The 140164-nt window shown below is 52.6% G+C and overlaps 4 protein-coding genes and 1 non-coding gene across 6 annotated transcripts in view; 2 read left to right on the top strand and 3 right to left on the bottom strand.

Annotated features, from left to right (window-relative positions):
* The window catches only part of ENO1 (enolase 1), a 15120-nt gene extending 6125 nt beyond the window's left edge, over positions 1-8995 (bottom strand). The window contains exons 1-5 of the mRNA XM_047084309.1: positions 8877-8995; positions 6323-6416; positions 3574-3669; positions 2079-2137; positions 1-2 (exon numbers count right to left, since the gene is read on the bottom strand). The exon at positions 1-2 is cut by the window's left edge and continues 68 nt beyond it. Coding sequence (XP_046940265.1) covers positions 1-2; positions 2079-2137; positions 3574-3669; positions 6323-6407 — 242 coding nt within the window. The 5' untranslated portion in view covers positions 6408-6416; positions 8877-8995. The remainder of the gene's footprint in view (positions 3-2078; positions 2138-3573; positions 3670-6322; positions 6417-8876) is intronic.
* Positions 8996-33359: 24364 nt separating this feature from the next.
* Positions 33360-33432, top strand: TRNAK-CUU (transfer RNA lysine (anticodon CUU)). The gene has a single exon. It is a non-coding gene; the product is annotated as a tRNA-Lys (tRNA).
* Positions 33433-37258: 3826 nt separating this feature from the next.
* On the top strand, positions 37259-57672 carry CA6 (carbonic anhydrase 6). The gene is made up of 8 exons (XM_047082567.1): positions 37259-37337; positions 39233-39412; positions 47390-47538; positions 48442-48534; positions 51916-51985; positions 54317-54474; positions 55396-55519; positions 57572-57672. The coding sequence occupies exons 1-8, from the start codon at positions 37259-37261 to the stop codon at positions 57670-57672; spliced, it is 954 nt and encodes a 317-aa protein (XP_046938523.1).
* A 13784-nt stretch (positions 57673-71456) lies between these two features.
* Positions 71457-89863, bottom strand: LOC124515984 (solute carrier family 2, facilitated glucose transporter member 5-like). The gene is made up of 12 exons (XM_047085092.1): positions 89746-89863; positions 83573-83671; positions 82887-83047; positions 80278-80402; positions 76512-76664; positions 74530-74655; positions 74249-74436; positions 74047-74157; positions 73498-73599; positions 72837-72912; positions 72234-72361; positions 71457-72128 (listed from the first exon to the last, which is right to left on the bottom strand). The coding sequence occupies exons 1-12, from the start codon at positions 89773-89775 to the stop codon at positions 71925-71927; spliced, it is 1503 nt and encodes a 500-aa protein (XP_046941048.1). The 5' UTR covers positions 89776-89863; the 3' UTR covers positions 71457-71924.
* Positions 89864-104161: 14298 nt separating this feature from the next.
* On the bottom strand, positions 104162-121995 carry GPR157 (G protein-coupled receptor 157). Of its 2 annotated transcripts, XM_047085309.1 has the most exons (5): positions 121613-121995; positions 108522-108735; positions 105316-105510; positions 104605-104848; positions 104162-104510 (listed from the first exon to the last, which is right to left on the bottom strand). In XM_047085309.1, the coding sequence occupies exons 1-4, from the start codon at positions 121993-121995 to the stop codon at positions 104633-104635; spliced, it is 1008 nt and encodes a 335-aa protein (XP_046941265.1). In that variant the 3' UTR covers positions 104162-104510; positions 104605-104632. The 2 variants fall into 2 exon arrangements, with proteins under 2 accessions (XP_046941265.1, XP_046941264.1); XM_047085308.1 differs by having other exon boundaries at positions 104162-104848.
* Positions 121996-140164: the final 18169 nt, after the last annotated feature.

Genomic DNA, 140164 nt, shown 5'->3' with positions numbered 1-140164 from the left:
TTCTGCGGGGAGAAGGGAGGGTCAGCCGCTTGGGGGAGCGTGGTCACTCCCCTCCCCGGAACCCAGACAACTTTGGAACTGTGCCAATCCTGAACCAGTTCTACGCTATGCATTTGTATGGGAGGCAAAAAAAGGGGGGAGGGTGGCAGGAAACGAGAACCTGGGAGTCACAAAACCGCCTTTTGCTTGGTTTCGCATTCTCAGACGTTTCTCCAAGCACTAGGGAGCCAACGATCAACTGCCCGAGATGCGGACCTGGCGTCACAGAGGTTGGTCTACTTGGGAGTCCGAAATTACATCCTGTGTAAGGCAGAGAGCTGCCTGGACCATGCTAAGTAGTGCAATTTTTTTGGGCAATAAATAACAGAACTCTGTTCGTGCCAACGAGCTGTGGTCCTCGAAGGTTAAGTGACAGGACCACCCCCCTTGGGTACCCTCAGTGACGGCAAACTTCACGTTCTCGAGGGAGATAGGACTTTTGCAAGTAGGTAGTCCAATCATTCAGCAAAATGCTTGATGACTGATCAAAATGAGTGTTTCCAGTATAAAATAATAAAACTGGTGTCTTTTTTTTTTTTTAATGTTTATTATTGAGAGAAAGAACATGAGCAGGGGAGGGGCGGAGAGAGAGGGAGACACAGAATTCGAAGCAGGCTCCGGGCTCTGAGCGGTCAGCACAGAGCCCGACACGGGGCTTGAACTCACGGACCGCGAGACCATGACCTGAGCCAGAGTCGGATGCCCAACAAACTGAACCACCCAGGTGCCCCAAAACTGGTGTCTTAAAGGGACACCTGGCTGGCTCAGCCAACAGAGCATGCAACTCTGGATCTCGAGGTTGTGGGTGCGAACCCCACACTGGATACAGAGATTACTTCAAGCAAAAAAAACAAAAACAAAAACAAAACAAAACAAAACAAAACCCCAAAACACTGGTGTCCTAAAAGCTGGCTTAAAACAATTTGCTAAAAGTCAGCATTACTTTAAACACTTCATAATTAACAAGAATCTATGATTTTATTTATAAAGTGCTTTGTATACGAATTAAAATACGAAAGGAAAACCACGTATCACTGCATCATGCCACGTCAATAACTTGGTATCTTCTGCAGTTTTCACAAAGCACGTTTGGCCAAGGTCAGCCATCAGCCACGCAAGACGGCTCCAGGTAGACCCTCGCCAGGAAGAGCGTGAAGACGGCTTCCTTTCCCCAGAGGGAAGAGAGATGCCCAGGAAGGCCCTTCTCACTGCGTTGGTCACACCAGGCAAGGGCACCCGGGCACAAAGAACGAAGGGGTGCGTGGAGGTGCCCGGGAGACCAGGTCGGAGCACGTGAGTTGGCGGAGCAGCCACGAGAAACCGCCTGGGGACCCATCACCGAGGCCCGCGAAGGCCAGGCCGAGGTAAGCCAGCCGGGGACAAACAACAGAGGAGCCTGTGCGCCCCTGGGGAACAGGATGAGTTCAAGGAGGGGAGGCACACGCCCGGGAGGCACGGGCGGGCCGCTGCGGTTGGCTCCAGGCCTGAGAAGGCTTCCCTAGCCAAGCGCTCTTAAATCCTTCTTGCCCTCGCCAGTGCCACAGGAGTTGGGGCGGGGTGGGGCTGAGGCAGGAGTGGGTTGGGCTGGTGGGTCCCCTCCTTACTTCACCCTACTTTTATGACGCACTGAGGTTCCAAGTCAAATTTTATTCAACCAGAGCTCTGTTGTTTAAAAAAAAAAAGCCAGTAAAAATAAATAATTCCACGGTTCGTGAAAAATGGTCGGTCACCGTGGATACTCTGCTCAACACCCAAGAGCCGCTCTTAAAATCTGGATCTTAACTTTCCAAAGGTCAAGATAGTTGGAGGGAAAAATCATGAGACGGTCTCCCGTCGCTCTGATCCAATTCCATGCGCTGTTAGGTGTGGACGCAGGCAGGGGGCGGATTAGTAAAGGTGAGGTCATTCTCATGCAGGACAGGGAATCCAACTGGCTCTTTTAGCTCTCAGAATAAGCTCTTCCATAACCAGGAAAGCCCACTGGCCCGGGAGACGCTCTGATGGCATTAATACATTAGTTATCAGGAGGCAGGTCCTACCTTGCTAATCAGGGCAGGTGCAATAGTTTTATTGATGTGCTCAACAGCCTTTGAGACACCTAGAAGGAACAATCAAATCAAATTACCGGCATTAATGAAAAACAGGCGTGAGCAGCACTGAGCGAACCACCAAGGATATTAACCCAGATATTCAGAAGCCCGCCCAGAGACCTTAAACGGGACCGCTTTCAAATCCCCATTTCTGTCCCCCGAAGATTGGGGTATTTTCTGGCCCAGTCTGAGTGCTCTTACCTAGGACCCCCAAGGATTAGAGCCACACACAGAGCAACCATCTCAGAATGTCTGAAGGGAAGTTAGTTGGAAGACCATGCACTGGGAACCAGCCGCAGACACTAAAGGATGCCCCGTGTATTACCTGTGTGCACAAGGCTGGTGCCAGGAACTCATTAATATACTTAACGGGTCTGGAGACACCTGACCAGTAGAGATTGACAGAGAAGGAAAAAAGACAGACTCAGAAGAGAACAGGCTGTGAAGGACAGGGAATGAGAGAAAAGAGAGGAGACAGGAAGGCAGGAAGAGTCCTCGGGACCACGGGTTCACCCTCATTACAGTCGAGGTGCTGCAAGGCTGCTTGGGACCAGTGTCCGCCTGAGCCGGGAGCAGCGGGAACCCGTGGGAGATAATCCCCGGAGTGCTGGCTGCGGACTTCCCTAGCTCACTTCATCACCACCCCTCCCCTGCAGTCTTTTCAGACCTTTTCCCGAATCGCCCTTCTCTGAAAATTTAATGCCACAGATACGCTATACTCCCATTTATATACTGTGGCCCTTTGGAGGACCATAAAACAAAGTAATGTCGTAGGATTTTTTTTTTCTTTTTTTAATTTTTTTGCCTCCCCCAAGAACCAATTCCTACCCCTGGGGCGATACTGCTCTGTTGAGAAGGCATGGTCTAGGCCCCAGCTGCTGTTCTGTGATTTGGCCACACAGATTCTGTCTACGGTAAGGCGAACTTTGCAAGACAGTAACAGGTCGATCTGCGCACAGCCCAGCAGAGGCTGGCTTTGCCAGGTCCGTGAATCCCCCAACAGAAAGATCAAGCTGCCGGGACTGGTCTGTAGGTGAGCCATTAGCCAGGCCTTCCACACACTCTACTGAGACCAGCCCCTTGGAGAGGACTGATGGTCTGGAAGGCCCGCGGAGCCCTCCTGGGAACACGGCAAGGCTCTTGCGCTACAGTTCCCTAAGCAGGAATTTTCCAGATTGGACCAAGTGCAGTACAAATGAGCATAAAACTCTTGCCCCTGAGCTCACAGGTTTAGGAAGGCTGGAATCAACATGCCAACCCTCCCAGCTCCCCCAGGCACAGAGTACACGCTCGCCATCAACACCATGGGCCACATCAGGGTGTGCCATCCTCAAATACAAGGCACGTGGAGAGTGGGGAGGCTGTGACAGGCCGGGAGCAGGGGCTGGAGGCGTGGACGAGGCACGCAGCCACGCTCCAGAGGCAGGCAGGGAGGGGTTCTTACCTTTGCCCATGTAGCGTGTCTTGTCATTGTCCCGGAGCTCGAGGGCCTCATAGATACCAGTTGAGGCACCACTGGGCACAGCGGCTCTGAAGAGACCTGGACGTTGAGGGAGGAAGAAATCGTGACTGAGAGACACAGTCCCAGCCCTTGCGGAGTCCCACCCACTCACAGATGGCAGCCATCGGAAAACACGTCCTTCCACCACCTGGGGGACTCAGATGGTCGGTCTGGTCTCTCCTGCCCTTCACGTGGGGACCATTCTCCAACGCGGACCCTATGGCAAAGCTGGTGAATCTCTCTAGTTTCAAGAAAAAGTTTTCAAGCAGAGCTTCTCAGATGTTCCGGTGCGCAAACGATCACCTGGTAACCTTGTTAAGATGCAGGTTCCAAAACGGGAAATCTAAGACTCTGTGCCTGTATCTCTAACAAGCTCCCCGTTCGTGTCCTGCAGCTGGTCTGTGACCACCCCCCGGGGGCACCGCCCCACAGAAATTCAATGCAAGCCACTTATGAGGTTTAAGATCTTCTAGAGCTACACTGAAGTCGGAAAGTAAAACCAAGGGGCGCCTGGGTGGCTTAGTTGGTTAAGCATCTGATTCGGCTGGGGTCATGATCTCACGGTTCGTGAGTTCGAGCCCCGCGTTGGGCTGATAGTGTGACACCTTCTTGAGATTCATTCTCTCTCTCTCTCCCTCCCACCTCTAAAAAGAAACAAATAAACTTGTAAAACCAAGAGAAATTAATACACTCTTTAATCCACTATATCAAAAAGATGATCATTTCCATGCGTAACCAATAAAAACATGCGGAGATATAAAAAATAAGGACAGTACAGGTATGAGCTTGGGAACACTGGAAGGCGATCAAGCACCACGCTATGCCATCCTGGGGACACGGGAACCAGCCGTCTGGCTAGACCTAGACTACGGAGCATAAACGTAGCTGATCTTGGAAAAGGACGCTGTTAAGAAAGACACTGCGGGGACCTGGCACCGCAGGCAGACAGGTTCAGGGGAGCAGGAAGTGAAGGCGGCCTCTAGAAACTACTTGAAACCGTAAGGGATTTCCCCACCTGAGATATGAGAAGGCAAAGGAACAAAGGAAAAAAAAAATCAAGCAGGCATTTTAAATAAACGGTCCGTTAGTCTGCCTGCGTCACTGCAGTGATGGCGTGTGTAGGACACGTGGTCTCTTGACACGGGCCCTGGCTTTCTAGGTCCCCACCAGGCACTGGACGAGGTGAAGGAGCCACGAAAGCAAGCAAGTGACCCTGATGTAACTATGGACTCTGGGCGACGATGGGCCAAGGCAGGTTCCGATGTTAACAAATGTCCCACTCCGGTGGGGGACGCGGTGCACGTGTGGGGACAGGGGGCCGGTGCTGTCTGTACCTTTTGCTGGATTTTGCTGTGAACCTACAACTGCTCTTAAAAGTAAATAAATAAAAAAAAAAAAGTGATGAAAGGCTCTTCACAAATCCACTATTTCCTGTCTTTGAAAAGCATCGACAGACACACAAAACTTTCCGTTCGTTTAAATTTCAAAAAAATATTTGGTCATTTTTAAGTGTTTCAAAGAGAATGCTCCCCCCCTCCCCACAACAATCTTCCAGTATCTTGAATCCTGTTTTCACTGTTGGTTCAAGTCCGTTAACTTCCAAATGGAAAGTTCCACACTGTGAGCAAGCCAGTCTTGCCAGCCGCGAGGAAATTCCCAGCACTCTCCTCGAACCCTGGGGTATTTGGCACGAAGCACGTGCTGTGAAGAAACCCTGTGCCGACAGCACCCGCCACAGCAAGGAACCGCGGGCAGGGCAGGAAGGGAAGGGCCGGGGTTTCTACAGACCATGACTCAGCTCTGAGCGGCAGGTCTGTGCGCTCAGGGCCGCTGGGTGATTCTGCCTGAGGCTCCTTTTCCGACCCCACCCAAGGTCCGTTTAGAAACAGCTCAGACATTGCTGGACGGAACACACCAAATTTCCTTAAAGTTAAAAACCGCCAAAAGCTTTTAAGAGTCTCCATTTAAGGGGCGCCTGGGTGGCTCAGTCGGCTGACTGTCTGACTCTTGATTTGGGCTCGGGGCATGATCTCAGTTTTGTGAGATCGAGCCCCGCGTCAGGCTCCGTGCTGAGTGTGGAGCCTGCTTGGGATTCTCTCTCCCCTTCTCCCCACTTGCGGGCGCTCTGAAAAGAAACATAAAAAAAGAAGCCTCCATTTTTCCCACGTGGGCAAATCCCTCGAGGGAGGACTTACAGCTAGGCAGAAAACAAGAGCCTATGGAATGGCCCAACACCCAAATGTTAAGAGCTGTCCCCAATCCGTGGTCTAAGAGTGATTTCTGGAAACAAAGAGAAGGCTTCACATACACTTGCACTCCTCTGATCTTTCCTTTTCAATGGAGGAAGCTCCGTCCTACCACATCAGATCGGCCATGCTGGTGACAGCAAGCTAAGAAGCAAACGAGCGATGGGCCCTTTTAAGGACGAGGAATGGTCTTTCTTCTCCTCACTGACCTAGGAACCAGCCTGCTTTCTGTTTTAAATACCAAGAAGCAGCAGGACAAGGACCCCGTGTCTGGCAACCCTCCCCACCTCCTCCCAGTCAGGAACCACAACCTACCAGCACATGGGGATCAGACGGAAGGCTTTCACGACCCACCTTTTCTTACCTAAGGCTCTGTCGTTTACTTAAAAAAAGAGGGGGGAGGGGGGAGTGTGGTAGCAGAACTGCGGAAAGGAAGGCCCACGTACCTTTGGAGGTATAGAGGTCCACCTCAACGGTGGGATTCCCACGAGAGTCGAAGATCTCTCTGGCATGCACCTTGAGGATAGACATGGTGACTTTCTGTGGGGAAACACAGTTCATATTTCCATAAACCATAATGCAGTTTTGGGTCGTTCATTTAAAGAATCACTTCTGAGGGTTCCTGGACTAGGAAGAAAGAATTCGTACCGGACAGATATTGAATGCAAGGCTGACAAGAGTCAGCTCTGCAGGGCCTAAAAAACCCCAGCAGCCCAGGGCTTGTCCTCTAAGCAAAGAAAGCCAGAAAACGTGCGCCAGGGAGAACCCAAAACCACCGGAAAGATTCATGTGCTGCTGGCATGCGGAACAGCAGAGGGGGAGGCAGTCTGAAACGGGTTATTGTCAACAGTTCCCAACGAGGGCTGGCGTGGGAATGGAAGGACCAAGTAAGGACCAAGGGGACGTGAAGGTCGTGAGCAAACCCACCCAGGGCAAAAAACAAACAAAAAAACCAACAACCCTGATGTGATCTGAGGAGGAAAACCTGATCTGTAGTGAAACAGTGAATAGCTAGGGACATAAGCAGTAAGATGTTCAACTGCTGGACATTGGATGCTCAGAAATTGTGAGGCCAGGAGTGTCCTTGGTCTGTGCGCAATCTTTGCCATTGCCAGTTTCACGCTTCACCGTACTTGGATCTTTACCAAGACCGGATGCACAGTGACATCTAATTAGTATTTCTTTCAACAGGCATTTTACCCATTCAAAAAAACTCACTTAGGAAATGTCCTAAGTTGAAAGAATAAAGATTCTATTTTTGCTTTTTTTTTTTAAATTTTTTTTTTTAATTTTCTAAAATAGGCTCCATGCCCATTGTGGGGCCTGACTGAGCTCATCACCCTGAGATTGAGTCACATGCTCTGAGCCAGCCAGCCCCCCCCCCCCCCCCCCCCCGCCACACAGATTCTATCTTCGAATGGTAAGATGCTCCATGGGAAGAGGCCTTCTTTGAAAGCACAAACAAACAAAAGATCTGCCACAAACAGCAAATACCAGATCCTCAAAGAAAGCCCTCTCTCACCTTCCCCTCCAGGGGCTCCCAAGGAAGAAATGAACTTCTAGGACTGAAAGAGGCCTAGTGGAATTGGGCGAGTGTTCAGAGCCATTATCTAGCTGGGCTCCTCTCCAGTATCTTGCCTGGAATGTTCTGAAGCAGCAAATGGCATCTTTCTTTTTTATGTTTCAAAATTAGACACTGAAGTCACTCCTGTGGCTTCGCTGTCTAGGTTAACAATGGAGTTTTATTCATTAGCCAACAAAAAAAGGCATATAGTTTTTATTACCTTACAAAAAGGCAAATTCGTTTACACCTATTTTTTAGCTTCATGCTTTTGGTTGAGTCCGAGTTTTGGCAAATTATACCTGTGTATGATTGCCACCACCAGACAAAAGAGTCCCCTCAGGCACTTTGCTGTCAATCTCCCCCCCCACCCGCGGCTGCCAGCCTCACTTTATAGGTTTTAAATGCGCTTTTATTTTTTAAATGTGTATTTATTTTGGGAGAGAGTGGAGGAGGGGCAGAGAGAGGGAGAGACAGATGCACTTTTAAACATATCTTTATTCCACTATGTCCTCAGGCAGTTGTAAGATCTCATATTTTGTTTCATGTTAGAGACATTAAGACAAAGTATTCAACTTATTTCAGGGTGTGAAAATAAAATTAAATTTAAGTTGGATAGGAAACTATTCCTGCAGTCATTAACGTTCAATAAGCAGAGACAGCAAGGAGGGCTGGTCTCCACAGCTCATCGGCCTGGACCCCGCTCCAGGGGCAGCACGTGTGGACCGGGCGGTCAAGGGCCGACGTGTGTCCTCGGCTGCGAGTCACCGACGGGCCACACCACCCAGACGGAAGCCCACATTGTAGGGGGAAAACGAACACGAAGTTTTCGTAAAAAGACATCCTTTCTATGTCAGATCGGGGGCCGACTGCGAGTGGCCAGGCCGGGCAGCGGGAGCAGCTCCAGCCTGACCTGGGCGAGGTCGCCTGGAGGGCTTTCCCCTTTATGCAACGGTTCTGCCGCAAGCCTCCTTAAGAATAAGGACTTTCTGAAGTTCCATTCATTAGTCGCTGCTCCTTCCGTCCCCCAGCCGCCCGACTGCAGGCCGAGGGCCCCCAGCCGGGAGCAGGGGCTGCTGGTGGGGGGAGGGGATCGCGGCTTCCTGGGCATCTCTCCCGTCCCTGCCCCTTCCTCCATTTTAGGAAAGGCCTGGCGCTAATGAGCACCGGAGTTAGGCCCGTATCTTCCCCAAAGCCCTGCACCCTCCGCGCCTGCGGCGTCCTACTCCCGGGCTCCCGCAGGTTAGGAGGCCCCATGAGTCCATAATCGCTGGCTAATCAGATCCTGCCCCCGCCCCGGGCAAAGCCCGGCGCCGCGCCCCTGGTCCCGGAGGCCGGCTCGCACGTGCCGACCCGCCCCTTCCACGTCCCCGCCGGACTCAAGGGCAGGACCCCCCAGGCCTGGGCGCCGGCTCGGCAGCCCTTCCCCGAGCCCCTACCTGACCGCCGGATAGCGCTGCCCGGGAAAGAAGCAGAGGGTGCCGCAGACACCGAGCGCGAGGATAAGCCGCAAGGTCTCAGCGCGCCGAGTGCTCTAAGCGGGTCTCCGCGCCGCCTGCCCCGACTTCCTGCCCAGCTCCTCGAGGCCCCGCCCACTTCCCCCGCCCCCCGGCCCGCCCCCGCCACGGCGCCTCGTCATTGGCCTGGCGTGCCGTCATTCGGGCCCGCACCTCCCTGGAGGGGGCGGGATTGCAGCGGCCGCTGCGGCCCGGAGGGGGAAGCGACTCCCCAGGACGGGGAGCAGAGTGGGGCCGGGGGGACCCCGACTTCCCCATGGCTGTGTAGGGGTGGGGGCCAGCCCCCGTCCCGACGCCGTCCACTCCCGCCCCGCGCTGGGACCTCTGGCCGAGCGGGGTCTGCGGTGCCGGGGCCCCGGGGAGGGGCGGGGTGGGGCGGCCGGCATGAGGGTTCGGGGCTCCGTCACGTACTCCGAGTCCCGCACGCACGCAGCGTCGCTCCGGCGCCGCACGTCCGGCCCACGACCTTGGCGACGACCTGCGCTGCCCTCCCCCCACCCCCTTCCCGGCCTGCCCCGCTCCGCAGCGGGGTGCAGGAGACCGGGTCGGCCTGGAGACGTTGGTGGCCTCGACCCTGTTCCCAGGCCGGGTTTGCTGCGCGGCCTCGGGGCCCGGTGTTGGGGGCCACGTGCGCCCGCCCGCGGTTGCGTGCTGCGCGCCTGGCCGCCCGCCTGCCGCGGTGACCCGGTCGTTTTGTTCTTGTGCGTCGGTCAAAGGGTATCAGGCGACGTGGCCGAAAGGAAGTTAACTTCCCCACAGTTGGAGCTGATGCCTTTTGAGCACTTCTCCACGTGCGTCCCCTGTGGTCCTTCGGCCTTTGGCTCTTAATGTCGCATCTGCAAAGGAGACTTCGTGTTCCTCCCTTTCTCACCCGATACCTGTGAACCATAGGCGTTATGATTTGGGACTGGAATTTCACACAGACCCGGGGGAGTTCTCAAAGCTCAAAGCAGGCGGTATTCCACGGTAGTCTGGCAAATGAAAAACAGCAAAGTGTGGGTGCTGCGATTTCACCTTTCTGATCCGGAAAGAACTGCTACCCATTTAGAATCAGCCCCGTAGCACATTCCCCTCGTCCAAGGAAGAGCTAAGGCAATTACTTCATTTTCTGTTATCGTTAAATTTGTATTTGTCAGCTGCCTTCTTGGTCTGTAAATCTGAAAGCTAAAATGTCACGTATCTCTGTTTTCTGCATTGCCTTGCAGGTAGAGACTCAAATGTGTGTTCGAATTTAATATTTCTTTTGGCCAGTTTCAAAACCCTCTTTTCTTCCTTCACTCCTAACATTTTTATCCCCTGAGCTACTGGCTTAGGTTTCCAAGGCACTGGTGCACAGTATTGTGTTTCCCATTGGCTAAGCAAGAATTTTAGGATTAAATTCAGCTTAAAAAAACAAGGAAATTGCAAAATGTTTCCTAAAGAATTATGTGAATTCTGCAAGCAGAGTTTGTGATTTCACCAATACACTGGATGTTTCAGACTGCTTAAAACCTAGATCCGGGCCCCATGACTCAGCAGCTAAATCAACAGCCAACAACTCCTCAGCATTTATAACTACGGAAATCAGACTCATAGAGCTCATATTCAGAGCAATTCTAAGGCGTGGCCCTGAAAGGGCTCCAAAACAATCTCTCTTATTTTACATTAACATGGTTAGAGCGATAAAGACAGAAAGACAAGGCTCTCTGGCCAGACCCAATGAATCTAGCAGGAAATCAAATGCAGAACCTGATCTCAGCTGCTGTTGCAAGATTTTTAGAGGCCACAGCATAGCGTTCTGAGCCAGCACCTCGACCTCAAATTGCAGCTCAAATGTTAATGATTGGTAGAGATGCCCTCCCATCTTTCCCCAGATCCACAGGCTGCCAAACGCCCTCCCGGTCTCCACAGCTCCCGAGGCTTTGTTAGCAGGCGGGGCTCACGTTTGCCTCCGGTCCAGTGCAGGAGCATTTACTTTGTTACGGGCATTTAGTTATTACTGATCACTGACCGAATGCTTGTTGAGCGATTTCTGCGGCGCCATATCAAAAGCACTCACCTTCCTGGTGGGCGGGGAGGGGATAAGAGCATCCAAGGCTGATATCAGAAGACCACCCTGAAGCACTTCAGATATAGCTCCTGAAAGACATTTGCTGACTGACACCAGGATTGGGGGGAGGTGAATCTTGCAGCAGCCTACGACCCACCTGGGTTACTCATTCCATCTGTGGCGCGTATGTGCGCCTCTGGTTGAAAACTGCTGGCCGGCTGCAAAAGTGACCTGCCTTTTTCAGAAGGCGGGTCTGTAGCCAGATAGAAAGTTCAGGGTTGGATAAGGGGCCTGAGGGTGGTAAGCGATCGGAGGAGAACAGAGGACCGGCAGGGGTCCTGAGTGATTGGCCTCTCCTCGTAACAGACTATGAGGCTTTCGTGTTTATTACTAAGTGGTTCACATATATCAAAGAATACATACAGTGTATCTGGTGTAAAGAATAATAAAAGAAGAGAATAACTAACGTTTGTGTACCCATCACCAGCTTAAGCAATGGGACATCAGCGATGCCATTAATGTCCCTGTGTATTCTTCTCTGGCCCCAGACGGGGCAGCATCTTATCCAGGATCCACCAACCTTGTGCTTATTATTCCCTTGCTTCTCTTTACAGTTGTTTAATACTTTTTGAACTTGACATAGATATCATCATACATTGTAGCCTTTTGCTACAATTTTTGGGGGCTCAGCTTGACGTCTGTAAGCTCCGTCATAGATGGCTCATTTTCAGGGATGTAGTATTCCATTGTGTGAATAACAACACACTTTTTGTTTTTAATCAATGGGTATCTGGGTGGTTTCCTAGTTCTTTTTTTATTTTTTTTTAATTTTTTTTAATGTTTATTTATTTTTGAGACAGAGAGAGACAGAGCATGAACGGGGGAGGGGCAGAGAGAGAGGGAGACACAGAATCGGAAGCAGGCTCCAGGCTCTGAGCCGTCAGCCCAGAGCCCGACGCGGGGCTCGAACTCACGGACCGCGAGATCGTGACCTGAGCTGAAGTCGGACGCTTAACCGACTGAGCCACCCAGGCGCCCCTCTAGTTCTTTTTTTACTTGTTAGCACCAACAACGCTGGGATGAACCTTGTTGCAAATGTCTCCTGAGTGCAGGTGCAAGTTTCTCCAAGACGCATGCATACCTTGGATGTACAACCAGATGTGGCTCACGAATGTGATCATCTTCAACTGTTTTCCAAAGTACCTGTACCTCCAGGCACTTCCACCAGCAACGTATATGAGTGCTGACCCAGTTTGAGATGGAAATTCCACTCTTCCCCTGCAATTTTTTTTTCTAGAAATTTGATTGATTCTCAACTCCCCACCCTTTCAAGTCCTTCGCTGAAAGAAATCCACATGTCCTCATCGTAAATCGCAGTCAACCCTCTACTTTTGTGGTAGCTTTGAGGGCGTGTCTTAGGGCTTTCTGCTGTCAGCAGCCCTCTCCTTTGCCTTCTTCAGGGGTGACTTCACAAAATCAGCAGGTGGAAGTAGGGATCGGGCAAGACACGGATTTAGGAAGACGGAGCACACTATGGTTTTTAAACAAAGTCACTGCTAGGAGGGTATTTAGGGGTGCCCCGGTGAGAGGAGGAAGGAGGAAATAGACTCAACTTAAAATATGCACAGGAGGGGCACCTGGGTGGCCCAGTCAGTTGAGCATCCAACTTTTTTTTTTAATTTTTTTTAACGTTTATTTATTTTTGAGAAAGAGAGAGACAGGGCATGAACAGGGGAGGGTCAGAGAGAGAGGGAGACACAGAATCGGAAGCAGGCTCTAGGCTCTGAGCTGTCAGCCCAGAGCCCGACGTGGGGCTCGAACTCATGGACCGCGAGATCGTGACCTGAGCCGAAGTCAGATGCTGAACCGACTGAGCCACCCAGGCGCCCCGAGCATCCAACTCTTGATGTCAGCTCAGGAAATGGTCTCACGGAGATCCAGCCCCGTATCAGGCTCTGCACTCACAGTGCGGAGCCAGCTTGGGATTCTCTCTGTCTGCCCCTCCTCCGCTTGTTCTCTCTCTCCCTCTCTCTCAGCATAAACAAACATTAAAAAAAACAACAACAACCACCGAGGGAAATTGGGGAAGCAAGGAGCAGGCACCTTTGAGCAGAGTTCCCCTTGGAGGAGCCCATGTAGGAGAGCACGTGGGGACTTAAGGGGCTCCAGACCGGCAAGAGGAAATCAGCTTAAAGGACAGAGGGAAGGGTCTCTAACTTGGAGCCTTAATTCCTTTGTCTTTGAAATGATGCGATAATCCTAACCTCAGGAGGCAGCCTTGAGCTGTAAGAGCCCCAGGTAGAGCTTTCTCATCAGCATGGGAATCATCTCTCAAAGCTGGAACGAAGGCCTGGGAGCTGCCCAGATCTCCAACAGCAGCAGGGACAGGTCTCTAGGGGGCTTTTTTTTTTTTTTTTTTTTAAATCCCTATCTGTTCCCACTCTCTTTTCTTCAGAGTTCTTACGGTTGTCACTTAAATGGAGGCCCAGGCAGCTGCAACTCTAGAGGCCGAGAAACCCCGTTGATGTGGCCAACGCGGAGGGATCATGCCTGTCAGCTAGGCGGGTGGCATTTCTAGAGGCAAAGGAGTGCAGAACCCTCAGACGACCCACTCCAAAATGCCCATCACTGCCAAGGAAGGAGAGGTCAGAGGACGCACGCAGTGTGTGAGCTCCGGATGGAAAAGCAGGGGCTGAGTTCTTCAGAAGAGGGTGGCTCCTTGTGATTCACTGAGAGTAGGCTTTCCGTGGGGCTTCACAAGGACCTCAAGATAACGAGAAACTTCTCCCTCCACCTATCACAGATGGATGTTACTGAGGCCTCATTACCTGCCAGGTACGGCCCACTTACCTGTCAACAAGACCAAGAATGGGTTCCGTGCGATCATCTCCACTTCTCAAAGCACAGAGAGGCTGGTTGACTCACCCAAGGCCGCAGCTAGTGAACGGAGGCACCGGGGGACCGACAGCTCTCGCCCCCAACCAGTTAGCATCCTGCTGCTCCAAGATGAACTTCACCTTGTCCTTCCTTGGATTTTAACGGGCTGCCACAACACTAAGCTTAGTCCCAGGAGCTTCCCCTTAACTAGTGTCTCTACCCGTGACTTGTAACCCCTGCACAGGATTAAATTAATTAAATTAATTTAAATTCTGAATGTAATTTTTAATCTGTAGCAGCTTCCGGTTGAGGCACAAGACTCACAAGTCTTCATTATCTCCTGGATATTGTAATTCTCTCCAGAAGGGGTTTGGAGCTGGAAGGAGAAAGCAGCTTGCAGAATCCGAGTGGTTGTTACATTGTATTGCAGTTTGAGTTCCAATTACAAAATGTCCCGACCCCACACTCCTGGTGGCGTGTGGGAGCATTTCCCAGACAAAAGGGTAGAAAATCTCTCTGATTTTCTGCACTCTGTGGTTCCCTAGGAGCGAGGTCCCTGGACCTCTTTTATCAGAATTCCCTAGATTACTCTTACTTGTTTGTTTGATGGCTTCCTGATGGTCAGGAAAGTGCCAAGGAGAGGATGGATTTCAGCACAGCATTTGTCAGAGCCTGTTAGGATATTCTTTTTCTTTGTTCTTTTTTTAATGTTTATTTGAGGCAGGGAGGGACAGAGAGAGAGGGAGACGCAAGAAGCAGGCTCCAGGGGGCGCCTGGGTGGCGCAGTCGGTTAAGCGTCCGACTTCAGCCAGGTCACGATCTCTCGGTCCGTGAGTTCGAGCCCCGCGTCGGGCTCTGGGCTGATGGCTCAGAGCCTGGAGCCTGTTTCCGATTCTGTGTCTCACTCTCTCTCTGCCCCTCCCCCGTTCATGCTCTGTCTCTCTCTCTCTGTCCCAAAAATAAATAAACGTTGAAAAAAAAATTAAAAAAAAAAAAAAAAGAGGCAGGCTCCAGGCTCTGAGGTGTCAGCACAGAGCCTGACGTGGGGCTTGAACGCGTGAACCATGAGATCATGACCTGAGCCGAAGTCAGACGCTTAACTGAGTCACCCAGGCGCCCCTAGGATATTCTGGTGGTTAGAAGGGCAATGCAGACTGGGTAGGCTTATTTTTATTTTTATTTTTTTAAGCTTATTTGTTTCTTTTGAGAGGTGGGGGGAGGAACAGAGAGAGAGAGAGGGAGAGAGAGAATCCCAAGCAGCCTCCTCAATGTCAGTGCAGAGCTTGACGTGGGCTCGACCTCATGAACCGTGAGATCATGACCTGAGCCGAAATCAAGTCGGACGCTTAACCGACGGAGCCACGCAGGTGGCCCCAGACTGGGGAGATTTGTAACTGGCCGACTGGGTCTCCTAAGGGGCGGTCCCCAAACTGAAAGCTTGCTCCTCGATGAGGGTAGTTGAGGACACGCAGCTAAAAAGTCACAGGTCATTAGAGCCGGGTGGGACAGCTGCGCCGGCGAATGGCTGACTCAGGGTTTGCACCAGGCAGGCCGAGCCAAGATGCCGGGGTGACCAACTGCTCCCCCACCGCACCCCCCGAGGAGCTTCTGAGCGCCGCCTGCCATGCCCACAGCACCCGTGGAAGGACTTCCCAGAAAAGGTGGGCCGTTACCTCCTGGACGCAGCTGAGTTGGTGACATTTGCGGGACGCCCGCCTGCGTGGCTCAGTCGGCTGAGCTGCCGACTCTTGATTTCGGCTCAGGCCATGATCTCACAGTTCATGAGTTCGAGCCCCGTGTCGGGCTCTGCACTGTGCCAGCTCAGAGCCTGCTTGGAAGCCTTTCTCCCTCTCTCTCTGCCCCTACCTGGCATATGCTCTCTCTCTTTCAGAATAAATAAACAAGCTTAAAAAAAAAAAAAGAAACTTTATAAAAAGAGAAATTGTGATATTTGGGCACCTGGCTGGCTGAGTCACCGGAGCATGTGAACTCTTGATCCTGGGGTTGTAAGTCTGAGTCCCGTGTTGGGTGTAGAGCTCACTTAAAAATAAAATCTCAGGGGCGCCTGGGTGGCTCAGTCGGTTGAGCGTCCGACTTCGGCTCAGGTCACGATCTCGCGGTCCGGGAGTTCGAGCCCCGCGTCGGGCTCTGGGCTGATGGCTCGGAGCCTGGAGCCTGCTTCCGATTCTGTGTCTCCCTCTCTCTCTGCCCCTCCCCCGTTCATGCTCTGTCTCTCTCTGTCCCAAAAATAAATAAACATTAAAAAATAAAATAAAATAAAATCTCAAAAAAATAAAATTGTGCTGTTTTGCTCATCGTGGATTTTGGCGTTAAGTGTGATGTTTTAAAATCTGATTTCTCTGCATGACTCAGGTTTGAGCCCCTCCTTGATTTGTGTGCCCCGGACGAGTACCTGCTTGCCTCGCCCTAATTCCCGGCCCAGGGTGATGTGGTAACTCATGCTGAAGCAGCATTAATAGAAGATTCCTGTCCGGCCCACAGAGGACCCCTCCGGGGAGGCGGCATGGAGGGAAGGCGGGACCCCCACCCCCCGAGCGGAGCAGACCTCGGGGGCCTTGAGGGCTGAGAAAGAGTCTCCGGGGAGGCTGAGAGCGGCTGGATTTAGGAGAGAAACGGAAGGACACATTTCCAGATGACACCGGCTCCACCCTGGGTTGCTGGCTGCGCAGGGAGACCCTGGGGGTTGCAGTCGCTCCCTCGGTGCCCCAAGGGCTTGGCGGTATGTACCCAGATGGCAGGCGGATGAAAATTAACTCACTGTCGATCCTTTTGAGATTTTTAGAATATCTTTCAGCTGATTTGCGACCGCGTGGGATCAAAACGGAAGAGAAGAAAACAATCAAAACCCCCGAGGCTGAGGATGAACACATCCAGCACAGATGCCATTCATAGCAAATGGATTTTTGGATCCAGGGAAGGGAGATGCTTCAGCGAAGACAAAGGCGCTTCTGTGACTTTCCAATTAAAGTGCCCCATTTGGACGCCGTCCCGGGCCTCGCTAATGCTGGCGCACAGGCTCCTGGCGGGAGAAGGGCCACCGCAGGCAGGGCCAAGGTCCCTCTCCTCGTCCCATCCTAATGGTGTCCTTGGGCTCACTCTGGACAGACGCTTTTACTGCTACTGCCAGACCCGCAGATCCCAGCTCCCCAGGCAGGCGCTTACATCTTGGCAGGTGCTTCCTATACTATGAGTTTAATTTATTCTCATTCACCCTGAAGAGTCTATATATATATATATATATATATATATACTATGTCCCGTTTGCTGCAAAGCACAGTTTTTCATCTGGGCAGGAGTCCCACGAAGGAACTTGCAATTAGAGGTTCGAGGAATGCCCCAAACTGCAAACAAATGTGATGCATCTGCGCACATTTTCTTTCTTTCTTTCTTTTTAAAATTGTTAATGTTTACTAATTGAGAGGGAAAGAGCGTGAACGGGGGAGGGACAGAGAGAGAAGGAGAGAAATCCCAAGCAGTCTCCACACTCAGTGCAGAGCCCGACACGAGGCCCAATCCCACGACCCTGGGATCCTGACCTGAGCCGAAATCAAGAGTCGGATGCTCAACTTATGGAGCCACCCAGGCACCCCTTAAATGATCTCTTTTAAATGATCTCTACACCAGGGGCGCCTGGGTGGCGCAGTCGGTTAAGCGTCCGACTTCAGCCAGGTCACGATCTCGCGGTCCGCGAGTTCGAGCCCCGCGTCGGGCTCTGGGCTGATGGCTCGGAGCCTGGAGCCTGTTTCCGATTCTGTGTCTCCCTCTCTCTCTGCCCCTCCCCCGTTCATGCTCTGTCTCTCTCTGTCCCAAAAATAAATAAACGTTGAAAAAAAATTAAAAAAAAAATAAATGATCTCTACACCCAACATGGGGCTCGAATCCACAACCCTGAGATCAGGCGTCCCATGCTCTACTGACCACGCTAGCCAGGCGCCCCAGATATACCACATTTTTAATCCGTTCAACAGCTGGCGGACATTTGGGTTGTTTTCACCTTTTGGCTGTTGTGAATAATGCTTCTGTGACCATTCGTGCACATGTTTTTGTGTGGACATATGCTATCGTTTCTCTTGTGTTTAAACCTAGAAGTGGAATTCTTGGGTTGTATTCATCTTTTTTTCCTTTGCTTAAATATTAATATAGGTGCCCCCAACAAAGGGACTAATTTGGGCGGGGCGCCTGGGTGGCTCAGTCGGTTTAGCATCTGGCTTTGGCTGAAATCATGATCTCACAGTTTGTGAGTTCAAGCCCCACATCAGTGGAGAGCTCACTTCAGCTCCTCTGTCCCCCTCTCCCTCAGCCCCTCCCCTGCTATTTCTCTCTCTCTCTCTCTCAAAAATAAACATTAAAAAGTTTTCTTTAAAAAATGGGCTAATTTTGAACACACTGTTGAGTAGCTTGCTTTTTTTCCCCCCACTTAAAAACATACTGTGAGACATCTTTTCATATCACTAAGGATTTCTAACCTATAATCTGAAAAACAAATTAGTGTTTTGGACGAAATACACCCTAGGTCTGAAAAATGATATTTAGGGGGTGGAATTGAGGGCAGTTCTCCAGGCGTGCCCGCCCCAAACTTTCTGTAAGGTTCCAGTATTATTTGAACAGTTAAGTCAACACACAAGCGGCCTGTGTGCATGGAGTGATGCATAAATTTCAAATATTAACACCCCCTTTTTGTTGGGGGTTTGGGCTACTTCCTCCAAATACTTGGATACCTTCAGCCTGGTATTCCTTCCCCAACAGAGGCACTGCAGGGAGCAGTTAACTGTGTGGCTAGTGAGGGACCACGGTGGGACTTCACACCGTCCTGGCTCCTGGGTGACCGTTGACCCCCTGCGTGTGGGAGCAAGGCCTGACCTGGCGACAGAGCAGGTTTCCCGAGAAAGATTTTAGGGATTTCTCAATTCAGTCTGTAAACACGATCACCTTGGGTGTGAAAAGGTCTAACGCCAAGTACATAAAAAGTACCTGAAAGGAAGTTGTGTGATTACAAAGGATTAAAAATAGTGCCACCTGGGTAGCTCTCCTGGTTCAGTGTCTGACTTCGGCTCAGGTCATCATCTCATAGTTCGTGGGTTTGAGCCCCACGTCCAGCTTTGCAACGATAGTGTGGAGCCTGCTTCGGATTCTGTGTGTCCTTCTCTCTCTGCGCCTCTCCTGCTCATGCTCTCTCTCTCCCTCTCTCAAAAATAAATAAACATTAAAAAATAATGTAAAGAGATGATTAAAAATAAAAATGGCCCACTGCGGTGCAATGCAAGAGACATGTGTGTCCACACCGCGTGCTAGACGAGGAGGTTAAAGGCACGGGATGGGAAGAGGCAGGAGCGAGAGAAAGTTGTTTGCAGAGAGACCCAGGCACATGTCTCTTATTTTTCATTGTTTTAAGTAAATCTTGATTAGAAACAAAGTGATACTGAGGTGCCTGGGTGGCTCAATTGGTTAAGCATCTGACTCTTGATTTTGGCTCAGGTCATGATCTCACGGTTCGTGGGATCGAGCCCTGTGTCGGACTCTGAGCTGAGCCCTTGGAGCCTACTTAGGATTCTCTCTGCCCCTTCCGATGCTCTCTCTCTCTACCTCTCTCTCAAAATAAAATAAAGATGAAAAAAAAATTAAGAAAGGAAGGAAAGAGAATATTTTATTAAAATTCTTTTAATGTTTATTTTTGAGAGAGAAACACACACACAGAGTGTGAGTGGGCGAGGGGCAGAGAGAGAGGGAGACACGGAATTTAAAGCAGGCTCCAGGCTCCGAGCTGTCAGCACAGAGCCCAACGCGGGGCTCGAACTCATGGACTGCGACATCATGACCTGAACTGAAGCCAAACACTTAACCGACTGAGCCACCGACTGAGCCATCCAGGCGCCCCTTTGATCCAACCTTGGCTTAGCGGCTTGATTTTCCTTCCGGGAACTAGCTGATGCTTGTTGTCCGGGAAGAAACCCCTGAGGCTGGGGCTTGGGTTCCCGGCCCCACCCTGGAAACACCTTACGACTTTCCATACCTCAGGCCCCCCATTTGTTAGATGGGGGAGAAACATCTCTATCGCCTAACTCAGAAGGCTGCCGGAAAAAGAAACGGCCAAAAGCTGGCTCCCCACATATTACCAACACAACCTGTTGCTAAAAGAAAGCAGAATTGACTGCTTACCACGGTAAGGGGCGTCGCCACTTTGCAAAGTTTCAGCAGGTCCTCTGAGGGGGGCAAGGTAAGATCAGCATTTACTGGTCATTGGAAGTGTGGTTTAAAGCGGATCTGTCGACACGGAGGCTTGGTTGGATCGGCCAGGAGTCATACAACAGTCCAGGATTGGTGGGAAGAGGGACAGGAGGATTTTGAAATTAGCCAGTGTTTTAGAAAAATGCTTATTTCTTTATTCTGAGAGAGAGAGAGAGAGAACGAGCAGGGGAGGGGCAGAGAGAGGGAGACAGAATCCCAAGTAGGCTCCTCACTGTCAGTGCGAGGGGCTTGAACCCATGAATCGTGAGATCATGACCTGAGAGTCAGATGCTTGACTGACTGAGCCACCCAGTCACCCTGCAATTAGCAAGTGTTTTGAGGGATTCAGAGAATCTTAGGGCACAGGCGTCCCGTTGGTGGTTTTCCATTGAAAAGTTGATGGGTCTTTCAGGAAGTTCTTGTACTAATCAAGCCATTTTCCTAGGCAGGAGACTCCGGGAAGCATAAAGACGAGCCAAGGAGGGAAGAGAGAGGAGGGGCAGACCTCATGCAGACCCTCAGGTGTGGCCGTCGTTCTCAGAGGCCAGCCCAGTGCCCGCAGAGTCGGTTTCTGGTCTCAAAAGCAAAGCATGGGCTGGAAAGTATAAAGCCCCAGACAAAATCACGGAATTAGCGATATTAACACGCATTTCTTTAGCTCTCTAGAAAGCGCTGATAGCCAGGTCTAGAATGAGGTGACCTTCTTTTTGTACAACCCAGAAACCTGAAGACGTGACGTCCCAAGGGCCAGGTCGAGGGGCCGGAGACCGCAGGCTAGGGAAGAGTGTTATTTCCAACCCCTGTGCTCCGGTCCCCCCTCCTGGGTTGGGGGACAGTGCAGGGTCGGCAACCACCCGTGTTTCTGTTTGCGGGCGTCCTTTCACCTGGGATACTGACCCTCGTCCCCTCTGATCGGCTGGCCCAAACGACAAAACAACAAAGCCCGTTATGATGCTTTACGTGACGCCAGCACAGAGGACATTATAAAGCAAATACCTCTCCCACAGCGTTCTGTCTGCACTCCAGCCCGGCTCCCAGCCTGTGGCCGGGCACTGCCTGCTCTAGGCCCTGGGCTCTGGCCTCTGGCCTCTGGCCTCTGTCCGTCCCTCACCCTCTAACGGCCTGCTCTCCAGGCTGCCTCCCCCGTCCATCCAGCGAGTATAAGGCCCCTCTGCGTCCACAGGTCCAACCCGGAGCACGGGCTGGATACATTTTTATTGGATGGATGAAGGGCTTCTCCGTAGGGGATGTTGGATGCTGTTTTCTAGCTCCCTCGGACCCACCGAGTGTCAGATTCCCCTCATCGTCCTTCTCTGTCCACGCTGAGACCCGGGGGGAGCCTTCTTCAGGAAGCCACCTGCACCCATGAGATTCTGAAGGAGAAAAGGACCCAGTCTTCGCGGGCATCCGAATCCCCCCCTCCCAGCGGAGACTGGCTGTGGGCAATCACAGAAGACGTCTGCCTCTTCCTGGGCCTCGAGCAGGATCTCTCTGGGCTTTTGACAACCACAAGGATTGTCAGCCAGCCAAATCTCTCCCCAGCTTCCTGGGACAAATGGGATAAAACCTAGTTAGGAACTCAGCAAGCTGCCCAAGGCACCGTTAGCCTGGCATCCGTGAAATGCAGGTTTTGGCGCTAGCCTGCTGTGTGGATAATGTTTTTTTCCCCCCTGTAATCAGCAATTTATAAGACACTTATGCTCCAAACACCACGACTTAGGGAACAGGTGGAACAAGATATAGAAAACATCTGCTTTGGGGCGCCTGGGTGGCTCCGTGAGTTAGGCATTTAACTTCCGCTCAGGTCATGGTCTTTTGGTTCGGAGGTTCAAGCCCCACGTAGGGCTCCTCACTGACAGCGCAAAGCCTGTTTGAGATCCTCTCTCTCTCCCTCGCTCTCTGCCCCTCCCGCACTCACGCTTTCTCTCTCTCTCAAAATAAATAAAGGAACTTAAAAAGAAAGAAAACGTCATCTTCAGGAGGAGCTCAACATCTCCCTGACACAGAGGCAGGGGACAGGGACTGATTTCTCTGCAGCTTATGGACAGACCTTCGGTGGGGGTGCCAGCGGAGGGTCTTTGGCTGCCCTATGGTCCCCACCAGCATCTCCCCCAAGGCATCTCCCCAAACACAACTTAGGTAAAATTAGGCACCCGTGCTATTTTAAGACAAGTCTTCTAGATCTCTCTTCCAATCTGTTGCTGTATTGCACAGAAATCCCGGGACTACCGCTCACCTTGTATCAGAGTCCTCTATATCCGAGTTTTAAAAAAATGTTTATTTATTTTTTGGGGGGGGAGGGGCAGAGAGAGAGGGAGACACAGAATCGGAAACAGGCTCCAGGCTCCGAGCCATCAGCCCAGAGCCCGACGCGGGGCTCGAACTCACGGACCGCGAGATCGTGACCTGAGCTGAAGTCGGACGCCTAACCGACTGCGCCACCCAGGCGCCCCGTGGATGTATTTTTTAAATGTAATTAATTTATTTTTAAATTTACATCCCAGTTAGCATACAGTGCAATAATGATTTCAGGAGTAGTTTCCAGTGATTCATCCCCCGGGTATATCACCCAGTGCTCATCCCAACAAGTGTCCTCCTTAATGTCCCTTGCCCATCTAGCCCATCCCCCCACCCACAACCCGTCCAACAGCCCCCAGTTTGGTCTCTGTTGTTAAGAGTCTCTTATGGTTTGCCTCCCTCTCTGTTTTTATCTTATTTTTCCTTCCCTTTCCCTATGTTCATCTGTTGTTTCTTATATTCCATATTTGAGTGAGATCATATATTTCTCTCTTTCTGACGGACTTATTTCGCTTAGCAGAATACACTCAGTTCCATCCACGTTGTTGCAAAGGGCAAGATTTTATTCTTTTGGATGGCCAAGTCGTATTCCATTGTCTATGTACCTCACACCGGTCAGAATGGCTAAAACGAACAACTCAGGAAACAACAGATGTTGGTGAGGACGTGGAGAAAAGGGAACACTTTTGCACTGTCGGTGGGAATGCAGACTGGGGCAGCCACTCTGGAAAACAGTATGGAGGTTCCTCAAAAACTCACAGTAGAACCACCTTATGGCCCAGCAATGGCACTACTAGGTACTTATCCAAAGGCTACAGAGATGCTGATTTGAAGGGGCACATGCACCCCGATGTTTACAGCAGCACCATCAACAATAGCCAAAGTATGGAAAGAGCCGAACGTCCATCGACTGATGAATGGACAAAGAAGATGCAGTAGGTTTACTTATTTTGGGAGAAAGAGAGCGCACATGGGAGGGGCAGAGAGGGAGAGTGAGACTCCCCAGTTGGCTCTGTGCTGATGCGGAGCCCGATGAGGGGCTCAGTCCCACGAACTGTGAGATCACGACCTGAGCCGAAATCAAGAGTTGGATGCTTAATTGACTGAGCCAACCAGGTGCTCCACCAAAGTGGGCTTTCGACGTGTCTTTCGAATGTAGGTTCTAACTGCCTCTGGAGATTTGCATTTCCCGTTGAGCAGAGCTGGCTGTCTCTGGGAAGTAGACTGAAACTAAGTCACGTGTACGTATCATGCTGAAGGATTTTAGAGTAAATTGCAGGCGCTGTAACACCCTTTCCAAGCTCCCCCCTACTCTTGAGAAGGCCACTGTTGTAGCTCAAACTGGGTCCGACAAATATGTTGATGATCACATTCAGAATCTTCTGTTTAAGAAGACAGGAAATCGAGTGCTGTTTTAGAAAGCATTTCATCCAAAATGGCTAACATATTTATAACAGGGGCTTACTGGAACATTCATTTATGCCAAACGGCTCCTTCTCCGTTGATGTTAAATCAAGAATATGTCACAGTAGAGGGCGCCAAATACACTCCCCCATTGTTTTCTCCTTTTAAAGAAAACATGACAAATTAGTGACCCGGAAGGTCTGAATAAAAAACACACCAGGGAAATCATTGTTTTGAGGGTTATTTTCAGCTTAATTAATTCACTTTGGCTGTCCAGATTCATTCTAGGTCTGCAGGCTACTCTCAAACAAAATGTTATGACACAGCTCATACCAAAGATTTAGGGCAAGGATTTCCATTTGCTGAACTGTCATATCCAACTAAACAACAGAGAATCCTTAGGCAAATTAACTTTCCCCTGAATGGGTTCTTTTATCTCTTCCATCTGCATTCATTCCCGTGGGTACTTTTAGGCTGAGCCAATTCCTTTAGATACACATGAATGATGGAAACCTAAGAAAGAAAAAAAAAAATCAAGGGTCATTTGGGAAAAGTTGGTCCTGATCTAAATAAAATTCTTCCTCTATCAATTTCAAGGAGTCTAAAAATCTATTCCAGTTCCTTCTATCGATTTCAAGGATTCTAAAAATTTTTTCTTCAACTAGTTCAGTAGAATTACCCTGTGACCTGGTAATTCCGCTCTTAGCTATATACCTCCGAGTATTGAACCCAGATGCTCAAACAAATGCTTGTACACAAATGTTCACGGTTGCACCATCGGCAATAGCTGCGTGTGGGCAACAGCTGAAATGTCCATCACCAGATGAGTTGATAAATAAAGTGTTATATGTTTGTATAATAGAATATTACTCAGGCATGAAAAGGAATGAAATGCTGATACAATGCTATAGTGGATGAACCTCAGAAAAAATATGCTAAGTGGAAGAAGCCAGACATAAAAGTCGCATATTAGGATGGTTGCATTTATTTTTTAAGATTTTTTAAATTTTTATTGTTTCAAGTTTCTTTCTTTTCAGAGAGAGAGAGAGAGAGAGGGGAAGGGGCAGAGAGAGAAGGAGAATGATGAGATCATGACCGGAGCTGAAATCAAGAGTCAGACGCCCAACCAACTGAGCCACCAGGCACCCCAATTTTTATTTTTTATTTTTAAGTGATCTCTACACCCAACATGAGGCTCGAACTCATGACCCCAAGACCGAGGGTCGCAGGTCTCCACCCAGGTGACCCGGGGTGGTTTCTTTTATATGAAATAACCGGAATGGGAAAATCCATAGAGATAAAAAACAGACTGGTGGTTTCCAGGGACTGAAGGAAGGAGGGAATGGGGAGTGATTGTGTAATGGGTACAGGATTTTCTTGGGGTTGATGAAAATGTTCTGGAACTAGACGGAGGTGGTGGCTGCCTAACATTCTGAAGGTACTAAGTGCCACTGAACGGTACTCTTTAAAAAGGTTGATTTGAGGTTATGTAAATTTTACCTCAACGAAAGACAATGGATCACTTTTTCCGTAACCACATCTTGGAAGGTATGGGGAATAGGATTTCCTGAATATTCAAATGAACTTTTATGGGCATCCGTCAAATAGGTTTCCTGGGTCAGCCTGGACGCTCCCCAACATTGCCTCAGGGAGACACCAAACTCATCCCTCTTTCACTGTGGATCCTTTATCCTTCTACGGATCAGCAGTTTGCAGTTACACTGTCGATGGTATCTGGAACTAAAAAAAAAAAAAAAATTCTGCACAGTATTTTTCTGACCACTGGATGTCATGAGCGCACAGTATATACTTCAGCTAGAAAACCTGCACCCTCAGAGGAACCCAGCTTCATTCAATATGGCGGCGGTCCTCTGTGTGTCCGCGCAGAGGGCATGGGCCAAGTGATGAGCCCACGGAAAAGTTTTCTTTCTGAAAGCATGACATTGAGAGGCAATCGAAGAAAAGCAAAACAGCACTTTGTGTCTTCCAGAGTACTTCAGTGAGTCACCGGTTACGGGAGGACAAGCAAAATCTAACGTAAGGTGTTGTTGGGGCCTCTTCTCAAGCCGTCTGATCTAGAAAACTAAGTGACTAGGACCTTCTGGCCCTGGACGGTACAGAGCTTTACTCATTTACCAAAATGAGGACAAGTAGATGCTTGTTGTCACTATCTTATTTCCTGTTGAATAGTCTTAAAAATAGTTTACTTTATTATTTATTTTATTATTTAAAAAATTTTTGAATGTTTATTTTTGAGAGACAGAGACAGAGCGTGAGTGGGGGAGGGGCAGAGAGAGAGCGAGACACAGAATCGGAAGCAGGCTCCAGGCTCTCAGCTGTCAGCACAGAGCCCAATGTGGGGCTCAAACTCACGAACCACAAGATCATGACCTGAGCCGAAGTCGGACGCTCAACCGACTGAGCCACCCAGGCGCCCTTGCAAGTTATAAGGATTTGAATGGTTCGTTAAAAGCTTATTCATGTTCATGAAGGTGGAAGTGTTGAAATCTGGGCTTAGAGAAATTGGAATCAGGGCTGCTGGAAGAAAAGGAAATATCGACAAATTTAGATAAGACATCTAAAAAACACATTTTTGTTTCTATGAGATACCCAACAATAGGTGATGTAAAGAAGGAGCCCAGCGCCTGAGCAAACCCAGGAGTGAAGAAAGGGAATGTTCTTACTTTAAGAATGCACTCGAATTCTCCCCATCCTTAATGCTAACAACTTCTAGCATGGAATAAAGACCAGGTTCAGAACTTAAAAAGAAAATTTGAGGGACACCTGGGTGGCTCAGTGGGTTAAGCGCCTGACTTCGGCTCAGGTCATGATCTCACGGTCCGTGAGTTCAAGCCCCATGTCGGGCTCTGTGCTGACAGCTCAGAGCCTGGAGTCTGCTTCGGATTCTGTGTCTCCCTCTCTCTCTGCCTCTCTCCTCCCCTCTCTCAAAAATAAATAAACGTTAAAAAAATTAAAAAAAAATTTGATCATACTTAGAACAATGATGCAAGAAGAGACAGGAAGGATGGGGAGTGACAGGTGAGTGTTTTAGGATGAGTGGCCAGAGAGACCTTCTCTTAAGAGATGTCCCCTGAGGGGCACCCGGTTGGCTCACTCAGCATGTCCAATTCTTGGTTTTGGCTCAGATCATAATCTCATGGTTGGGGATTGAGCCCCGCGTGGGGGTCTGCTCTGAGTGTGGAACCTGGTTGGGATTCTCTCCATTCTCCTTCTGCCCCTCCTCCACTTGCATGTGCCCACATGCCCCCCCCTCAAAAAATAAAAATAAATTTAAGAATTTAAAAAAAAGAGAGAGATGTCCCTTGAATATACAAGGCTTATCAAATGAGTTGTAGAGGGTTCTCTTTTACTGGCATTTTTTTTTTCCTGTCAAGGGCCAGGGAGGAAACGTATTAGACTTTGCAGATTCTTTTTTTTTTTTAATTTTTTTTAACGTTTATTTATTTCTGAGACAGAGAGAGACAGAGCATGAACAGGGGAGGGGCAGCGAGAGAAGGCGACACAGAATCGGAAACAGGCTCCAGGCTCTGAGCTGTCAGCACAGAGCCCGACGCAGGGCTCGAACTCACAGACCGTGAGATCATGACCTGAGCCGAAGTCGGACGCTTAACCGACTGAGCCACCCAGGCGCCCCGGACTTTGCAGATTCTATAGTCTCTGTTGCAACTACTCAGCACAACCCTTAGCATATGTGGGTGGCCACGGACGATGGGCAGAACAGACATGGCCAAATTCAGCCCACAAACTGTGGTTTATCTACCCCTGTTCTAGCTCTGTTTTATATACGTTTAGAATTATTTGTTTCTCAGATGTTTGAGAAAACTCTCTTGTAATACCTCATGGGCCTGTTTTTGATGATGTTTTTAAATTTTATTTTAAAAACTTAAAAAAATTTTTTTTTTTAATTTTTTTTTTTCAACTTTTTTTTTTTTTTTTTTTTTATTTATTTTTGGGACAGAGCGAGACAGAGCATGAACGGGGGAGGGGCAGAGAGAGAGGGAGACACAGAATCGGAAACAGGCTCCAGGCTCTGAGCCATCAGCCCAGAGCCCGACGCGGGGCTCGAACCCACGGACCGTGAGATCGTGACCTGGCTGAAGTCGGACGCTTAACCGACTGCGCCACCCAGGCGCCCCAAAAAATTTTAAGTTAATTTTTTTATTTGATTTTTGAGAGAGAGACAGAGAGAGAGTGCGAGCAGTGGATGGGCAGAGAGAGGGAGACACAGAATCCGAAGCAGCCTCCAGGCTCGGAGCTGTCAGCAGAGCCCGACGCGGGGCTCGAACTCACGAACTGTGAGATCATGACCCGAGCCGGAGAAGTCGGATACTTAACCAACTGAGCCACCCAGGCGCCCCATGTCCTGGAAACTTCCATCCTGCTTTCTGCGTCTATGAATCTGCCTACTCCACATCCTCCTGTAAGTGGAATTGTACAATATGTGTCCTTTTGTGTCCGGCTTATTTCACTTGGCACGTTGTCCGGGTTTCTTCTGGCTGTGGCGTGTACCTGTCAGAATTTCCTTCCTAGTTAACACTATGGTGGTAATGATTTTGTGATATATACGTGTATCAGATTAATACATTGTCCACCTTAAACTTACACAATGTTAGATGTCAGTTTGATCTCAATAAAGCTGGAAAAAAAAGAAATAAAAATAATTTCCTTCCTTTTAAAGCCTGAATAATATTGCAGTGTGTGTGTGTGTGTGTGTGTGTGTGTGTGTCACATTTGGTTTATCCATTCATCTGTCAAAGGACCCTTGGTTGACTGCACTTTTTGACCATTGTGAATAATCCTACTGGGAACATGGGTGTGCAAGTATCTGTCTGAGTCCCAGCTTTCCTTCTTCCGGGTGTATATCAAGAAGTGGAGAGGCGCCTGGCTGGCTCAGTCAGAAGAGCATGTGACTGTTGGTCTCTGGGTGGTGAGTTCAAGCCCCGCATTGGGGGTAGCCATTACTTAAACGAATAAATAAATAAAAACTTAAAAAAAAAAAAGCAGTGGAATTGCCGGATAGTGTGTTTAACTTTTTGAATCATTTGTTATTTAATCTTCTGTGATCGGCTTCTTTGATTCAACCTATTGTGAGATGCATCCACCTTGTTGCCTGTAGCAGTCGCTCATTCACTCCTCCATCGTGTAAATATGCCACCGTTGGGGCGCCTGGCTGGCTCCGTCAGTGGAGTGTGAGACTCTCGATCTCAGAGCCGTGAGTTCAAGCCCCCAGCTGGGTGTAGAGATTACTTAAAAAAAGAAAATCTTTAAAAAATAAATAAATACACCACTATCTATTTATCCATTCTGCTGGTAATGGATATTTGAGTCGTTTCCAGTTTTCAGCTACGACGAATAGGGCCATGGTGAACATTCTTGTACTTGTCTGTTGGTACACAAACGTCCAGATTCCTGCCGGGTGTCTACATATTGTTAGGTCATTGGGTTTGTGTATTTTCAACTTTAGTAGAAACGGACAGTTTTCCAAAATGGCGGAATCCATTTCATGTCCTTCCACTAGCAAGGAGTGAGAGTTTGAAATGTTTTTACACTTTTCTTTATTTTTATTTATTTTTGATTATTATTTTTTAAAATTTTATTTATTTTTGATAGAGACAGAGCACAAGTGGGGAAGGGGAAGAGAGAGAAGGAGACACAGAATCCAAAGGAGGCTCTAGGCTCCGAGCTGTCAGCGCAGAGCCTGATGCGGGGCTCGAACTCACGGACTGTGAGGTCATGACCTGAGCCGAAACCGGACGCTCAACCGACTGAGCCAGCCAGGTGTTCCTCGAGTAATCTCTAAAAAAAAATATACCTTGTTAAAAAAAAAAATCTTGTTTAAAAATAAATTAATAAAAAATGTCTTGTTTAAGAAATTCTTGTCTATCTTCTTGTCTGTTGAGGTCTTTGATTTTTCTCAATCATCTGTTGTTAGAATTATTCATGGGCATTTGATTTTTTGATGCCATTGTAAATGATATAATCTTTAAAAAATTTGACATTTTATTTTCCAATAATTTTGGATTTACGGTACAAACAAAGTTAGAAAACAGTACTGAGAGTTCCTGTAGTAATATAATTTTTAAAATTAAAAAGATTTTAAGTTTTGGGGCACCTGGCTTATGTAGTCAGTAGAGCATGAAACTTTTTTTAATGTCTATTTCTTTATTTTGAGAGAGAGAGAGAGAGAGAGAGAGAGAGAGCGAACAGGAAACAGGAAGAGAGAAAGAGTGAGGGGGAGAGAGAATTCCAAGCAGGCTCTACACTGTCAGCACAGAGCCCAATGAGGGGCTTGATCCCATAAACCAGGAGATCACGACCTGAGCTGAAATCAAGAGTTGGACTGAGCCACGCAGGCACCCCAGAGCATGTGACTCTTGACCTTGAGTTAGTGAGTTTGAACCCCATGTTGGGGGTAGAGTTTACTAAAAAAATTTTGTTTTCTTTTCTTTTTTAAAAATGTTTTTAATGTTTTTTTTTTTTGAGAGAGAGCACAAGAGAAAGACAGAGAGAGAGAGGGAGAGAGAGAGCAAGCAGGGGAGGGGCAGAGAGAGAGGGAGACACAGAATCCGAAGCAGGCTCCAGGCTCTGAGCTGTCAGCACAGAGCCCAACCCAAGGCTTGAACTCATAAACCGCAAAATCATGACCTGAGCCGAAGTCGGATGCTTAACTGACTGAGCCACCCAGTTGCCCCTAAGTTTTATTTTCTAATGGTCTGTTGCTGTTCTATAGAAATACAATTGCATTCTGTATACTGTCCTTGTATACATCAACTTTGTAAACTCACTAATTATAATAATATAGCTTTGGATTTTGGATTGTCTATGTATCTAGTATGTCATCTATGAAGGAGAGAGTTGTATTTCTGCCTTTCTAATTCTTAAAACTTTCCCTCCTTCCAGGAGAATTTTAATATAATGTGGAGATAGCAAGTATCCTAATCTCTTTCCTAATCTCAGAGGGAAACTTCCGATATTTCACCATTAAGTACAATGTTTGCTGTAGAATTTGTTGTAGATATTCTTTATCAGATTGAGAAAATTCCCCCTTTTCCCCTTGTTTCCTAAGAGGGTTTTTTTTTTTTTTTTTAATCATAGGTGGATTTTGATTTTCTCTTTTGGATGGTGAATTTTATCAACTGATGTTTTTTCTGCAGGTGTTGAAAGGCTTTTAATATCTTTTTCTCCTATTTTTTGTTACGTTGATTTCAAATGTTAAACTAACCCTGCATTCGTGGGACAAACCCAACCTCTGGTGACATATTCCTATTTATATATCCCTGCCTTGGTGATCTCTGATGCTTTCAAAGAGATTTTTCAAAAAAAAAAACCTGTTTTGTCCAGCATTTCTAATTTTCTTGGTAGAAGTGTTGCTAAAAAATAAGTTAGGTTTCCTCTGCTGAAATGGAAAAATCTTAAAGATTTTAAATGTCGGTGTATCTGTGATGTCCTCCTTTTCACTCTTCGATCAATATTGCAGAGGCTTGCAGGGCACAAAGCAAAGGACTCTATATTTCTGCTGCAGAGACCCCCCCCCCCCGCACGCCAGATTGTGACTCAGGCCAAAAGGTGACTCCTCTGTCCCCCTTGATATACACCAGGGGGTGTGGGTCCTGCCCGCCCCTGGCAGATTGACCACATTGGGTCTTTGACATCCTTTCCTAAAGTGCTACTGTCACTTTTTCAGCTTACTGGGTTGCTGTGCTAATGCAACCAGCTGACTCTGGTCATATCATTGTGACCATTAAAAGCTCAGGGAAGTGCCTGGCCGTAGGCATTCTGTCGACAGACCGGCTATTGTCCATCTTGCTCGTTTACAGCCCCCTCCATTCCTGGTGTGTTTCATGACCTTGCTAATTTTTTTTAACGTTCATTTATTTTTCAGAACAAGAGTGAGAGCGGGGGAAGGGCAGAGAGAGAGTGGGAGAGAGGATCTGAAGCGGGCTCTATGCTGACAGCAGAGAACCAGGAGATCATGACCTGAGCCAAAATTGGCCGCTTAACCGACTGAGCCAGCCAGGCGCCCCATGACATCGCTGATTTATTACTCTGTTCTTTAGAGTCTAAATCCAGTTGTCAGTAGCTCTCAGGTTTCATTTAGTTTGGTGGGTCCCTACATCCTTCCTTGGGGTAGGCTGAATATTGTCTCCACAGGTATCTGACCCCTGGAACCTGTGAATGTCACCAAAGAGACTTGCAGATGTGATTCAGGATCTGAGATGGGGAGATTATTCTGGAATTCTTGGGTGGGCTCTGAATGTAATCTCAAGGATCCTTTAAGAGGGAAGCAAGATCAAAGGAGGAAACGGGAGGTGTGATGATTGGAACAAAAGATTGGAGGGATTCTAGGAGGGAGTGCGTGCCTAAGGGTGGGCAAGGGAACAGATTCTCCCCTCAGAACCTCCAGAAAGGACCAGCCCTACCAACTCCCTGGCTTGAACCCAGTGAAACTGATTTTGGATTTCTGACCTCCATGTCTGTAAGAGAATGCATTTTTTTTTCTATTTTTTTGTTTACTTACTTATTTTTGAGACAGAGAGAGAGAGAGAGAGCACGGCAGGGGAGGGGCAGAGAGAGAGGGAGACACAGAATCCAAAGCCGGCTCCAGGCTCCAAGATGTCAGCACAGAGACCAATGGAGGCCTGGAACTCACGAACTGTGAGACTGTGGCCTGAGCCGAAGTCGAAGTCTGACGCTCAACTGACTGCACCACCCGGGCGCCCCTGGAAGAGAATAAGCAGATGTCGTTTTCGGCGCTGACTCCGTGGCAGTCTGTTACGGCAGCCACAGGGAACTGATACAGTCTACGTACATAACCACTCGCTTGGGCGTAAGGGGAGAGTCAGGCAGGACCAGTATAGATTTGGAATTACTTACTGACCGGTTTGGGGGCGGACCTGAAAGACACATACCTGCCCTACAGAAGTAAAGTGGGGGCGACGTACATGAAAAGGCTATAAGCGAGACTCTGACCTGCTCCAAGGAGTAGAAGGTCCAGCGAGCAGGTGCGAATGGGAGAGCCACTTCCAACAGCAGTTTCCACGGTGAGTTTACACAGACGGCAGCTCAGAATGTCGATGGCAAGCTGAGCTGTAAACGTTGTTAGGTATTTGGTTCCTATTTTGCTAATACCTAAACTAACAGTAGAGAGGGGAATTTCCACTCGGGTTTTGGTCTGGGTGTTATTTTATTATTATTATTATTTTTTTTTTTTGATGTGGGTTCCTGGAAGAAGGGTAGATATGATGGAGGAAAACACCTGTTGGTAGACAGCCTAAAGGATAGACATTGAGTTCTAGGGGAACGGATGAAATGGAAAATACCCTGTAAGATGGGGTGTCTTTCTAGGGAGGCTGGTGAGAGAATGCATGGGCGTCCCCACTGAGTTGCGGGTGGATATGGCTGAATATTCTGCAAGAAGATTATTTAATATGACAATTTCGTTGTGTTCCTGCTTCACTCATATGGACATAGCTGGAAGTCAGAAAGGAAACAGAAACGTTTTGAGCCGTCAAAAACGATGTTTCAGGGGCACCCGGCTGGCTCAGTCGGTAGAGCAAGTGACTCTTGATCTCTGGGTCGTGAGTTCAAGCCCCACGCTGGGTGAGGAGACGACTTAAAAAAAGAGTGACATAAAGGATATGCTACAAAAAATAGATGTTTCAGGGTTGGCATATCTTGGCTTTAGTACAGACGGTGGGCTCCCGGCTCTCGGGTCTTCCCGTTCTTCTTGCGCATGTAATTAATTCTAAGATGTGCAGTCGTCTGATTTCTGGCCAGATCACAAGCAGTAAATGAGAAGCCAGGAGATGGGGGCAGGTAAACAGACAAGCGTAAGAGGCGACAGCTGGCAGGCTATGTGAGCCGCGCTTCTTGTAAAAAATATACAGATACACGTTGCCACCTCCAGCCTCCCAGTCTCCACACTGTCCACCAACTACGGGGTTCGTTCCTGGCAGAGCAAGGGGCTTCCAGAGCCTATTATAGCCCCAAGTCTCACTCCTGTCCAGATTGGCCGTGCCCTGGCCTCGTGGACGTTAACAACTACAATGTCACTCAGGAACATCGGTGTACGTTGCTTTCATAATTACGCTCGCTAACTTTCCCCCCTCAATATCTAAGAAGGCCAGAAATATAACAGTTAGGGGCTGTGTCACGTAGGGAGAAGAGTCTCATACAGTTAGAGGCCCAGTGGGCTTTAATGTATTACAACGCAGGATAATTGATTTTCATATTAGTGAGCCTCAGTCATTAGGAAAAACTTAATTGCGTTTGGCTTGATCTGAGACGGCAGGCGTGAGCGCGATACGTTTCGGAAGTTTTAATCCAAAATGGACTAAACGTGCTGGTACTTAGGCCAAATTGAGCCTTTAACTATCCAGAAAGTTCACTTGTCCAGAATGATTTGTTCTGCGCGATTCCAGAGCTGGAACTCCTGAATCAAATAAAACGATGGCCCGTCTGTGCTACCACAGGCAGAACATGCATATTCTTGTGTGGCCTGATCCATTCTTCCATGCCACCCTTAGGCAGAACTGAGCATTGGCTCACCTGGGCTGACCACCCCTCCCTGCTCACCTGGGCTGACCACCCCTCCCTGCTCACCTGGGCTGACCACCCCTCCCTGCTCACCTGGGCTGACCACCCCTCCCTGCTCACCTGGGCTGACCACCCCTCCCTGCTCACCTGGGCTGACCACCCCTCCCTGCTCACCTGGGCTGACCACCCCTCCCTGCTCACCTGGGCTGACCACCCCTCCCTGCTCACCTGGGCTGACCACCCCTCCCTGCTCACCTGGGTTGGTGGTGCTTCCCTGTTTACCTGGGCTGAGAGCACTTCCTTGCTCACCTGGGCTGAGAGCACTTCCTTGCCTCTTCTTTGCCTCCGTGGGTCTCCGTCACGGAGCTGTGGTGGCACCGAGAAAGAACAAAGCTCCTTTCTCATTTTTGACGTGATGTTGCGATGAAAATGGCACACCTGTCAACTCATCTCAGACCAGCCCCTCAAACCAAAGGCCTAGAAAAACAGGAGTTTAGAATAAGATACAGCCTTGATGAGCCGGAGACGCAGCTGGATGAAGGCAGAAGCAAGTTCAGGGTCGAATGCGACACACGAAAAACGCAAATTAAAGTGGCACCAAACCAAACCCAAACCCAAAACAAGCAACAGGCTTTGCAAATACCAGAAGGCGGAAACGCATGTTCAAAGTCAATGGAAAATTTCATGGTTGAAGAAGACAGTGAGTTAGAGAGTAGGCAACAGAAGGGACCCTGTCTGTCTGTCGACTTTGCCATTGCAGCGGGCTGCACAGGAGAGGGAGGGACCCTCTTTCCGCAGCAACGCGCCCTCGTTAGCAGGCGGGTCCTGGCTGGTGCGATCACCGTGTTAACACACTCACTCTGACCACCTGTTGTCCACGTTAGCCACCTGCACAGATTCCCGGCCCGCCCGGCTCTTGCCAGAGCCAAAGATTCGGAGAAACCAGGGCAGGGATGTAGGTCTGATGGGTGAGTGTGGTGTGCGCTCCACGGTGAGGTTGCTGCGGTTGCAGACTGGCAGAGGTGACTGTGCACTTACCACGAGGACTCTGTGGGGCAACAAAAGCGCCTGGGCTCCCTGGGCGTTCCTAAGCGCTAAGCGACAGGGGAACCCGTGGGAAATGGAGCTGCGGGTAACAGACACTCCCCAGTTTCCCAGCACCGGCTGTGGACAGCCGCTCCTTTCTCTGAGCGGTCCCTGTCTCCTCACACGGCCCCGGGCCCCTTCCTCCCTCCCCCCCTCCGCAGGTCGCCCCTACCCCTCACTCAGCACCCCCTCCCCCCTGCCTCCCCCGCTCTGGCTTCGCACCCCCGGCTGCCGTGACCTCTCCGACTCCCTCTGTGCTCCCTCTTTCCCAGAGCCCTGCTTCAGTTTCCCAAGACAAACACTCAGAGCCTCGGTTTGTGATCTTCAGTGGCTATCCTTGCGGTCTTTGGCCCAGGTGGGGTCTCACGGGACCTACGAGGTGGCCCTCTCGACGGGGCCGGACGCGACTCACTTTGTGGCGACTGGAGTGTGGGCTTCCAACCTCTGAAAATATGCAAGAAAGTTCCACAAAGTTGGGGCGGGGGGCTGAGTCCTTCACTTTTACCTCCGGGTCCCTCTCTGGCAGGCCGGCCGGCCATCCTACGTCACTTTCTACATATATGGAGGGGTCTGGTAGACAAGGAGGCCGTTTGCCACGCACCAGGCGCCGTTCTGAGAACTACACACAAATGTGCTGTTGGATCCCCAGCCGGGAGGCACTAGCGTGAAATCCTCTTAAAGGTGGGGAAACTGAGGCATGGCGCGGGTGGGTAACTCGCTTGAAGTCACACGCGGGGCCCGTGGGTGTCAGAGCAGAGATCCGAACCCCGTTGGTCTGACTTCACAACCCTTGCTCTTAACCAGGCCCAATTCCCGCTGCCACACTGCCGTCTGGCATCCCCGGCCCCCAGGGACAAGGGCGCGGAATGCGCTTGGGGGGGGCTGGGGGGGGTTGGCTCTCCTCTGCAGAACAGGACGGACCCTTGTACCTGGCCAGCAAGCGGGGACGCTGCCTGCCCCGTGCGTGGGAAACGCTGGCCTGTCAGCAGGTGTAAACCCAGAAGTTTCTCCCTCAGCCAGTTTCAAGGACGGTTTGCCCAAGTGGACACTTGGAGGGGTCAGGCGCTGGGCCGATCCAACACGCGTGGGTGTGACCGAGCACACTGCAGCCGTCAGGACAAATGCTCCCCACGGAGACACACGGACGCCCGGGCTAGCGAGAAGGCCCGAAGGCACACACGGGGACGTGGCCTACGGGTGATCCGAGCGCGAGCAGGAGGGCACAAGGGACCTCCGGGTAGGACTCTCAGGTCCACGTCCAAACGTGGAGGGGCTGGCGGGGCCTCCAAGGTCTGCAGCGGCGGCGGCCTGTGTGGACCGCCGAGGAAGGGCAGGAAATACCAAGCGGAATCCGGCCGGGCTTTCCCGGCCCTGGGGATGGCCCTCACCCGTTCCCAGAGCCCCGCGTGCCAGGAGCAAGGGCACAGGAAGTGCCATTGTCCCGGGAAATCCTCCCCATCCTGCTTCCCTCTGCCTTGGGCCTTTTCCCTCTCCTGTGGTGGCTCATCCACAAAGGGCGCACTGTGTGGCCCTTCAAGTGAGTTGTCATAAGTTAAGGCATTGAACAACCAAAGCCGTGGGCTAACCGCTCGTGGTGATGACGCCAGCGGGGATCGGGCAAGGTCAGGCCACACCACCTGGCCCAGTCAACCAAGTCACAAGGGCCATTGTGGGAAGGCGTTATTGTTTTAGTGGGTGCAGCAGAGGTAGGTCAATCAACCAGACTCGGTAAATTGTTATTGACAGTTTCTGAGTGTTTAAAAGAAGAGCGTCCCCTGCATCTGCCTGATTCCAGACCTGCGGCTCCATGGCGGCCTTCCTACCCCTGCTGGCTCTGCTCTTCCTGGGGGCCCGGGCCCAGCATGGCTCCCAGTGGACCTACTCGGGTAAGCCCGCGCCTCGGGGGCTGTGCGCTCCCTCGCTACCCTCACCCCTGCTGGGGTTGCCCTTCAAGGCTACGGAGAGCACCCTGAACCCAGAACCCCCGATTAGGACAAGAGGGATTCGCTCTCCCTTCCCGGACCCCCACATCGTCTGCAGGTGCTTTGCCTTAGAACCTTTTCCGGCCACGGCGCTGGTTGGAGAGCCCTCTGACTGCAAAGCCCTTTGCTCTCTCCATCTCTGCATGTGGAAAATGAAGTTGTGAGGGCTCCCTGCGGCCTCACAGAGGGTGTGCGGGTTTGCGAGAGCTTTCTTCGTGGGGAGCTCGTGGTAGGAGGTTCACCCAGAACATCTCCACTTTGCACAGCCCCCAGGCTGCCGCCTCCCAGTTGCCGTGGGCCTGCTGAGACCCGAATCTGCACATCTGGACACGAAACGTTCCTCCCACGGGGCACTGAGGAGAGCTCCTGCCCGTGCCCCCCCTTTTCTGCACTGCACCGAGGGATGGGGCTCTGGACGGCCTTCAGGGTCGCTGGCGGACCCACTCTGCACACGGTGCCCCCAGCTTCAGGCACAGGGGGAAGCATACATTCGGGGTGGATGTATGTCTGTTAAGTCAAGGGGAACAGAATTAGGGACGTCATGGGAGGCTCAGAAAGTCCAGCTTCAGAGGGCAGAGCCACCCCCTCTGACCAACCGCCCCGCTCTGGGGCAGAGAAGTCCCCGGGCTCCTTGGTACTCGGGGTGGTTCAGAAGGACAAGCAAGGGGGAGAACTCCAACAGGCAGGTCTTGTCCTTCCCAGTCTCAGCCCAGCCTCTGAGACTGGGGGCCTTCTGGAAAGCCATCAGGGGCCCAGGAGCGCTTGGGGTGGCTACTTCAAATGCCTTTTGGGAATACTCAGAAAGCCACAACACTGCTAGGGACAAGGGCCCCAAAGCCTTTTGATTCATGTGGTGGGGGAGGGGGGCTGTGCGGGGGACCTCTGGCCGTGATCTTGGCATCCTGCCTCTAGGAAAGAATTGCTTAAATATTGGTTTATAGTATTAAATAAAGAGCAGAGAAATAAAAACTTGACTTTCCTGTATATTGCAAAACCAAGAGGCTGGGAGCGGCCCCTGATGCAAACGGCTTCCTTAAAACAAGCCACGCCCCCGCCCCCTGCAGCCACCGGGTAAGGTGGGGAGAGCTTGGATTCCCAACTGCAAGTGGGCGGGTATGAGCAGGACCCACGGGGACCCCCCCCTCCCCTGGCAACGACTAGCTTTCTTCCTTCTCTCCCCTAGAATTATTACCCACCTCAAAAAAGATACATTTCCTTACTTTGATTTTTTTTTTTTTCACCTCATCACTTTGGTCATCTTTGAACCTGATGCTTTCTTTCCCTTCCTGCCCTGAATCCGTAGAGGTCTTTACCATCCTGGGACCCAGTGACAGGGGTTGGAGCGGGTAAACAGGTGGGTGGTCCTGCAGTGGGGGGGAGGGGACTGCACTATTGTTGGGGGAAGGGAAGGAAAACTGTGCCATTGGGAGCAAATGGAGAAAGGACCCCTAAAGTAACACAGCAATGCCAAGCCCAGGGAGACTTCCAGAGCATTTATCAGTGTATTCCCATTCCAGGGGGGAGCTAAAGGTATATAATAAAGACTTTCATTGTTTTTCTAAGCCCTGACTCTCTTCTCCGGGCCAATGACTGAAACAGGGGAGGAGTTCAAAGCCCCGCAGACAGCAGGCTCCCCAGAGACGACTTTGACGATGCCCCTCTTCCCTCCTTCTGGAGGCCAGGCTCTGCTTTCTAGAACGCAGACCTCTGGCCTTGATCCTGGCCTCTTGATGGGCGGGCCCTGCTGTGAACCGAGCCCCCCAAAGAGCTGTGACCCCTTTGGCTCTCTCCTGTCGCAGAGGGGGCACTGGACCAAACACGGTGGTCGAAGGAGTACCCCAGCTGCGGGGGGAGGAGACAGTCACCCATCGACCTGCAGAGGAGAAACGTTCAGTACAACCCCTCCCTGAAGGCTCTGAAACTGACAGGCTACAAGTCCCAGGGGGGCCAGTTCCCCATGACCAACAACGGCCACACAGGTAAGGGGCAGGTGGCTGGCTGCGGTCCACGGGCGCTGGGCAGAGGGAGCAGGTGTCAGATGATAGGGTGGCCCCCGCGGACATGTAGCACAGGCTAGGAGCTGGGGCCACGGCGGGGCCGGGGGGGGGGGCGGGGGGGGCTCTCCCCAAGCTGCACAGCAGGGCCTGTCTTTTGCCTCAGTTCCTGTCTGGCTCCTTCCTTCTGCATTAGCCTCTCCCCAGGCTCACTCTGGCCCAGCGAGCGAGAACTCCAGCCGGTGGAGACAGTGCTGCTGAGGCCACTGACCCGCCTGCGTGTTCTGTTGATCTGTGCGCTGGTCTGATTTTCCATATTTCCTGTATTGAGTCTGATGGGCCCAAAACGTCTGACAATTGGGCCAGTATTTCTCGGAGGTTTAAAAAGGAAGAAGCGGGGCGCCTGGGTGGCGCAGTCGGTTAAGCGTCCGACTTCAGCCAGGTCACGATCTCGCGGTCCGGGAGTTCGAGCCCCGCGTCAGGCTCTGGGCTGATGGCTCAGAGCCTGGAGCCTGTTTCCGATTCTGTGTCTCCCTCTCTCTCTGCCCCTCCCCCGTTCATGCTCTGTCTCTCTCTGTCCCAAAAATTAAAAAAAAAAAAAAAAAAAAAAAACTAAAAAGGAAGAAGCTTGGGGCACCAGGGTGGCTCAGTCGGTTAAGCGTCTGACTTTGGCTCAGCTCGTGATCTCACGGTTCATGGGTTCGAGCCCCACGTCGGGCCCTGTGCTGACAGCTCGGAGCCTCGGGCCTGCTTCGGATTCTGTGTCTCCCTCTCTTTCTGTCCCACCCCTGCTCACACTCTGTCTCTTTCTGTCTCTCAAAAATGAATAAACGTTAAAAAAGATTTTGTTTAATAAAAAGAAGAAGGTTTTGTATTCTATTCCCTCCCAGGAAGGGGGTGGAGTCAGATAGGAAAAGTCTGGCCTGAGTCTTGGGGACCCCCACTTCAGAAGCCTGGACTGGACAGCTGTAAAACCCATTGCTTTCTGTTTACTGAACACCCTGTTTTGATTTTCCAAGGGGGCCCATCTCCTCTGGGCCTCCCACCCCCCACAGGGGGCAGCGTTTGGGGTGGAGGCCAGAGGCCTTGGGAGGCCGAAGGTTATGCAGTCTCTGGTGGCTGAGCCAGACCCAGACCCTGGAAGCCTGGCCCCTCCCCACATCCTCCTCGGACACCTCCCCTCCACCTTCCCCCCACCCCCACCCCCGGGCTGGGCTAATTTACCGCCCACCCGCTTAGGTGCGTGGGTCACAGGACTTATATCTCCTGTTTGCACAATTGAGAAGATAAAACCAGCTGCCCTTGATGAGGCTGGTGAACACAGGAGAACGCAGGTCTGTGAAAGGCCTCGGGTACACGTGGCCTGGATCACTGAACTCCACAGATAATTCACGAAAGCCTCATTTTATCATTAATGTCAAGCTCCTGCTTCCAGAGTTGGCTCTGAAGCTTCCAGCAGGTTGGCCACCAGGAGCTTCGGCTGCTCTCTTTGCCCTCGATGAAGAGGGGACACAGGTGGCAGCTGAAGGCAGGGGAGAAGCTTGGTTGACCCACCAGGATAGCCAGCCGGGGGTATCGCGGGATCGAGCGCCCCGGCTGGCGCCTGGGCTGTTCCTGTTACATGCCTGTTGTGCAGGGCTCTGTGCTGGGGATCCGGGAGAGGGGAGGTGTTAGAAGACCCCAGCTTCCCAGCACCTTGCGGTGACTGGTGACTTCCTCCTCCCGGTTTGGAGAGGGCCCTGGGCCTTCCTCCGATGGACTGCGCCGGGCTTTCTGGAAGCTGGAGGCTACCCGACATCATATCAAAGGTATGGCAACGCACTCACAGCTCACATCACTTAGATTTTTTTAACGTATTTTGAAAGATTTTCAGAACTCTTTACAATTGCCTATACATTTTCAGCAAGCTCCAAGCTTCAAGAATTCTACGGAAGGAAAAAAAAAAAAACCCTAATCGACAAATTTTCAAATTTAATAACATTTGATGAATAAGTTTAACAGTAAAGGTGGTATGATATACTTAAACAGTTATTAATTTGGGGCGCCTCAGTCGGTTAAAGCATCCGGCTGTGGCTCAGGTCGTGATCTCACGGTTCGTGGGTTCGAGCCCCGTATCGGGCTCTGTGCTGACAGCTCAGAGGCTAGAGCCTAGAGCCTGCTTCAAATTCTGTGTCTCCCTCTCTCTCTGCTCCCCCCACCCCCTGCTCATGCTCTGTCTCTTTCTCTCTCTCAAAAATAAATAAACATTATAAGAAAATTTATTAGTTTTGATTTTGTAGGGTTCTTTTTATATCTTAGACCTAAGATATAAAATATAATATCTTAATATAAATAAATATATATATTGTATGCATAATATATGTGTTACGTATAACATGTTATATATAATATAGGGGCGCCTGGGTGGCGCAGTCGGTTAAGCGTCCGACTTCAGCCAGGTCACGATCTCGCGGTCCGCGAGTTCGAGCCCCGAGTCGGGCTCTGGGCTGATGGCTCAGAGCCTGGAGCCTGTTTCCGATTCTGTGTCTCCCTCTCTCTCTGCCCCTCCCCCGTTCATGCTCTGTCTCTCTCTGTCCCCAAAAAAATAAATAAACGTTGAAAAAAAAAATTTAACATGTTATATATAATATAAATAATGTTTATATAATTTATAAAATATAAATTATTTATATTATAATATAAATATAAATGTCTTGATCTGAGGTTTATCTTCTATATTTATATAGAATTATATTTGTAAATAAATTATTGTATCTAGATTATATTTATACTACAAATAATACAAATAATAATTGCTATAAATAATAATAAAATATAATGATGATAATAACGATAAATAATTATAATAATGATGATATAATAATGGTAAATAATAATGACATAAATAAAAATATATTTATATATACATATTTTTTTATAGACTTCATTTATTTTAGGGCAGTTTTAATTTCATAGCAAAATTAAGTGGAAAGTACAGGGATTTCTCATGTATCCCCTGCCCCTACATAATTGTCTCCCCCGTTACCAATATCACTTACCAGAATGGTGCATTTTTTTCCCCAAGGATAAACTGACCTTGACACATCACAATCACCAGCAGTCCATAGCCTACCTTAGGGGTCACTCTTGGTGTTATACATTCTATGGGGTTGAACAAATGTAGGATGACATGTATTCCTTATGATAGTATGATGCAGTGTTTTCATGGCCCTAATTACCCTCTGTGCTCTGTGTGCTCCTCTCTCCCCCCGCTGCCGCCCTTGACAACCCCTGATCCTTTTACTGTCTCCACAGTTTCGATTTTTCTAGAATGTCATATGGTGGGAATCCTACAGCGTGTAGCCTTTTCAGATTGGCTTCTTTCACTTAGCAATGCGGTTCCCCCGTGTCTTTTCATGACTGGATCGATAGCTCATTGTTTTTGTTTTTTTTTTACCATTGAGTAATGTCCCATTGTCTGGATGGACATCTTGGCGTCTTTCAAGTTTCAGCAATTATTATGAGTAAAGCTGCTATAAACGTCTATGTGCAGATGCATGGACATAAGTTTTAACTCCATTGGGGAAATACCAAGGAGCATGAGTACTGGACTGTATGGTAAGAATGGGTTTAGCTTTGCAAGAAACTGCCAAGCAGTCTTCCCAAGTGGCTGCACCATGTTGCATTGAGTGAGTGAGCAATGAGTTCCTGTTTCTCCACATCCTACCAGCATTTGGTGGTGTCGGTGTTCTGGCTTGTGGCAGTTCTAACAGGCATACAGAGGTACCCCATTGTTGTTCATTTGTGTTTCCTTGATGACGTACAAGGTGGAGTTTCTCTTCACAGGACTTAGTTGCCATCTGTATATGTTTGGTGACGTGTCTATTAAGGTCTCTGGCCCATTTTTTATCAGGTTTTTTGTTTTTAATTTAATTTAATTATTTTATTTTATTTTATTTTATTTTATTTTATTTTATTTTATTGTTTTAGAGAGAGAATCTTAAGCAGGTTCCATACCCAGCAACACGGGGCTCGATCTCATTCACAGAATAGAAGTTTTGGATTTTAATGGAGTCCAGCTTATCAATTATTTATCTCATGGATCCTGTCTTTGGTGTCCCCTCGAAAAAGGCATCACCACCCCCGTGGTCATCTAGGTTTTCTCCTGTGTTATCTTCTAGGAATTTTATAGTTTTGCGTTTTACATGTAGATCTGTGGCCCATTTTGAGTTAACTTTGGTGATGGGTGGAAGGCCTGTGTCTACATTCATTTCTTTGCACGTGGATGTCCAGTATTTCCGGCACCATTTAACGAAGAGACTCCACTCTATTGTCTTTGTTCCTTTGCTAGAGATCAGTTGAGTATATTTATGTGGGTCTATTGCGGGCCTCTCTATTCTATTCCATTGATCTATTTGTCTGTTCTTTTGCTAATACTACCTTGTGTTGATTATTGGTCCCTAGCATTGTTCTTCTTCGACGTTGAGTTGGCTATTCTGGGTCTCCTGCCTTTCCATGCAAACTTTAGAATCAGTTTGTTGAGAGCCACAAAATAACTTGCTGGAAATTTGACTGCATTGAATCCATGCATTGACACCTTGACAACGTCAAATGTTTCTACGCAGGAACATAGAATATCTCTCCCTTTATTTATTCTTTGATTTCTTTCATCAGAATTTTCGTAGTTTTCATATAGAGATCTTGTACACACTTTACTAGATTTATATGTAATTTAATGTTGGGGAGTGCTAACATAATTGGTATTGTGCTTTTAATTTCAAATTCTACTCTATATTTACATTTTTTAAAAGTTCATTTATTTATTCAAGTACTCTCTACACCCAACATGGGACTCGAGCTCATGACCCTGAGATCAAGAGTCGCACACTCTTCCAACTGAGCCAGCCAGGCGCCCCTATATTTACATTCTTATGTACCTCATCTTTTATTATTAGAGTCAACAGTCATAAAATTATATGTCAGTAAAAAGAAATTGAAAACACACTTGGCGGGGCGCCTGGGTGGCTCAGTTGGTTGAGCGTCCGACTTCGGCTCAGGTCACGATCTCGCGGTATGTGAGTTCGAGCCCCGCGTCGGGCTCTGTGCTGACTGCTCAGAGCCTGGAGCCTGTTTCAGATTCTGTGTCTCCCTCTCTCTCTGCCCCTCCCCCGTTCATGCTCTGTCTCTCTCTGTCTCAAAAATAAATAAACGTTAAAAAAAATTTTTTTTAAAGAAAACACACTTGGCTATGGAAACAACCTTAAATTGCTACAAAAGTTTCTAAAGCTCATTCTCACTTTCTTTAGTTGTGAATTAGCTACAGTTGGTGGACCAGTACTCACTGATTAATATATATATCTACTTATCTTTATCTCTATTTTTTAGCCCCCCAAATATATATTCCTAGGCTCAAGAGAAGCTTACAGGCCTGAGGCACTGGGCCTCTAGTCTTCAGTGGGAAAAGCAACACTGTCCTCTTCATAGGTACCACCAGTCACTCTGTTTGGTAGGCTCCTTCAGGGGAGGATGATCTCTCATTCTTCCTTCTAGCTCAGTACGTGGCACAGAGCCTGACGTAGATCAGATGCTCCTGAGGGGAAAAGACTTCCGTGCGAAAGGACAGATCCCCAAGTCGGCGCCCACGAGTGACGCACGGTTCTCAGTAGGTTCTGACTTCCTAGGGCTGCGGGGAGCAAGGCTGGTTTCGTCTTTGGAAAACAAAAACAAAAACCCCTTTCATTTTGAAATAGTGTGAGACTAGAAAAATTGCAGAAATAGTACAGAGTTCCCATATCCCCTTCTCCCACTTCTCCTAATATTTAAAAAAATGTTTGTTTATTTAGTGAGAGAGAGGGAATGCATGTGAGCAGGGGAGGGGCAGAGAGGGAGAGAGAGAATCCCAAGCAGGCTCCACACTGTCAGCTCGGAGCCCGGGTTGGGGCTCGAACCCACAAACCATGAGATCATGCCCTGAGCCTAGATCAAGAGTCAGATACTTAACCGGCTGGGCCACACAAGTGTCCCCCCACTTCCCTTGATATTAACATCCTAGAACCTTACTACCTTGAAACGACACGATTAACTACTTAGATGGACCCATGTGAATTTCATCCCATTCTCATCGATGTCCTCTTTCTGGCCTAAGACCTAATCCAGGATCTCACATTGTACGTGGCCGTCATATGTCCTTAGCCTCCTCCAACTGGGGTCAGTTCCTCAGTGTTTCTTTGACCTTCGTGGCCTTGACCCTTGGCTGTCCTTTCTTGAGCACAGAAAATGCTCAGATCACATGGTTTTCCTGGCCCGATAAGAACCTGGTTGAATTAGTTTCCAGTAAAGAAGAACAACTTTTGCTAAAAGTTACATCGATTTTCAGAATCTGGAAAGTTCAGCGAGTTGATTTTTGGGGACACAGGTATTTGGTCTCACCTTTTCAAAGGTGCAGGGACATGCTCTGAGTTGCTGCCATTTTCTGATCTAGCCTGTGTGATCCTGTTGATAAAACCTGAGGAGCAAAACACTCTGCAGGGAATTGTGTTTTGGGGAAACATACGTGTCGGGAGCTTTGGTATTGCTCACATGGGGCTAACTGGCCAATTGGAAAGCTCTGGCCTGGTCGTCTGCTTTCCAATCTCTCGGCAGATGACTTTGTACGTCTTCTTTATTTATTTTGAAAATATTTTTAAGAGTTTCTTTATTTTGAGAGAGAGAGAGAGCTTGAGCACGAGTGGGGGAGGGGCAGAGAGAGAGGGAGAGAGAGAGGGAGAATCGTAAGCAGGCTCCACTCCGTCAGCATGGAGCTCGAACTCACGAACCATGAGATCATGACCTGAGCCGAAGTCAGACACTTAACCATCTGAGCCACCCAGGCGCCCCTGTACATCTTCTTTTAAAGGCTCTTCCGTTGTTTTTCTTTTCACTCGAGCATTGATTTGGAGGCGGGCCACATTTTAAGCACTAAATACAAAGTACCTGCTCTGCCAAAGGGCATGTGAAAATCTTTGGGGCCAGATTCCAGCTTTACAGCATGTGAACTTGATCACAGCTCCCTGCTGCTTTCGGCAATTTGGAGGGAAAGAAGGGGACATTTGACAGACATCAAACACCTAATCTTTCCTCTTTTAAAAAAAAAAATATTTTTGAGAAAGAGAGAGACAGAGCAGGAGTGGGGAAGGGGCAGAGAGAGAGGGAGACAGAATTCGAAGCAGGCTCCAGGCTTCCAGCTGTCAGCACAGAGCCCGACGCGGGGCTCGAACTCACAAACCTTGAGACCATGACCTGAGCCAAAGTCGGAGGCCCAACCCACTGAGCCACCCAGGTGCCCCAGATTTTCTTTTCTTTTTAAAGTTTATTTATTTTGAGAGAGACAGAGAGAACGTGAGCGGGAGAGGGGCAGAGCGAGAGGGAAAGAGAATCCCAAGCAGGCTCCGTGCCATCAGTCAGCGCAGAGACCCATGTGGGACTTGAACTCGTGAACTGTGAGACCATGACCTGAGCCGAAACCAAGAGTCAGATGCTCAACTGACTGGGCCACCCAGGCGCCCCCAGGATGAGAATTTTAAACACCCCAGCCCAGCCTCACAACAGCATTCTGGGTAGTAAAAGGCATGAAACTAGTCTCGAGAGCCCCCCCCCCCCTTCCTATTCCTACACTGTGGGGAAATTCCAAGATGGTCTAGAAGTGGAGAGTGGAATTCTGGTTTCTGTGCCCACTGGCCACGTTTATTCAGGGCCTCCCCCCTTCCCCGGGTTGACCAGCTGGCCCTGCCCCTGACCTCTGGCTCTGGGTAGGAAGGTGTGTGCCTTCCCGATCTCCCGTCCTGCCCTGTGTGCCAGCCGCCTCCTCCCCGTGGGTGACCCCGCTCGCGGCGTTCTAAGCCAGCAGAGTACTGGCTTGCCCCGTGAGTAGGCAGGTGGCCAGGGGAGCTGCCTGACCGGCGCATCCCCCTCTCCACCACTTGCAGCCTTCACTTTCTCCCCCAGTGCAGATCAGCCTGCCCCCCACCATGCGCATGACGGCCGCCGATGGCACCGAGTACATAGCCAAGCAGATGCACTTTCACTGGGGCGGTGAGTCCTCAGAGATCAGCGGCTCCGAGCACACCATCGATGGGATCAGATATGTGGCCGAGGTACTGTGAGGACCCCGGCTGGGCCCTCTTTTCCTCCAACCCCACCGTCGCTTTCCTTAGCCAAAAAGACTGTGTCCTGTTGACAGTCAAGTCACTATAAGGTTGACTTTATTTTTCATTCATTTGTAACTATTCACTGATCCTGCTCTGTGTTGGCGGTTCAGGCAGGGTCCCCGGCTCATGGAACCTACAGCAGGGTAGAGGTTTACAGCCCACAGGATGGGGCCAGCCTTCTTTGGTTTTAGCCCAATTTTTTTCTTTCTTTTTTTTTTTTTAATTTTTTTTGTGGGATGTGATCTTTAAATTTTATTGATTCATTGATTGATTGCATAAGCTGGGGAGAGGGGCAGAGGAAGAGAGAGAGAGAGAGAGGGAGGGAGAATCCCAAGTAGGCTCCATACTCATCATGGAGCTGGACACAAGGCTCAATCCCATGACCTTGGGATCATGATCTGAGCTGAAATCAAGAATCGGACTTTCAACCCACTGAGCACCCAGGTGCCTGTGTTTCAGCCGAATTTCTAGATTTTCAGGGCTCTCTTTCTTGTGTAGATTTGTCCTGAGGATGATGACAGGTTTACAGTGTCCTCCAGGGCAAGGTGATTCGTGCCCTCTCTCAAGAGAACCCACACAAGCCCTTTGGACGCTACCAGCTTGGGGTCAGGGAAATGCCCTTGAGTTGCCCTTGAATTGATCTCCCCAGATCCCACTCATGCTCTTTCCATTCTTGGAGAACTCTCTGGTCTCGGTAGATCTCATACCCCGATGGGGGAAAGTCAGAGTTGTTCATGTGGGACAGGTTGAGGCCTCGGGTAGAGCATCTTTCTTTTCGCTCCTCCCTGAAAACCTGAGGCATTTGAAGCCTACACGGACTGCCCTTGACTTAGCCTTTTTCTCTCACAGGTTCATATCGTTCACTACAATTCTAAATACAAGAGCTACGATATAGCCCAGAGCGCACCGGATGGCTTAGCTGTGCTGGCAGCCCTCATCAAGGTAGGCTGAAACTACACGTGTGAAGTCATTGATTGGTGTCCAAAGTATTAAATGTAGACAAAGGGTCTTCCTTCCAGCCCCTCCTCATCTATTTCTAAGCTCATCACTCTTGGAAGCACTGACTCAATGAACATCTACCATTTTCCAGCCCTCGCTTACAGTCAGTGTTCCTTTTGTGTCACCAATCTTGGGGACCTTGGATAAGTCAGACAAATGACTTCAAAGACCTAGGATCGCAGCACAGTTGACTAGACATAAACTGGTCTGATGGCAAGAGGAAACCAGCAACCTGCCAGATAAAGGCAATACCTCTGCTTTTCTCAGAAAGTCTGGAGGTCAGGACTTGTGGCTAGGTGGCAAGAAGTGGTCAGTGAATTCAATTTCCACCCAAACAAGTATTAAGTTGGATGAAATTTTCGAAACAACCATATCCCTGCTCTGGAAGTGGACCAAAGGAAAACAACAAATTGAGGCATTTTTTTCTGTGAAAAATGGCTAGAATTTTGAGTAAGAACAGTGGGGCCATTCCTATCCCCACCCTCCAGCTTGGTCAGAAAGGTAGATTTGGTTTTTTTAATAATTTTTTTTAATGTTTACTTATTTTTGAGAGAGAGACAGAGTGTGAGTTGGGGAGGAGCAGAGACAGAGGGAGACACAGAATCTGAAGCAGGTTCCAGGCTCCAAGCTGTCATCACAGAGCCCGATGCGGGGCTCGAACCCACGAACCATGAGATCATGACCTGAGCTGAAGTCGGATGCTTACCGACTGAGCCACCCAGGTGTCCCGGTCAGAAAGGTAGTTTTATTGGGGCAGGCTGGACAGGAGAACCAGCAGCTTCACTGCCTGGGGGTGAGGACTCACTTGACTTGGAGTAGAGTTGAAAACCCATGCCCCAGGGCATTATCAGTAAAAGCAGCAAGCTTGATAGAAAAGACAGAAAACAAGAGGGAAATTTGCAGCTCTGACAGTCTGAGGGTGTAGTCCTAGTTGGGGTGAGTGGTAAGTGACAGACTAATCAGAAATTTAATGGGAGATCCTGGAAATGAGAGAGCCACAGAAGGCTGTGTAAGCTTCCCAAGATGGCCTGAGAGAAAGTAAAGGCTGAGGCTGACCTGATGACTGGCTGAACTTTGAATGTTCTTCTCAAATCGCACACAGATCCATCAGCAGAGGGTGCAAATCTTCTGGGCCCGAGGGGTTTGAGCACAACCTCTGCTACAATCATGGACTGACCACAAAGCTATGCCGATGCTAGGTGGTCCCTAGAGACCCCAAGGAATCCAGGCTAAATATAAAATTTAAGAACTGAGCAGAAGTGACGCCTGGCTGGCTGAGTTCATACAGCATGCGACTCTTGACCTCAGGTTCATGAGTTCAAGCCCTGAACTGGGTTCTATGCTGGGCATGAAGCCTACTTTAAAAAAAAAAAGGAGGTGTCTGGGTGGCTCAGTTGGTAAAGGGTCTGACTCTTGGTTTCGGCTCAGGTCATGTTCTCACGGTTTCGTGAGTTCCACCCCTGTATTGGGCTCTGTGGACAGTGCAGAGGAGGGATTCTCTCTTTCTCTCTGCCCCTCCCCTACTCATGCTGTCTCTGTCTCTCTCAAAATAAATAAACAAGCTTAAACATTTTTTAAAAAAAAAGGAAACAAGTCATTGGAAGGCCATGGAATGACTGTCAACCAGGAATTGTATACCCAGCTAAACATCCTTCAATAGTGAGGTGATACAAAGACATTCCCAGGTAAAGAAAAACTGAGATAATTCTGAAGGAGTATTACGGAAAATCCTTCTGGCTGAAAGAAAATGACATCAGACAGTAACTCAAATCCACAAAAAGAAATGAAGAATGCTGGAAATGGTAAATGTGTAGGTAAACATAAAAGACTATATACATGTATTTTTGTCTTGTCTTTAAAAAATTTCTTTTAGGAGCACTTGGGTGGCTCAGTCGGTTAAACATCTGACTCTTGATTTCAGCTCAGGTCCTGATCTCACGGTTCGTGGGTTCAAGCCCTGCATCAGGCTCTGTGCTGACAGTACAGAGCCTGCTTGGGATTCTCTCCCTCTCTCCCCCCACTCTCTCTCTCTACCCTCCCCCTGCAACTCATGCTGTCTCTGTCTCTCTCAAAATAAATAAACGTAAAAAAAATTAAAAATTAAAAAAAATGATTGTTTAAGGCAATCATTATACTACGTATTGTTGGGTTTATGATATATACGGATGTAATGTCAATGACAAAAATGGGAGAAATGGTGGGAAAGAAATAGAGCTATCTTGGAGCAAAGTTGCTATATTTTACTGGAATTTAGTATTAACCTGACACAGGCTGTGATAAGTTAGGCTGTATATTGTACAGTAGTTACCCCATCCTTGACTTCACTTTCTGAGGTTTTAGTTACTCACGGTCAAGTGCGGCCCAGAAGTGGATGTTACTCCTTCTGATGTATCATCATAGGGTCAACAGTAGCCTCCTGCTATGTCACCCTGCCTATGTCCTTCACCTCTTTCACCTCGTCATGTAGGATTTTGTCATCTCACATCATCACAAGAAGAGTGAGTGCAGGTACTAAGATATTTTGAGAGAAAAAGACTACATTACAGGGGAAGAAGAATCGATCAACACCACTGACTGGAGAGAACCATTGAAAATTCACCTTTTTCACCAGAAGCAATGTTTCTGACTTCTTTTTATAGATTTTTAAAGTTGATTTATTTATTATTTTGAGGCACGGGCAGAGAGAGAGGGAGAGAGAAAGAATCCCGAGCAGGCTCCGAGCTCTCAGCGCAGAGCCCGACTCGGGGCTCGATCTCACAAACCGTGAGATCATGACCTGAGCCGAGATCAAGAGTCGGAGGCTTAACTGACTGAGCCACCCAGGCGCCCCAGCAACTCTTCTGACTTCTAAAAAGTCAACACCCATACAAAAAAGTAGCGACCTGGCGGTGGGCAGAGTCGGAGCAGCTTTCCCGTGGACAGACGACTGTCCTCGGCTCAGTCACAAGTCTTGAGGATGAAGAAGGCAGCACATGAGACCAAGCAAGCCCTGTTCACCACCATGAACCCTCCTGAGGTTGACCCTGCCCAAACAGAGTCACTGGGGGTATCGTTACCCCCATTCCCTGAGGGCCTCACCCGTCACCGCCGAGCAGCTCTTTCTCTGGAAGTTGCCAAAATGCTTCAGCCTGTGTCCCTGGAAGAGACTAGCGAGCCCAGGCAGATTATCTGTCCCTACACAAGTGGGGACACGGATGAGCTGCCTCGTCCTTGCCCTCGAGGCTTGTCCAACCCGCAGGGCCACCGAACGGCTGGGTGGGTGGAGGCCGTACCAGATGGAGGGCCCTTCTCCCTTAGGTCGACCGCTCTGTGCTTCCCCCACAGGTCGAGGGTTACGGTGAAAACACGTACTACGGCACCTTCATTTCTCAGTTGAACAACATCAGGTATCCAGGTGAGGAAAGTCAACAGCGGCCGCGAGGGCACGAGGCGGGGACAGGGTGATGCCGGCAGAGAGGGCGGTGCGCGGGTCTTACCAGGGGAGCGCCCCCTCCCTGGGCAAGGTCCCTCGTCCCAGCAATTCCCGCCGTTGGCTCAGGCCGTGAACACCTCCGAGAAGCCTCTGTTCATACGGTCTGCCTGTTGATTCCCGCCCTCGGAGGCTCTGGATGGCCAGGGTGCCACTCGCCAGGGATGTCTTCTCAGTGGCTCTCACCTCTGGCCCCGGCTGGTAGTGACGACCCTGGGCACTAGAGACAGGTCTCCCTTCGCTTCGGGCTGAGAGACACCTCGAGAGTGAAGTCCCTCCTTGTCAGGCCTGGACACACGGACACGCAGCACTGGTCTCCCTTTCCTCCGCCTCCAGAAGGCAGAATCCTTGTCCGAAGGGCCACCTACCCCTAAAACCCGTGACCCGAGCTGCGACCACGTCAGTTCTGTGCTTCTGACTTTGACCACGCCTCCCAGACTCCAGCTCCCTGACTTCAGTCCTGACCTCCTGACCCCCAACCCACGGGGCTCCCGTTTGCCCTCCTGTCACCCCTCGTGCCTTTGATCCCTCTTTGCCCGGCCGAGATTCCACCACGGCCAGGATGCTGACAGGCCCCGCATCCTGGCCCGTCCACCCCTCCACGGGCTCACCTGGCAAAGCTCCAGACAAGTCCCGCCTACTCAGAGCCCGTATGTAGCCAAGTGGCTGGATGCGGCTGGCCAGACACACGGACATCCGACTGCTGCCGTTTTTATTCGTGGCTGCAAATACGAACCCGTACTAATGTGACAGTCAGACACTCACCTTCTTCTTCTTCTTCTTTTTTTTTTTTTTAGTGTTTATTGTTTTTGAGAGAGAGGGGTGGGGAGGGGCAGAGAGAGAGGGAAAGAGAGAATCCCAAGCAGGTTCTGCACTGTCGGTGCAGAGCCCAATGTGGGGCTCGAGATCACAAACCATGAGATCGTGACCTGAGCTGAAACCAAGAGTCGGATGCTTAACTGACTGAGCCACCCAGGCGCCCGTGTGTTTAATTTTTAAAGTATTGTTCTCCGTAGCAGCTGCACCATGGTTCTGGAATTCTTGACTAACTTGAATATATTACGGTTATGAAACCAAATCTACGTGCTAGAGCCCTTTAGAAGGTTGTACCTCGAAGTCTTTCCAATAAGACTAAAATTTAGAATTCTTTTGCTTATTCATGGGGTTGTGCACTGCTAGACTCTGAGGTCTTGGTTTAATGAGCCTATTTGTGTATATGTAAAAACTAACCTCTTTGCCATTAAAAAAAATGCAAAATGGTGAGGCGCCTGGGTGGCTCAGTCGGCTGAGCGTCCGACTTCAGCTCAGGTCACGATCTCGCGGTCCGTGAGTTCGAGCCCCGCGTCGGGCTCTGGGCTGATGGCTCAGAGCCTGGAGCCTGCTTCTGATTCTGTGTCTCCCTCTCTCTCTGCCCCTCCCCCGTTCATGCTCTGTCTCTCTCTGTCTCAAAAATAAATAAATGTTAAAAAAAATTTAAAAAAAAAACGCAAAATGGAAAGTGAAGACAATGTTAAGCTCAGGGGTTCAGTGTCATTGACACGAACGGAAGAGGGATTCTCTAGATGCTGTGAGGGGTATGGATGCTGGGGAGTCTTCGGACACCCTGCTGAAGCCCCTCTCCCCACTGAAGCCACACCCCAACTGTGGCTGAGCTTGGTTCTCAGATTGTGTGGCAGGATGAGCTCAGCACCGGCGCCCAACATGGGGCTCGAACCCACGAACCGTGAGATCATGACCTGAGCCGAAGTCAGACGCTCGGCCGACTGAGCCACCCGGGCGCCCCTCTATCCACCCATTTCTAAGCAAGCCCAAACCAAGAAATCTTGAGAGTTCTTACTCAGAAACCCCTAGCAGTCGTGATTAATTTCTTTCCTTTATCATAAAGCGTGTCCTCTGCTCAGCAGTTGTGACGGCAGTTCACACTCATCGGGACTTGCCCACGCGTGAGTTCGATGGCCCCCTTGACCCTCACAGCAATCCGACTGAACATTCCCTTTTCACAGATGAAGGAGCAGCGTTTGAGGAGTCAACACCCACTGGTGCCACTCATCCGGGAGGAGGCATCTGAGTGGGTCTCTCCCCAGAGTCTTTGCTCTTCCCTTCCAGGAAGCGAAACTGGGGGAATGTCTCCAACGATCAGTTTCTGTGTTCCGCTGAATCGGGGGATTCAGACACGGACAGGTCGGAGCCGGAGCCGTCGACCCCAGGGGCACCAGGGCCCCCTAACATTCCATTGTCTTTTGTCCCGTCCATTAGGACAGAGCACAGTTCTGAGTGACCTTGACATTCGGGACATGCTCCCCGAGAACGTGCATCACTACTACAGCTACAAAGGGTCACTCACCACTCCTCCCTGTACTGAGAACGTCTACTGGTTTGTGCTGGCAAGTCCCATCATGTTCTCCAGGGCACAGGTAATGCATGGCATCACCCCAGCAAAGTCTCCCCTTTTGACTGCCTGGCTGACAAGCGCGCTCCCCTAAATCTCACCTAACGCCAACACCTGGGCTCCTACGGTGCTCTCCATGCACAGGGCTACTGTCCTCACCTGTCCCGCCGTGGGCGATCTCACTAGGGCTGTGGCGGAGATGGACAAGGTGAGGGGCCAGAGAGACCAAGGAGTCCCGGTTGAGGTGGCAAAAGGACGGGGACCGGACCCCAGGCAGAGGAGAAGAGCCGCATGGAGAAGGCAAATATTTACTGAGCGTTGCTCCTGCCGGGTACTGTTCTAGGCCCTTGATAGACAAACCCCCGTTTCCATGGGGCTAACGGTCCAACTTCATAAATGGCTTTGTGCAAGGACAGCTTCACCGTTAGCTCGTCTCCATGCTCACACACCTGCAGCCGTTTGGGGAGAAGAGCCGTATCCACCACCTTCTGTTCCCCAGCATAGCGCGGGTGCGTCGTAAATATTTGTTGGGTTAATTAAAGCTTTGCAGAGGCAGAGCTGGCGTTTCCTTCCGGGGTGATGTCCCTCCTCGGCAACAGATATTTCTTTTTCTTAGACTTTTCATTTCCCCAATCCAGGAAAAGGTGGGATACCCTCTTCAAGGATACCCACCCACAAAAATCTGTTTACTGCTTTCCCTCCTTTCGACTGGTGACCAAATAGTCCTCGAAAACGATGAAAAGAGATTGTTGGAAGAATGGATGGATGGATGGATGGATGGAAGGATGAATGCTCTCCCTGCCACGTGGCAGGATTTGAGATCTTCTCACACCCACTTTACGAGGGTTATATAAATAAATCCAAGCTCTGGTTCCGTTGCTAATTATACTCCTTTAAACTACCCGGTAGCTCTTCCCCTCCATAATCCACTTCATGTGGCCTACAGGGTTGGAAGCTAGAGAATTCCATATTGGATCACCAGAACAAGACCCTCCACAATATCTACCGCATGACCCAGCCCCTGAACAACAGAGTGGTGGAAACCAACTTCATGAATCTCCCCAACGAGCGTAAGATCAACTTTTGTTTATCGTCTGCAATTGTTTCAGTCCAGTTGTCTTCCTTCTCTGGGTGGACCCATCTCATCTGGCAATAGTAGCAGACGGAGCGTCATCTAAAGGGCAGGAGGCTCCGATGGGCCAGTCTACGAAGGGCATGGCCAGACACAGTAGGAAAAGTAAGACGCTTGGCAACATCCAGTCACTCCCATAAGAGCGTAGGCTCAAGGTAACCTTATTAAACACAACTCAAATTATTTCCCTCATACCTTTATCTTGGCCTGTTCCCAAGCCCATCCCCAACTCCCACACATTCCCCCGAGGTGGGGTTAACTCAGGCACGGATTGTTCACTACATTTTTTCGGGGATCACACCCCAGACACCAGGGTGCCGGAAGAAGGCATGATCAGTCCAGCCAACCTGGGACCCTCTAACCCACCGGGTCAGGCTTCTTGGCTCACCTCGTTTCTGTGGTTGCAAGAATGCAAATATTCCACAGTTTTCCCGTCGCTATGTCGTCTGTTTCTCTGTAAAATGGTGCTGAACTATTCCCATTCCCTGAATTCATGGCCTTTGTAATCTATGTCTCCTAATGAATACTGAAACCTTTATATCCTTCTAATAGAATTGGTCTCCAATCAACATTGCCTACTCAGTATTACCCCAACTTTATTTTTAAGTTTATTTATTTATTTAGAAGAAGAGAGAGAGACACAGAGCATGAGCAGGGAAAGGGCAGAGAGGGGGAGAGAGAGAATCCCAAGCAGGCTCCACACCTTCAGCGCAGAGCCGGACTCAGGGCCCGAACCCACGAACCATGAGATCATGACCTGAGCCGAAATCCAGAGTCGGACGCTCAGCTGACTGGGCCACCCAGGCGCCCCACTATTACCCCAACCTTATATGTATCTTTCGAAACTTGTAAATCTCCTTACACGCTCTCCCCTCCCACCAACAAAGGCCCCTTTTTGATTCTGTCTCCATCTTTCCTTCCTGGTTCATTGATTGTTTTCTCTTGCACTGGTTTGCCCCTCCAACAATACTGACAGAGGAAGAACGACACCAGTTATAATGATATTTTCCCCCATATTATACTATATATGATATTAACGGCACCAATTCCTTTTTCCAAAGGGTGGCATCCTCCTTAGTAGGTCCGAATACCAGCAGCCTAGCCAAGGGGGGCATAGACCCACTCATCTAACTCCTTGTTCTAATTTTGCCGTGTTCCCATTTTCCCTAATAAAATGGTACGTGACTCTTGCAACGGGCACGTGCAGATTGTATCGTTGCCCACATGCTACGTCTCACATGTTCTTTCCACGAGCGGGGAGTGTCCTTCCAATGTACCCTCAGGAGGGAGCTCAGACGTTTTACATCCTCGCCTCTCTGACTGAGATGCTCCACGTTGCCGTTTGCCTATGTGTCCGCTGTGCCCCCCCTTCTGAGACTGGCTATTTAGGATTATTACTTCAGCTCCCAGTAGATAGTAAGAAGGCTTCTTCCCCTGCCCCCGGCCAAGAGACTTGAACAACAGCCTCCCTTTGCTGTTCAGAGAAGAGAACCGCTGTCACGCCCAGCAGTGGTCTCCAGTCAGCCCGGTTGTGTCACCCACCTGACACCTCGTAGTTGTATCTGATCTCACCCCGATGGGTTAATATGATCAACCCACCAATGAATAATGGCCTGACAAAGAAGGTCAGTTACAAAAACAAGATAATGGCCAAATAGAGATGTCTCGAAATTCACTTACGAGAAAACACCTCTGTCCCCTAGGGTAAGGGCTCCTGGGCATCACATGGGAAACCAAGGTCCATGAGTTAGAATCCCCTTCGACAGATCACCCCTCAGATTCTGGCAGCTCACAAGCCTAAACTCAGACACAGTGAAGATGTCAGAAGCCAATGGGGTGGGAACATGGAGGGCATTCTAAGGAACCAGACATCCTTCCCTAAGTGCCCGTGTGGGGAATGGCATCTTTGTCCCACGTGCCGTTTTCACGAGGACCGCCAAAGGTTTGACCTCTTTTGTGTTAACTCTTCTTTTTATGGGGTATCTTCTAGGTTCTGAGTTCCAGCTTTACCTAACCAAGTTTGACAATAAGCTCGAAAACTTGAAGAGTCTTCCTGAAAAGAAGAAAGCGAAGGAACGCCACCAAGAGTAGGGAGCTCGAAGCGTGCGGCGTGCAGGACGAGGCGGACCTCCGCTGAGCCCACGACCCTGCCTGGCTCCGAGAAATTCCGTGTCCGGATCGCACCCTCCCCGAGGCACCTGTCGGGTTTCTGAGTAAGATGGGGGAAACCATCGTCCCCGAGCGGAGGCGAGGTGACGTGAGTCAGACGACACCGAGGGGAACTGACTGGAATAGAAATGCGAAGGGATCGGGGCGCTAACCACCTTCCCACCAAAGCCTGCAGGTTTGTCTGCGTAAATTACGAAGCAGCCCGAACTTCCGTGTGGGACTTGGGTGTAATAAAATAACTTTGAGAATTTGTCATTTGAAAAGTTCTCTTTTCTATCCCTTTGTACCACGTCGAGTACCCCTCCCGTGCCCTCCCCGCAGGGACACGGGCGAAGGGACAGAGATCAAGGTAGGAGGGGTTCCAGGACCAGGATTAGGAAAAAGGAAAGAGAGTCTTACCTTGGGGACTGCTAGTGGGGAGGTCTGGAGCACTGACTGTGATGTGTGAGCAAAAGAAAGAGCGGGCGGGGAGGGGGCGCCAGGGGGGGCTCAGTCGGTTAAGCATCGGCTCTTGACTTTAGCTCAGGTCACGATCTCACGATTCGTGAGATCGAGCCTTGCCTTGGGCTCTGCGATGACAGTGCGGAGCCTGCTTGAGATTCTCTCTGTCTCTCTCTCTCTCTCTGCCCCTCTCCTGATGGTACTCTCTTTCTCTCTCAAAATCAGCAGCAGCAACAAAAGAGTGGGGGAGGAGAGGGGAGGGGAGGAGAGAACCCCTCCCCGCAGATGTGGTCCTTTCAAGTCCGGTGGTGGCCGGGTCTTGCCACACTAGACGCGGTTTCCAGTTCCAGTTACTATCGTGTGGGATAATCGCCTGTCCTGTAAGCCGTGGTTTGAGTGAATCCATGCGTGTTCTTCAGTGAGACCCCTTTCTTCCGGCTCACTCTTCAACGCCCCCCCCACCCAGCCCCCCGCGTTCTTCTCCGCTCCTTCCTCCGCTCTCCTTACTACCTTTGCCCTTGCACGCTGTCATTCAGCACGGCCTCACCACTTCCTGACTTCATTTACCGCTCAGGGCCGCCCTCAGTGAAGCCGCAATTCCCCCAGTTTACTGAAACAGAAGCCGAGATGCAGGACGGCCAGGGGACTCGCCCAAGAGCAACCAGATAGAAGACGGTAGAGCCGGGATCTAAACCCAGGTCTCCTGCATCCAAGTTGCTTTAGCTACCGAAGGCTTCCCTTTCACTTCTACAAGCTTGTGAAGCACCTGCCATGTGCCAGGCGCGGGGCTGAGAGCTGGGACACAGAGACGGGGCGGGAGGGGTGTTTCCACACCGGGAGCTCGAGTCCAGTGAGCAGGACATTTAACTGACCGGTCACGCTCTCCTGGGACAACGGGTTACGACCCCCTCCCCAGAGGGGCTGGTACACACCGGGTTGAAGGGCCTCACCTGGAGGGCCCAGCGGGAGAGCTCACGCTAATGGGACAGTTCGGTGTGGACGGAGGAGCAGGTTCAAGGGGAGCTGCAGGGTAGCGGTGTCGCTGGGAGGTCAGGCGCGCTGGGGCCTCTGTGCCACTACAGCGTTCTGGATTTTCTCCTGTGAGCGATGGGTCGCTGCGGCAGCCTGTCCAGCCAGGAAACGGCATGACGGATGTGATCGGATTCGTCCTGTCCCCCAGAAATGAGGGTCTGCGATGAGCTGGAGATGAGACAGTGAGCCATACAGCCCAGGGGTTTAGCTTCCTGTGGGAAGAGAGGCTTACGTTTCCTGTAAATGAACACGTAAACAAACAGGATTACACCTGTCTGTCTGTGCTCGAAAACACGGGGAAAAGGAACCAAAAGTGAATGACAATGGTTACCGAAAAGGGGAGGCAGGAGAGGAGTGGGGGACAGGGCTGGAAGTTGGGCTTTTCTGAGTGCATCCTGTTTAGTAGTGTTGGCTTTGGAACCTTGGGTTTTACATTAATTAGAAAACAAAATTAAATGTTAAAGATGTGTTTAAATCCCTAAAACTTTGTTAAGACGTAAAAAGACAGTAACGTGATTGAATAATTGCACATTGAGTTGGTGGCATACACAGAGAAGAATTTTTCCAAGTTATTTTTATTTTGTATTTTATTTTCAAGATTTTATTATTTAAAAAAAGGTTTAATGTTTGTTTTTGAGAGAGAGAGAGAGCACGAGCCGGGGAGGGGCAGAGAGAGAGGGAGACACAGAATCCGAAGCAGGCTCCAGGCTTTGAGCTGTCAGCACGGACCCCGACATGGGGCTCGAACTCACAAACCGTGAGATCAGGACGTGAGCCGAAGTTGGACGCTCAACTGACTGAGCCACCTAGGTGCCCTATCAACTGACCTTTTTACAACTTTTCTGGAAACTGTAAATATTAATTGTGTTCTTGCTCACTGTGAATTGATTCCAACTGTTCGCTACTACAAACAACACAGAATAGGAACCTGGCTGAATTTAGTTTAAAAACTAACACAAACAGAAACACCCGAGGAAAAACTGAAAAGGCTTCAGATGATACTAATTTCAGGTTAAGGTTATTTCCCTCGGATTGTCGTTGTGAACGCAACTGAATTGCTGGGGTTAATTTTGCTCTCCCTAAGTTTTCTCCTGGGAGCCGCAGAGGCTCCAAGGGCACATTCTAACCCAGTGACAGAGAATCTGCTCCTCAAACACAGCCACAAAGCCAGCTGCACGTTGTCAGTGAGAGAGAGAGAGAGAGACAGAGCCGTGGGCGGCCGCCCCCTCCAGGGCAAGACCAGGCCTGCCTGGGAGCAGAAGCATGAAGTCCTGGAAATTCACGGGGCTCACGAGCCGTAGTAATAAAATATCCCTTAGGAACAGCCTGTTAGCTGTTCCACGGTGTTCTCAGTGGGTGTGTCTCTCACCAGAGCCGGAATTTTCCAAAAGGCCTTCTGTGTTGGTGCCATTTTGTGAAAATCTAAGGAGAGCCAAGGTTTTGCTGAAGATGGTTGGGAGGGCTGAGTAGGCGGGTTGTGTTGGCAAAGGAGGTGCTGCCCCCTAGTGGCCCCTGTGGGGATGGCCGGGTCTGTGCCCCAGGGAACCTCGGCGATCTACCCTTCCATTTCTCACATTGGTAAACTGAGGTACACAGGACCCATAAAGGTCTTGTGGTAAGTTACAGGCGTATCGGCAACAAAGAGCACAGCGCATGTCCCGGAGCTGCTGTTCTTTCTCTCACAGGAAGGTGGGGATTGCATGGGCTGAGGTCCCTCCTGCCTCCACGGCCTGCTTTTTGAATCGCTTGCTTGCTTGCTTTTGAGAAAGAGAGAGAGACCAGGAGCAGGGGAAAGGCGGGGAGAGGGAGAGAAGGAGAACCCAAGCAGACTCCGCACTGTCAACGTGGAGCTCGATGCGGGGCTCGAACCCACAAACCGCGAGATCGTGACCTGAGCCGGAGTCGGACGCTTAACCGACTGAGCCTCCCAGACGCCCCTTCAAGATTTTATTTTTAAGTCATCTCTGCACCCAACGTGTGGCTTGAATCCACAGCCCTGAGATCGTGGATCGCACAATCTACCGACTGAGCCAGCCCAGAGCCCCTGAGGCACGTCTTTCTTAGAAGCCGACATAGACGGGCAGAGCCTTGGCCTGGGAAAGAAACAATACCAGATGGGACCCTTAGCCCTGTCAAGAACAGAAGTCCCCACGTTCATGGAGGGGGCTCTGAGGCAGTGTCCCGCTGCCCGCACGCAAGAACGAGGGTGCTGTATGCTCAGTTCCCCCTGCGTCCTGCCCCCGTGGTATCCCCTCCCATAATACAGTCTCGGTGCCCATACGATGCACATCGAAGAACAAGGAACAGAGCCACGGGGACGTTAAGTGACCTGTTCCAGGTGCCTTGGATACGAAACAGCAAAGCAAGATCTAGAACCTAGGTCTCCTGTTTCTCAGGCCAGTGATCCTTCTACTATATTCCCCGCTCGAGCGGACTTCGGAGGGCTCCTGTCAGAAGTTCACCCGTCCCTCTCGGAGAGCAAAGCACTCAGACCCTTCCCTGCCCACCAGTCTGTGCAGGTTCAGAACCTGAAAATCTTTCACTCTGCGGCTCCCGTCAGGATAACGGGAACGATGGTGAAGACGTTATTCATCAGTGGGGTTCCCTTCCCTCAAGGACATGGCTTAGGGACGGCCTCTGGGGACAGAGGGTGGCTGAGATGGCAGGATCTCTTAGACATAAAAACCACCACACCTGAACGGCAAAGTGGGCGTGATGTCTGACCCGCCCTCCCGGAGGTGCCCAGCAGGTGTCTAGGACGGGACCAGCCAGGGCACACGGAAAGGTGTCTGCCCCCCACACATGGTGCATTTAATCTTCTCAATCCTGAGAGGTAGATACAAATACTATGATCCCATTTCTCGGTTTGGAAGATGAGACGGGCAAGTAACTTAGCAGGATTCAAAGCTATGCTGTCTGGCCCCAGAGCCCACGCTGGAATGTGCTGTCTTTGGAGGTGACGAACTGCCTGTCAATGAAGGCATTCAACCAGAGTCTTGGCAATAGTAGGACGGATGAACAAGGAATTCCTACGAGGGACGGACCAAGAGATAAAGTCCCTTTCAGTGTTGAAATCCATGATCTTGGGAACAGGCGGGCGAGGCTAAAGCAAACCTCTCCTGAGTGGGCTCGTGAAGACATCCCCCCCCCCCCCCCGTTCACAGGGGACTCGCCAGGCAATTAACTGACATGCAGGCTGGTTTTCTAGAGACTGGCCACCAAGCAGGAAGTGGGGGCCTGCCTGGGGGACCCTGGCCCCGTAACTGGGGGACTGCTCTTCAGAGCCCAAACCTCGCTGGCCGTGCAGTCAGCCAGCCCCGAGGCCTCTCCTCCAGCCCTTCCAGATGCCCAAGAGCCGTGCTAGCCTCAGGGAAGCTCAGGGCAGCGATGAGACCGTCACCGAGGTCCCAAGATCTGCGACTGTGGAGGTTCAGGCGAGGCAGTGGCCGCCAAGCCTGGGCTTCTGGAACAGCCCAGTCACCCTCGGTGAAGTTCAGAACAGCACAGTCCAAATCGCAAAGAAGCCTGGATGACGGATAATTACATAGTGCATAATTCAGCATAATTACAATATGCTGAATGTTTTCTTCATTCAAGCACACAACATATGGCAGGTTGTTAATCAGGCACTTAGAGCAAGAGGTCTTATGGTCCTGCGTCAATAAAGAATTAATTTTGGGGCGCCTGGGTGGCTCCACTGATTGAGCGTCCAACTTTGGCTCGGGTCATGATCTCAGGGTTCATGAGTTGGAGCCCCGTGTCAGGCTCTGTGCCGACAGCTCAGAGCCGGGAGCCTGCTTCGGATTCTGTGTCTCCCTCTCTCCCTGTCCCTTCCCTGCTCACCCTCTGTCTGTCTCTCTCAAAAATAAATACATATTAAAAAAGTTTTAAAAAAAGAATTAATTTTTAATCGGCAGTGTTTTCTCTTATGTAGGCAAACTGAATAGCTAGGTTTTGTTTTTTTTTTAATGTTACCTTTCCTTAGAGGGCTTTCCACTCTTTCCTGCAAACGGCCAACCCTGGGACATCAAGTCCAAGTGTAATTGTGAACCTCAGACAGTAGGATCTGACCAAAGGGGATTCCACGGTGCCTCCCCTAAGATCTTGGCTCACGGCCCTTCCTTCCTGGGAACTTTGACCTAGGCGTCCTTCCTCGTCTGCAGACTCACATCCTTGCGGCACCCGGGCTTTGGCATAGAGGTTGCTGTGTAAACCAAGCAAAGTACAAAGCCCCGTTCTTCATTCTCGCACGAGACACGAGACCGGGGCCCGTGCCGTGACTCAGCCTGAACCCCAAACCTCAGAACAACAACGCTGGCGAGGCCGCCCAGGGAGAGGCTGCAGCTGTCACAACTTGGGGCCACGGTCACCTGGCCGTGAATCACACCCCGGCGACCGGCACCTGTTGAGCACCTGCTAGAAGTGATGCTGAGGCAGACGCTAAGTACCGCCAAGCACTTTGCTCTCAAAGGCTGGACGCGGCCACGGGGTGGACGACGGAGGCGATGCCCTTCCGAGCAACTGACACGGAGAGACATCCCGAGGTAATTCAGGGACTGGCTTTTAGGGCATGACGTCTGTGCCCGGGGTGGGGAGGACGAGACATCAGGCCTCTTGATTTCCAAGGTCACACCAGCTCCCCACCACACGCACGCTCGCCAAGAGACGGTGTGGTTTAGGTGAGGGCAACACGTCTCCTCTTGACCAGCCGTATCTGTTGACCCGCAGGCCGGCCACCGGCGACCCCAACAAGCCGCGCAGGGGAAACGTGGACACCGTGCAAGGGCACAGGAGCAGCACGGCCTTCGTGTCCGTGAACGTCGTGTCACTCGAAGTAGGTTTCGGTATAAAATGTCAAGACCTGGAAAACGTGGCCCCATCTGCAGCCAAGAGCACTGGGCAACTCAAGAGAGAGGATGAGGTAATGTTCTCAGCTGCCCCCGGTCACTTCTGCCGATACCCCCTGGGAGACAACGGATTCTCTGCCGAGAATAAAACCACCTTGGGGTGAGGTGAGGAACCAGACCCCGGGGAAAAGTTGCTAAAAAGTCACTGTTAAAAAAAATCCACTTTGCAGACACAGGGCGCCCGGGTGGCTCTGTCGGGTAAGCATCTGACTTCGGCTCAGGTCATGAGCTCACGGTTTGTGAGTTCGAGCCCAGCATTGGGCTCTGCACCGACAGCACAGAGCCTGCCTGGGATTCTCTCTTCTCCCTCTCTCTCTGACCCTCCCTCTCTTGCTCTCTCTCTCTCTCTCTCTCTCTCGAAAGAAATAAATGAACTTTAAACAATCACTTTGCAAGAGATGGAGACAACGTCAGAATTATTGTTACTAACCGTGGGGCCTCAGGCGAGCGATACTGCCTCTAGGAGCCTTACTTTCCTCATTGGTCACAGAAATAATATCTAGAAGAGAATGTGTGAGCATACCATGTGATAGAGTGGTGGTGCATTGCACAACTGAGAAAGGCTGTTGTCAGTATATTAACATACCCTATGTGCAAATTGTGCAGTCAGTGCCTCCTATAAAGCGATTGTGAATAAAATATAACTACAAACGAACGACATTGTGAAAGCAGAGAACTCATATACCCAAATGAATGGTAACAGACATTAGGTCCTGTCTTTGCTCTTTCCGGGACTTTCTCTTTGCAACTGCTCCCCCCCCGCCCCCCCCCCCCCGTCTGTCCTGCATCGCTGGTCCTTCCTTTTTTTTTTTTTTTTTACTGCATACTCCCTCTCAGTGTCTAAACATGACTCCTGCCCTATAAAAACCTAACACGATTCCATCATCTCCCTTCACTAAGCTTCGTATTTTGTCCCCTTGTGCCAAAAGCTCCTTCAAATAGCTCTCTGTCCTTGCTGTCTCTCCTCCGTCCCACCCATTTCTCCCTTGAACCCACTCCAGCCAAGCTTTTGTCTCCAGCTCTCACCTCTGCTGCTCTTGTCAAGGTCATTCGTGCCCTCCGAGAGGTCAAAGCCATTGTCGGTTCTCGGTCCCCATCTTGACTCATCGGCAGGGGTTGTCCTTTCCTCCTGACTCATATTTCTTCCTGGGCCTTGGGGACACTCTGCCCTCAGGTTCTGCCCCCCCCCCCCCCCGTGACAAGGATCCCTTCTCCTTTTCCTTTGCTTTCCCTCACCTCCACCAAGCCCCAAGCCGGGAGCTCCCCAGGTGCACCAAGGAGGAGAAAAACCACTGTCCACCATTGTCCCCAGAAATGAGGAGTCTTGGAAACCAAGTCGGGCCTGATTGTCTGGATGTGTTATGTTTCTCCTGGGTTGTTTCTCTGCACTCCTGCTTATACATCTGGACTAATTATCCATTTGGAGGAAAGAGTCAATTAAATTTTTTTTTCTCCTTTTTTTTTTAATGTTTATTTATTTTGGGGAGAGAGAGAGAGACAGAGTATGAGCATGGGAGGGGCAGAGAGAGAGAGAGAGAGACGCAGAATCTGAAGCAGGCTCCAGGCTCTGAGCTGTGAGCACAGAGCCTGATGCAGGGCTTGAACTCATCAACAGTGAGATCATGACCTGAGCCGAACTTGGATGCTTAACCAACTGAGCTACCCAAGCGCCCCTCAAAAAGAATTTTTTTTAATATAGCCTATTTATTTCTTTTTTTAAAAATGTTTATTTTATTTGTTTTGAGAGAGAGAGAGAGGGAGAGAGAAAGAGCAAGCCAGGGAGGGGAAGAAAGAGAGGGAGAGAGAGAATCCCAAGCAGGCTCTGACCTGACAGCAGGGACTCAATTTCACAAACTGTGAGATCACGACCTGAGCCAAAATCAAAAGTCGGACGCTTAACTGACTGAGCCACCCAGGTGCCTCCAGTCTATTTATTTATAATTACCCTTAGTAATAAATAAGCCATTAAACACTGAACAAAGGTGCTTATTTCAGAATTACTCTATTAGCTAAAAAAAAAAGGGGGGGGGATGATTACATAAATTATGACAAATCACCTGATTGGAAGGCTGGGCTCCATTTGAAAGGAGAATTAAGAACACACTAGACTTTCAATTAAAGGCTGTAACAAGAGATGAAGAAGGGCTTTATACAATAATTACAGGGTCTATCCATTAGGAAGAGCTAACAATTACAAATGTCTATGCACCGAATTTGAAAGCACCCAGATATATAAAACAATTAATCACAAACATAAGCAATCTTATTGATAAGAATGTGGTAATGGCAAGGGGACTTTACTCCGCTTACAGCAATGGACAGATCATGTAGACAGAGAATCAGGAAAGAAACAATGGCCCTGAACAATGCATTGGACCAGATGGACTTGACAGATATATTTAGAACTCTATATCCCAAAGCAGCAGGATATACTTTCTTCTCGAGTGCACACGGAACATTCTCCAAGATAGATCACATACCGGGCCACAAAACAGCCCTCAATAAATATAAAAGAATTGAGATCATAGCATGCACACTTTCAGATCGCAATACTATGAAACTTGAAATCAGCCACAGGAAAAAGTCTGGAAAACCTCCAACAGCATGGAAGTGAAAGAACATCCCACTAAAGAATGAATGGGTCAACCAGGCAATTAAAGAAGAAATTTAAAAACGCATGGAAACAAATGGAAATGAAAACACAACAACCCAAACCCTTTGGGATGCAGCGAAGGCAGTCCTAAGAGGAAAATGCATTGCAATCCAGGCCTATCTCAAGAAACAAGAAAAATCCTAAATATAAAGGAGAATTATGAAACGTACATAGAAGGGGGCGCCTGGGTGGCTCAGTCGGTAGAGTGTCCGACTTTGGCTCAGGTCACGATCTCGCGGTTCATGGGTTCGAGCCCCGCGCCAGGCTCTGCGATGACAGCTCGGAGCCTGGAGCCTGCTTCGGGTTCTGTGTCTCCCTCTCTCTCTGCCCCGTCCCCGCTTGCATTCTGTCTCTCTCTCTCAAAAATAAACATTAAAAAAAATTTTTTTAAGATAAATAAGCATTGTTTAAAAGAAAATTCCAGAGGGACGTGGAAACACGTTGTATACGGTGTGTGTGTGTGAAGCGACCCAAGCAGAAGGCACCGGTGTGCACAGGTGAACCAGTGCTGAGGGCGCACCACAGGGACAAGACCCTGACGGTCTGCTCGCGACAGCTCAGGTGGCTGTGAACGGTCTGTAAAGGGCTGTGTTTGCTCTGCGGCGCCCCGCGTCCCTTCCAAGGCCCGGAGTCGGTATCTGTTGGGAGAGGCACGTGTCTGTGACCCCTGCTGGCTGGGCTGCGGCCCGGGACACTCCGTACGGAGTCATGGAGAGCCCGGTAGCCTGGGCCAGGCTTATTCCGCGGTGAGGGGATGACTTTCCCTGTTCCAGCTCCCATCGTGCTCCCCTGTTCTGCGTAAAGCGGATGCCCCCACCCGTCTGTATTTTAGACCCCCCGGGGGAGGAGGCGGTCCTTCCACGGCAGAAAGGGGGTGCGCGCAGCCACACGGTGCTCCAGGGTTGCGGGTGGGTCCGCTGGCCAGGGGAGGAAGGACGCAGGACAAGGGCTGGCTCTTGCAGGCTGTCCCCACCCTCTCTTGTACCACCTGAGCCCGCTGTGCCAGTGGTCTGTCCTCAGCGACCTTGAATCACACTCTGGTTTCTCCCTTGGGTGGCACTCACCTGCCTTTTCCCGTTGGGGGCACAGCTGGGCCACCCAGGGAGCAATGAAATACACACATTCAAGTTTCTACTAACTTCTTCTCAGAATTCTCCCAGCCCGTCCCCATCAGCTTCCTGCGGCTGCTCTAACCAATCACCACAAACCTAGCGGCTTAAAATAACACAGATGTGTTACCTTCCAGGTCTGGAAGGTCAGAAGTCTGAGGTGGGTCTCCCTGGGCTAACGTCAAGGTGCCACGGACTGCGTTCCCTTCCGGAGGCTCCAGGAGGATATCCGTTTCTTTGCCTTTCCAGCTCCTAGAAGCCGCTGGAACTCCCCGCTCATGGCCACTTTCGCCATCTTCAAAGCCAACGACGTTGGACTGAGTCTCAAGCTGCCATCTTCATGGTTCTGCCTCTTCCCTGTGATCACACGGATCCCTCTTGGACCGTTCAGAAAATCTCCCATCTCAGGGTTGGCTGATCCGCGGCCTTAATTCCTTCTGCTGTTTTAATTCCCTTTGCCAGGTAAAAATACCGCATTCACAGATCCTGGGGATTAGGACGGGGACACGTTTGCGGGGGCGTTATTCTGCTGACCGCAGTTACCTTTCGACTCCTGAGTGCCAGTCCGCCAGATAGGGCTGCTGTATCAGCTGGTTGAACATTGTACTTTGGGCATGCTTCTTCCGGTTGGCCCCAGTGCTCACGGTCTAATCACAAGGGTTAAACTCCGTGTGCCTTCCCTTCCTCTGAGTCGACCCCAATCACAAGTCGACTCAGTCGGCGGCAAAGTCAAGTCAAGTCGATGGCAAAACCAGCTTCCTTCCATGCCGTTCCTTGCGCTTGAAACATCCTTCCTCCAGACCACGGGACAAATGTCACCTCCTGGGGACGTCTCCTCGGGGACCCCTCACCCCTCACCTGCCGCTCTCTCAACACTTTACCTTGAATACTCCCTGCGATAACTTTAAGTATTTGTTTACTTATGTTTTTGACCATTAGATCCGTTATACCCAATGCCTGGCACACAGTAGGTGCTCAACAAATACTTGCTGAGTGAATGTCTTCGATTCACGATGGGCACGTCGCTCTCTTCCCTGCTACCCTTCCAAGCGCCTTATCCTCTATTCCTGTACGAGCCTCACCCGTTCCTGAAGCCTCGGCCCATGGTTTACCTTTTCCCCGAAGACGATTCTTCAACATTTATTCAACATTCATTCATTCATTCAACATTTATTAAGTGCCAGCAAGGGCCACTGGGGCTGCTCAGCTGATTAAGACAGGGCTCACAGCAGACTCAAACCAGATGCACCAGTCCCCCCTTCTGTCCCTTTTTACCACGGGGCAATGTGGTTTCCATCCTCCTGGCTGACTCTAAATTCCTTGCAGACAGAAGAGGCCATGTGCGTGTCGCTGTGCTGTGCCCGATGCGGGTGACAGACCCGAGTCTCCCATGATTCCACGACGAACCCCACGCACATGAGGGTGTGACGATCACAGGTCCTTATCTCCTCACTCTTCCTCTGGGGACCGAGGAGCCAGCCCTTAAGGGGACAGACTTTCAGATGGCAAAACCCCGCCCCACTCCCATTCCAGAGTGGGATTTCAGACTCTGTCCCACAAGCCCTCTGTCCCAGAATCCCAAGCAGGCTCCGCACTGTCAGCGCAGAGCTCGACCTGGGGCTCGAACTCACGAACTGTGAGATCAATCAGGAGTCCGATGCTTAGCCGACTGAGCCACCCAGGCGTCCCCATCAGTCACTAAGTTTTGAACACAAACCTCCGGTGTATGTATATTTATTTTTTATAAGTTATGTATACGTACACATCATGTGATAAAACACACACACTCAACCAGAAATTGTGAAGGGAGACAGCAAGAAATACAGTCATCCTGTTATCCCCAGGGGATCCACTCCAAGACCCCAAGGGACATCGCGGACAGCTCTGAACCCTGAATACACTGTTTTCTCCCGTGCATACATACCTATGATAAAGTTTAATTTGATTAACACAATAATAAACGACAATTATGTCGATATACTGTAATAAAAGCGATGTGAATGTGGTCTCTCTCTCCTGAGTTCCAGAGCCATATGGCTGACATCCTTCTAGACACTTCTAGGTTTTCCATAAAACACCTCAACACGTCTTCTCCCCACACCTCCCCACACCCTTCACTCCTGGCCCATCAGGAAGCCGGCAGGGGGCCAGGTGCCTTACTGTGGGGGCCAAGGGTCCCTAAATCCAACAGCTCTCCCTCTGAACTCTCCCTGGCATCTCGGCCTGACCGTTGCTGGCTCTGCAGGGACCCCCTTGTTTCTTACCAACTGGCCCCCCCTACCGAAGGCTCACCGGGTCCTTATTACTGCCACACAACTCCCTCAGACTCGGTGATCACCCCACGCCTGTGTTATCTTCAGGACAGAAGATGTTAGCTGTCAGCACAGAGCCCGACGCGGGGCTCGAACTCACAGACTGCGAGATCATGACCTCAGCCAAAGTCGGGCGCTTAGCCGACTGAGCCGCCCAGGTGCCCCTGCTCCTGTATTTTGTAACCCGTGTAAATACACGTGTCTGTAAGCGTTCCTATTTGTAGCCGTCCGTGTTTATGGCAAACTGAACGTGACCTCATACCGGTTTCTCCAACGCTCATTTATGACCACGTGGATCATCCTAGACTCCTTATCTCGGCTTAGCTGTAACCTCCCCCCGTGTGCCATCCATTTACTTAATTGTTTAATCGCAGTTGTATATGAAGAGCGGTCTCTCGCTGCATTTTACCCGTGAGTTTGTCCTCAAGATCGACGCTCATTCCCAAGCACTTAAAAATAACCGCGGAGATAATACAAGCCAGCCGCTGATCGAAGCACCGCACGCCTGTTATTTCAATCCCATAGCCACGTGAGACATTTGTTCTTAGCTCCATTTAATGGAAGAGGAAGCTGAGGTACACAAAAGCTGAGTAAGTACCCACGGTGCACCGTTACTAAGCGGCAGGACCAAGGATGTGAGGTCCAGCCTCCCCCAGGCTGGAGGTTCCTTGATTCACACATCCGGCTGCACCGCTCCTCAGTGCCGAGAAATTCCCTGTTTCCTGCGCCTCCTTCCACGCTACGGGTCCCCGCACAGGGACACAGCGTGGTCCGACCACAGCCGCGAACTGTTTACTTCTCCTCTAAGTTATTTATTTAGCTCATCACCTGAGGGATCCCCATTCCACCCCCACAAAAGCTGCTCCCGTCCCAACCGCCCCCAGCCGGCCCTGGGTCTGCCTCCCTAACTCCCCGGAGCAGGGAGCAGATCTCACATCCTACAGGTGGCCTCACCACCTCAGTTCCTGCTTCTCCCCTTCCAGCAAATACTGTCTGGGGGCCTCCTGTACGCCAGGCCGGGTCTAGGCAGCGGGATTCCGGGATAAGCAAAAGTGGCCAAACCCATGCTCTCAAGGGGCTGACGCTCCAGCAAGATCGAACTGCTCAAAGGACCAGGGACCCCCTCACCCTCCCACACACACCCCTCCCGCTGCCTTCTTCCACCTGCTCACAGGAAAGAAGCATGTCTTGGTAAAAGGGATCATATGTGTTTTATTGAGCATTCAGAGGCAATGCCATTCACTGCCCTTCAGCAATATAATCCGGAATTAACAAGCTCCGACTCCATTGAAGTCTCCATAGGGACCTGCTTCGTAACTTCTCAGACATCACACTTTCCAGGACTGGTGTTTCTGGAGACGGATCGGGCAAGAGGAAGAATTCCCCTGAACGCAGGCCTCCGGTCCCCAGAAGACCCATGGATTTCAGAAGAGGTGTTTCTCTGGCCAGATGTGATTCTTTCCATCCCGCCACCACGCTAATGATTTTTGTCGTGAGAGCCGACGTTATCAGGACCTGACGGCTAGCCCAGCGCGGCGAGGGGCGCCTGCTCCCCGTGACTCGGGGTTGGCGGCGGTCATCTGGAGACAGACGGCACAGCCCCGGTGCATTCCACCCCGGACGGACGGCGCCTGGTCCCGCACGTTCACGGCTATTGGCCGGGACAACAGCCCGGGAGGGAAGCCGGCGCAGACCCGCTCAACGGGCTCCTTCCCTCGAGTTACTGCCCCCGAGTAGAGGGTGGAAATTCCTCCAGTTCCTCTTTTTCCGGGTGCACCTCTGACACCTTATTCATCTTGGTGAAAATCTGATTGATCTCTATGAAGGTCTTGGCCTTGGTCTCGGGGACCACCAGGAAGGTGTAGATGGTCGTGAGAAGACAGATCACGCCGAAAATGACGAAGCTGTAGGCTCCGAGGCCCACCTGTGGGAAGGGCAAGTGGGGCTCACCTTCTCCAGAAGCTTCTCCCTTAACCGCGTGAGGATTTTGTGCAGGGGGCAGGGGGGAGGCGGGGCGGCTGGCACTCACTTGGACGAACGGGAAGATCAAGCCCACCGTGAAGTTGGAGAGCCAGTGCACGCTGCCCCCCACCATGAAGGCGGCCGGCCGGGAGGACTGCAGGAAGGTCTCCGTGATGAGCACCGCGGGGACGGGGCCTTGGGGGGCAGAGGGGGAAGGAGGAGGAGCTGTCTCCTCTGGAAGCAGGCAAGCCCGCCAAGGGTCCCGGAGGCCCTGCCGTGCGCGGGGCGCCCGAGGCATCCGGCCCGAGGAGCGGGGTGTCTCCGGGACTCCTGGGCTGGCGGAGAAGCAGCGCGAGAAGGCCAACAGCAAGAATATGGCACCGCAGGTGACATCCTGTGATGTCCCTAAAAGGGGCCCGGGACCACCGCAAGGCTCTCTACGCCAATCGCACGGGGTAGCCTGTTTCAACGCACACGGCGAAGGCCGCTTTAGCGCGGTCGCTCTAATAACCCTCTGAGCAAACCCCTGCGCGACAGGAAGGCAGGGGGAGAGGCCATTCTGGGGCTGCATGAGGCCTCCAAGGAGCCTCTCCAGGGGACCCAAGCCAGAAGTTTCTGGTTCAGGAAAGGAGGAGACAAAACCAGGGAGAGCCAGCTCTAGGGAACATACTGGGCCCAAGGGCGTGTCCCACGACGTAGGCGATGATGCAGGCGATGCTGACGTAAGGCATCCAGGATATTGTGTCCTGTGGGGAGAGGACATTGGATCACACCTGGCAAAGCAGAGATGACCTGGGTGGGGCATCTTGGTCCCCAGGGGCTGTGGCCGGGCCGGGCAAGGAGGGCACCTGGCTCCCCAGCAGGCCGTGCCACCCGGATGCCTCCGGGAAATCGGCCGGAAGTGGGCAGCGGGCTACTTAAAATCTTTTTTTTTTTTTTTTTAACATTTATTCATTTTTGAGAGAGAGAGAGAGAGAGACCGAGCACTAGCGGGGTAGGAGCAGAGAGAAAGAGACAGACACAGACTCCGAAGCAGGCTCCAGGCTCCGAGCTGTCAGCACAGAGCCTGACGCGGGGCTCGAACCCATAGACCGCGAGATCACGACCCGAGCCGAAGTCGGACACCCAACCGACTGAGCCACCCAGGCGCCCCGGCAGTGGGCTACTTAGACGTGGAGGCTCCCAGGGGGCCCCAGGGGGCAGATGGTCCCCAGGCGTCTGATTCATCGTAGTTGCGAAAAGATCATGTTGGTCACTTTCCTTACCATGCGAGTGAGGGCTCAGCGGACAGACAGGGCGCTCCAGCCGCCACCACAACCCCCCCTCCTCACCTGCAAGGCCAGGGCCGCCGTCAGCACGCAACAGGCCGTGAAGCAGACGGAGAAACCCAGAAGGAGCAGGAACCTTCGCCCCAAGAGCTCCACCACGAACACCTGCAGGGGAGGGGGCGGAGGGCAAGCAGGGAGGCTCAGCAGCCCCGCTAGACAGGAGGCCGCACCCCTACTAGAGCCGCCTGCGCAGGAAGTCCTCCGCCCGTCTCCCAAACCCCCCTTCCGAAGGGGCAGCTGTGTGCCCGCCTGCCCGTGTGTCTGCCCCCCAGCAGGGCACAGGTAGTAACCACACATGGGACAGATTGGGGAAGAGCCACCTCACACGGCGGAAGCTTCCAGAGTGGAGGGCAGGGGGTCTCCATCTTGGGGGCGGGCACAGGCTGCCCCCCCCCGCCTCCAAGAGACAGGCTGTCATCTGACAAGTGGCCCGGAGATGAGACCAAGAGGCACGTCACCACCTCAGATCTGGCTCTTTCCTCAGCTAGGACCCCCCCCCCAACACACACACACTCAAGATGCCCTCGTCCTTGGTGGCTGTCGGGGACTCACGGCACAGACGGTCATCAGCACGTTGACGGCCCCGGTGCCCACTGTCACGTACTGGACGTCATTCTCCTTCACCCCCGCGCTCAGGTAGATCTGGTCCGCGTAGTAGTAGATCTGGAAGGCACCCCCAGAGGCTGGCGGGGTGCTCGGGGCCCCCTGTGATGACGACAGCGCCCCTCCCAGCCCCGCGCCCCGGCCCCCGTACCGCGTTCACCCCCGACAGCTGCTGGCCGCCCATGAGGACGATGACGGAGATGACCTGCCACCGCAGGGACCTCGTGCGGAACAGCTTCAGCACGGAGACGAAGCCCACGGCCCTCTCGGCCTCGTCCTCCTGCCGGATCTCCTCCATCTCGGGGCCCACGTCGTCCCAGCCACGCAGCCTTTTCAGCGCTAAGGGAGGGGAGCAGGGGGCGGGCTCAGGGGACCCCAACGTCCCGGAGCAGAGACGCCGCGGCCTCCGCCCCCTGCACGGTGGAGCCTTACCGGTTTGGGCAGCTACCTCGTCCTTCTTCTGAATCAGCAGGTACCGGGGGCTCTCGGGGAAAAAGGGTAATAGTAGGAGCTGGAGAGCCGCGGGGACCCCGGTCACCCCGAGGAGGATCGGCCAGCCTGCAAGGAGGCCAGTGCCCAGGTGAGAGCTGCCTTCGCCCCTCCCCAGCCCCTCCCGCCCCGGAGCCCGGCCGGCCACCCTGTCCCCTGACTCGACACCCCACACCGTCCCGTGCTCTGACACAGCGCCCTGAATATGCGGGGCCACCAGGACGCCTGGTCCGGCAGGGTCGGAGCAGCACTGGTCACAGACACGGAAGCCGCAAGCAAGGCCACGTCCACAGCACAGAGGGGCCACAGAAGCCACGGCGTAGCCGTACGATAGAAGTCTGTACAAACCACGGCGGGAGCCCATCCCCGAAACTCAGCGTCCGACGCAGCGATCTACGCAATGGGGTCCAACTAGATGAAGTCCAGGAGCGGAAAATTAACTCTATCTTTGCAAAAGGTGGTAAAAAAAAAAAAAAAAAACAAAAAAAAAACCATGGGGGGCGGGGGAGGTGCAAGGATGCGATGATGGTAAATGTCAGCACTGCGGCCCCCTGTGGGGGTGGGAAGGCCAGGGGTGAGGGCCGCAGCAGGCCTCCCCCTTCCCCTGCGGACTCTTAACCCAGTGTAATACAGGCATGGACTCCGACTTAAGGCGATGGCCCCGTCACCCCTAGGGGGTCTCACTCCCGATGTGGGAGAGGAATAAACAAAGAACAGCCTCCTGTGTAGACATGCACGTGCCAGGAGTTGAGCTGGAGACTAAGGCCAAGCCCCGCCCTCCACACTGTGTCCAGAGGAAGGACACCGACGACAAAATGGTCTCCATAAAGGATGGAGGGACAAACGCAATCCACACATTTGCGGTTCCCCGAACGTGGCAGGGAGATTCCACAGGTGTGCCCCGTCTGCCCACGTCTGGAAGGCTGGTCCTACTCCCTCCGTCGGGCCCGCTCTGAGGCCCCCCTCGCTGGGCACGCCAGAGAGCACTTCACCGACACCGGGGCTCTGAGGCTGCCCTGGGTCCTGCGGGTGTATAGGTGACATCACTGGGAGACAGGAACTTAGCCCCTGCCCTGGTCCCCGCTCCTTACGAGGGTGATTGGAAGGAAGACAGTGGTCGTTTCATGTGGAGCCCGGCCCAAGCCACCTGGATTTGTGTCCTAATGAGACCTTGGACCTGGTATCCAACCTCTCTATGCCTCAGGTTCTGCATCTGGAAAACGGGTATAATGATAATACCTGCCTTACAGGACTATTTGGAGGATTAAATGGACTTAATCTAAAGACTTGGTGCCTGGCCCACCGTAAGCACTTTGTATGTTTTGGCTGGTGTTACCATTAATGGGGATTGCGAGACCAGAAGGGGGAGGTCATGCAGAAGCAGTGACGGTTACCAGTCACCGTGCACTTATGGTGTGCTGGGCCCAGGCTCCCGAGGAAAGTGGGGAGGCTCCAGAGTCAGGATCTGCAAGGGGTACCGGCCCTGAGACTCACCATTTTACCCCTAGGGGGTTCCCTCTTTCCTGGTCTACAGAGTAGGACCGGCAAAGGACCCCCACCCTCCCAACCAGGCAGCAGCATTGCTGGGAGGCTCGAGTGAGGCCTCAAGCACACTGGCGGTGGTCATTACCATGCCCCGGGCCCCTCGCTTGGCCACCACGCAAGCCAAGAGAAAGTCAGACAATGACACTTCCTGCTCACGCTAAAGCCCCCTCCTCTGTGTCCTAGGAGGGACTGGAAAATACTAGCCACATGGGCCCCGCCACCTTGTTCGGGGCCTGTTCTGTGCAAATACCACACCAACACCATGGGGCCAGGGCAGTGAGGCAAGGACACTTGCCTGGACACGACTGGAGAGGAAAGAGCAGCCCACAGAAACGTCCAGGCAGAAAGAGGGCTGTGGTCCAGAGGAGTCTTGAGCTTACCTTCTTCGCTCGCGAGGAGGCTCCGAAGGCCGAAGATCTGAGCCACGAGGATGCCAATGGTGATGAAGAGCTGAGGCACCACCCCGAGGCCCCCCCTCAGGTTTTTAGGGGCCAGCTCTCCCAGGTACATGGGGACAACATTGGAAGACAGACCTGGCAGGATTGAAGTGAAAACACCATCAGGAAACATTAGTCTCACCGGGACAGGCTCTGTCTTCAAACACATTCATTTTTTTTTTAATGTTTGTTTCTGAGCATGAGCAGGGGAGGGACAGAGAGAGAGACAAGGAGGCACAGAATCTGAAGCAGGCTCCAGGCTCTGAGCCGTCAGCCCAGAGCCTGACGCGGGGCTCGAACTCACAGACCGCGAGATCGTGACCCGGGCTGAAGTCGGACGCTCAACCGACTGAGCCACCCAGGAGCCCCTCTGCTTAGTGTTTTAAAAGAGGCACGCTGTTCACCAATTCTTTCCAGTTGTCACAGCAATATCAGCCCTTAGAAGTCTGGTGGGAGGGGTGGGGGGAGACCCCGCAGGCCTAGTGCCCACAGGGCTGGGAAGAAGCAGGGGCCCTTGAGGGGCAGGCTCCATGGTCACCACTCAGGGGTCAGGGGGCGGGGGACGCTTCTCAGCGGCAAGTTCTTTTTCACTTGACCAGGGACAAACTTGAAAAGGCAAACCTCAGAAGGTTTGTGAGAGACGGGGTCCCCTTCCTGCCGGTGGGAAGCAATCTCTAACCTGTCTTAAAAGTGGCTCCACTGGTGGGGCGCCTGCGTGGCTCAGTCGGTTAAACATCTGACTTCGGCTCAGGTCACGGTCTCACGGCTCGTGGGTTCGAGCCCCACAGGGGGCTCTGTGCTGACAGCTCGGAGCCTGCGTGGGATTCTCTCTTTCTCCCTCTCTCTCTCTGCCCCTCGCTGGTCCCTCAGGCCCTCTCTCATAAATAGATAAACAGACAAACAAACTCCACCGGGCAACCCCAGCCGCTGGAGTCAGAGAAAGCAGCTTTTACATTTGAAATTCCTTCCATGAAAGCAGTTGGTCTTCTGGCCACACAGGTTGACTAAAAGCCAGTGAACTGTGTCTCAAGTCCTGCTCACGTCTGTTCTTGCGCCCCCCTTCTCGCCACACCCCCTTTGGGGGACCAGCTGCTCCCTTATTTTTTAGGGTGTCTGAGCAGCAGCTGCCGACTCACACACCGCCCAGAATTTCTCGGGAACCGTGCGCAAGAATTCACTGCGAATGGATTATGACTCCGTCGCTTCTCCAAGGGGGATCTGAGGACCTAGGAAACTCCCGACACCTTTTCAGGGGGCCTGTGAGGTCAAAACCATCTTCCAACAATCCTGAGATACTGCCCTGTATAGTGCCCACACGGTGGAGTGTTCCAGAGGCTCCCCGCCGTGTGAGGTCACGGCCAGCAGGACACAGAAGCAGGTCTGAGAAGCCAGCCGTCTTCTGTGAGGCGGGACATTAAAGACATTTGCAAACCCGTGAAGCAATGCCACCCTTCTCGCTGAAACTCTTTGTTTCAGAATGTACGCCTATTTTCACAGAGACGTGTGACGGGCTTACTGTTGCCGTTTAGATGAATTAAACGAACATTTCTTGGCTGCAATTTGTAAATGGTAGATATTGGCCAATACAACCCACACGAGCAAAAGCTCTTCGGGGCCCTCAATAATTTTAAGAGTGTAAAAAGGTCCTGAGGCAGCAACTCTTTCTGCCCATGGGCCCTGTCCCTGTGCTATAATAAAAACACCTAAGAGAAAGAGAGGGAGGGGGAGGGAAAGAGAAAGAAAGAAAGAAAGAAAGAAAGAAAGAAAGAAGAGAAAGAAAAGAAAAAAGAAAAGAAAAGAAAAGAAAAGATCCTGAGGCCAAAAAGTTTGAGAACCACGGACTTAGAAGTAATGCTTGTTTAAGAGTAAAGGTTGGGGTTTTGGTGATTTGTTAACTATTGGAGCCTAATATCTCCCTGTGGGAACCAGCTCTGGAGTGCTGGACGGTCAAGAGAAAAGTGCCTGCCTGCACCTGTCCACTGCCAGTGACTTCCAGGAATCGTTTGTTTTTTCTTTCTTTCCTTTTTTTAAATGTATTTATTTTGAGAGCGTGAGAGAGAGGGAATCCCAGGCAGCCTCTGCTGACAGTGCAGACCCTGACGCTAGGGCTCAAACTCACGAACCGTGAGATCGTGACCACGATCGTGAGCCGAAGAGTTAGACGCTGAACAACTGAGCCAGCCGGGCGCCCCGGAATCGTCTATTCTTTGTTAGCGGAGCCCCGCTGCAGGGGGAGGCGGGAGGCGGGAGCAGGGCCAGACCAAGGCGGCAGAGACCCGTCCAGGCGCTCTCAGGGAAAGCAGTAGGGCGACGCTTGCCATGGGGCCCATCATTCCCTCCGGGACATGACCTCTTCTCTCTTCAGGGAGGCTGATTTCCTCTTTTGTCCCCCAGCCTCGCAATTCCTTGCCATTTCCCCCGACACCGGGCTCCTCGCCCTCTCCCCCACCGCCCAGGAGGGCCAGCCGAGGGGTTTGCGGACATCAGGCCAAATCATCCGCTCACCCCATCCCTGTGTTTGGAAGCAGAAAACGAGAGTTGGTTGCCAATGCCAGGGCCGGGTGCAGGGTTGCTTGACGAGGCGCCCAGGATGCAGCCCTTTGGGGGGGCCCACCCTGAAGGTGCACGGCCCCGAGGGCGGGTGTCCCGCTTGCCCCCTCCAGCCCTGGGAAACACAGTCTACAAAAGAATGCCACGTCGGGGGAAGGCCACAGGCGTGGCTTTAACCACATCTTTTCGGTCGGAAGGAATCACGGGGGAGTTTTCTACGACCACCAGAGTGCGGCCCGGGGGGCCATAGCTCTGGAGGGTTTGCAAAGCAGCTCCGGGGGTTACGAGACCAGAGACCTCAGGCGAGTGAGTGTTACCCTCTTCAGCAGGTGGACCCTGGAGGAATAGGTGAAAAGAACCCCTAAAAATCCTTCTGCAAACTTCACGTTCCCTCTAGAAGGTGACAGGTTGCTATCATTAACTCTTCTTGGGCGGAGGGATTCCTACATTAGATTGTTTCTCATGCGTTTTTGACCACGACCCACGGTAAAAATGGGGAGACACGTTTAACGTTGCAACCTGGTTCTCACCCACGTATACGGATAAGTCACCGAAACAAGTTTCAGAAGACCGCCCTTACCCCTACTGCACATGACACAGTCTACACTCTGCCTAGAAAAAGAAAATGCTGGGGCACCTGGGTGGCTCCGTCCATCAAGCATCTGACTCATGGTTTCGGCTCAGGTCATGATCTCACGGTTCGTGAGTTCGAGCCCCGCTTCGGGCAGGAGCCCCTCCCCCTCCCCCAAATAAATAAATAAACTTAAAAAGAGAAAAAGAAAAGGAAAAGCTGCTCACTAATCAGAGGCACCACCCACTCACTGGCCCCACCTATAGCTTGGAAAACACGGAGGTAAGGAAAGGAAAGGAAAACAAAGGAAAGGAAAGGAAAGGAAAGGAAAGGAAAGGAAAGGAAAGGAAGTGCCCTTGCAAACAGGACTCTGGATTTCTGTCTTTCACAGAACAGCTCTCTTTGCAGGAAGCATCACAGCGAAGCTCGGTCCCTTGACTGCATCTGAGAAGCATCGGGACAGAGGAATAGCTCGTGTCTATGTGCTTCAGCGGTTCCAGAACGATCCAGACCCCGGCGTCTGCCCCCGCCTCCCCCTCCTCCTTGATTATCCTGAATGACAGAGGCGTCGCAAGTAGCACCATTTACCTGCACATATTCCCACCAAAAGTCTGGACAAAATGATCATCTCGAAAGACCCGGCGACCTTGCTGCACCCCATTAAGACGGCGGGCACTATGGAAAAGATGTTGTTGAAGAGCAAGGTCCCTTTCCTGCCGAGGACGAAATCTCAGTTAGTTTGGGTTAAGGGTTCAGCTGTTGTCTTCGCAGATGTTCGCCAAGGGTCTGCCCGGCTACAGCAGTGGCCTTTGCTGCTGTTTGACGCTGTGATGGAGACCGATGGAGGTCAAGTGCACAGCCTGAGGCGGGAACATTCTCTGTGGGAGCCAACGGCAATGACCACAGTGCAGAGCACGTCAGCGGTGGGGAGCAGAGGAAGAGGGCCGCCTGCTACGATACGCTGACGGGTTCCGGAAACCATACGCTCGCATGATTTTAGTGTAATCCTGCGGCCCAGATCAGGGAATGACATTAGAAGGATCTCATAGGCCAACCCCACTTAGACCACATGGAGGGAGAAGTCCTAAACGAAATAGTAGCAGATCGAATTCAACAGCATATATGCGAATCTTTCAACGTTAAAAGGCCACACCAGATAAAACGCCAGATCTCCCTGGGAAACACAGAATGATAACATTATTTTTAGAACTATAGAAGGCTCTCCGTGGGACTCCAGGTAGGGAAGGCCGTCTTCAGGCGCAAAAGCCAAGAACCGTAACCGAGAGTTAAATCTGCCCACTCGAACGTTTAAATATCTCGTGTGAAAAAGATACTATGGATAGGATTAAAAATAAGGCAACAGATTAAGATACTTGCCTGAAATCACAGTTCCTCGGGACATGCAGGGGGGTGAAATTTCCTCCCAGCTGTATAATCTTGGGTAAGTTACAGCATCTCTCTGTGCCTTGTTTTCTCATTTTGAAAAAGGAGATGATGGGGCTTTTGTAAGGATTAGGGGAATTAATAACCCTAAAGTCAACCCATCAGCCAACTATTAGTTGCTACTGTTATCTCAGGAACAGATTCTTCAGAAAACCACATTCATCACATTCTTTTTTTTTTTTTAATGTTTATTTTTTAGAGAGAGAGAGTGTGAGCAGGGGAGGGGCAGAGAGAGAGGGAGACACAGAATCCAAAGCAGGCTCCAGGCTCCGAGCTGTCAGCACAGAGCCCGACGCGGGGCTCGAACTCACGAACCAAGAGGTCATGACCTGAGCCCAAGTCAGATGCTCAACTGACTGAGCCCCCCAGGCGCCCCAAAAACTTATCACATTCCAAAGCAGAAAGCTGGACAAGTGACTGTCCGTTGCCTCCGTGGACCAAAACGGTAAGTCCTTCACTCGGAGGAGACTTGTCCTGCAGATCTGTGACCTCATTTGATGTCCTGGTCCCCGGGGCCCCTAGGGAGAACTGTTGAGTTCAACACCAACCTTCCAGGAAGGCCTTAGGATCTTAGATTCCCAAACCAGAGGTTGTATGTTGCTACTTTCAGACTCTTTTTGAAAACTACTGGAGAAGGCACTGGGTTCTGGCCTTGATTCTCGACCTAGCAAGATCTGTGGCGAGAAGAGATCTTACCCGGCCGGCGTCTGTGTGCTCATCTGCCCAGGGAAAGGGCTGGTGGGGAGGAGCTCTTTAATACTGTTCATAACAAGGCCTCTCTCTCATGCCCATGGAATTTACACAAGGGGGTGTGATGTCTTAAGGACGTTTTTTGGAATCAACTATGGAACGAGAATCTCTAATGTTTCTGGAACTGGGGGCAAAGATACAAACTCAGCCCTTGACATCCAGAACACTCACGGTGAGAGGTGTCCTGGGTCTACAGGATTTCACAGTCGAGTGCCTCACATTAATCTCAGCCATTTCAAGGTTTTACAGGCATTTAATTTGGACCCAATTTTGCCTATTACTTGATCCCGAGGTGAAAGAACAGAGTAGTGAGTTTGTGTTAGTTTGGGAGGCAGGGCTTAAGAACACTTATGATCTACATCAGGATTGACACGTTGGCCATTTTATCTGGTGTTTGACTCTTTTAAAGGCCAATAAAAAAGAGTGGGGGGGATGCCTGGGTGGCTCAGTCGGTAAGCGTCTGACTCTTGGTTTTGGCTCAGGTCACGATCTCTCGATCTGTGAGTTCGAGCCCCGCGTCTGTGCTGACAGCACGGAGCCTGCTTGGGATTCTCTTTCTCCCTCTCTCTCTCTCTGCCCCTCCTCCGCTCCCACTCACGTACACCCTCTCTTTCAAAGTAAATAAACTTTAAAAAATCTTTAAAAAAATAAAATAAAGGCAAAACCAAAAAACAAACGAAGAGGGCAGAACTTGGTTTTGGTTTCTGGTAAGGAAAAGACCCGTAGGGCAAGAGAACAGAGAGAGGGAGTTCTGACCTCCCAAGCACTTTCTGGTCTTTTTGGGTCTGCCCCGGGATTCTGACACCCATCGCTCCCACTTGTCGCCCCGAGACCCTGCTGCGTCCCCAGGTCAACATCTGGTCTTCTTAAGACCATATGAGACATCAGCAATCATCACAGCGGTTAGTACCTAATTTTACAAACAGACAATTTCAGCTTGAGGCCTGCGTTTTAAACCGATGGGGTCTGGGAGCTACAGGAGTTGGAAACGCACCTTTCCTTACCTGCCAAAGTTATTCACCAGGGGGCCGACCATGAGGGACCCGACGAAGCCTCCGAAGGGAAACATGGACACGGAAACAGACCACAGCAACGTCAAGGCAAACTCGTCCATGTAGCCGTTGTTCCGCTCATAGTAGGTCTTGTTGTAAAACGTTTTCATGAACTGCAGCACAAAGCAGAGCAGAGCGCCCGTGTACCTGGACCCGGCTTTGCAGACGGAAGCGCCTACGCGGTCAGGCCGCCCGCTGGATGACCGGGGCCCAAGACGCCAACACCAGTCGGGGGAAGAAAGGGAGTAGGGACCAAGCCATCAGCAGGGGCGCCCGCGGGGAGGGCTGTCCGGGCCTCCGATGTGCACGCGGCCCAGGATGTTGTGAACTCCAGTCCTCCGTTCCTTTGCATGACCCCTGACCCTCCAGACCCGTCTGGGGAGCACGAGGCCGCAGAAGACCAGAGCCCCCAGCCGCACCCCCGAGGCCAACCCCGGGGCACCCAACCAGGCCTGGCGCTCCATGAGAAGCCGAGGCCGGGGCCGGGTTCATCCCCAAGGCCCTGGGCCGTGCGTCCCTGTTACCTGAAGACCCACTGTGTGCACCAGTGTGCACTCACTGCCACCTTGGTGGCTGCTCCAAAACCCCCTCCCGTTTACGGGGGTGGGGGGCGTGTCTCACGCGCCCCAACGACCTACCTGGGCAGGGGAGTTAATGGCGGCCACGTTGTACCCATACTGGAAGGATGACCCAAAGGCAGCGATCAGCGTTGCCAGGCCAAGCACAAGCGTCAGCCTCTGCGGGAGGAGAGATCCTGACTTAGGTCGCAGAAAGCCGCTGCGGTTCACGAGAACCCCTACTTTACCCTGAAGCCTTCTGGAAGCACGGGAGAGAATCCGAAGATCCTTAGTGTTTCGAGTGTGCCCTATGCCTACCCTCTACCATCTAACCTGGCAGAAAAGCTTCCCTCCGGGTTCCTGGGAGGCTCAGTTGGTTAAGGGTCTGACTTCGGCTCAGGCTCATGTGAGTTCGGGCCCCGCGTCGGGCTCTGCGCTGACGGTGCGGGGCCTGCTTGGGATTCTCGCTCTCTCTGCCCCTCCCATGCCAGTGCTTTCTCTCTCTCTCTCTCAAAATAAATAAATAACCTTAAAAAAAAAAAGATTCCCTCAACCCCAACACTTAGGGCCAGTTAATTCTTTGCCCTGGGGGGCTGTCCTATATGCACTGGAGGGCCATCCCTCCCCTGCCTGCGACAACCCAGAGTTCTCCAGGCACTATACATGTCCCACTGATTGGCGGGAAGGGGGTGGGGGGATGAGAATCGCTAGGTCAGAAAGACCCGGAAGGGTCATTTCCTCCAACACTGTAATGTCCGAATTGTTTCCTTAACATTCCTGACGTGTGGCTGTATTTGCTGACCGTAGCATATGTACTCAGTACTGCCTTGAACACAAAGTCCCCTAAAAATCGGGGAGGAGAGAATGGGAAAAAAATTTTTTTTAATGTTTATTTATTTTTGAAAGAGAGAGAGAGAGAGAGAGAGACAAAGGGATGAGTGGGGGAGGGGCGGAGAGAGGGAGACCTAGAATCTGAAAGAGGCTCCAGGCTGTCAGCACAGAGTCCGACACGGGGCTTGAACTCATGAACCGAGAGATCATGACCTGAGCCGAATTCGGACGCTAACCCGACTGAGCCACCCGGGTGCCCCAGAATGGGAAAGTTTTCATGGTTTATTTAGGGCCTCTGATTAACTTCCTTTAGCCTTTGGACTTTTGCTGTAACAGATGAAAGGCAGGGTGAGAAAATCTATACTTTTTTAAGTTTATTTATTTATTTTGAGAGAGACAGAGGGAGAGAGAGAGAGAATCCCAAGCAGGCTCTACGCTGTCAGCACAGAGCCCGACGTGGGGTTCGAGGTCACAAAAGGGTGAGACCATGACCTGAGCTGAAATCGATAGTTGATGCTTAACCGACTGAGCCACCCAGGCGCCCGGGGAAAACATTTAAATACAGATTTCTGGGGCCTCTCACACACATGCATTCTGTGCTAACATCCCCCTTTCACCCACGAGGAAACTGAGTACGCACAGAAGGCAATCTTTTCGACGACCAGAGGAAGGTCATTAGCAAAGTCACGGAAAGCCGGAGAAAAATCGAAGTGAAAAATCTTTTCTCTTGGAATCTACAGGTTTAATCTCGCACGTGTCCACTGCCACTTTCTAGCTTCATTGCTACAGTCTTCAGTTTCCTCATCTTCCAAAGGAGGGTCATAACGCTCCCTCAGAGCCGTCGCAAGGTGTAATTACGAGAGCGATTAGCCGTGGAGGTGAATCCACTGACTGGGGCCTGGATGGGGCTCTCGGAGGCGGCCGCTGAAGCACCTTCACGCACGTATTCCCACGGAGGCCCAGTCCAGGGGACACGTGCCCTCCCCTCCACCGGCAGGGCAGGGCCTCAGGTCTTCCTCTGGGTGTCCCCACCCCCGCCTAATCCAAAGAGGGTACGAGCTCTGCAGAGGCGTAAGTGAGGACCAGGGCAGGCAGAGAGCCGGTGGTCCTTCCTGCCCTGTTGTGGTGCTCTGGGGAGCCCGAGCTGGTTAGCCCTCTGCACAGCAGGAGCCCCCAATAAATGAAACCTCACCCTCCTCCTCCCCCCACCAAATGGATTGACGAATGGCTAATTCAGGAGCGCCTGGGTGGCTCAGTCCGTTAAGCACCTGACTCGATTTTGGCTCAGGCCGGGGTCTCAGGGACTGTGGGATTGAGGTCTGACAGCGCGGAGCCTGTGTGGGATTCTCTCTCTCTCCCTCTCTCTCTGCCCTCTCCCCTGCTCACTCGTGCTCTCTTATAAACATTTTAAAAGACAGTTAATTCAGCAGAAAGTTTCTGGTAAGCCAGGTATGAGCCTTGGGCTCTGGTTTCCAGTCTCCCTTAGTCCCCACCATCCCCCAGAGCCGGCGTGGGGCGCAGGTGACAAAAGTGGGGGCGATGGCACCCAGGAGAGAAAGCGGGTTCCAGGGCTTCTGCCGCGCCGTCCTGTGACTTCTAAAGGCAGGGGGTGCACAAGTAGGCACATCCACGCGCACACCCCCCCACCGGAGACGCACTCACTTCAACATGTGGAGCTCCAGACAGGGTTCTAAGTGCTGGGGATACAGTGGAGAACAAAACAAAGACCACTCCCCTATGACTGTTCTATTGTTTGATTTTGTGGCAGGGAGGGAGGAAGGGAGGAAGGAAGGAAGAAGAGAAGGAAAGAAAGGGAGGGGGGGAAGGAGGGAGGAAGGGAGGGAGGAAGGAAGGAAGAAGAGAAAGAAAGAAAGGGAGGGGGAAAGGAGGGAGGGAGGAAGGAGAGAAGGAAAGAAAGGCAGGGAGGAAGGAAGGGAGGGAGGGAGGAAGGGAGGGAGGGAGGAAGAAGAGAAAGAAAGAAAGGGAGGAAGGGAGGGACGGAGGGAGGGAGGAGAAGAGAAAGAAAGGGAGGGAGGGAGGGAGGCGGAGAGAAGGAAGGGGAAAATTGATAAACAGTTTTCCTCTTTAATTCTCTTCCAGGTAAACGATTAACTAGAAACACAACAGGCTTCCCTCATCCTGCCAAGTGCAACTCTCGGCCACTTCCCACCTCGATGGGTCCTACGGTCTGGAGTCCTTGGCCAAGCGCTGCTGGGGGGCTGGCTGGTGCCCCAGAATGGGGGATGCTGGCAGGCACCGTGGACAGTCCGCGGCCCGACTGCCTCCGTGGGGTCCCAGTGAACGTGACGAGGAGGAATGCGGGTCGCAGACAATCTCTAAGCACAGAGCCTACCGTTTAACATCTAAGGTCCATCTTCCTCCTCGAGTTCAAGACGCGGCCACATTCTACAGACCCGTACGGGTCAGGGGCTCCCCTCTGCGGAAACAGCAAAGCCATTCCGGGAGGTTCTCACCGACCTTGCCCGTCCGCATGCCTTCGTTCATTAAACAAAGTGGTTGACAGCTGACCGTAGTCCAGGTGCCACGCTGGTCTGGTGAGCAGATCAGCTGCCCTCCAACACCAGGGTCCAATGCGGAAGGCAGACGTTTAAAAAAATACATAATAGGGGCGCCCGGGTGGCTCAGTGGGTTGAGTGGCTGACTCTCCATTTAGGCTCGGGCCATGATCCCACGGTTGTGGGATCGAGCCCTGCGTCGGGCTCTGTGCTGACGTGCAGTCTGCTTAAGATTCTCTCTCCCTCTGCCCCTCTCTGCTCTCACTCTCTAAAATAAAAAAATTGGGGCGCCTGGGTGACTCAGTTGGTAAAGCGTCCGACTTCGGCTCAGGTCATGATCTCATAGTTCGTGAGGTCGAGCCCTGCATAGGGCTCTGTGCTGATGGCTCAGAGCCCGGAGCCTGCTTCGGATTCTGTGTCTCCCTCTCTCTCTGCCCCTCCCCCACTAGCGCACACGCATGCGCTCTCTCTCTCTTTCTCTCTCAAAGATAAATATTAAAAAAAAGTTAAAATGAAAAAAAATTTTTTTTCAACGTTTATTTATTTTTGGGACAGAGAGAGACAGAGCATGAACGGGGGAGGGGCAGAGAGAGAGGGAGACACAGAATCGGAAACAGGCTCCAGGCTCTGAGCCATCAGCCCAGAGCCCGACGCGGGGCTCGAACTCGCGGACCGCGAGATCGTGACCTGAGCTGAAGTCGGCCGCTTGACCAGCCACCCAGGCGCCCCTCTCTATCAAAAATAACATTAAAAATATTTTTAAACTATTAAAATAAATTAAATAAATAAACTTAAAAAAAAAAAAAAGGACACGTTTTTCGTTTCTAAAACACTTGGCATATTTTTTTTCCTAATCTATTTGTCCCCCTCCAGGCCAAGAGTACTTTTTCTGCGCAGAAAGTCCTTGATGCACATTGGTCAGATTCTGGTTTTTTCTCTTTACATATGAGGAACCCAAAGGCCACTGAGGTCATGGTCACGCAGCCAATGGGGGGGGGAGGGTACGGAAAGCTGTACCCCGCCCCCCACCCCCCAGCCCAGCCCGCACAGCGCCGGCTTTCTGCAGGCTTCCCCGGGCTCCTGAATCCCCCCTGGACTTCACTTAAAGATCCGCGGGTTCTTGCAAGCAGCCATCAGGATTCTCAGGAAACCCAGCACGAGTCCTGGCTTTTGTCCAAAGGGGCAGGTCTGCCCTCAGGCAGCCGGGAAGGGGACACTTTCATCCCCCCTGGCACTGGAGGGGCTTCCTTCCTCCCAGGGGGCAGGTGGCTATACTCAGCCCAGACCTTTTGCGTGTGACCTCTTTAACCATTTCCTTTCAAGATGGATTGCTGCTTTTCAGGGCCCACGATGCAGGGGCATTTCTGTTTTTCTGCATCCTCACGTTGGGGGACCGTCAGGCAGTGCACCTCTCTTTGCGGAGAGGGCACAGATCACACCAGGGTCTCTCCTGACTCCCAAGCCCCTCCGGCCGTGTTCCCTCATAGCCCCTTTCCTATAAAATAGAGGGGCACCGCGCTTGAGAGGTCTAACACTTTCTTAGTTGTCGCGAGAGTCCACCAAGGTCCATGCGAAGGCGCTCAGTAACCTCGAAAGCTCTATCTCTCACGGGACAAGAGCACTCCTGGCTTCTAACGAGTGGAGACCAGGGATGATGCTGAAAATCCTGCCTTACGCAGGCCCGTCCCCCGTAGCACAGAATCATCCGGCGTCAAATGTCATTAGTGCCCCGCTCGAAAGGCTGATCGAAAGCAATAACATTTATGGGGGAATCACTATGGGCCGGATAATTTACATGCATTACCCCATCTCACTGTTCCCGCAGCCCCATGAGGTGGTATGGTTAATATCCCCATTTCGCAGATGAGAACACTGAGGCACGGAACAGTGAAATAACTTGCCCAAGTTCCCACAGCTAGAATAGGATGGGACGGGAATGAAACCATCTCCCAAACACGTTCAGAACCCACAAGCTTCAGGGCGCGCTCCTGACCTGCCTGTGGACACGGTCTTCCGTCCAGGACGGATTAAATAATAACTTGCACAAATATGTGCCTCTGTCTCCATAAATACAAGCAAATGCTGCTGTGATGAATAAGACACAAATCCTTTCAAAGCATTCATAATACATTCCTATTATCTTTCTGTCGTTATGCATTTTCGTCAATCGAGGGAGTGGGGTGGTGCGGGGGTGGGGGTGGGGGGGGGGGGACGAGGTCCAGAAAAATCTGTCTCTGAAACAAGGGAATCTCCACTGCGGATTTGAATTCGATTCGGGTCTTGCACGGTCTTTTCCGAGCCCACCTTCTTCCCACGCTGGCCCAGCCGTGCGACTTGGCTGAAAAGCCCAGTGAAAACCTTCTGCAGCCCAAATCAAGAGAAATCCAAAAACAGGGGCGCCTGGGTGGTTCAGTCGGTCAAGCCTCTGACCAGCTCAAGTCACGATCTCGCAGTTCACGGGTTCGAGCCTCGCGTGGGGCTCTGTGCTGACAGCTCAGAGCCTGGAGCCTGCTTCGGATTCAGTGTTTCCCTCTCTCTCTGCCCCTCCCCTGCTCGCACGCTGTCTTAAAAATAAATAAACGTTAAAAAAAAAAAAAAAGCCACAAACCATGTACAAGGGCTTTTGCTGCTGGTTTCAGAATCCCTTCACCTCCAACTTTTAAGGGTAAGGCAGTTGGGACAAATTAACTCTTTGCGTCCCTTCCATTTGGTGACGGGGCTTTTCAAGGCTGTTCCAGTAGAACGATCCCCAAACAATCTCTAAACTGAAATGTCTCTAAAGCTGGCCGCTAGTCCCTGTGCAAGTGAACTCTGAGGGGCAGGTTCCCTCCAACCGTCCACCCCACCTACCCCTCCAGCAACGCTGAGCAGACTGTTCTAAGCTCCTTCCCCGGGAGGCCCGCTTACCCCATCCTTTTTGGCCGGAACCTGCTCCATGGCCCTGAAAGTGCGGCTTGCCGTTTCCTTCCTTTCCGCCAGACTAACAAGTGCTCTGAATGGAGACAGAAACTTTCTGGCTGTACTTTGGCCGCCAAGTCACAGCCAATAGCCTGTTTTTTTTTACAGCCAGCCCGACACAGACTAACCCTTTCAGGAGTCCCGACGTGCGTCTTCTTTCCCCTTCTTTCTAAATTCAACGTCTGGGGTTTAGCTCAGCAAGAGGGTGCCCCCCACCCCCGACGGCAGGCGCAGCCTTCCCGACGGTGGTACTTCCTCACTGCGCAAGTCTCCACCAGGAGGCTCGTGATGCGAGGCCGGCAGGGTTATTTCTGCCACAAGCACACGGAAAGCCACCGGCCCCACGCCACTCCCTGTCCCGCGAGGGCAAGAGATCGGGTCACAGGAGGTTTCTTAGAAGCGGTCCCTGAAAGGAAGCCTGCTGCAAATCTCTCCGAGAGAGTCAGCTCCTGCTCGAATACCCAGGCCACGCTGGCTCGGAGAGTTCCGGTTCCTTTGTAAGGAACCGAGTGTGTATGATGCGAAGGGTGTATAATCATTACCGCTCTAAAGGCAGTAGATAGTCCGGATGCCTTTATCTACAGGGCAGGGAAAGTGAGTCACAGCTGCTGCTGTGGGCCCTCCATGCGTGACCGAGGCCGCGGCCAGACCCCGTGCTCAGCCCGGGTGCAGCTTCCGTGGAGCGCACCAGGACAAGGGGCCAAGATCCGGAGCTGAGTCCCACGTGGCCCGCAGGCTTTCATGTTTGCAAGATATATTCCCCGTTTTATCTGCTGTGGGACAAATGCAGTGAATTCGGCCATTCCTTCCCCTGGTGCAGAAATCAAGGCAACCCGGAGGCCTCTGTGTGTTGGGCACTGTTCCTGCATCAGTAGCAAACTTGGGAATTGTGACCAGGGCTCCTGCCTGCAGGAGACTGGGGGGGGGAGGGGGTGACTGGAGGGGCCTCCGTGTGTATGGGTTGGGGGGGTCCCTAAGCCCCCCTCACGAGGGAGGATTGGCCATTTCTTCCCCACAATTTCACGTCCTGTCCTTTCCGGATCATAGCCGCGGTTTCCAAAGAAGGTTTGCCAAGACCAGAGGTTTCCAGTCGTTTCAAAGAGTTTTGGAAAATTCTCCAGAGAAAATGCACTTTAGGTGGGGGGAAAGAGGAGGAAGGACGCAAGTTGTGCAAAGGAAGAAACGGCCGCAGTTCGCAATCCTGGCTCCCGGTGAGGCCCAGCCGCCCCTTGCCCTCCTGCGCGCTGAGCAGCGGTGGCACGGAGGTCCCTGCGCGGCTCCTTGACCTGCCCAGGTCGAGCCCGGTTCCTGCGGGTCCCCGGGTCTTGTGGGCACAGCTGAGTGTCACCAACGCCCCAGCACGGCCCACGGAGGGGCGAGTCGTCAGGCCGCCCTCCACCCAGACCCCCCTTGGGCTCGAAGGCTCCAGGCAGGTGCTGTGTCTCTGAGTGGTCCTTCCCCACCCTGGGCCCAGCAGCCTGGGACCTCTGGTGGCCGTCTCGTTCCGCCCCCCCCCCCCGCCCCGCCATAGAGGGGCCCTGGGCTCCCAGGATCTGGGCACTCAGACAGGGGACTGGCCCAGGGGTCAGAGGCAGACCCCCCTGCCTCAGGCTGACTTGGGGTGTGTGGCCTGAACTGCCTGCCCTGCAAGTGGTCTTTGTGGTTTTCTGAACTTTGGGTGGCGGTGGGAAGCCTCACTCCCCCTGCCCAGCCCCGGTCTGGGACCAGGAGAGGAACCTGCCACTTGAGGCTTATTTTCGCCATGGGTTTAAAATGACAGTAATGAGCAACACTGATTAATCCACTGTGTATAGATACTTCCCAGAAAATACGTGTTTTGAAACTACCTCGAAGGAGAGCTAAGGAATCACATTTTAAGGGAACGGGGACAGTTGCAGGGCCATAGTGGGTACTGGTGGGGCCTCTGACTCTCTCCCCCATCGTCCCTAAAGGTTGGTTCATCACAGGGAAATTTATTAGGATTTTATCATTGAGGGAGAGAAGGACCCAAAGCCAATTTGCCTCTTTCTCAAGAAACAAGGTGTACATATTATCATTAGGTCTCCTCTGACCTCTCGCGATGCAGAAAGTACTCGTCAAGGATTCGGGCCTCAGATCTCAGTTCCCAAATTATTCTTACTCACATAAAATGTAAATGTTAGCACACAATTTTTTTTAGTGTTTTTATTTATTTTTGAGACAGAGAGAGACAGAGCGTGAGCAGGGGAGGGGCAGAGAGAGAGGGAGACACAGAATCCGAAGCAGGCTCCGGGCTCCGAGGCGGCAGCCCAGGGCCCGACGCGGGGCTCGAACTCACGGACGGTGAGATCACGACCTGAGCCGAAGCCGGACGCTCAACCGACTCAGCCACCCAGGCACCCCGGCCCTGTTATTTTTCTGTACCACATAGAATGTGGGGTTCTTTGGGAACAGGTGTAAGCATCGCAGCAGAAACGTCTGCGTGTGCCTCCGGGGGTACGAGAGAGGCCGTCTACAAGGCGTAGCGTGTACAGGCCTTGCTTCCTGGAGGGGCGGGAAGGGACCGGGGCGGGTCCAGGCCAGCTTTAGATAAGGAGTAACTAACAGGTAACTAGCAAGGATCCAGCTATCCACGTGTTCCTTGGCTTCGCACAGGGCATTCTCGGTGCAGTGACGGGAGGGGGGAGGGTGGTCCGGTCTGTTCACACAAGACTTCGAGCCCCGGGCCCAGGGGGGCCAACCACCGCCACCCGTCAACGCTGCACCGTGGGTGGGAGGTGGAGGGAGAAAACTTACCCGGATCCACGTTACCTTTCTCGCTCCTTAAGCCAATTCTGAGTTCTGATGTGGAACCTGGCTCAAGATGCTATCAGGTGTCCCCGGGGCGGGGAGGCTGCCCATCACACTCTGACACGCCTGGTGAATAAGCTTGAGACTTTACAAGGTTCCTATGCGTTCTTTCCAAGGACAGAATTTGACCTTGCTTATCAGAGCGCACGTGCACAAGCGGGTGTGTCCCCCAAGAATCACGGGCAGAAAGCGTGAAAGCCAGGTCCCGAGACTCCTCGCGGACCCAAGTGGCTTCTCTTGGTAGACAACTCTTGATTTTGGGGGTGTTTTTGTGTGTTTTGTCTTTTGGGTTTTATTTTCTGGTTTTTGTTTTTTGTTTTAGCTTGTTTTTAACGGTCATAAAAAAATAAAATATCCCATTTAAAAAAATACTTTATTTATTTTGAGAGAGAGAGAGAGAGAGAGAGACAGCGCATGTGGGCGAGGGGCAGAGAGGGAGACAGAGACTCCCACGCGGGCTCCATACCGTCAAGCACGGAGTCCGACTGGGGCTCGAACTCACGACACCGTGAGATCGTGACCTGAGCTGAAACCGAGAATCGGACACTTAACCGCCCGAGCCAACTCGGCGCCCCCCGAATTTCCCAAAGTACACCCCTCGCAAGCCTCCAAGCCATCGCGCGACGTGAGAGAAGCCAGGCACAAAAAGGTACCCGTTAAACAATTCTGCTTATGGGAGAAGCCCCGACTAGGTAAGTCTCTAGAGACAGAAAGCAGGTGGGTGGTTGCCAGGGGCTGGGGGGAGAGGGAAATGGAGAAGGACGGCTTAACGGGGGTGGGATCTCCTTTGGGGGTGGGGATTAAAATGTTTCAGACCTAGCTGGAGTCGTGGTGATACAACACTGTGAATGCACTAAGTGCCACTGAATCGTGCACTTTAAAAAGGTCCATCTGGGGGGCACCTGTGTGGCTCCGTAGGTTACACATCTGACTCTTGATTTCGGCTCAGGTCACGATCTCGCGGTCTTTGAGTTCGAGCCCCGTGTCGGGCTCTGTGCTGACAGCTCGGAGCCCGGAGCCTGCTTCGGATTCTGTGTCTCCCTCTCTCTCTGCCCCTCCCCAGCTCGTGTTCTGTGTCTCTCTCTGTGTCAAAAATAAATAAACATTAAAAAAAAATTTTTTTTAATGTTAATTTATATCTGAGCCTACTTGGGACTCTCTGTCCCTCTCTCTGCCCCTCCCCGGCTTATGCACAGGCCCTCTCAAAAATAAATATTAAAAAGATAAATAAATAAAAGGTTAATTTTGTTATGTGAATTTCACTTTAATAAAAGGGAATACTGAAATATCCTCTAATGATCTAACAGCTACCGTCTAGTGACCTCATGTTAATAAGGTTAAAGGATAATTTTCTCAAGAAAAAGTAAAAACCTATGACTCCTGTACAGACAAAAAAATAAGCACGTGTTCAATATTTGAACTCGTTATTCAGGGACCCAGGCAGAGGTTCTAACTGGTTCTTAAGAGGATCCAGAAAAGCAGACACATTTATAGACCAGGATGTTGAAAGGAATTTGCAAATGGATCTAAAGTGGCTTCTAGGGAGGGAAGGAAGTCAGGGAACCTCCCCCCTGCCAGCATTTGTTTGGGGGCCGTAGGGCAATTATTTTGTGTCAGCATCGTTATCAACAACTTGTAGAATCGTAAACTCCAAGGCAGTAGGAAGGGAAGAGCTCTGTGGAATCAGGAAGTGCGCTGTGATATCACCACTTTCCCTGCCCCCCCCCCAGCTCATTTCCCCCTCCAGAGTTTGAGATCGGCCTTGGTGGGAGCATCGCAGGCATCGGCAAAGGCTATAAATCAACACCCCCCACCCCCACCCCGTCCAGTCCCCTCCGTTTGGACACTTACAGCACCTCCGTGGGATCTAGTGCCATGTGACCCCCCAGGGCCAGATAATGCACCTTGCAGCTCCCACCTGGGATCCTGAGGCACACGTTACGGAAGCCAGCAGCCCTACAGGGGGTGCCCGGCCACTCGAGGTCCCCTCGCAGTCCAACCGCGCGACCCCCAGCCCCCGCTCTTGAAGCCCCCGGAACCCGTCTCCTCCAGGCTTTGCTAGTTTATGGGCAGGGGACAGCCACACCTGCGGGCTCTCAGGCCCCACCCCAGAGTCCCAGGTGGTTCTGCCCTCCAGAACATCAGAGAAGCACTGCTCTTCCGATAACCAGCCCGGAGGCTTCCCGCATCCGGCCAGGGCAGAGTCACCCTCTGGCCTTGCACGCGCGTCCCCGGGGCTCTTACCTCGTGAGGCCACTCGGCCAACTTCAGACAGCACTGGGCACCTGCCGTGACTCCCCACCCTTGTGTCCTTGCCTTTTGCTTTTCCTCTGGGGCTGGTGACAGGCTGCAGGGAGGTCTGCTCGCTGGTATTTGGTCGTCCCCAGTGCAGGGATCCTGTCCCGTCCACCAGGAACAAGAAGAAAAGCTATAGAAGGGATTCGAGGAAGGGAGGGTCTGTTCCGATCTCCGATCTCCGGCCTGATAGTCTTGAGGAGTTCCTCAAATGCTCTGCTGAATAGGGGCCGCCCACCATTCCTTCCCCCCAGGGCACCCCCATCGGTTGACTCTTGATCTTGCTCAGGCCTTGATCCTGGGGTCGTGGGATCGAGCCCCCCGCACCCCCCCTCACCCCCATCAGGCTCTGTGCTGACAACGCAGAGCCTGCTTGGGATCCTCTCTCTCTGCCCCTCCCCTGCTCACACTCTCTCGCTCTCAAAATAAATAAATAAACTTAAAACAACAACAACACCCTATCTCTGAATTTTCATCTCAGATGCCGGCTAATCCAAAGCTGTGACCATCGAGATCCTGATGCCTGGCTGGCTCCGTTGGTAGAGCATGCGACTCTTGGTCTCAGGGGCATGAGTTGGAGCCCCATGGTGGGCCCGGAGATTGAAGAGGGAGCAGCTCCCTCCACCCCCTCCCCTGCCCCAGGTGGGACATGCGTGACATTCCTCAGCTGCCCAAGGACAAAGGACCGAACACAAGTGGTTGAACTGACAGAGATCACAGGACCTGAGTCTCCACCAGTTTGCAAATCTTCGTAAATTACAAGAAAAGGCACTCTTACCAACAGTCTAATGTCCGGAAACCACAGCCCCAACATCGCCTTCCCCTCCGTAGTGAGGTGGACATCAAAGGCGAGAAGGAAATGCGGGGAAAATTAAGTTTCCTTATAACCTGCAGCCCATTGACAAATACTCGAGGCCAATACAGAATTTAACATTTCTTCGGGGAACCCCCTACTGTCTTAATGTTAATGCTTTGCTAAGAGGGAAAAACAACCTTAGCTTGACAATAACTAGGCCTCCAGTAACCTGTGAGTCTTTAGCATGTGAAAATCCCTTTAGGGGGCGCCTGGGTGGCTCAGTCGGTTGGGCGACCGACTTCGGCTCAGGTCAGGATCTCACGGTCCGTGAGTTCGAGCCCCGCATCGGGCTCTGTGCTGACAGCTCAGAGCCTGGAGCCTGTTTCAGATTCTGTGTCTCCCTCTCTCTCTGACCCTCCCCCGTTCATGCTCTGTCCCTCCCTGTCTCAAAAATAAATAAATGTTGGGGCGCCTGGGTGGCGCAGTCGGTTAAGCGTCCGACTTCAGCCAGGTCACGATCTCGCGGTCGGTCCGGGAGTTCGAGCCCCGCGTCGGGCTCTGGGCTGATGGCTCAGAGCCTGGAGCCTGTTTCCGATTCTGTGTCTCCCTCTCTCTCTGCCCCTCGCCCGTTCATGCTCTGTCTCTCTCTGTCCCAAAAATAAATAAACGTTGAAAAAAAAAAATTAAAAAAAATAAATAAATGTTAAAAAAAAATTGTTTAATAAAAAAAAAAAAGAAAATCCCTTTAGGAAACTTCCTCTTGACCTTACCTCCCCCAACTCTAGAGTATATAACCAGTCTCTCCTCAGGGTCCTGGGGCAGCTCTATCCTGCCCACGGGTCCTGTCCCGTGCTTTAATGAAAACCTTTTTTGCACCAAAGACGTCTCAAGATTCCATAGCCGTTTGCTCGCGGACCTCACGTCAAATTTCATCAGTTTCTTGATCCCTGCTCAATCGAAGTACATTGAGAGACCCACCTAAGCCACACTTCAACAGCACCACCTAACGTCCCAATGTTGCCGCTCTCACCCTGAGATACAGTAAGGCCCTGTCACAAAAGTACTCTTCTTTATCCTGGTCTGCAACCTGTGCAGCTGGCCAGGGCTTTATGTTGAGAAGGGCTACCTCATTTGGCCCCAAACCTAAGCAAGAGCTCAGTGAACGCTAGTTATTAGCTACTAAGAACGTCCGACCTAGTAACAGTAGGCAAAGCCTTTCTTCATGGGGCCTGGATTCTAGACTCTTCTCCAGGAAGCGATTCTGACGGTTTTGTTGTTTGTTTTGGACCCACAGGCTTCATTCAAAAAGCAGCCCGCCTTTCCCCCAAAGCTTCTCACTTTCCAGATGTGAAAGGCTTAAGCTCCAGGCGCGTGCTGGGCTGGCCCTGATAGAGGCCCACCCTGTGCCAGGAACGGGGCAGGCTCTGGGGGAACAGGCCAGAAGAGGAGTATCTGCAGACATTGCTTGCCAGAGGTCTGCTTGGAAGGCCTGACGCAGACACAAGTGCCCTCCGGGCAGAAGTGAAAGGCCGGACGGACAAAGGATTTTCCAGGGAGAGGGAACAGCATAGGACAGCATGGAACAGCACTGAGAGGTTGTGATTGAATAAGGAATATATATTCGGTCTTCGTCTCAGCCCTGGCGTACAGATCCTAAAGTCCTTAGAACTTCCTAAGTACTGAGAGTGGAAAAGGCATATTGATGTCCTTGTGATGACTTTTGGAAAAGCCCCTAGGTAAGCTAGGGATGAGACTGGGATGAGATTCAGTCCCGCCGTTGACTTCCTGGGAGCGGAGAGGGGCTAGAGAGTGAATTAAATCACGCATGGCCAATAATTTAATCAGCCATGTCCCTGTCGTTAAGCCTCCATGAAAGCCCAGAAGGACAGGGGTCTGGAGGGCTCCTGAGTTGGTGAACAGGCAGAGGCTGGGGGAGAGCGGTGCCCTTCCCCCACGCCTTGTCCCAGGAGTCATTTCCACCTGGCTGTTCCTGAGTTATGTCTTTTCGTAATCAACCAGTAATCGAGCAAGCAAAATGTTTCCGAGTTCCGTGAACCCCTCTAGCAGATTCATCAGACCTGAGGATGGGGTCGTTGGAACCTGATCACAGCAGGGCGGTCAGACGCACAGGTGACTTGAGATTGGCATCTGAGGGCTGGGGGGCGGTCCTGCGGGACTGAGCGCTCCTTCTGCAGGACCTGACGCTGTCTCCAGGCCAACGGGGGTCAAACTGAATTGAACCGTCGGACACGCAGCTGGTGACGCGGAGAATTGCTTGTCGGTGTTGGGAAGAAACCCGCACGTCACCAGCATGGACCGGCGTGCTGCTTGCTGGGTGAGGAGGGTGGTGAGAGCTCGGACAGGGGACAGGGACCAGGCGAGGGGAGGCCAGAGGGCACACCGGGGGGTTGGGCCGTTCCCTACGGTTTTTGCTGTTCAGCCTGGGGGTCGCCTGGCCAGACTGTGCTTTGGGTGGCGCTCAGGACCTCCCTAAGCAGGACGAGGGGGAGGGGGCCGGTGGGAAAGTCAGGGAAGGGTGATGAAGGGAGACAGGACGGGTGGGGACAGACACGTGGAGCCCTAGGAGGAAGGTAGGGTGGCAGGAATATTTCTCAGCATAAGCGGGACAGGCTTCTTCCGTTTTGTCACAGGTAAGCACACAGCATCCAGTTTAGAGACACGGCGGCAAATGCAAAGGAGAGAATAGCTAAAAACAAAAACAAAACCCGCAGCTGCCGTCACAGTGGTCGTCGCCTAGAGGGGAGACTAAGGCGCTGATTTTTCAATACTATTTCAATTTGTGTGTGTTGTAAGGAGCCTGGGTGACTCAGCCAGTTAAGCGTCCGACTTCAGCTCAGGTCATAATCTCACAGTTCGTGGGTTCGGGCCCCGCGTCGGGCTCTGTGCTGACAGCCTAGAGCCTGGAGCCTGCCTCGGATTCTGTGTCTCTCTCTCTCTCTCTCCTTCAAAAATAAATAAAAACATTTAAAAAATAAATAAAAATAAATTTGTGTGTGCCCTATCTTTTAAAAAAAATTTTTTTTAATGTTTACTTATTTTTGAGAGAGAGAGAGAGAGAGTGGGGGGAGGGGCAGAAAGAGAGGGACACACAGAATTGGAAGCAGGCTCCAGGCCCCGAGGCATCAGCACAGAGCCCGACGCGGGGCTCGAACTCATGAACTGCGAGATCACAGCCTGAGCTGAAGTCGGACGCTCAACCGACTGAGCCACCCCGGCGCCCCTATGTGTGACATCTTAATAGCAAATTTAAATTTTTTTTTCAACGTTTATTTATTTTTGGGACAGAGAGAGACAAAGCATGAACGGGGGAGGGGCAGAGAGAGAGGGAGACACAGAATCGGAAACAGGCTCCAGGCTCCGAGCCATCAGCCCAGAGCCCGACGCGGGGCTCGAACTCGCGGACCGCGAGATCGTGACCTGGCTGAAGTCGGACGCTTAACCGACTGCGCCACCCAGGCGCCCCTTAATAGCAAATTTAATGTAAAGAAAAGATGCAAACCATTCCTAGGGGCTAGTCGATGTATTTTCAGTTCGTTAATGTTACTAAGACTGATTCTTAGGATGGTTTTAGGTTCACAATAAAAGTGAGGGGGAAGGTGCAGAGGCTTCCATATCCCCCTTCTTCCACACACACAGCCTCCCCACCGACCCTCTCCCTCACAGTGCTGTGTCTGTGACCTTGGATGAACCCACTTGGGCCCCTCATCATCCAAAGTCTGAAGGTGAACGTTAGGGTCCCCTCTTGGTGTTGGACATTGTGTGAGTTTGCACAAACGTGTATGGACAAGTATCCCTCATCATGGTGCCATACGGGGTGGTCTCACCGGCCTAAAAATCCTGTGCTCTGCCCATTCATCCCTCCCTCTCCCTCAACCCCTGGCAAACCCCTCCCCGGTTTTGCCCTTTTCAGAATGTCTGAGAGTCGGAATCGTACTGTACGTAGCCTTTCGGACTGGCTTTTCGCTTCAATGCATATCATCCGTGGCTTTTCATGGCTCGACAGCTCATTTCTCAGTGGTGAATGATATCCCATGGTCTCGGTGGCCTACCGATGAGCACCTCGGTCGCTTCCGAGTTTGGGCAAGTACGCGCGAAACTGCTACCAACATCCATGGGACGGTTTTTGTGTGGATGTGAAGGTTTTCAACTTGCGGGTGAATATCGAGCGCCATCGCTGGACCAGATGGGAAAAGTGTGTTTCGTCTTATAAGAAACTGCCCGACTGCGTTCCAAACTGGCTCTCCCATGATGCGTTCCACCCGCAATGAGTGAGAGTTCTTGTGGCTCCACACCCTCGCCGGCATTTGGCGTTGGCAGGAGTCTGGCTATTCTGACGGGTGCGCGGTGGTATCTCATCGTTTCAATTTGCATTTCCCTGAGGATACACGATGCGGCGTCTCTTTGCCCATGCTTAACTTGCCATGTGTACATCTTCTTTGGGGAGGTGTCTGTCAAAGCCTTTGGCCCATTTCTTTTTTTCTTTTTAAATTTTATTTTGGAAAGAGAGGCAGGGGAGGGGCAGAGGGAGACAGAGAATCCCCAGCAGGTCCCACACTCAGCACAGAGCCCGATGTGGGGCCCCTGGGATCATGACCTGGGCCCAAATCAAGAGTTGGATGTTCAACGGACAGAGCCGCCCGGGTGCCCCTTTGGCCCATTTCTTAATTCTTAGTGTTATGTGTTAAGAGTTCATTGTAGGGGCGCCTGGGTGGCTCAGTCGGTTAAGCGTCTGACTCTCGATTTCAGCTCAGGTCATGATCTCGCAGTTCGTGGGTTTGAGCCCCACATCCGGCTTTGCGCTGACAGTGCGGAACCTGCTTGGGATTCTCTTTCTCCTCCCTCTGCCCCTCCCCCCGCTTGCATGTGCACTTTCTCCCTCTCTCTCTCCTCTCAAAATAAATAAACTTAAACATTAAAAAAAAGGGGCGCCTGGGTGGCTCAGTCGGTTAAGCGGCCGACTTCGGCTCAGGTCATGATCTCGCGGTCCGTGAGTTCAAGCCCCGCGTCGGACTCTGTGCTGACAGCTCGGAGCCTGGAGCCTGTTTCAGATTCCGTGTCTCTCTCTCTCTCTGCCCCTCCCCCGTTCATGCTCTGTCTCTGTCTCAAAAATAAATAAACGTTAAAAAAAAAATTAAAAAAAAAAAGAGCTCATTGTGTATATTGGATGAGTTCTTTATCCGATGTGTCTGCTTTTTTCAGTCTTGGTGATAAATAACCGACCTACGTGGCGGTACGTTTAGGGCATACGGCACGGCGGTTTGGTTTGCGATGCTGTGAAATGACCACGCTGACGAGTTTCGCTACCGTGCGCCTCGCGGAGACACCCCGACGTGTCTTTTGCAAATGTTTCCTCCCAGTCCGTGGCTTCTCTTCCCATTCTCTCGAGGGGTCATGTGCTTTTAACTTCACAAAACCCAGAGACTAGAACCAAGGCACAGGCAGCGCTTCGGGGAGCGGAGTTCCCAGGATGTGGCGGTGTGCAGGAAAGGGGACAGGGTCAGTGACTCGGTGCGGGAGCTTCTCACTAATCAGAGTTTAGCTCCAGGCGTGAGTCCTTGGAACCTGGGCCTGTTGGTCTCCTATGGGGCAGGGCCAGAAATCTCTATTCTACAGTCCCCATTCCCCCACCCCCCATACACCCGAGACCCTAGCACGCACACTCAGAAGCTGGCTGTGCCAACGGTGTCCCCCCCCCCCCGCCACTTGACTATATTTGCCCACAGAGAAGGGCCCAGATGTTGTTTCCAGGTCCCAGCCGCGTAGAAGGTTCTGGAGCCGCCCCACGGCACAGGCCAGTCTGTGCCCACCCCTCCAACCCCCATCGCCGCCAGTCAGTTCACCAAACACACAAAAGAAAAATAGCTACTTTATTTCATTAAAAACAGCAAGACTTTGGCTTCGACCCAAGATGCCCAGGGTTTCATCACAGTTTCGCACCCACCAAAAGACCGCACGTTCATTGTGCCAGGACGGGACGTCTGTATAAAACGTTTCTTCCTGTCGGGCACACAGCGAGAGCTGTCCGCACCCTCAGCCCGGGACCAAATCCTACTCTTTATTAAATGACAAAACAGTGCCTGGCGAACCCGATTCAAAGACCAAGGTTCAGAAGGTGCCTGAGAAGAGAGGGCTCCAGCCCAGGAGCCGCCGAGGGGGCCGCAGCACCTGTCCAGGCTGCGACGCATCCGTGACGGGGGGGTTGTAGGCGGATGGACACGAGCAGGGCTGATGGGAGAGAAAGAAACCCACTGGGGCCTGAGCGAAGCGGAAGACGAACGAAGCCTCTCTTGATCGGAAGCAGGAGCCCCTCCCACAGTCCTAAGACTCGACCTCATCGCCACCACCGTCCGGTTCCGAATCCCGTCACCCCCTGACCTGGCCCCTGGGACAAGCCTGTCCCCTGCCCACGCGGTCTCCACCACTTACAGTAACACATCCACCTGCTGCAGAGACGGGGCGGGCAGTGGAGGAAGCTGAAGTGGAAATAGCCAGGGGTAACCCGTGGGTGGGCTTTGCAAAAGCAGACAGCACGGCAGCGGCATCAGACAAGCGGAAGGAGAACTTGAGGCAGCCCCAGGCACCCCGAGATTCTCCTGCGCCCCTACTGCCCCTGCGGGCCTCTCCTGACCGCGGCCTGCCTGGGGACACCCAGGTCTCGCCAGTGCCGTGGAAGTCACACCGGGCGGCGGACAGCCAGCCCTGCCGTCTAAGCCCGGGACTCTGGGCCCCCTTCCGAGGTTTTAGTCTCCCATCATCCACCGTGCCCCACACGCTAACTCAGCTGGGAACCGTTTTCTTTTTTGCAGGAAGCAGCTTCCTAAATGTCTGCTCCATTCTAGAAGCTGATGTGAAGGTCTTTACGAGCCATGTGCCCAGGACCTCCTGTATCGTCCTTAACCCCGGATTCCTCTTAGGCTGGCCGCTTCTGTAAGGAGACCGCGCCCCTGACAAGCAGCTTTCTGTAGGGCAGCCCGGGGCTTCTAGTCCCTAAGGGGACGACTGCCTCTTGCTGATTTTCATAAAGAAAACTTTTTCTTTAAAAAAAAAAAAAAAAAGGAAACCAAAAAAAAAGCATTTTGGACCTAGTTCTGTCGACAACTCTTCCTTTCCCATTGTCTTCCTGTGACGGATTTTGCTTTTAAGAAGAAACTAGGAGGGGCACCTGGGTGGCTCAGTCGGTAAAGCGGCCGACTTCGGCTCAGGTCATGATCTCGCGGTCCGTGAGTTCGAGCCCTGCGTCGGGCTCTGGGCTGACGGCTCAGAGCCTGGAGCCTGTTTCCGATTCTGTGTCTCCCTCTCTCTGCCCCTCCCCTGTTCATGCTCTGTCTCTCTCTGTCTCAAAAATAAATAAACATTAAAAAAACATTTAAAAAAAAAACCAGAATAAACTAGGAATCAACAGGGCACCTGGGTGGCTGAGTCGTCCAACTCTTGATTTCGGCTCGGGTTATGATCTCACGGTCCGTGAGTTCAAGCCCCGTGTCAGGCTCTCTCCCTCTCTCTCTGCCCCTCCCACGCACTCTCACTCTCTCTCAAAATAAACTTAAAAAAAAAAAAAAAAAAGGAACCAACAGTATGATGAGGCTTTGGCTGTAATCCAGAACCGTTTTCCAGGTTCAGAAGATCGTTTCGGTTTTGCCGAGTTCTGACGGAGCCCAGGGGAAGGACAGGTGTGGGGTAAAGTGGCACTTTCCCTCCGCAAGCCTCCTGCAGTGATGCTGTCACCCGCCACCTTCGCCAGTGATTTCTGTGACTTAACAGAGAAACTGTTTCCTGAAACACGAGGAAATTGTTCCTGGAAGAGCCGTGAATATAGAGAGAGACACAGACGCTTGTTTGAAATCCTTTTCTCTTAAATGTAAATCGTCATTCCGGTGATGCATGTGTCACTTCCCCCAACCAACGCCCCAAACCTTCCCCTTCACGTTGGAGTCCGTGTCGGGATCGTTCACGGACTCCCTGGTCACCTTTCCTATAAAAAACTAAAGCAGGGAGCGAATAAACTGGCTCCCTCCCCGTCTCAGTGTTCACAAGGGCAGACCGGAGGGGCAGTGGGCATCCACGGGGATTCTCTGCAACGGCCTCTTCCTGTCCCCGTCCTAGCTCTTGCGTGGGACGAGGGAACCTGTATTTTAAGTGACCGGTGAAGGGAGGGTCTGGGTTCCGGCCTGTGCTTGAAATTCAGACACAATCTGTATGGCAACCCATACATACAGAGGTTCTGGGGGGCCCAGGGAGACCGGCCACCCGGCGGCGTTGTGTTGGGCTCACGTGATCACCGGGAAACCTCCCGGGGAAACCTTCGACCTGCTTAAAGGGAACTGGCTCTTTCACTGACGAGCAAAGCTCTCTGCGGAAAAAAAGCTGGGCTCTCCTGGAAATCTCAATGCCCCCCGACAAACCAAAAATCCGCTTCACGACATCTAAGTGGGGGACGCATCTCTGACACCCCCTGCCATTTTATTTAGGATGAGTGCACGGTATCCACATCTCACTGTGCTCTCCTCCCCACAGGCGTGGGCCCCTCGAACTGTAAACAGTGCTGTGCGCGGTCCCAGGGCCGATGACCGCTGGACCGCGGGGCGACCTAAAAGTGACCTCGTGCCACCGGCTGCCCTGAATCTCACGGCCGACCCTCCTGCAGACGAGTACCCCTCCGAGTGAGCGCAGCAGGACACGGGCGGGCGGGCGTGAGTGGGGATGAGCCCCCGGAGGCTCTAGGAGGTAGAAGGAGCTGAGTTTGCTGGCTGCCCTCCCCACCGGGCATCAAGAGCTGGAAAAGCAGAAGGTTAATAGTTCCGCAGCCATCCGGCCGCACACCCTGCAGCGGGGACTCCCGGAACCACCTGTCCCCAGGTAGGCAGCACCTGTGCACGGAAGCGGGCAGGGAACGGCTCAGGTGACTGGAAGTTCATCTGGGGTGTGTCTGGATCCCTGAGATTCGCCGGTCTTGGAGGGCGCAGGAGGCTTGGGAGGCCCAGCCGGGCTCTGGGCGGAAGGCTGGGAAGGGCAGCAGCGGCAGCACACAGAGAAGAGCCGGGTTCGGACGGCGCGGGTGCAGAGGACGAACATGATGCAGTTGGCACCGCCCTGAAATGTGTTCCCGATCCCCTGTCAGGGAGAAAAGAGGCCTGAGTGCCGCGGCTGGGGGGGGGGGGTCTTAAACCCACACGCAAGGGGGCCGGGAGGTGCTGCGGACCCCAGAGCCCTGTCCTCCACCCCCTGAGGCGGGTCTGGAGCGCAGGCCTGGCCCAGACCTGTATCCCCAGGTCTTCTGGGTTGGGAAGGACAGGATCGGTCAACTCAGCCGGGGCTGCTCCTAGGCCACGGGGGAGAGCACCTTCATGCCCCTGGGCTGCACGACAACCTCACCGCCCTCCCACCTTCTCTCACCAAGGCTAGCCCTGTCTCGGGCAGCGGGGGGAGGCACCGTGCATCCGAGATCCCTGCCAGCCCCGGGCTGGCTGGTGCGCTGGGATGCGGCTGGAGGAGGGGCGGGGGGGGGGGGGAGGCGAGGGGCACGGGACCCAGCGCCAGAGCAGTCAGGACCCAGGACCGGGGAGGGCAGGCCTGCGTACGTGCAGGACGACCAGCACTGGCGACTGCACCGCCGGGGAGCCACAGAGGGTCAGGACGAATCGCACGGTGCTCCAGACCCGGAGGCAAATGAAGATGAGCGGAATGAGGACCAGCTTCTTGTCGGCCGCCGAGGCGTGGCGCCGAAGCCTGTGCTCCTCGGAGAGGATGGGCCGGTACTCCGAGAGCGCCTCGTGCTGTGTTGGGGGGACACAGAGAACAGGCGTGAGCCAGGCGGGCTGCCCGCCGCCCTCCATCCGCCGCCCGCGGCGCGTCTCCACCAGGGCGTCCAACGCACGTCTGACGCCTCCCGTGTCGAGAAGGCAATGCCTGATCCGAGCCCCAGAAACGGCGTCCTTCCGGTCACCCGGCCCAGGAACCCCCTCCCGCTGCTACAGCCCGCGTCCCATCCCTAGGCCCTGCGGGTTCTAACTTCAAAGGACATCAGAATCTGGACGTTCCGTCCACTGCCACTGCCAGAGGCAGCCTGGTCCAAGCACCATCACCGCCTCTCCGGGTACTTGCGGCTCCCTCTTACCGGTCTCCCTCCATCACCCTCCCCACCACCCCCCTCCTCCCACCGCAGTCTTGTTCTTGGCACCGCACGGTTCCTTGAACACCTAAGTCAGGTTCAGCCAGTCTGCCACTTAAAGGTCTCCCTGCTTCATACGTTCCTGACAAGGCCTAGCTCTGACCTCATGCTTACCGCTTTCCCCTGGTTTCCTCCGGCCACTCAGGCCTCCTGGTTATTCCCCAAACTTATACCAGGCACACCCTGGCCGCAGGGCCTCTGCACTAGCTGTTCCCTCCATCCCGATTGCTGTTCCCCCCCACCCGCCCTCTTCAAGTGTTTGCTCAATGTCGCCCCCTGGAGGAGGTCTATCCTGACAACGGCTTTTATTTTTTTTTTTTTAATTTTTTTTTAATGTTCATTTATTTTTGAGACAGAGGGAGACAGAGCATGAATGGCGGAGGGCAGAGAGAGAGGGGGACACAGAATCGGAAGCAGGCTCCAGGCTCTGAGCCATCAGCCCAGAGCCCGACCCGGGGCTCGAACTCACGGACCGCGAGATCGTGACCTGAGCCGAAGTCGGACGCTTAACCGACTGAGCCACCCAGGTGCCCGACAACGGCTTTTAAAGTGCAAAGGCATTTCCCGGGTTGTGCTGTCCCCATAGTCAGCTCTTTATTTTCGCCTGTTTTGTCGTAGCTCTTGCCATCCTCCTTCCTAGACGCCATTCATCCTTGTTTATCAGGCCTGTTGCTGATGACGGTCCTGTCCTCCCCTCCAGATTGCAAGCCCACCCAGGCTGCAAAGGCCTGTGAAGGAGGGGGCTCCACCCAAAGCTGGGGGAGAAAGGAAAGGTGAGCGGGCACAGGCTTTTGGCTTCCCGATTCCTGGGAACACCCTTCAGTGAGAGGACGGGGAGGCTCCATTTCCAGATTGCAGCTGAACTTCTAAAAAGAGATGAAGCTCCTCATAACAAAGACGTGTTTTTCAGCCTGGCCCTGTGTCCGGGACCCTGAAAGCCCAGGGGAGGGGAGAAGCCACACGTCCTGGCACCTGTGAGCACCCAAGCTGCGGCACCTCACCTGCTCGGGGCACCTGCTTCCTCCCTTCCTCCCCTGGGGCGACAGCAGCAGCCCTCTAGAACCCAGGGAGCCTGGGGGAGCAGGCTGGCCCTTCCAGAACCCAGGCAGCCTGGGGGGTAGGGGAGTAGCGGGGGCCCTTCCAGGACCCGGGGAGCCTGGGGGAGCAGGCTGGCCCTTCCAGAACCCAGGCAGCCTGGGGGGTAGGGGAGTAGCGGGGGCCCTTCCAGGACCCGGGGAGCCTGGGGGAGCAGGGTGGCTGTCCTCTCCCTTGCGAAGCTTGCTCCAGCTCACTTATTTTTAGCTCTCCTTCCTAGCTGGAGGCAGAGAACAGCCCATACACCTCCCCGCTGGCCAGTCTTCCCGTTTTCTGGAAACCCTTGCAGAACTGTAAGAGGGAACCCCTTCCCCCGTGGGGTGCTCGAAGGCACCGCACCAGGTCTCCCACCAGGGTGGGTTGGGGGCGGGGGAGGTCAAGGAAGAAGACAGACACACAGAAGGGCAGCTCCGCAGGGGCGGCCCGGGAGGCTTCATCAGGGAGCCCAGCACCTTCCCAGGGTAAAAAGGAGCCAAGAAGGGAGTCCCGGGCCGCCAGGAGACCAGCGAGGAGACAGATTTCAGACCAGTCGGTCGGCAGCCCCAGCGGCGCCAGAAGAGGTTGGCAGGGAGGTGGGCGGCCGTGACATTTCTGCGTGAAAAGAGAGCCCGAAGTCTAGACTCCGAAGTGGCCGGTGGGAGCCGCGGGGAGCGCCCTGCGAGCTGGGAAACGGCTGCCGAGTCACAGGACGCCGGGAGACCGGACCGGGGACACGCTCCCTGCAGGTCCAGCCCGACACAGGGGCGAAAAGAAGGCCCCGCCCCCGGCGGCCGCAGCAGCCCCGGCCCGAGCTCGGACGCCCCGCTCGGCTCCGCGAACTGGTGGCGCTCGGTCCCCGTCGCCGTCCCCGTGCGGCCCCACCGCCACCCGCCCCGCAGCGCCTCCGCCGGCAGGACGCCCGTACTGCACGCCCGCAGAGCCGGCAGGACCAGGAACCACTTGGCCGCTCCGTGGGAGGAACAGCTTTCTTGCCTGAATTTCCGGCCAGCGCGGCTCGTGCTCTCTGAGCTCCCGAGACCCCGAAGAGTCCCCACTTATGACACGCTTTTACCGACCACAGGTAACGCGGTGAGGCGTCTGTGTCGCCGATTACGAAATTCCACGCCCTCCTCTTCCAGGGGCGTCCAAGTTCGCCCCCGCTCCGCGAGCAGTTCAACGCTCTTGGAGGTGGAGCAACCCCGGCGGCCTGCCAGGAGGGGGCAGCAGAGGCCTATGCGCCGAACACAGGCGGGGGCGCTCGCCTCCGCCTCCAGGACTCCACGCACCCACCGTGTGGCTCTGGCCTCAGGGTCCGGGCGAGTCTGGGGAGCCCCTCGGCCTCTGCCAGTCTCCGTTTCCTCATCCACAACGGAGAAGTGACAGGACCCGCTCCTGCCAGGGCCGCGTGATTAGCCAACCATTCGGCCCACGATGCACCATCCCGGCCTGTCCCCGAGGTGGCCGAGCCCAGCACCGGGCTGCCGGGCACGGTGGCCACAGGGAGGTCTGGGCTGGGGGGCCGGGGGGGCCGCAGGTACCTACCGCCCTGTTTATGTGCTTCCTGATGAGGAGGTAAAGCACGGGCAGCGTGACGTAGGCCAGCATCTCCCACAGCTTCCCCGTCAGCAACATCCACAGGACGCGGTCCTCCGCGTCCAGGTCGATCCAGCACCAGCCGACCGACACGTCCGAGGCATCATAGCCGATCTTCTTCAGAGCGACAGCTGCCACGGTGATGGCCAGCGGGACCCCCCAGCTGAGGAACAAGGGACAAAGGGGACGCCGCGAGGTCAGGCCCCGCTCCCGGCAAAGCCGGCAGGGGCGAAGCGAGCGGACGCTCCGCGGACAGATCGGTGCTCTCCGAACCCTGCACCTCACAGCAGAGAGGCGGGCAGGAATCCTCGAATCCCCCACCCCGGCCCCGCTCCGCCCAAGCCCTGCCAGGCCCACCCGAATGTCACGGAGCTCGGGTAATAGGACACAGGGATGTCCCGGCCTCCTGCCTGGATAGACACCACCCCCACCTCCCTCGGAGGCCGGGTTCTGATTCAGAATTGCTGGGCTCCTTGCAGACGGGCACGAGAACGCTGCGGTGTGGGGAGGGCAGCTCCTTCCTGCCCCCAAGGGGCCTGCATGGCAGCACACAGACACCGGCCCATGTGCCCATGGCTCGCCCACACACCCCATAAACAGCCAGGCCCCCCTTGGTCCCTTGCACACACGGGCAGCTTGGGTTGCCCGAGCAGAGGGTTCCAGGGCCCCGTGCACCTGCAGCCGTTTCTAGAAGGGGAAACAAGGGCTTTGGGTGGACACACGTCTATGGCCCAGAGGCCTCCGTGCTCCAAGAGAAGGGGGTATCCCTGGAAAAGGGGGCCCCCTAAAGCATAAAACCTGGGGCAGGGACCCCCTCTCACAGAAGCACGGGGCTGACATTTTGGGAGCTCACCCTGATGGCAACACAGCAGGATGAGGGCCAGGCCCCAGGGTGCTTCCTGGTGTCCCCGCACCAGTCTGCTGGCAAAACATTTGAAACGGGCCAGGGGGACACCCAGAAGCTTCATGGTGGCACGAGGGGTGGTTAGGAGCCTGGGCTGTGACGCCACAGGCTGGGTCCAAGTTGGCCCTGCCCCCACTCGGCCTCAACACATCAGTGTCTTTCCCCACCAAGTGGGGTTGAGAACCGGGCCTGGGACCGGGTAGGTCATTACGAGATCGCCAGTAAAGATTGGCGTGTGCCTGGCACACAGGACTGGGTAAGTGTGTCAGCGTATCTGACCGCTGTCCTGGGTCATGACTGACGGCCCAGGATTCCGGCCTGTGGTGCAGGTGCCAGGAATGTGGGAGGCCCACGCAGTTTCTGCCCCCTGGAAGAGTACACACGGGCCCGTGTCCCAGGTCAGTCACTGAAGGACAAGCACTACGTAAACAGAACACGGTCTTCAGTAAAATGCTTAGTTCAGAAATCGGTTATATATACATATATATGTATATACGAAGTCACATAGGTATATATGAAGTTTATTTATTTTGAGAGAGAGAGAGAGAGAGAATGAGTGCAGAGGAGGGACAGAGAGAGGGGGCAGAGGATCCGAAGCAGGCTCCAGGCTCTGAGCTGTCAGCACAGAGCCTGACATGGGACTCAACCCCATGAACCTCGAGATCATGACCTGAGCTGCAGTTGGACGCTTAACCCACTGAGCCACCCAGGCGCCCCGGAAATCGGTTATATTTTGAGAGCAACAGCAGCTCTTTTTAAGTCCATTTTTATTTATTTACTATTGTAAGTAATCTCTCCACTCAACGTGGGGCTCGAACTCACGACCCCGAGGTCAGGGGCTGCATGCGCTTCTGGATGAGCCAGCCGGCAGCGGCTCTTTCTGAGAGAAAGTTGTGGAATAATGATGAGACCGAGGCTGTGCGTTAGTCTTGCCAAACTGAGAAGTGCTGGGGTCAATCAGAGTCTCTAAATGCTGCGGGGGCTGGGGTGGAACAGAAGGGAGGAAGCCAACTCCCGGACCTGGGAAGGACTCGGCGTGGGGCACTTTCAGAACAGAGGTGCCTGTTCAACCTGCCCCTGTCCCCACCCTGGCCTCTGGGGGGGGGGGGCCCAGACAGGAGCAGGAGGATAGCGTCACTGTACCTCTGCACCCCGGCCTCTGCTCGCCCAACGGCGGGAGGGGAGGCGGGACGCAGCCTTTCTTGAGGTCACCAAGGCACAGAAGGGCCAAAAACCCCCACAGCACAGAAATTAAAGGGTTATGAGAAAGGTACCAAGTTAGCCCCGGGAGTCTGTCCGTTTTAAATGCCTGTTCTGTCAGTTAGTCATCTGTTTAGCTGATATATATTAGCGTCAAACTGTTGTGTCGTAATAAAGGGTTACCATACGAAACCAAAGCTCATGCCATCCTGGGGCCCGGGGACAACACATGTCACAGCTATGAGCTCCATGAAGGCAGGTGCAGGGCTCTTTCCAGCATCTAGAACAGCTCCCGGCACCTGGTAGGGGCCAAACAAGGACCTGCTGAATGAATGAATGAATGAATGAATGAATGAATGGAGTTTGAGCCAAGTGACTGAGACAGCTTTCCCCAATTTACTCCTTAACTATTCATTGCAAGGACATCATTGTCATTGAAAAGGAAATAAGAGGCTTTATAAAGTACTAAACTGCAATCCTGAAGTTATTTGTGTTTCGACCACGTTATGGTTTACAGGGTTCCTCCTAGCGGAGGGGTGCCCCCAGGCTGGAAGGAAGGGAGAGCACAGGGCAGGAAGAAGGAACCGCTCAGTCAGCAGGGACGCCTCCTCTGTCAGCATCTTGACGGCGCTCACAGGAGACCTGGGCCCCACACGGAGACGGACGCCGCTCTGTGACTTGTCATAGGAAAGCTACAAAGTGATGGGTTTGTATATCCTGTGTATCCTGGGTTGCACCTGGAGCTAAGTTTGTGTTGGGAAAGAGCCAGAGAGAAGACCAAACAGGTAGAGGGCTTTCAAGGGTTAAGAACGTAGGTTGACCGGGGCGCCACGGTGGCTCGGTTGGTGAATCAGGTCATGATCTCACGGTCGGTGGGTTGGAGTTCTGCTGTCAGCGTGGAGCCCGCTTTGGATCTTTTGTCTCCCCCTCTCTCTGCCCCTCCCTTACACGCACGCTTTCTCTCTCTCTCTCGAAAATAAATAAACATTAGAAAAAATACATCCTAGGAACGTGGGTTGATCAATCAGAGTCACTATTTGAACATAAGCACAGACGGGCGGAAGCTGTTTGGGGAGATATTTAAGGGGGAGCCGGCAAGAAGAGGTAACGTGAGGGAAGGGTGGGAATAGAGTGGGAGGGAGGGAGAGCCTAGTAACCCACAAAGCAGGTTCTGCCCGACTTGTAATTTATGGGTATGGGCTGGCATGCTGGCGATGTTTAACAACCGGCTCTCCGCAAAGAGTGTGTGTGTGTGTGTGTGTGTGTGTGTGTGTTAGGTAGGAATGCATGTACGTATACATGTATCATTAATGTAACTGACACCAAACGTGTGAAGCACACGATCTGTAAGTAACATAGACGACACAGTCCTCCTTGTTGTGACTTCTAAAGAGCCAACTGAGTCTCACAAAACGCGTTAGTTGGTCTGTGCCGACACCCTGTGGTTGCAGTTGCCAAATGAAAGTAGTTCCATGATGTGAAGTTGGTTGTGTTTTCATTTCCCTTCCCGAATAAGATGAACGTGAAAAGGGAAACCTAAGAGACAAGACAAGTGCCGGAACGCCTCTTCTCACCCTCTTAAATACCCGGCTTCCTGCCTGCCCCAACGGGGTTACTATCTCTGCTGAAGTCCTCAAAGGAACACTTCGTAAGTGTCATCTTCACTAACATCTTCTCCGTTCCCGTAAGTCCAGATCCAGCAAACTATGGCCCGAGGTCTGTTTTTTTTTTTAAATAAAGTTTTATTGCAGGACAGCCTCATTTACACTCGCTTGTGTACATGTGTATGGTTGCTCTCAGGCCACAGAGAGAGCAGGAGTTGGAGAGGTGCGACTGAGATAAGGCGGAAAAGACGTACTAGCTGGTTCTTCACAGGGAAAGGCTGCTGAGCTCTGCTCTACGCAATCGACAAAACAATAAACCAGCCCCTGATCCGGAGGGGCTGCCATTTTCCACGGTGTAAACATCCCCACTGTGGCTAATTTCAAGCCGCCAATACGTGCGGTAGGGAACAGATGTGCAGCATGCCCAACAGTATTCCCCCTGCACAGAGACAATAGTTGTAAATCACCTCAAGTGTACGGATAAGAGTAAAATCATTAAGATGTAGTTCTTGGCATTTTTGTTACTCTTTTTAAAGTAACTTACTCTAAGTTTACATACTTTGCTTTTTGCTAATGGCTGTATTTAACAATCGGCTCATAAAATGCCCTACAATTTAACGACTGGGGTCTCGCCGGCTGGCTCAGGACAACCACTGGACAGAGGATAAAAACGGATAAGAAGCTGCAAGACGCCCTGTGTTCTTAACCTGTAGAGTGAGAAGACAGTCAGTATTTGGGGCAACCTCGGATAAGCCGAGCCATTCTCTGGCCAGGTGAGCAGCCCGAGTTGTAGGCGCCATGAATCCGGAAGGCACTCCACAAAGACATGCGCGACATGATCCCTGCTTTCCAGAAGGGTGTACTGGCAGGTACCATGCCACAGTTTTTTCTTTTCCCTCCCCCCAAAGAAGCCATCAACCAAAACATGTCACAAAATCAGGACAAGTAAAATATAGCTGAATAGCAGCACGTGAAGAAGACCAAGGGCTGTAGTTGATTATGACCTAAAAACTCATGTGGTCAGAGGGATCACCCTGGTGCTCAGATGGGGCAGATCAGAACCGCCGGGGAACTCTCCCGCCTCCGTGTGGACGCTTGCGACCCACATTCTAAATCTGAGATGGTTAAGCTGGCACCAGAGCCAGGCACGTCAGGAGATGCTGGGCCTTGGGCCATCCTCAGATGTTTAAAGACCCCTGATGAGGTCCGGCTAGGACCTGACCTAGGAGATGGGGTCAGGAGGCTGGAGGAAAGGGCAAGGTGTCTTGCTCGATCCCCAAACTGAGGGCTGGCCTGGCCCACGTGCAGGGGAGGCTACGAAAGGTGTCTGGAGAGGGACAGGATTAAAGGTGACTGATAAGGCCCTTTCTCTCCACACCTATGACTCTGAGAAGCAGGGCTGGGGGCACGTAGATGGAGGGAGCCCGAAGACCACACGCTGAGCAGAGTCCCTCACTTGGAGGGGTAACCTAGAGGTTCTTCGAGAGGTGCCCACACCCCCTCACTCGTGTTCACCTGGAAACCAAGGCCAGACTCCAAGTCGGACTCATTCTCCCTCGGAGGCTGTTAAGGGCTGAGTTGCGTCCCCCTCAAAATTCATATGTTGACGTCCTAACCCCAGTAGCTCAGGATGTGACCGTAGTTGGAGATGGGGGTCTTTAGAGAGGTGATTAAGTTAGAATGGTCTGTAAGGTGGGCCCTAATCCAGCACGACTGCTGTCCTTAGAAGAGACTGAGATACAGAGACACACACACACACACACACACACACACACACACACAGAACGCAAAGCAGGCTCCAGGCTCTGAGATGTCAGCACAGAGCCTGACGCGGGGCTCGAACTCGCGAACACCGAGATCATGCCCTGAGTCGAAGTCGGAGGCTTAACTGACTGAGCCACCCAGGCGCCCCAGAGAGGCTTTCTACAAACTCTGCAGGAGAGACACGTGCCAGCTCCTGGGGACCCCACCACATCCGGTCGGACAGAGCTGGTGGGGGGCCCTTGGTAAGCTTAGGGGAGGGGTGAACAGACAAAAAGCCATTCAGATCTACCACGAGCTTAGCTCCTCCTTGGAACTTGGCATCCTCTTGCTTTTCAGTCTCCTCCAGAGGAGCAGAACCGGAGGCACCGCAGGATGAGCCAGGCGGTGAGTAAGCCATCCCTAACACCTGCATTCCCTGGCATGTGTCAGATGACCGTGAGCAGGGGCGGCCCGTCCCCAGGACAGTGATGCTCTGGGTTTCCCTTGGGAGTCCCCAGCTCTGCCCACGTGGGGATCTTCTGTTAAATGGTCTCTGAAACCTCTCCCACTGGAGTCATGGGCGGGGGACACCTGCAGGGGCAGGGACAGTTCCACTTTAGCACACAGACGGGAATAACCTTCCACCCGCCGCCTGAAAGGTCTGCTCAGTCACCTGCCCCCACCCCAAACCTCACTCTTCCCACAGATCTTTCTGCAAGGGGGTTGGCCCCTGCTGGGAAAGGAACAGGAGCCTTTCCCAGTGCCTGGTCTGCGTGCCGTGTGGCCCACGGAAGGCCTTGACCGTTAACTCAAAAACTGCCTTGAGAACAAAACTATCGGGCAACAATGTGCCAATTTAGAAAGCACTTGGTGGCAGGACAGAGCCAGGCCCGGAGGCAGGCGCAGCTGCAAGGAGCCGGGCCTGGTGAAAGGGGTCACAAGGCCCGTGGCCGCCTAGAGGTTTCTTCCCGGGAACAACGGGCACTTATTGGTGAGTGTGGGGCAGAGGGGTGGGTCGTGGGAGAAGCGCAGGGAGCCGGCCGCTGCCCAGGCCACCATGAGGTCGCTCCGCAGCTCTGGCCGCAGAAGGGAGTGGGGTGTCTGTCCAGAGGGACTCTGAAGCACACACACCCTGGCACGCCTCTGCAGCCCCGGGGCCGGTGGGCATCAGGGAGCCACGCTGCAACGCTCCGAGCCACTCTCCTGGCCGTCCAGGTCCTGGCTGACTGGACGCCGGGGAAGGACGGGCAGAGTCTGACCTTGCCCAGGTAGGAAGGTCAAGGGCAGCCTCTGGTGCTGCGCCCAGTATCCCGTGAACACGAAACGCTGTGCAGAGACCTCACGAGGCAGCAGTGCCCTCTGAAGACTTTTTAGGGGGAACAGGTAAAGCCAGCCCAATTCTTGTTATTTTGGGGAGCACTGGCCGACACGGGGTGCTGTTCAGGCAGCTACTACCTGCGCCCCTCACTCAGACGCACCTGCCTGGGGCCTCGTCACTGGGCCCCACGGTGAGCTAGCTTCTCACCAGAGAGCTCAGAGGACCTTCCCCTTTGTGGCCCCCGTTTCCCCTTTTGTCCACATTAGAACTTCCCGCTCCCCACAGCATGGGCCTTTTTATTTTTATTTTTTTAAGTTTATTTATTCATTTTGAGCTTGAGCCAGGGAGGGGTAGAGAGAGGGGGACAGAAAGAATCCCAAGCACAGACCCTGAAGTGGGGCTCCGAGCCACGAACCGTGAGATCGTAACCTAAGCCGAAATCAAGCTTAACCCACTGAGCCACCCAGGCGCCCCTCCCCCCACGGCAGGGATCTCGATGGTGAACTTGCGGTGGGTGCCGTAGACTCTTCCTCCAGAACCCCCAAGCAACCTCTGCAGTGGGCGGGCCCACGTGCCCCCATCCTCTCCCACCTCAGTGACGCCGGAAGAAACCCTAAGACTGCTTGAGGCGGCCAGGACCCTTCCTTCTGACTTGGTGAAATGAGGCGCCCCTCCCCGCCCCACCCCTCCACCCCTCCACCTTCCTCCTGTGGTCACAGGACACACAGGGACAGCTGGCACAGTGGCGCCTGGGGCACACAGGTGCAGGGGACAGTTCACTGACCCTGAAGGAGCCCACCACCCCGTGCGGGGGGACCGGAGCGGACAACTGCTTTCGGAAGGCAGGGCGTGAGTGATCCCCAGGGGGCCCGGGATGGTTTCTGGCCAACCTGGCTTATCTGACCAGAAGAGAACTCCCCTCGCTCACCACAGCTCTAGGCCCTTCTAAGAGGTGCGAATCGTAAAGGGTCCCCGATGCACGTCCAGGTGAATGTAAAACATGGGGTGACTGTGTCAGGCAGCCTCGGCAGCTAAGATACAGCGGGGAGGGACTTCTTACTACAGGGATTTCCCTTTCATGCTGCCTATTCTCACACAACCTTAAAAAGGCAACCAAAGGGGCGCCTGGGTGGCGCAGTCGGTTAAGCGTCCGACTTCAGCCAGGTCACGATCTCGCGGTGCGTGAGTTCGAGCCCCGCGTCGGGCTCTGGGCTGACGGCTCAGAGCCCGGAGCCTGTTTCGGATTCTGTGTCTCCCTCTCTCTCTGCCCCTCCCCCGTTCATGCTCTGTCTCTCTCTGTCCCAAAAATAAATAAACGTTGAAAAAAAAAAATTAAAAAAAAAAAAAAAAAGGCAACCAAAAACAGGAAATTCACTTCAGAACACTGTCAGGTTCAATGTATGCTAAACGAGCGAGCGGGTTAAGTTTGAGGAGTGACAGATCTTTATCGCAACGAGATATTTACTAATCACAAAGGGGGGAAACAGTAACTGCAGTGCAAAACTGACAGGCAACACCTTAATCAGGCGATCAAAGTTAATATCACCAGATGGCGGGGGGAATCAAAGTCACCCGGGGAAGGGGGCAATGAGAAGACGGTGCTTCTGTGAGATTCCAGCCCAAGGACAGGACCTGAAACCACTCTTGGGGAAGCAGCTACCAGCCCGGCAGAGGGACTTTCTGCAAAACAGACCCATACTCTTCAGGGGCGCCTGGGCGGCTCGGTAGGTTGAGCGTCCGACTTCGGCTCGGGTCATGATCTCCTAGTTTGTGGATTCCAGCCCTGCGTCGGGCTCTGTGCTGACAGCTCAGAGCCTGAAGCCTGCTTCGGATTCTGTGTCTCCCTCTCTCTCTCTGCCCCTCCCCTGCTCGCACCGCCCCCCCCCCTCAAAAATAAAATAAACGTTACAAAAATTAAAACAAAACAAAAAACCCAGACCTGTAACTCTTCAAAAAAGTCAGTGTTGTTGAAACACTAGGAAAGACGGGAGAACTGTTGCAGATTGAAAGAGAGTAAAGACGGGGCGCCTGGGTGGCGCAGTCGGTTGAGCGTCCGACTTCAGCTCAGGTCACGATCTTGCGGTCCCTGAGTTCGAGCCCCGCGTCGGGCTCTGGGCTGATGGCTCAGAGCCTGGAGCCTGCTTCCGATTCTGTGTCTCCTTCTCTCTCTGCCCCTCCCCCCTTCATGCTCTGTCTCTCTCTGTCTCAAAAATAAAAAAAAAAAAAAAAAAGAAAGAGAGTAAAGAGACCCGACAACTAAACCAAACACAAGCCCAGGTTTCCCTCTGCTGTCGGGGACATTCGCAGAAGACAAAGTCTCTGTGACGTCCACTGTCAGGGAGCATTGTTCCGTGCTGTACTGTTTTCCTGCTTTTGGAAGGTTTATGTGGTTACTTAAGAGACCCTTTTTCTTTTGGACACATACACTAAAGGATTTAGGGGTTCCGGGGACATCAGTTTACAACTTTTTTTTTTTAAATATTTATTTTTGAGAGACAGAGTGTGTGTGTGGGCGGGGGGGGGGGGGGGGGCAGAGAGAGAGGGAGACAGAGGATCCGAAGCAGGCTCTGTGCTGACAGCACAGCCTGATGTGGGGCTTGATCTTACAGACTGTGAGATCATAACCCGAGCCCAAGTTGGCCGCTCAACCGACTAGAGCCACCCAGGCGCCCCAAGTCTCCAGCTTACTCTTAAACGGCCCCAGAAGAATAACTGCAGAGGACAAAGCAAACACGATAAAATGTTAACAATGGTGGAAATCTGGAACGTCAAAAATAAATTGTTTCATGACACCTCGATTTTTAAAATTATCGTCAGGCCAAGAGACAAGACGGGATCATAAACAGAGGATGGACCCTCTGGCCCCGAGCCTCCCATTTATGGTTCTGTGACCTGGGGCAAGTCTCACCAGCTGTGACAGGAGGGTGACCATCCTGCCTGGCCCCTGGGTCACTGGCTAAGGAATGGAACTGCATTTTGCAAGACGTCAGGAGCCAGATGCAGGCTTGTGATGAGATACCGTGTCCGTGAGGATAAAGTGTAAGCAGCCCTCCTCCAAAGCGGGGAAAAAAAAAGTCTTTCCGTAAAGGCAACCTGGTCAGTTACTACGATGGGGTCTTGGGGGCACTGCAGGCTCTTGCTGGGAAGTGGTGTATGGGCAGGATTCTATCCCGCCTCCTGCTTTACATGGTTGCATTCCGTTTTATAGATGGATTTTTTCATTTATATCATACCGTTCAAAAAACACGACCTAAAGAGTTCGCAGCCAGTATCTAAAGGCTGTGTAACATTTCCGGTAGGATGCAATTTGTCATCTACTGTTCCCTGATTTTTTGGACATTCAAGTTGCTTCCAAATTCTCACACAAACTCCCCTGTATACACAGCTTTGAATGTATTTTGAATGATCTCTTTAAAGATATATAGGATCCTATAAATAGGATCAGTGGACCAAGGAGTACTTTCTATGTGGATAATTCCAGTCTACATTGCCAGGAATAATGTAGGAAAATACCTGTTTTCCTGGCATTTATCGTGTTAGTATTCTACTTCACTATTTTTTTCTAATTTAATAACAAAATGGTAGGGGCGCCTGGGTGGCTTGGTCGGTTAAGCATCCGACTTCGGGACTTCGGCTCAGGTCATGATCTCACGGCCCGTGAGTTCGAGCCCCGCATCGGGCTCTGTGCTGACCGCTCAGAGCCTGCAGCCTGTTTCAGATTCTGTGTCTCCCTCTGTCTCTGCCCCTCCCCTGTTCATGCTCTGTCTCTGTCTCAAAAATAAATAAACGTTGAAAAAAAAAATTAAAAAAAAAATAACAAAATGGTAGCTCACTGTTAAATAATTTGCATTATTTTGAGTATGAATGGAGTAAACTTTTCCCCGCATGTTTATGAACCGTTTTGACTCCGTGTCTGGATGTGTCCTCTGTCCACTCATCAGGATATCTGCTGGTTTTTTGAAAAAATCATTTCAGGGGAGCCTGACTGGCTTAGGGGGCTGAGCGTGTGACTCTTGATCTCGGGGGTCATGAGTTCAAGACCCACGCCGGGTACAGAGATTACTTAAAAATAAAATCTTTTACAAAATCATTTCATAAAAACTACAATAGACGTGATCAACTGGAGGTCTGAAGAAGATTGATTTTCAGCAGTCTGAAATGGTGAAAAAGTGGATGACCGTGCAGCCTCTGTCTGAAGATGAGATTTCTCCTGCCGACAGGTCTTTAACAGTTATACACTCGTACTCCCAGGAGAGGCGCTGGAGAGGCCTTAGCAAGGTCATTAGCAAGACAGGCTGGGAGGATCTCAGTCAATAAATGAACCTGTTAGACAGGTTTTCTACCAGTCCTCTTAGACCAGCCAGGAGCTAAGCACTAAGCTTCTGAAAGGGAACCCCAGAGAATAAATTGTCATTCTCCCTTCCTAGCTTGGATATAGATAATTTTCTCCTTCTCCTTCTTGTAATTTTCTTTTAAGGAGTAGATGGATCACATTCAAGGGACAAGATGAACAATTCCCTTCTTTTCTGTGGCCAGCAAAATGGGCTTTCTTAGGAGGCCTTTCCTAAGCATCACAGAAAACACCCCTAGGACTGAGCTGAAGGAACTCCCAACTCAGGTTCATCAGGAAATGTATCTTCTATAGGATCTGTACTAGGTTCTCTTTATCCCTTAAAAAACACATTGTAATATATATATATATATATATATATATATATATTTTTTTTTTTTTTTTTTTTTTTAAGAGGGGAAAAAAAGAGAAGAGATTCTTGGCAAAGAAAGCCAGTAGGAGGCTCGATTTCTCAAGTACATGTGAACTCTAGTCTACATGCCAGCCACACCCAGCCAGACTGCTAAGGACTGGGTCTCTGGCGTGGACACAGAGCTCAGGGGGGTGCTGCAAGGGGAGGAAAGGCAGCCCCTGTGAGTCCCTGCAGCATCTGAGGTCCTGTCTCACTCCTTGCCAAGCTTTTGACATGAACAGCTGAGAAGCAGGCCATTTAGTTTCCCAGGGACCAGCTGGCCTTCGTCCAGCAGTTCTGAGACCTAGAGGTCAAGTGACTCCTGCAGACTTGTGATCTCACTGTTGTGACACCCAGGTGACCTGTCTCTACCAAACTGCTGAGTGTCCTCAGTCCCATGGAAAGCACTCAAGCATTTAACAGAGATGTCCTATAATTAGGGCAGCACTAGGTACACTTACTTTTTTTTAATGTTTATTTATTTATTTTGGGGGGGGGGGGCAGAGAGAGAGAGAGAGAAAATCCCAAGCAGGCTCAACCCTAACAGCACAGAGCCCGATGAAGGGCTCGAACCTGTGAACTGTGAGATCATGACCTGAGCTAAAATCAAGAGTCAGATGCTCAGTTGACTGGGCCACCCAGGCGCCCCAGTATTTGGTGCTCTTATCTGGGAGAGGAAAAAGGGCAAACAAGCCCTATAAGATTCCGGCCTTGGGTGCAGCACGGGGCACCATCAGATGTCAGAATCTTGAAATTACACCAGGAAGGCGTAGGTGAGGGTGACCTAATGAGACGCTTCAATGCCAGGGCAGGGCACCGCCTGGGCTTCCTCTACTCCCATACACTCCAGGCAGCTGGGGGCCCTCTTCCAGACCAGTTTCTGCCACTGACCTCACCCTCAGAGATGCCGAACCCTAGGAAGTCAAGATGGTCTGGGTCTAGAGACGAGCAAAGACAAAATAATGAAGATGGTCCTTTGTAAATCTTACAGCTGAGACACTGCAGGTAGCAGGGGGCAGCTAGCCTGGGAGTGGCTGAATGCATCACACCTCCTGTGGCACAGGGTGGGGGCTGGGAGCAGCCGCCCTCTCCAGCCTGGAGCCCAACCTAACTCATCTCTCTGCCTGGGAACAAGGCGCTTTTCCCCAAGGGCAGCAGAGATGGCCGGAACTTAGGGAAGGCATAAGCTGTCTTCCAAGTTAGGAGGGCCGAGCTCTGGCCCCACCCCCACCGCCGCCCTCCAAGGGGCTGCGCTGAGGCACCCAACTCGCTGGGAGGCTCGGGCCAGGGCAGGCAGGAAGGGGCGCCCACGGCGCTGACGCTCAGGACAGGTCCAACCTCTCCACCCGCATCGTCCCGCTGGCCCCGGGGCCGCCCCCTAACATGAGCAGACACGATCTGCCGGGCCCCCCGCCAGGGGTCCGACCAAGACGCGGGAGCCACAAGGGCGCGAGGGCCCCAGAGGCAGCACGCGGGGCCCAGGCGGGGGGGTCGGGGACTCGAGGGAAAGCGGCGCCGTTGTCACCCACCTGACCACGTGGAAGGCCCAGAGCAGGCGGCCGGTCCGAGGCTCGCGCGCCGCGCGGACGATGCTCAGGTACAGGTAGAGGGCGATGGCCACGGTCCAGAAGAAGGAGCTGGTGTTGGCGAAGGTGGAGAGCGCGCCCTGCAGCACGCAGTCCCACGAGGGGCCCGCGAAGTCCTGCAGCACCCCGTAGAAGTAGGAGGCGGCCGAGAGCAGGTCGGCCAGCGACAGGAAGAGCAGCAGGCGCCGTGCCCGGCTGCGCAGGTCGGGCCACAGGGCGTGCGTGGCCACCAGCAGGCCCGAGCCGAGCGCGGAGAGCGCGCACGACAGCAGCACCACGGCGCGCTCCGACGGCACCAGCTCGGTGGGCGGCGCGGGCGGCGGCATGGCCCGGCGGGCAGGGGGCCGGGGCCGCGGCGCCGCGGGGACAGAGGCCGGGCCGCGCGTGCGGCCGCCGCCGCCGCCGCCGCCGCCGCCGCCGTCTGGGCACCGACGCGCCCACAGCTCGCGCCCCGACCCCTCCCGGTCCCTCCGGGTCAGCGGCCCCGGCCCCGCCCCTTCGCACCACCCCCGCGCCCTCCACGCTCCGCCCCGTGGCCCGTGGGTCCCGTTCCCGCCCCGCCCAGGTCCCAGCATCTCGCCCCGCCCTCACGCCCCGCCCCCGCGCCCTCACGCCCCGCCCCGTGGCCCCCAAGCGCCGTCCGAGACCCAGCGCCCGGACCCCGAGCCACGCCCCCACGCCCTCTAGGCTCCACCCCGTGGCTCCCGGGCCCCCTGCCGCGTCCCCGCGCCCCGCCCGGGCACCCTCCTCCCCGCCCCCTACGCCAGGGCTACCCCTGCTCCAGCCAGATGGCTAGGACATCCTGTCCTGGACGGGGAAGGACTGGCATTTCTGGGGCTACTATTACCTTCCTTCCTTGCAGCCAGCTTGTGTGCGGAGTGTGTGGTGGGTGGCGGAGGGAGGCATTCTTTCCACTAGTAGCAGAAACAACGGTGGAGGACGAGCCTCATTCCTCATACAGTGGGTACCCGGAGCGTTCACAGGGCAGGGATGGTTGCTTTGGGCAAGGGGTGTTTTCATTTTTTCTGGCAATGAGCACGCGATTTTTTAAAGTTAAGATTACTAGGGTTTGGTTTGGTTTTTTCATGAAACACTAATTCCTGATGTGCTGGTTTTACTTTTTTCAACATTTCGTGTTTTTAAAAATTGAGAGACCAATTACCTGCCATCAAATTGGCCCTTTGAAGCGTACCGTCCCATAGTTTACGGTATATTCACGAGTCTGTGCAACCATCATTATCTAATTCCACATTTCACCACCTCAAAATGAAACTGTTAGCCGTCACTGCCGACCTCTCCCTCCCCTCCGCTCCAGGCAATCACTAACCTACTTTCTGTGTCTATGGATTTGCTTGTTCTGGGCATCCACATAGATGCAATCAGATAGTAAGTTGTCTTTGGGGATTGGTTTCTTCCACGTGGCATGTTTTCAAGGTTCATCCACATTGCAGCATGTTATCAATTACGTTGATAGCCCACTTTCCAGCTACTTTGAATAATGCTGTTACAAACATCTGCGTACAAGTTTTTGGGTGGACACATGTTCTCAATTCTTTGGGGTATGTACCTAGGAAGACAACTGCTGGTCATATGGTTACTCTGTGTCCAACTTTTTGAGGGACTGCCAGACTGTTATTCAAAGTGGCTACAGCTTTTTATATTCCTACAGCAATGCAGGAGGGTTCCAACGTCTCTCCATTTTCCTGACACTTTTCATTATGTCTTTTTGATTCTAGCTCTCCTAGTGGTATCTCGTCATGGCTTGGCTTTGCATTTCTCTAGTAAATAGCGATGTGGCTCTTCGTGTGTTGGTTGATTCTTTGCATATCCTTGTTGGAGAAATGACTATTCAATTCCCTTGGCTATCGTCTTGGGCACTGAGGGGTTGGAGTTCTTTATATTTCTAGATCTTAGACTCTAACCAGATATATGACTTCACAAAAATTTCCTCCCCTTCTGTGTGTTGTCTTTTCACTTTGATAGTTTACTTTGCAGCACAAAAGTTTTTATTTTGACAATGTCCAATTTCCCCCTTTGATTGCTGTGTTTTTGGTGTTGTATCCAAGTGCCTGCTGCCTAATCCCTGCTCATGAAGATTCACACCTGTATTTCCTTCCTTCCCAGTACAACAGAATATTTTGGTTACTGTAGCTTTGTAGTAAGTTTCGAAATGGGGAAGTGTGAGTCCTCCAACGTTGTTTTTCTTTTTTTAATATCATTTAGGCTGTTTGGGGCCCCTTGCAATGCCATATCAATTTGAGAAGCAATTTTTTCATTGCTACAAAAAAAAAAAAGTCAGCTGGGATTTTTATAGGAATTCCTTTAAATCTGTATATAAATTGGGGGGATAACGCCATCTTTTTAATGTTTATTTTTTTATTTTTCAGAGAGAGTGCAAGCAGGGCAGGGTCGGAGGTGGGGGTGGGGGTGGGAAGGGGCCCCAAAGGGGGCTCTGCACTGACAGCAGAGAGCCTGATGTGGGGCTTGAACTCACAAACCAAACCATGAGATCACCACCTGAGCTGAAGTTGGACGCTCAACTGGCTGAGCCACCCAGGTGCCCCTGGATAATGTTCGTTTAATATTAAATCCTCTTATCCATGTACATGGGATGTCTTTCCATTTATTTAGAGTGCCCTTAATTTCCTTCCATGAAGTTTTTATAGTTTTCGGTATACACTAGATTTGCTTTTACATTTGATTCATAAAAGGTAAAGATTATCAGAGGCATAGACCTTTTTGTGTCTAACTTTTAAAAACACCGTATTCTGAAATATGCACATGGAAAACTAAAATGCAAAGTACAATCGAATAATTATACAAATACCCACCCAGAGCAAGAAATAGAACATTTCCAGCACACCAGAAACCTCCCCCCAAACCTTTTTTTCCCCTTCGCTCATTTCCTTGCTTTTTACAAAACCACTCATGTATGCATCCCTAAACAAAATGGTATATACAGCTTGCCTGTCTTGAACTTTGTGTCAATGGAATCACACCCTATCTTCCCTTTGTGTCTTCTATTTTTCGCTCCACGTTATTTTTGTGAGACTCACCACGTTCTCACACAAAGCTGCTGTTCGTTTTCATCACTGTATAGTATTTCATCGTATGACCAATATATTTACCCATTCTACTGCTTTTTGACACGTGTGTTTCCAGGTCTGGGCTATTCCTAGCAAGGCTGGAATGAGCATACGTTCTTTCTTTAATCAGAAAAAAATTTACTAAAAACAATTCTCCGAAGCTTGAGCAAACATCTTCAGGGACTTTGTTCCGCAGAGCTGGTTTCCTTCTGAGTCACTTCAGAAGGCCCTGACCTCCTCCTGAGAGGACCCCAGATAATGAACAGCCCCGGGCAGAGGTTGCTGTCAATGAAGCCTCTCAGCTTTTTACTGAGATGAATAGTTTTAAGCTTGGATTGTGCAAGCAGCCCTGGACTTTGGCATGAGGCTGGGCAAGAAAGAGCCCAGAATGGACTGCCCCCACCCCCACCCCCCCAACCCGCCAAGATCAGAGTCATTTAATCCCTTGGGTATTTGGGGGAGGAAGACAGACGGGACCGGTCTGGCAAGCTGCTCTAGACTGACTACGTCTTTCCTGCTTTACTGAGATGACGGCCCTTTGCCCACCATCCCGGGAGAGCATCTGGCCATTCTGCAGGCAAGTCTGATCAGGTGATGGCTTGGTCTTCTTTGCACCGGGGAACAACGTTCAAAGAACATTCAGACTTCCCACTATAGGGAAAAGGGGGGAAAGTCACACAACGATATAGCTTCAAATCACTTCAAATTAAGCTTAGAGAGCATTTTCCACAATCTGAGCTCCCTGACGTTGCCCCGTGGGTCCGGGCATTGAGCAGGAAGGAAGATGCATGGGTGCCAGGTGGCTGGGTGGTTTTAAGCCACTTAGTGTGTTCTCCACCAAAAGGAACCAGCGACTCCTGGCCCCATGCCTCTCAGTAGAGCTCCTGGGCTCTCTGCTTCTCCTATCCCAGGGGTGCTGGGCCCCCAGAGAGGCCTGACCCGGAGAGCGGGAGACCCAGAGAAGCTTCGGGCTCCAGGCTGCCATCGACGGTTCCCACGCCATGGGGAATGGGATGTCCCATTGGCCACATTTTCCATTCCTGGTTTCCCAGCCCTCCCTCCCGCTCCTCCTCCTTGGGCGAACTGGTAAGAAACTCAGATGGAGTCTTTTGACCCCAAGTCGCCACTCTAAAGTCTGCGCCAGGCAAGCTGGCCGTTGTCTGCTACTCCATCTACAAGGTCCTGGCGCATGGCGACCGCCTTCCCTGCACCACAACTGCCTGACTGCAGGTCGAGGGGTCAAGAAGCCCAGAGGCCCCGTAACCACAGCCAGTGGCCCCAGGGGCAGACTGGCTTTGACTTGCTTCTCCTCTGTCTTCCCACCCCAGCCACGACACAGGATCCTCCTCCTTGGACAGCTGCCAGAGGGGTGACAGGGGACACCTGGGTGGCTCAGTCGGTTAAGCATCCGACTTTGGCTCAGGTCATAATCTTGCGGACCATGAATTCGAGCCCCGCGTCGGGCTCTGTGCTGACAGCTTGGAGCCTGGAGCCTGCTTCGGATGCTGTGTCTCCCTCTGTCTCTCTCTCTCTCTGCCCCTCCCTCGCTTACGCACGTGCTCGCTCTCTCAAAAAAAAAACAAAACAAAACAACAAAACATTAAAAGGGGTGACAAGCTGCTGTTTCGAAATCAGAGGAGCCCTACACGATTTGCTGAGCTTTCACACCGACCCGAATAACAAGCCACGTATGTGACCTGAAAACTAGAACGGAAGGGGGACTATTCCTTACGTTGCTGGTAGAAATGTGGGCTGGCCACCTTTCTCATTTCCCTGTGTGGAGGTGAACATGGTCTTGAGCCTTCCCTACCCGGGTACCACAGTGAGCGACGGCCCTGGAAGAGGAACGCGGCCCATAGGGCCCCGCTCCGTGCTCCCCCGCATCCAGCTCCCCCAGAGGAGGTGGTGCAACCCTTGGCATGCTCACGCGACCGTTGGGCAGTTGAAAGACGGGGACAAGACGGCCTCTTCCCTCTTCAAGGGGCACCACCTAGTGGGTGTATGTTCCTACAGAAGCCCTTGTGTCTCCATGGAACGTGTTCATTTTTTTTTTCAATGTTTTATTTATTTATTTATTTATTTATTTATTTATTTATTTATTTTTTCAACGTTTATTTCTTTTTTGGGACAGAGAGAGACAGAGCATGAACGGGGGAGGGGCAGAGAGAGAGGGAGACACAGAATCGGAAACAGGCTCCAGGCTCCGAGCCATCAGCCCAGAGCCCGACGCGGGGCTCGAACTCACGGACCGCGAGATCGTGACCTGGCCGAAGTCGGACGCTTAACCGACTGCGCCACCCAGGCGCCCCAATGTTTTATTTATTTTTGAGAGAGAGGGTGTGCAAGCAGGGGAGGGGCAGAGAGAGAGAAAGAGACACAGAATCCGAAGCAGGCTGCAGGCTCCGAGCTGTCAGCACAGAGCCCGACGCGGGGCTCGAACCCACGAACCGTGAGATCGTGACCTGAGCCAAAGTCGGGCACTTAACCGACTGAACCACCCAGGTGCCCCTGGTGGGCAGCATTCTAAAGACCACCCCCACCCCACCCCCACCCCCACCCCCCCATCAAAATTCCTGTCCCCTGGTTATTTCATCAAACACTAATCCAGGTGCTGCTGTGAGGGGAGTTTGAAGACGTGATTGAAGGCCTAAGGTTGTGGACTGAATGCCGGTCCCTCTGTCCTCCCCAACCCCTCAAGTCCACATGAAGTCCTAACCCTCAAGCTTAATGATCGGATTAGGAAGTGGGCCTTGGCAAGGTGATTAGGTTTAGATGAGGTCATGAGGTTGGGGCCGTGTGATGGGATTAGTGACCTTATAAGCAGAGACACTGGACGCTTGCTTCCTCTCTCTCGGCCAGGGAAGGTTACGGCAAAAGGCGGCCTTCTACAAGCCAGGAAGCGGGCTCTCTCCAGGAACCAAATCTGCCAGCACCTCGGTCTCGGACTTCAGTCTCCAGAAGCGTGAGAAATCAAGGTCTATTAATTAAGCCGCCCAGTCTGTGGCATTTTGTCACAGCGGCCCGGCGCCGACGGGCTCAGCGGATCTCAGGACAACGGGCGACCCAGGTTGGCCTGGCCCCACCAGGAGACCCCTTTACAGGAAGCGAGTTTTTCTTGGCGACTAGCAAAAGAGGAAGTCAGAGAAATGGGAAGGGCAGGGGAGATTCCTATGAAGGGGCTCTGACGTGGGGATCCCGCCGTCCACGGTCACGAGTGGGACTGTGAATGTGGGAAGGTGAGGCCGTGGCTGCCAGGAAGTGAGGGCCGCCCGGACCCACAGCCACCTGCACAGGGAGCTGAGAACACGGCCGGCCGGCGCGGGGCGTGCGAGACCCAGAGCGGGAGACCCAGTCTGTGAATCACACAACGGACTTCTTTAAAAAAAAAATAAATAAATAAAATTGTTTTTTAATGTTTGTTTTTTGGGGGCGGGGAGGGGCAGAGAGAGACAGGGAGACGCAGAATCGGAAGCAGGCTCCAGGCTCCGAGCTGTCAGCACAGAGCCCGGCGTGGGGCTCGAACTCACAAACCTCGAGGTCATGGCCGGAGCTGAAACTGGTCGCTTAACTTACCGAGCCGCCCAGGCGCCCCCGGCAGACTTCTGACCTACAGACACCGTGAGAGAATAAACTGGTGTGGATACACAGCCAAGTGTGTGTAATTTGTTACACACGGATAGCAAGCCGATACACCGCATGACCTAAAAGGGGCCACTTAACCTTTCTAAGCCTCCGGTGCCTCGTCCAGGAAATATGGGCAGAAGACTCACAGGGTTGTTGTGAATACGGGGCTATTTGGGCATACGGACAGAGCCCTGGCCTCGGGTCCAGGAGGCCAAAATTTGCTAGCTGCGCCACCTTGAGTGAGCTATTTAACTTCTCTGGCACTCCGTTTCTCCATCTCTAAAATGGAGCCACCGACAGCTATTTCCTTGGTAATGGGGTAGCAGCTGGGCACGCGGCCACCCGGCCAGAGACTACTTTCCCAGAACCCCTTGCAGCTAGGTGTGGTCATGTGACGAGGCCTCCCGACGAATGGTGAGTGGAGTAGAGGCAGTGGGCTTCTTCTGGGCATGGGCCTCAAAACATGGCGGAAGGCCCCCAGCCCCTCGGCTTCGACACGCAAACCAGAAACACGATCCGCAGGATGGCGGAGGAAGAAGATAGATAGAAAGAACTGGGGTCCCTGAAGGTGGCTGTGGCTGAGTCACCTGACAACCTGGCATGCTGGTCTTTGCCGCCGTAGGAGGGAGAAATAAACATCCATTCCTTGGGGCCACTGGATATCGGGGGCTCTTTCTGACGGCAGTCTGGTCTTTGCCTTAACCAGCACAAACTACCAGTACGGGGAAAGCAGGTCCGAGGGTCCTTGCCCCAGGGTTTTGTTTTGTAAAGTGGAGCTACTGTAATTTTTTGGTAATTTTTTAGTGCTTACAAGTGAGTAGCGTTGGAAGAATACTGTAGAATTTCAGCGAATCAAAGGGTTCCAAGTAATTTATTCATTCCACACACATCTACCGAGCCCCTCTGCTGATTATCTGAAGATACGCGACACTGAGCGAAATCAAATCCCTGCCTTCCGGGAGTTGACCTTCTGGTCAAGAAGAGAGATGAGAAACCATCAACAAATATACAGGGTGGCAAATGGTGGTAAATGTGGGAGAAGAGTAAAGCCAGGCAACAGGGCTGGGGGTGTCCTGGTGGGGGCCCGGGGGTGCTCTGTACAGGTGTCCAGAGAAGTCGACTCTAATGGTTTGGTGTCTGAGCAGATCCCGAAGTGAGAGGGTGAGAATCGGCACAGCCAGCCAGGGAAAGGATCTTAGGTAGAGGAAACAACACGTGCAAAGGCCCTGGGGAGGAGCCCAGCCTACGTGTCCCAGAAGCAGCCAGGAGCCACCGTGGCTGAAGCAGTGACAGAGAGGGGAGAGAACAGACACAGGGAGAGTACGCAAGGCCCTCAGTCAATGTGAGGATCTTACTTTTACACACTGAGCGACACAGGAGCCGCGGGAGGGCGGAGCGGAGGTGTTACTTACGAGAAATCACGCCCGGCTAGGAGGGCCCTGCCTCGTCTAGGTGAGGGATGGTGGCGGCTGGGGTCATGGATGTGTTCTGGGGGCAGAGATGATAGGATTTACTGGGGGCTCCGACGTGAGCGTGGGCAAACGAGGAGTGAGGAAGGCTCTAGACTTTGGAGACGAAAGGACAGAGATGCCTTCACTGGAGGGAGCAGGTTTGGGGGCGGGCAAAAGCAGGAGCCGGTTGCGGACAGACGTGTCACATTACCATCGGACGAGCCGTGTGGTGGGGGTCGGGGTTGTGGAGGAGGTCCTATCTGGGGACAGAAACTGGAGGCAGGCAGCATTAAGGTAGCATTTAAGCCAGGGGACCTGCGAGCTGCCAGTGATGGAGTGTGGAGAAGGCCGTCTGGTCTGCAGAGGGTCCCCGGTCCCACTGCATGACTGGGGGTGGGGGGGGGATGGCTCGGTGTAACCAGAAAGATGTCTGTAAGCAGGGGACTCCTTTTTCTTAAATTGTGGTAAGACAGATATCACATAAGAAATTGTCGTTTTAACTATTTTTTTTTAATTTTTTTTTTAACATTTTTATTTATTTTTGAGACAGGGAGAGACAGAGCACGAACAGGGGAGGGTCAGAGAGAGGGAGACACAGAATCCGAAACAGGCTCCAGGCTCTGAGCTGTCAGCACAGAGCCCGACGCGGGGCTCGAACTCACGGACCGCGAGATCGTGACCTGAGCCGAAGCCGGCCGCTTAACCGACTGAGCCACCCAGGTGCCCCGTTTTAACTATTTTTAAGTACACAGATCAGTGGCAATGACGACATTCAAGAGATGACGTAAGCAGCATCGCTATTTTTTTTTTAACTGTTTATTTTACTTTATCTTAGGGAGAGAGAGAGAGTGGGGGAGAGGGAGAGAGAAGCCCAAGCAGGCTCCGGGCTCAGCAAGGAGCCCGACGCAGGGCTCGATCCGACCCTGGGATCACGACCTGAGCCAAAATCGAGAGTCGGAAGCTCAACCCCCTGAGCCACCCAGGCGCCCCACATCACCCCTATGTCTAAAACTTTTCAACCCAAACAGAAACTGTGCCCCTTAAGCAGTTAACTCCCCCGTCTCCTCTCCCCAGCCCTGGCGACCACTCATCTTTTTGTTTCTATGTGTTTGCCTTTCCTGCACATTTCCCACCAACCGAATCGGATGGTAGGTAGTCGTTCCGCGTGTGGCTTCTTTCACTTGTAATGTCATCAAGGTTTACCCAGGTTGCAGCACGTGTGAACACTTCGTTTTCCTTTCATGGGCAAATAACATTCCATGGTATTTTCCTTCCCCATTCAGCTGTCGATGCACACCTTTTGCTCACTGTGAATAACGCTGAGAAGAATAAGCAGTGGCCCTTAATGACTCTGGGGAGGAGAGAAGAGGCATGAGCACCCCTCCTTCCCAGAAGTCCGTCAGAATCTTCCGGAGGGTGTAAGATTTCTTTTGCTTTATTAAAAGGGACCTTGGGCTTCCGTAGGTTGAAAACTTGGCTTTAAAGCAAATGAGATGATGGGGCGCCTGGGGGGCTCAGTCGGTTAAGCGTCCGACTTCGGCTCAGGTCATGATCTCACGGTTTGTGGGTTCGAGCCCCACGTCGGGCTCTGTGCTGACAGCTCGGAGCCTGGTTGGGATTCTCTGCCTCTCTCTGACTCCTGCGCTCCCCCCGCCTCTCTCTCAAAATAAACTTAAAACAATTATCATTAGACCAGCTTCTGCTGAATCTTATCGAATATGCTGATAAGGGGCACATAACAAATTTGGCTTCATCAGCTATTTTGATAATTACACTGCGTTATAATTGTTCTGCTCCGTAATCCCATGTATTTTATTTTTCGCCTCTGTCTTTGGGGTCCATAGGCATTACTAGGTAGGCAGAGGGGTCCGTGGTATAACAAAGGTTAAGAGCCTGCTGCAAAGGCTTGCCTGGCTTCCTCCTCTGAGGTCTTTCCGGGGCACACAGTGTCCTGGTCTGGGAATGCAGGTGACCCGGCTATGTGAGTAGTGCCGCCTCTCGCCACCAGGAGGCGCTGCTTCCCCCAGGTCAGGGGAGGCCCAGGGCAGGTTCAATGCTTCCTCCTCCCATCTTTGTCCTAACCAGGGCTGGCATCAGAAGCCCCTGCGAGCTTTTTTTTTTTTTTTCTTCTTTATTCTGCCTCTCTTTTTTTTAAACTTTTTTGTTTTAAAGATTTTATTTTTAAGTAATCTCTTCACCCAAAGGGCGGCTTGAACTTACAACCCCGAGATCAAGAGTTGCAGGCTCTGGGGGCACCTGGGTGGCTCAGTCAGTAAAAGTGTCTGACTTCAGCTCAGGTCATGGTCTCACAGTCAGTAGGTTCGAGCCCCGTGTTGAGCTTCGTGCTGACGGCTCAGAGCCTGGAGGCTGCTTCAGATTCTGTGTCTCCCTCTCTCTCTCCCCCTCCCCTGCTCGCACTCCGTCTCTCCCTCAAAAATAATTAAAAAAGAGTTGCACATTCTACCAGCTAAGCCACCCAGGCGCCCCTCCCTCCCTTTAAAAAAAAGAAAAACAAGAAACACATTTCATGACGAAAAAAAAATTTTTTTTTACATTTTTTAACATTTATTTATTTTTGAGAGAGAGCGCACGAGCAGAGGAGGGGCAGAGAGAGGGGGAGACACAGAATCTGAAGCAGGTTCCAGGCTCCCAGCTGTCGGTGCAGAGTCCAACGTGGGGCTCAAACTCACGAACCACAAGATCATGACCTTGGCCAAAGTCGGACACTTAGCCGACTGAGCCACCCAGGTGCCCCTATTACGAAAAATTTCAAACAAGCACAAAAGTTTATAAACCTCCAGAAAGCCAGGGACCGGCTTCAATAATTATCTCCTCACATATGGAGCTTCCTAAGTGTCCAGGTGGCCAGGCCCGGCCCAGGACGGGGACATCAGAGCCTTAGGGCCCTCCCAAAGTTCACAGGACGTTTGTGAGCCACTGTCATAGGCCCGGCCCTTCCTCCTGGGACACCCCAGGTGACCGAGTGCAGGTCTCGGGACCACATTTCCTGCTCTCCCGACCTCAGCCTCTGGTCCTCCCCACCCCGCCCCAGCTTGAAGGTCTTCCCTCAACTCTGACCCCAATCTTCCTGCTCACACTCATTTCCTCTCGCTCAGGCCCCACAGGACCCGGGGAGCAGCTGGCTCCCATCCCCTGCGCCGTCACTCTTCCTGTGTCTATCTGGAAGCCAGAGTTAAGTAACACACGCCTCTCACCCTTGAGCAACCACCCACAGCCACATTCTGCTGGCCACGGAGTCTTATGTTGCCTCTTCCTGTGTTGGGAGAGCAGAGCCCAGGAGTCGACGATTTCTCGCCTTTTCGGAGAGATACTGTGAAGCTATTAAAACTAGATTCTGAAGTGCCTAGAAAAGTCCCCAGGGGACAGGCTGAACTGGGTCCCCCACCCCATTCATATGTTGGAAGTCTACCTCCGGGCACCTCAGGATGTGACCTTATTTGGAGGCAGAGTCTTTAAAGAGGTGATTAAGTTAAAATGAGATCATTAGGGTGGTCCCAATCCAGTATGACTGGTGTCCTTATAAATTGGGGACACAACTGGGGAAATTGGGACGCAGATGGATACAGAGGGAAGTGAAGACATGGGGGTCGGGGTGGGGGACAATCATTTACAAGCCGAAGAGAGGCCTCAGAAGGAACCAACCTCAGCAACACCTTGATCTTGCCCGTCTAGCCTCCAGAATCGACAGAAAACAAATTTTTGTTGTTCAAGTTACCTAGTCTGTGGTTCTTTGTCAGGGCAGCCCCAGGAAATGAATATAATCTCAAGGGGCGCCTGCGTGGCTCAGTCGGTTGAGTGTCGACGTCAGCTCGGGTCATGATCTCACCATTTGTGAATGGGAGCCCCGCACTGGGCTTTGCGCCGACAGCACAGAGCCTGGTTGGGATTCTCTCTCTCCTTCTCTCTCTGCCCCTCTCCTGCTCACGTTCTCTCTCTTTTTCTCTCAAGATAAACTTTAAAAACTGTTAAAAAAAAAAAACCTACAGAAAATTAATGTAATCCCCAAATAGATACAATTCCCCAAAACCAATAAAATCCTTCCTTGGATTCTGATGAATCACAATTCTGGATTAACCCCAGAGGCAGCCCCACACTTGGGAGCGGAGTTCTCTATTCGCGTGTGCGCCTCGGCTGGCTCTGGGTTCAGCTCGAGACCGCATTCTGGTCCCGCTCAGCTCTACTCACCCTGACCCTCTGGGTGAGACCAGCAGGCTGGAGCGCCTGTTCTGTGCCAAGACCTCTTGGAAAATGGGCACCCAATTCCTGATGTGGGATGACAGAGTCCTCGTGACCTGAAGCCTGAAGGCCTACGGAAGGCTGACAGTCACAAACAGCTACACAGTTCACGGGGCCCTTGTCCAAAAATTATAAAAATTTTTTTATGTTTATTCATTTTTGAAAGACAGAGAGAGACAGAGCACAAGCAGGGGTGGGGCAGAGATGGGGGGGGGGGGAGACACAGAATCTGAAGCAGGCTCCAGGCCCTGAGCTGTCAGCACAGAGCCCGACGCGGGGCTCGAACTCACGGACCGCGAGATCATGACCTGAGCCGAAGTCGGACGCTCGACCGACTGAGCCCCCCAGGCGCCCCCAAAATTATGACACATTTCAATTTGGCCACAGTCCAAAGGCAGGGCCAGCTAAAGACACAGATGCCACACCATGAAGCCGACCCTGATGTTAGGGAAGGCCAAGTGTCCAGGGCACAGGGATGTCACCAGGAGCCACTGACTTATGTGGGTGCCCCCAAATCGACGGCCAGGAGCACGTGCGTGTGCGCACGCGTGTGAGGAGAGAGGCGGAGAGGCAGAAGTAGCCCTTCTTTGTTCCAATCCATTCTCAACTCATTCCCGGAGTCAACACTGCTCTGCCTGTCTCCACGGGAGTTCTAGAAAGACAAAGAGCTAGATACACATCCAAGTCCGTATCTTCCACTGTCAGATACAAAGATGCCAGCGGATATCCTACGTTAGCTGCTCGAAAGACTGCAGAATAAACCGTCACAAAGACACGTTTCCTCCAAAGATCGGAATGGAAGCAAAGCCTCCTGTTTGTTTCCTTCCTTCGTATCCGCGAACTCGGGCCGGGCACCGAATCGGAGAGGCACCACCTTTCTGGCTTCTCTGCCGGCATAACGGAGAGCAGAGGTGGCTACGAAAAGAGGTAACTCGCAAGTAATTTTGGCTGAACTCAAACGAACCGGCCCGTTAGAATCACAATCCAAGAGCGTGGTCCCTTTAATTCAGAAAACAAACAAACAAACAAAAAAAAATTCAAGCTCCTGAATTAACTGGTGGGGCTGGGAGAAGGCGGGCATTCTTCACTTCCGCCCGAAACTGGGAAAAATGTGAAGACTTCGGCTCCAAAGCCATCCCCAGTGCTGCCTTGGTCACAGCTCCGGGAGCTGAGCGTTGGTCGGTCACCGCGGCTGGCATTCCAGACATCCCACGGCCCCCACTGCAGCCCACGCCCAGCTCCACGGGCCTGGGGAGCAGAGAGGGGAATCTGTGGCCAAGGAGGCATGGGCGTGGCCAGTCCCAAGTGCATTACAGAGGGACCCTCTCCCCTCTGAGCCCTGGAGGAGAAACAGAAGGAGTCCCCCCGGGAATCCGATTTGCTAAAGCGAGCCTGGCGGTCCACTTTGCTCTCGAGCACTGAGAGGGAGATGACCAGCTTGGACCCGAGGAGGTGTGTCAAGGCCAAAGTTAGACTCCAAGTCTCAGAAAACCTTTCTAAGGGGTCTTCTGGCTTACATAAAGGGGTCAAGATGGAAACGGGCTCAGCTCCCCTTCGGTTGCTAGGAAGCACGGAGGCAGGCGAGACAAGAGAGCCACTACATGGGGTCCAGGCAGGCGGGCCGGAGCAAGGGCGGTGCCCCAGGCAGTGGCCGGAGGACGAGCAGAGGGGGCGTGCGGAGGCCGGGGGGGGGGGGGGGGGGGAGTCACAGCAGGTGCCGTCCTCGGTCTGCATCAAACCGGAAGCGCCATCACCTCGCAGGCCCTGGAGGCCCGTCTCAGCCAGGGGGGCCAGAGGAGTAACCACCGACATCTGGCTTCACCTCGCGGACGTGTGTGAATTCCTGCAAACACTAGACTGGAGGACGGAAACGATCAGTGGGACGGGGAGCTGGAGTCCTCGCGGCTCAATCAGAGAGCACAAAGCCACCAACGCGAGAAAGGCAAGGACCAAAGGCTGCTTCGGTGGCCACTGTCACCGCACAGGCCCGCTGATGGGTTATTCACCCCGGGCTCACCGGAGGCCAAGGATGCGCTTTGTGGTCCAAGACCGACAGAAGCCACCACTGTGTCTTTGCTCTCCGTCCTCCGGGGGCTTGGGTCCACTTCGTGTTGCCATGGCAATCCAGCCGGCCGCACGGTCCGCTGGACCCGAAGCCGGCGTCCGCAGGGAGGGCCGGGAGGACCCAGAGAATTCGACTCTCTTTTAGCTGAGCTCCCGTGGAGGCAGCTTCCTGATCCGCCACTGGGGCGGAAACACCTGCAACTTCTCATTCCATTCCGGTCACCGTCCTGGGGCTGGCCTTGGTGGAGAAGGAAAAGTCTCCCCAAGGCAGACACGCCTCCGAATGCCCACCCAGCCACATTCGCCAAAGCTAATGACTTCCTTCACAATCGGCCTCACGGGGAAAGAGGAACAGGGTCTGGGTGTCCGCAGGGTGGCGATGCCACCCCAGGCCCATCTCTAAGGACACGGGCCCCGGGTTAAGAGCACAGATTCTCAAGCCACACTGCTCGGGTTCAAACCCTGTCCCCCGCTTCTATCAGCTGCATCCTTTGTTGGCTTTTGCTCTCTGCGTTTCCGTTTTCTTCTCTGTAAGACAAAAATAACAGCGACTCTTGCTCCCGAGGGAACACATTTCGGAACGCTTAGAACAGGGCTTCATTCGTCCTAAGCGCTCTGTAAATGCCGGCTTTGCTTATCCCTGTGTGCAAACTTCTCCCAGCCAGAAGCCTCCAGGCCCCAGCCTGGGTGCTCTTCTCCCCCCCTCAACACCCACGAGCAGGCCAGTCCGGGGGCCCTAGAGGCTGCTCCCCCGGAAGGCCCTTACCAACCAACATGGCGGAGCACAGCCGCCCACATCCTGGATCAGGCGTCTCCCGCTGGCTCCGGGCGCCTCTCGCCTGTTCCTTCCCTCGCGGGCCCCACAACGTGCAGCACTTCTAGGGCAGTATACTTGCTGATTGCTTCCTTCACTATTACTCACAACAACCAGCTAAGACACTGCCAAAGAAACACTCACAGCTGGCCCGGTCGGCGACTCGGGCGGCAGGCCTGTGCGGCCTCTCCCCGGGACCTGTGGATGGGAAGGAAAGAGGAGGAGGAAAGACGGGACGGTGGAGAAAGCGGAGACCGGCAACAGATCCCAACAGGGCCGGCCCACGACTCACTGACAAGGAGGGAAAGCACCCAAGTCAGCACTTTCCTGGAAGAGAAAAAAGTTAGAAGAGGACAGTAGTTTAAAACCGCACGTCCACGCGGAAAGGGAGCCACGGAACAAAGCAGCACCGACTGCCCCCCCACCCCCCCCATCCTGGGAGCCACGGAGAGGGTGTATCGGTCAGAATTCTACCAGGGAAACGGAACCAGAAGGAGATACAGAGTAAGAGGCTTATTTCAAGGAACTGGCTCACATGATTGTGGGGCTGGCCGGGGCAGCCCGGCCAGGCTGGAAACTCTCCGGCGGGAGCTGACACTACAGGCCACAGGTGGAATTTCTTCCTCCTCAGGAAAACCCCGGCTTTGTTCTTGAGGCCTTTCAACTGATTGGACGAGGCCCACCCACATTACGGAGGATCATCTTTACTTAAAGTCAGCTGGTTGTAGATGCCACCCACATCTGCAAAATGCCTTCCCGGCAGCACCTAGATCCGCGTTTGGTTGAATCACTGGGAGGAGGAGGCCCCCCGGCAGCCTTCTCACACACCCCGCAGGGTGCAGGGCACACGGCTTCTCCTTTCCCGGCTGCCAAACGTCCGGTGGGAGTTGGTGGGAGTTTGTTCTCTCCGTAGCCTTCTGTCCCCAAACGGGCGAAGCCATAAAGCCCTGCCTAAAAAGCAAACCGGACCGGACTTTTAAGTTTTAGTGTGGAAAACACGCCTCTGACGCGTCCGATTTTATCCCAAAGCTTCGAAAGTTCCAGAAGGGCACCTTTGTCAGCCTGGAGCACCGGCAGTCAGCCTTCCCGTGTCCAAGAACCACCCGGTGAGGTGCGGATTCCCAGCTCCGCGCGCCTCTGACCCAGCAGGTGTGGGGTGCGGCCGACGGCACCTTCCGCGGCGACCGTCCTCAAGCAAGCGCGGGGGGCGGGCAGGAGCCTGAAGAACCCCCAGACTGGCTGGACCAGGCAGGGGACCCCCAAGTACTGAAAGCAGCGGCCGGCACGCCTGGTCTCCGCGAGCACAGCACGGCATGTGGGACGGGCGGGCCCTTCCAAAGACGGGGTGTGCGGGGCGGGAAGGGGCTCACGACGCCCGCTGGCTTCAGACCCGGCGCCCGGCACTGCTCTTGCCGAGCACAAAGGTCAGGTCGGGGGGGGGGAGCCCGTGTGCGTCTCCTGGACGGGCTGACTGCAGCAGAAGGTCCACAGCGCTGAGAGAACGTGGGAGGAAGACCGGGGGCCTGCTACGTCTTGGATCCAGGCCACCCTCGGGCTCCGAAGATGAACCAGAGGAAAACACGGCGCAGAAACGCAGGACCGGATGCAACTTCTACTGCTCCTGCCCCCGGTTTCCACACAGAACCCCGTTTTCTGAATCCAGGCGGTGACTCTGGGTGAATGTGTCTGCCCACGGAGGCTGCTCCCCAGGCACCAGGGTTGATGTGGCAGCTATGGTGGCCAGGAGGGGGTCCTTCCTCTTCCTCCTGAGTCCAGGGTCCTCAGACAGAGAGGACGATCTTCCCAGTCAGAGAGGGGAGGCCTGGACTTCGGGGACAATCTTCCCAGAGAGGGCAGGCTGGGACTTTGGGGACAATCTTCCCAGTCAGAGAGGAGAGGTCTGGACTTCGGGGACAATCTTCCCAGTCAGAGAGGGCAGGCTAGGACTTTGGGGACAATCTTCCCAGTCAGAGAGGAGAGGTCTGGACTTGGGGAGGCCTGGACTTCAGGGACCATCTTCCCAGTCAGAGAGGGGAGGTCTGGACTTCGGGGACAATCTTCCCAGTCAGAGAGGGCAGGCTGGGACTTTGGGGACAATCGTCCCAGTCAGAGAGGAGAGGTCTGGACTTGGGGAGGCCTGGACTTCAGGGACCATCTTCCCAGTCAGAGAGGGGAGGTCTGGACTTCGGGGACAATCTTCCCAGTCAGAGAGGGCAGGCTGGGACTTTGGGGACAATCTTCCCAGTCAGAGAGGAGAGGTCTGGACTTTGGGGACAATCTTCCCAGTCAGAGAGGGGAGGCCTGGACTTTGGGGACAATATTCCAAGTCAGAGAGGGGAGGCCTGGACTTTGGGGACAATATTCCAAGTCAGAGAGGGGAGGTCTGGACTTCAGGGACAATCTTCCCAGTCAGAGAGGGCAGGCTAGGACTTTGGGGACAATCTTCCCAGTCAGAGAGGAGAGGTCTGGACTTCGGGGACAATCTTCCCAGTCAGAGAGGAGAGGTCTGGACTTCGGGGACAATCTTCCCAGTCAGAGAGGGCAGGCTGGGACTTTGGGGACAATCGTCCCAGTCAGAGAGGAGAGGTCTGGACTTGGGGAGGCCTGGACTTCAGGGACCATCTTCCCAGTCAGAGAGGGGAGGTCTGGACTTTGGGGACAATCTTCCCAGTCAGAGAGGGGAGGCCTGGACTTTGGGGACAATATTCCAAGTCAGAGAGGGGAGGTCTGGACTTCAGGGACAATCTTCCCAGTCAGAGAGGGCAGGCTAGGACTTTGGGGACAATCTTCCCAGTCAGAGAGGAGAGGTCTGGACTTCGGGGACAATCTTCCCAGTCAGAGAGGAGAGGTCTGGACTTCGGGGACAATCTTCCCAGTCAGAGAGGGCAGGCTGGGACTTTGGGGACAATCGTCCCAGTCAGAGAGGAGAGGTCTGGACTTGGGGAGGCCTGGACTTCAGGGACCATCTTCCCAGTCAGAGAGGGGAGGTCTGGACTTCGGGGACAATCTTCCCAGTCAGAGAGGGCAGGCTGGGACTTTGGGGACAATCGTCCCAGTCAGAGAGGAGAGGTCTGGACTTGGGGAGGCCTGGACTTCAGGGACCATCTTCCCAGTCAGAGAGGGGAGGTCTGGACTTCAGGGACGATCTTCCCAGTCAGAGAGTAGCCTGGACTTTGGGACAATCTTCCCAGTCAGAGAG

This window comes from Lynx rufus, unplaced genomic scaffold (assembly GCF_022079265.1).
Source record: "Lynx rufus isolate CCGP_SWC_20201006 ecotype Redwood Valley unplaced genomic scaffold, mLynRuf1.p SCAF_2, whole genome shotgun sequence".
In the NCBI taxonomy this organism is placed as follows: Eukaryota; Metazoa; Chordata; class Mammalia; order Carnivora; family Felidae; genus Lynx; species Lynx rufus.
Note: the sequence above shows the minus strand (reverse complement) of the source record. Positions and strands in the feature narration are given on the sequence as shown.

Coding starts and splice junctions, on each gene's coding strand:
- CA6 (XM_047082567.1), top strand. CDS start 37,259: ATGGCGGCCTTCCTACCCCTGCTGGCTCTGCTCTTCCTGGGGGCCCGG. Junction 37,338..39,232: donor CTCCCAGTGGACCTACTCGG/GTAAGCCCGCGC, acceptor CTCCTGTCGCAG/AGGGGGCACTGGACCAAACA. Junction 39,413..47,389: donor GACCAACAACGGCCACACAG/GTAAGGGGCAGG, acceptor TTTCTCCCCCAG/TGCAGATCAGCCTGCCCCCC.
- GPR157 (XM_047085308.1), bottom strand. CDS start 121,995: ATGCCGCCGCCCGCGCCGCCCACCGAGCTGGTGCCGTCGGAGCGCGCC. Junction 105,511..108,521: donor GGAAGCACATAAACAGGGCG/GTAGGTACCTGC, acceptor CCCCCAACACAG/CACGAGGCGCTCTCGGAGTA. Junction 104,849..105,315: donor CAGTGCTGGTCGTCCTGCAC/GTACGCAGGCCT, acceptor TCTCCCTGACAG/GGGATCGGGAACACATTTCA.
- LOC124515984 (XM_047085092.1), bottom strand. CDS start 89,775: ATGGAGCAGGTTCCGGCCAAAAAGGATGGG. Junction 72,362..72,836: donor GGGACACGCCCTTGGGCCCA/GTATGTTCCCTA, acceptor CTGCCCCCCAAG/GCCCCGTCCCCGCGGTGCTC. Junction 72,129..72,233: donor TGATCTTCCCGTTCGTCCAA/GTGAGTGCCAGC, acceptor CCCTTCCCACAG/GTGGGCCTCGGAGCCTACAG.